The sequence below is a fragment of the Rhamphochromis sp. 'chilingali' genome, assembly GCF_963969265.1.
Source record: "Rhamphochromis sp. 'chilingali' genome assembly, chromosome: 2".
NCBI lineage: Eukaryota > Metazoa > Chordata > Actinopteri > Cichliformes > Cichlidae > Rhamphochromis > Rhamphochromis sp. 'chilingali'.
Genome location: NC_137930.1, coordinates 16615503 through 16759681, shown reverse-complemented (window position 1 = coordinate 16759681; position 144179 = coordinate 16615503). Strand labels below are relative to the sequence as shown.

Sequence of the window (144179 nt, the reverse complement as noted above, 5' to 3'; positions counted from 1 at the left end):
CTCTCCCTCCACGCATCTGTCACTTGCGTCTCGTCTCCCTCGCTGCTACGCTGGTTCCCTAGCTTAACAAGCTGCTGGGGGACTTACATGAGAGTGCACCCAGAAATTTGTTGAAGGGATCCAAACAAGTGATGATTCATCCCCAGATGGCTCTATTTCCATCTCTCCTTTTCTTTAATACCTTAATGCCCATCTCCACCTGTTTCTGCAGCTCTACAGAGTACCTGATCGATTTGAATTGAAAGGGCTTTTTCTTTTAGATTGATTAAAAAAAAGAGCATCCGTCCATATATTGCATCCATCAATCCTTAAATGAAGAAGAAAAGCTTCTTTTAAAAAAAAAGTTGATGTGATGCTTTAAAGTCACAGCTTCTGTTGACAACTAGTCAAGCCATGTTTTGTTTTTGCTGCTCTTCCTTTTGCATGAATGCGAGGTGCAGAGATCACTCTGTGCATATGAATGAAAGTAAAGGAAACGCCTCCCCTTATTAGAGCTGTGGAAAATATTTTTTTGCACATACACAGTTGCATTCCAAGTACGTGTCGATACAAGAAATTATTTTGATTGCCTTCATTTTAGTACGACAACATTCGTGTTCTCGTTTCTCGTTTCACACTGAGAAAAAGGTGAAATGGTAAATTACTTATCACGGCGACGTCTTTCATATGATTTCTTGAATGTACTTGTATACGTGTGAGGTTATGAGCCAACTATTAGTCATTAAAGCTGGGTCAACAGTGTTTTTGTAAACAGTTAATCACACCAGCTTCACTTAAAAGAAGTCACTGTCCTGACTAGCTGGTAAACAGGATGTAGCATCTTCCCTCAGTGTGTTAGAGCACAAAAGATCTGTCTGTTATGAAGTTTGCTAGTATAACTTAAAAGGCGTTGCTATGGCTCACCTGTTTGAGCTTGTGACCCGGATGCTGAAAGCCACAGCAGGGGCCTCGGTTTGAGTCCATTGTGTGTGTGTCGTTCCCCCTCTGCTGCTTTCCCGTCCATTTCTGTCTCTGAAATGTCACAAATCAATCTTTTTGGGACTGTTTTTTTTCCCATTTCTTGAGAGGGCATTTACACACCCATAGTTAGTTTTACAATGGCGTTTGGTTTCATTTCACACAGAGTGAAGTCCGATAGCTTCAGTACAGAAAACTCAAGAGCGTCAAATGCAATGCAAAATGTTGTTCGCTGGATTCACATCCGCAAAGAAGACTATTACAAAGCAATGGTTCTGTCCTGACATTTGTATGGAATCATTCTGGAGACGATGTCTTATCCGTGTTATTGGTTTTGAACATACTACAGCAAAATTAAATGAAGCTCGACCCACGACTGTTGACGCTTGGAAAATCTTCTCATCCTGTATATGTCTGTACCCCCCCCCCCCCCCCCCCCCCGCCCCCCCAACCCCGTTTTAAATCAATAAAATGTTGATCACAAAAAAAACCTCAAGAGCGTTTGGTCCGCTTATCGGCCAGATACGTCTGAGGCAGGAGTAACAAAAGGAAATACAGGAAGAAGCTGCCGTGTTCTGGACTAGTCTGGACACAGAGAATTTACTTCAAGCATTTGGAATAAATCTGTGCAATTTTAATTCATTGTAGAAGCTAGTTGTGACATTTTGTCCACAGTGCATATCTGTGGTACTCTGCCACATCCTGGAATGCAAAGCACACTTGGTAATTGAGTTGGATTGAGGTAGGATCACATTTTCACCTTAAGCAAACAACTCTGGGGTTTGTTAGGACCTGGAACGATCTAATCTCCTTGGTTGGCTGTGGCTCAGGTGGTAAAGCAGGTCGTCTACCAATCAGGAGGTCGATGGATCCACGGCTCCTCCTGTCCAGTGTGTGTCTGTGAATGTTAGACGTACAAGTTAAGCACTGTGTGAATGAGACTTATAGCAGAAAACATTTAAAAACAGAATGTAACCATGTAAGCACCAATCATTTTAATTTGAATTAGTTTTTTTTCAACAGATCCTAATTCTAACAGTGAGTTGGAGCATCTCAAAAGCTGTGATGGCATTTAGTGCTCTGCCCAAAGAACAAATATAACTTTAAGGCTGGACTTGGTGGAGGGAGAGAGGAACTCAATATCCTGTTTTGCTTTGTTTTGCAGCTTCTTTAGGAAGTGGGTGAAAATGAATCAGATGAAACTGTATTCAAGTCCAGGCCTTCTTATTTTTCTCGCCACCACCAACTCTCCCCTGAGGACACATTTTGTTTTCATGGCCATTACACTGAATTTCCATTATGCACTGTCATTCGTTTTTCCTGTTTAGCTTTTTTACTTCCAAGCTCTCACCTTCTTGCACGATTCAGCTCTTTGTATAATTGGACAGACATCTTCATCAACTCATTCATTATGTGCATGCGTTTTGAGAATAACAGTTATTAACCTTGTGCTCGTCCTGTTTTGTTTTTTTTCTGTAGGACTTCCTCACAGATTTAATGATGTCAGAGGTGGACCGCTGCGGGGAGAACGAGCACCTCATCTTCAGAGAAAACACACTGGCTACAAAGGCCATAGAGGAATACCTCAAACTGGTGGGACAGAAGTACCTGCACGATGCCCTCGGTTAGTGATTGGAAAGGGAGCTTTCTTCTCCTGCACGTAGACACTTCCTCTGATGTCTGTTTATCCCCCGACCTTTTTTCTAACGTCAAAGCGGAGCGTACACGACACAGGTTGGGAAGGATTAAGAGCAGTGTTATAGTAAATATTAGTAAAGGGCGAATATCACCAGGTGAGCTTGTAAGCTGCCCTGCAGTGGCCTGATGGCTGTTTGTGTGGCTTTATAAAAGTGGCACGTGGAGAACAGAGCCTCAGGTGGGAAGAGGGGAGGGAGCAGAGGTGGCCAGGCAGGTGATAAGGTACGGGAAAATAGAGTTGGTATAAGGAAAAGACAAGTAAGAGACAAGCAACAGGCTGAGGACATAACATAATTAGCACAGTATCAAGCAGGTGGACCAGTGAGAGGGGCGATGATGCACTACAGGTGTGTTTTCCTCCTCTATCTAACATTTAAGTATACGTCCGCCAAACCACGCTTTCTAATATCCTTATTGGGAATCATGCCTTTCAGTTTCTCTGCCATAACAGTGAAACTCATGCTGACTGTAAGTCTCTTTTTTTCCCTCAGAGTGGACGATAAGAGAGAAAGACGGTGTTTTTCTGTTAAAGGGTGAAATTGCAATACAGGCTCTATCGATTACTGGGTCATTCCATCCCAACATGGGCCGTCTCCAATTTTCGTTAATATTTTATGGTCCAAAGTTTGGACTTATGTAATGATTGCTGTGAAATCTTAGCTTTTTGCCCCTCGAGACACTTGCAGTATTTTTTTTCCACACATTGAAATCAGAGGCAACGTTTCAAGATGAATAGCTCAAACATTTTAAAGAAATATGACAAGTTGTACCAGGAAAAAAATAGAATGTCCAAATAGAACTAAATAGAACTAAATGTAATTATCAGATAATAATTTAGTTAAATATGTGCATATTTTGAAATCAAAATAAATCATAATTAATTTTTTCTTGGTCAGATTTTACCATCAAAGATGAATGAAAATTGCATTTTTTTTAATTTATTGACTGAATATTTCAAGAGAGTCCAGTGAAAATGTCAGGGTTTCATCTTTAATTGTTTTTGAGATGTTAATGTTTAAACTTTGCCTTTGATGAATGTCACTGTGCAAAAATATGGCTTGAATGGGCTCAATGGACCGTTTTTCAAAAAAGAAATGGCTTTGAAAGATATTTTTCACAGCGGTCATTATATAAATTCAAGCTTTGGACATTAAAATTTGTATTCAAATCAGAGACGGTCGAGGAGAAAATATTCTAAAAATGTTCTTCTGAGAAGAGACAAAGCAGCAGAAGCTAATCTGTAAATGGCTCCCAGCCTTCCTGGCACCTATTTTTAAAACTTTAGATTTTAATTAATTTATTTATTTATGGTATTCTGCTAGTGTTTGTGTTCTTCTTTTCCACATGAGTGTCTCTTTCTGGCTGTCTTCAAATTGCTGCTTGTTTCCTTGCGTGCCTTTCACTTGGCTGACTTCAGACAGAATTTGAGGTCTGGAAAATGATGCATCACTGCGTTGCTTTTATTGTTTGACGTCTGGCTAACCGTTTGATGTCACTGGACCCAGGGTAGCACAAGGACGGCCAAGCTTTCCTTTTTAGACCACCAGAGACTCAAGACGCTGCTGTTCCATTTTCAGTCACACTGATTAGAGAGGAATAAAAATCTCAGACCACGGCCAAACTTCAAATTCGCTACTTTTATGTGTTGTTGCCTTTTTTTTTTTCCTTTACGCAATTCTTCTGCACGACCTTGTTTGGGTTGTGCGAGTCTGACGGCTCTTGTTGTCTTTGAGAGCTCAACTGATTATATGACATATCAACAAGGAAACATATAAGTAAATATATTCCTTAACTCTTTTTGTTTTTTAATTTGTAGGCGAGTTCATCAAAGCTCTGTACGAGTCGGATGAGAACTGTGAGGTCGATCCATCCAAGTGTTCGTCAGGTGACCTGCCAGAACACCAGAGCAACCTGAGGATGTGCTGTGAGCTAGCCTTCTGCAAAATCATCAACTCATACTGGTGAATGCTGGAGCTTTTCTTGTTTAAAAGTGTGTTTAAGTGTCTCCAGTGTGCACGCATTGTAACTTTTATCCAGGCTTCATCGTTTTGTATTATAAACACTGCTACTGAGGGGCCTTTTAATTAAGTTTCATACAATGTAGCAGCAGCTGCCAGATATGTAAATACAAACAACTGTTGTTCTAAGTGTGATTATAGCAACAGCTCAACAATGATTTAAAGAACCTGCTGAGAGGAGGAGACGCATCACATGATGAAGGAACCTCATGATTAATGTTCACTCAGCCTACAACCTTGCTACATCCAGCAGCATAGACAGTAATATGAGAGACTAATACCATACAAAAATATGCATTATTATATCAAGTACACAAGTGCCGGGAATGAAGTCTTCTTTATATAACACCAGTTTAAAGTAAAGACCCTACAGTGTCAGAGTAAAAAACCCCGACAATCAGACGATTAGCTTTGAGCAGCACTTGGTGACAGCAGGAAGGAAGAACTCTCCTTTAACAGGAAGAAACCTCCAGGAGGACCAGGCTCAGGGAGAGGCAGCCATCTACCTTGTCTGAAAGTCTACATTTGGATCTCAGAGAGTAACTTCTCTCCTCTCTCTAATCGCCAACAGTGTCTTTCCACGAGAACTCAAAGAGGTTTTTGCATCGTGGCGGCAGGAATGCAGCAACCGAGGTCGACCGGACATCAGCGAGCGTTTGATCAGCGCTTCCTTGTTCCTGCGGTTTCTCTGTCCGGCCATTATGTCCCCCTCGCTTTTCAATTTGATGCAAGAGTATCCCGACGATCGCACGGCACGCACGCTCACGCTCATTGCTAAAGTCACGCAAAACCTGGCAAACTTCACCAAGTAAGTTTCTGCTTTTGTTGTGTGTTTTGAAAACACCTTCTATTGTTAGAGTAGAATTGTGGACTTAAAACTCTGCTACGTTGTTTTTCCCCCGTTTCTCTTTCCTGCCCCTGTTCCTAACAGATTTGGTAACAAGGAAGAATACATGTCCTTCATGAACCAGTTCCTGGAGCACGAGTGGACCAACATGCAGCGCTTTCTGCTAGAAATCTCAAACCCAGAGACAATCTCCAACACAGCGGGCTTTGAGGGCTACATTGACCTCGGCAGGGAGCTCTCTACATTGCACTCCCTTCTTTCAGAGGTGGTCTCCCAGATGGACCAGGTACTTAAAAATATGTTGGTCATTAGCTGTCCATCAAGATCTGTGTGTGGTCAGCCGTCTGCGCAAGAGAGACAAAGAAGAGAGTGCAGGCAGGGTGGCGTGAGCAAAGATGGGTGTCAGGGGTGATTTGTGACAGAAGCATAGCCGTGAAAGGGAAGGTTTTCAAGACAGTTGTGAGACCTGCTGTGATTTACGGTTTGGAGGCAATGGCGTTGACAAAAACACAGGCGGTGGAGCTGGAGGTGTTAAGACTTTCATTAGTAGTGGCCAGGATGGACATGATTAGAAACTGGACAAAGGACGTTGAACATGGAGCTGCCAGGGAGGAGGAAAACGGGAAGGACACAGACGGAAGAAGTGAAGGAGGACATGCAGATGGTCGGTGTAACAGAAGAGGATAGGGTGAGGTGATCTGCCTAAAGGGGAGCAAACGCAGCTGATGTGCCGCTGCCCCTTTCAGGAAGAGATCCGTGAGTGACAGGGAGAAGCGCTAATGGGAGCAGCGCAGCATATTGAGTTGAGTTGGGGATGGCAGCTGATCAGACATGAATGAAACATTCTGTCACTTTGAAATTTCTTCCTGAGTGATGACTCTCCGATGTAAACATAAATCACAGCACGGCCATTGATTTAAACTTAAAATCAGGACTTTACCACAGCTGAGCAGGCGGCCTGAAAAATGGCTCGTGACGACAGGTTAACGCGCAGTTAATGGGCCACATTAGAGTCAATATTTCATAGTCCTTCTGTTGACTGACATGGAAAAATGTGTACATAAAAGCAGATTTATTGGAAATTTGGCTGTATTGAAAGACCAGCATATGTGAGCACAGAGAGAGGGAAGCAGATATAAAGCAGACGAGTTTAGCTTGCGCTAAAACACAAGGGTGGAAGTAAAAACCCACAACAAAGCCGTATTTATTGGTTTATTGATTTTTTTTTTAATTTTTTTTTTTATTGATTGATTAAAGGTGAGATCCTGCTGCTCAGGATTTCATCTCTCTAGTGTAGATCAGTATGTTTATCCTACATCATCAGTAATTTATGATGGCATTACATAAACAGTGCGCCGGGGGAGAACACACTGAGGCCGGGGCGAGGCATGTTCTGGGCTTATAAGGACATTTCCATTAGCCGTGGTAGCAGATGGGAAGCTGGTGGTAGCAGATGTTTTTTTTCTTACTGTAGATCATTCTACCTAACCCTTTCAATAATTCAGAAATCAAAGTCTGGTTGAACCCCACCCCCTGTCCATCAGACTGCAGTTTAATTATTCGATGTGGCGTGGGGGAAATAATGTCTCAGAAATATGCAAATTACAAACTCAAACAAACTGCACTTTAAATAAAATTGAATTAACGCTGCCACTGAAGTGGTCCGGAGCAATATTTAACATGGATTACATTTAATTCTGACTTCTTATTATCATTTGCAGAGTGCAGCCTCTAAGCTGGGTCCTCTGCCCAGGATCCTGCGAGAGGTGAACACAGCTCTGTCTAACCCGTCCAGTGTCCAGATGACACCCGGCCAGTCCTCCGAGCAAATGGGCTCGCCTCCTGCTGAGGCAGTCTGCAGCATTTCCACCGGCCTGCAGAAGATGGTCATAGACAATGACCTTTCCGGGTAAGACATTTTAAAATATAAATACACTCAAATTTCTAAAAAGAGAAATGCGAAAAAAGTGCTGAAAAAATACCATGTTTGTGCAGCTGAGGTATATTTCACCACACCGTTGTGGTATCCAAAGAGTCAGCTAGTACATGTTTAAATTGCTATAAATAGAAAAATCACTCAACATCTATGCCGCAGAAAAAAACGAAGTGGTCCTGAAAGAGTCCTTTCATCACTGAACAATTAAAAATAAATAAATAAAAGGGATCTGCCAGTGACTCAGCCTTCTCCTAATGATATAGACTTGAAGCGTTTTGGAACATTTGTTCAATTTTTAGAGAGCTGAATACCCTTAAGTGTAACATATAGCGCAGACATGTCTGAGTTTGTTTACAGTTTTTAATAATGTACATCTTCTCCAGCTCCAACACTAGCAGCCAGCTCTGGGCATATTTGATTACAGGTCGGGTCTGGAATTGATTTGAGAGATGGGCTACTTGCAGGTAGTAGATGTGCTGGAAGGAAACTAATCTCTGTCACTTGCAGACTGATATCAGTCTGATATCAGTCTGCAATTTCTCGTAATGCAACAATTAACTGTAAAACATTTTTGTAAATCTTATATCTGTTGCCTTCTACAGAGGCAAGTTGCATTTAATAGAAATTCACATTTGCACTCAGTAACCTTTCTGTTCCACAGGAATATAACCACAATACAAGCAGCTAGCAGCCACTTGAGTCGAGTCCCCTCATGTTGTGCTTATTGACAAAGACTCATTCAGACTGATGGCAACATGTTGGCGATCTGCGTGCATTTATAAATGAAACAGCAGTTATTTGCAGTCGGTTCACGTCAGAGTGGGACTGTCTGCAGAAAGCCTCGTACCAGGTGACCTGTGCAACTGTCATGTGGTCACAGAATATAACAATGAAATATATTCACCAGCCAGAAGGTTGACATGTGTGTTTTTACTTGTGTGAGTAAGATATTAGCTTGCTCTGAATCAGGATGTAGTTTTATCAATGTGAGTGTGTGCACTAGTTTTACTTTGAGCCGATTTATTGCAAGTTTGCTTGGCTAATGTTATCACAGGACCCTGGTACATGAGATGAGCCATCTTTTTCATAGTATTTGAAGAGTATTTTCATTTATTTAATAAAATATCGATATTTGTGAGCCTTTCTCGATACAATATTGCAGAGAGGCTCTCTGTTGAATTGAAGTTGTCAAACCTACAAAAAACTAGTTGTTTTTTGGGCCATAACTCTCTAAGTGTTGGCCAGTTGTGACAAAATCGTACACAAATGTCTATGGATAGGACACAATTCCAAACTTCACTGATTTCCGGAGCCACGTAATCTTGAGGTGGTGATGAGAGTTGAGTGTCAGTGTCTTCTCGCGCTTGGCAGTTTTGCCGAGTGCTAATGTTTGCCAGGTGAGGCAGCGACACAGTGAAAAGTGTCACCTCTGCTTGTTTACATCAGCCCGATGAAATCCTGTTTACTTTCCAGTGGATGAATACTCACTCAGACGGCACCTTGTCTCGCTTATCCCCTTGTCCTCTCACCCGCTGCCAGAACAATGGCAAGGTGACACTTGAAAAGATTAACATAAAAGCAGAGGGACCATCACCAGAAAATGGCTCAGACAAATGAAAAAAATAAAAAATCCAGCGTCTCAGGCGAAGATGAGGAGCATGAAGTGTCAGAGAGACGGTATCATTACGCTTATCAGGCATCTGGATCAATAGAACTAATTAAGCGATGTCCCTGTATGACCTGATGTTAGAGCCCTGCTCTTGTTACTTTATCACAATAACTATTTGCTCGTGTGTGTGTGTGTGTGGTGTAACCTCACGAGCGAACTGTGAGACTGAAATTCAAACGAGCTCGCTGCCATTCTGTCTTAATTGCTTCTCATCCACCAAAAAATAGGATGAATGTGTCAAGGTTTAGAAAAGGAGAGCGAATGAGCAGAATGAAGAGGAGAAAGGAGTTAAGGGAGGGAAAGATAATGGAACGCTGGGAGAAGGACACCGAGAGCAGGAGAGGAGCGTGATGTGAATGATAGAGATTATTGGAAGATAAGTCACATCTGTCAAGGTAATGGTCTTCTGGCAGTGAAGCCTCCATCTGCTATCAGAAGAAATGTGAGGGGACGGCTGAAACAAATCGTGTTTTCCTAAAAGATTGATTTATTGGATTCTCTTTGATTAGATTACATTACATTTGTCTGTTGTGATTAGGTGGTTTTAGCCCATTTTAACACTTGGATCCACTTTTGTGGATACTTTAAGACACATTTTATTTTTGCTCTTTTTGACCTCATGTTGACGTAGATGGATGGTTATCGTTATGGCTTCTGATGTGCCTCTGTTTCAGATTGGTCGACTTCACTAGATTACCATCACCCACACCAGAAAATAAGGATCTGTTCTTCGTGACAAGGAACTCAGCTATCCAGCCTTCCCCTGCACGCAGTTCAAGCTACTCTGAGACGAATGAGCCAGACCTGGGCATGGCCAATGGCAGCAAGAGCTTGTCCATGGTAGACCTCCAGGACCCCCGCATTCTGGATGGTGGCACAGTTCCCGGCTCCTCAGATGCTCTGGGTGAAGGCCCAGCTTCCGGGGCAGGCTGGTCAGCCATAACCTCACAAGGCAACATCCCCGGAGGTCCCACCATAAGGCGGCCAGGCCAGACCCCCACCACCCCAGGCACGGAAAGCACTCCTGGCCGACCCGCCCAGCTGCTAGCCCCGCTGTCCTTCCAGAACCCTGTCTACCAGATGGCGGCCTGCTTGCCCGTGTCCCCGAGGGGACTGAACGACTCGGGTTCAGAGTGCCACAGCTCGGTGAGTTCCCATAGCAACAATGAGGACGGGCCAGCAGGAGGCAAGCACTCCTTCTTGAACCACGGCGGAGGGGGCGGGGGGAGCAGCGGGGACGAGTACACCAGGCGCTCTGGGGAGTTCAACCGCCGGCAGCTGTCCCTCACGGAAACACCGCACCAGCCCGGCGTCCCCAGGCAGAACAGCGCCGGCCCACAGAGGCGAATAGACCAACCGCCACCTCAGAACATTACTCGTGGCCGCACCCCACCGAATCCGCTCAACAGCGGACCCTACCCCCGGCCCTCCTCCGGCAGCATGATGACGTCATCGCCCGACTGGCCCGGCAGCGGGGCTCGATTACGGCAGCAGTCCTCCTCCTCCAAAGGCGACAGTCCTGAGACCAAGCAGAGGGCTCAGCACAAACAGGTACCGCTGCATGCAGCGCGAGCTGCAAACGTAAAATGCACAACTACTCGGTCATGTGAGCAATCTTCAGCACAGCCAGCTATAGCTGCCTCACTGTATTTAATCACTTTAAATTACAGTAATATACAAATTTGCTGTTACAGAACACCCATTTATGTCATGCACGTCAAAACGGGCTGCGTGGGTGCTCGCAGACGCTGCACACTGTGCCCTAATGAACTATAGTCACTGTGCATGTAATAATAGTAATTTGCATACAGGCAGCTCATCACCTCACCACTGTTTTACTGGTTACGTTTAATGGGTTGAGAACGAGGGTGGCGGAGGCACAATTAGTATCTTATTAACGAGCAGTATGTGCTCAAACGTGCTCTCTCCAGACAACGGGAAACAGAGCTCGTGGATACAAACAGTTACAGTAAATTGCAAAGTCATTATTGGAAAGTCAGGACTTTGGGGTGTAATCAGAAACACTAATCAATTTTTGCCCCAGGCAAACTGGCTGAAGGGGAGAACATCTGCATAATAGCTGTAATGCTTTGCTCTCCCCAGTGTGCTAAAAGTCTACAGTATCGCCCCAAGACTGACTGAATTAATGAGAGCAGCAAAACAAAAACTAACAAATTGAATTTGTAGAGGGCTCACTCACAGCTATCATTAAGCAAGACGACTTTAATACCAGTGTGTGTAGATTGATGGATTGATGCATTAAGTTCCAGGCTGGGAGTGTAGCTCTAGGAATGCTAATATTTATCAGTCACTTTGCGACTGTGGTCCAGCTATAAATACACCGATCAGGCATAACATTATGACCATCTGCATTATGTCCACTTTTTGCTCCCAAAACAGCCCTGACCCTTCAAAGCTTGCACCCCTCTAGACTCCTGAAGGTGTGCTGTGGGATCTGGCACCAAGATGTTAGCAACAGATCTTTTGAGTCCCGTACACTGTGAGGTGGGACCTCTGTGGATACTTCTTTGTCCAGTTCTGGGGCGAGGTTTTGGAGGCCAAGACAACGCCTCAAAGTTGTTCCTGAACTATTTTTGCTTTGTAGAGGGCGCATTATTCATCTGAAAGAGTGCACATGGTCTGCAACAGTGCTTAGGTAGGTGGTAACATCCACATGGATGGCAGGACCCAAGGTGTCCCACACTGCCTCTTCCAGCTAGCCTTCTTCCCATAGTGCATCCTGGTGCCAGGTGTCTCCCCAGGTAAGCGATGCACACTCACCTGGGGATGTAAAAGAAAATGTTGACTCATCAGACCAGGCCATGTTCTTTTATTGCTCCGTGGTCCAGTTCTGATGCTCGCATCAGTGAGCCTTGGTCGCCCATGACCGTGTCACTGGATCACCACTGTTCCTTCACTGGAGCTCTTTTGATAGATACTGACCACCGCACACTGGGAACACCCAGTCCCCATGCTTGCCCATTTTTTTCTGCTGCTAACACATCAACAAAATGATGAAGACATAATCAGTGTTATTCACGTCACCCGTCAGTGGTCACAACGTTATGCCTGATCTGTGTTCCTCAATTATCTGACTTTTACACACATGGCACCAAAAGATGAATCCTTATGTTTTTCTTTCCTTAGCCATGCTAAATATCTGAAAATGGACTGCACAGTTTATAATAACATTACCGTATTTCCCGGACTACAAAGCGCACCTGAATATTAGCCGCACAAGCTAAAATCAGGGGAAAATCCTGTTTTGTACATACATTAGCCGCACCTGACTAAAAGCCGCAGGTGTTTCAATGTTGACTTATCATATGTAAGAGAATATGCACAAAGGGAATTGTCAGGAAAGAGATGGCTGTTTGGAGACACACCCCTTTTATTAATATTTTTGAAAAACAAGTTATGGGTACATATTTGCACATGTAGTACATAACAGTAACCTATAGCACACCAGGAAAATAGATTCGGCCTACCTTTTAGGCTCAGGTGCAGTGACACGGCTTTAACAAGAAGAAAAGTCAGTCATTCACCACCATCTTTCTCTTCTTCCTACGCACTAAAACCACCAAAGTCCTCTCCTCCAGTGTCGGATACGAACAGGCTCAGGATGGCTTCGTCATCCACTCTCCGCTTCTCTCCTTCGTTGTCACTTTCAAAACCAAAGAAATCCTCGTTGTCAGTGTCAGAGTCGAACACCCTCAGAAGGGCCGTGGCGGTGTCCTCCTCTCCATCATGCAGCAGTCCAGCCCTTCAAAATCCGTTGGTGATCGTGGATGTTTTCACACTTTTCCACGCTGTCAGAATCCACCGGTGGAGTTGGGCATAACTTGCTTTTTGCAAGTTTATCGCCGCTCATCATCCACGACTCCCGCTGAACGCGTAGCGCTACTTTGAAGTTTGTTTTTCGCGCTACTTCGTACGGCACTACGTTGCCTGGCGGACGGACATGTGACTAACATACCACTCTTGAACCCCGATCCTTCCGCCAGGCAACGTAGTGCCGTACAACAGCGGAACAAACAAAACAAATCGTCTTACGATATGACAAAAATCATGGACAATCCATAGAAAAGCCGCACCTGACTAAAAGCCGCAGGGTTCAAAGCTTGTGCAAAAAGTAGCGGCTTATAGCCCGACAATTACGGTAGATGTTTTGTTGCTACTGCTACTGTGGGACAGTATAGTGAAGAATCATTAATGAGAACACGAAAGCCAACAGCTTAGTAAAGTTTCACTCACATCACATGTATAAATATGTGCAGTTTGACGTGTTTAATTCAGATACGTTTTCTCTCAAACTGCTTAAATGCAAATGAGTGTCTGACTAAAATTATTATTATTTTTTTTTTTAAAAAGCAACAACAAACAAAAAACCTCAGCAGATAGTAATGTTACATGACTGCTAGCCTTTGCCTCAAGGTAGATTTCGGCGCAGGTATTGAATCTTACAGTGTTTACTTTCCCTTGCTGCCAGTGTGACACTATAGCTGCTCTCACTCCCACGTGTTTAAAAACCTACTTCAGAGAGCGTGTGCTACAGGTTTGCGTGAGCCTGTATCCATTCCACCTGCTGCTTTCAGTCCAGATGAGTCGATGCATTTCAAGCTTCTTTTGTTTTTTTGTTTTGTTTTTTTTCTGTTGTTTCTGTGGTGATATTGCAAACTCCCTCCTCCCCCTCTCCCCTCCTGCTCGTCACTTGCTCTCATGTATGTGTGTGTATGTGTGTGTGTGTGTGTGTGTTTTGTGTTGGTTTTACTAGGCCCCCTCCCCAGTGAACCCCAGTGCGTTGGACCGCACAGCAGCCTGGCTATTGAATATGAATGTGCAGTTTTTAGACCATGAGGGGATGGAGCCCGAGTCACTGAGAAACAGAGAGGATCTAACTCAGGTGGAGAAGGTAACCTGCCATCCGACCCCCTACCCCCAGCACCCCCCCTCCCCTCTCCTTTTTCACAAACCACCACAACCTCCAGCCCTGACAACCCCCACTGAACTGTCCTTTCTTTTCTTTATCACTCACACACACTTCCCTTCCTGAAAAGCCCCCCTTCTACACTCAATTACCTCACGATTTTTTTTCTTTCTTTTGGGGGTTTTATTTTCTTATTTAAACTTTGCCCTTGTCTCTGAGCCAAATTGTCACAGCAAAAAGCCACAGTGTGCATATTTCCAACATAAAAGTAAGGGAAATGGCTTCATTTTGTGCAAAATAATACAATTGAAAAAAACTGACTTTTTGGTGATAGTCCAGCTGTTTATCTGCGATGTTTTTGGACATTTATGCAGCTGCGGGAAAATCATAGCTACAGCAGGAGGTAGTTATCATGAGCAAATAATTGTGAAGCTAAATATAGCAGGCAAGAATATCAACAAGCTCCAGTGCTGACAGCAGCGGCTTCATTAATCTCATTTTCTTGATGAATGCATTAGGCTTTTTAGTAAAATCCGAAAAGCTGTGAATATTAGAGTTAGAGATGGACCGATCCGATATTACGTATCGGTATCGGTCCGATACTGACCTAAATTACTGGATCGGATATCGGAGAAAAATAAAAAAATGTAATCCGATCCATTAAATATCACGAAAGCACCTCACAAAACTTGCAACACGCCGTAACTCACCTCAGAACGTTAGCACGTCGGAGCAGTATGCATCACGTGATAGAGCGGCTGTGGCGTGCGGGACCTGTCAGTGCTCTGGATAGCATTTGGAGCTTCGCTAGCAACCTGGCATTTCATCTCCGACAAAGTTTTCCCGAGAGAAGTAAAGCAAGTGTGTAAGTCCATCTCTGAATGTAAAGCATTCCTGCGTTAAGCTTAACGAGCGACTGCCTCTCGCTCTCCGGCTGCTACTTCAATCATGAAACTGCTTAACGATCAGCTGATCGGCTTTTCTGTCGCGAGTCCGTGTCTCTAGTTTGCTTTTGGCCCACTTTGCACCAGAAAGAGGAAACCAGCGGCTGAACAACAGCAGCACGTTTAAGCTTGATCAGCTGTTGTTAGAATTTATTTATTATTACTTTCTACTCAAGGATCTTTTTCTACGTAGCTGACGCTGGTAACTGTGCAGGGGCGGATCTAGCAAAGTTTAGCCAGGGGGGCCGATAGGGCATTAACAGGGAAAAGGGGGCACAAAGACATACTTTTCTTTCTTATTCTCATTTAAAATGTCTAGCTTTTAATAAATAATTATCTGACACCCAAAGTTTTAATTTGATGTAAAATGAATAGAAGTCAATTACTGTATATAGTAACTATTAAGTCTAATATATATACCCTAGTAAGCTATAGTACTTTTTCCTTTGGGAAGGTACCATCTGTGCAGTCTGCAATTCTGTTGAAGAAAGATGTTGAATCTATTTAATATTTCTTGAAAAATAATTGATTTCTGTGCATTTTTTTCCACACTGCATCAAATTAAGGTTGATTACATCGATTAAGCATCATGAGGTGGAGCGTGAGGGGTGGTTCCCTATTTTTTATTTATTTATTTTTGTTGTTGCTGGGAGTTGGAACCCTATTAGTTAGGTTGCTTAATATTTATGCTAAGTACTCTTTAAAATACCAGAATAGGGAGGATGGTGTAGGTTTGAGTTTATTAGATTGATCAGTATTGCTGAACTATGAAATATTTTTTTTTGCATACAGGTATAACAGAATAGCTTTAGTGTAGTTGTTGTTTTAAACTTGAGTATGAACTTATACAAAATGCAACAAGATATTTTAAAAAAAAACAGTTTTGTTGATTAAAAAACACTATATCGGATTCATATCGGTATCGGCAGATATCCAAATTTATGATATCGGTATCGGTATCGGACATAAAAAAGTGGTATCGTGCCATCTCTAATTAGAGTATATATTATTATGCAGTTCTGTCACATTTAAAAAGCTAAACTTTAAAAATAACTAGAAATGAAGTGTGTGTGAGAGTTAAAATCTCCCTTCACCTCCAGAAAAAACCAAAAAAATGTCCCCTTAATCCTTTGGACAATCCCCTTATTGTCCAAACCAGGTGTGTCCGTGTGCATGTGTGTGTATCCACATGCAGCATCCACACAGACGTCTTGCAGCTTGTGTGTGCTTGCATCGGTGTGAGAGACGGGGACATAAAGAGGCTTTTTGCTGCTTCCTCTGCCTACGTTCGCTGCTTCTCTGCTGAGCTACCTTTACAGCCGTTCACTCTCAGCTTCCATTCTTTGGTTGGCTTGTCGCATGTCCCACCCACCCTTCTTCTTTTTTCTTTTTCTTTATGTATTTTTTTGTAAATCCATGATGAATACAAACCTGTCATTCCGGCGTAGCTCGTGCGTTATGGAAGCCAGCAGCCCCGGCAGGGAGAGCGACCAAAGAAGGCAATAACTTCAGTGTTAACAAAGAAAGCCACAGCCACCTTAAAATAGCAGAGCCGCTAACAAGACAGGAATCGTTCGAGAGTGGCTTAGACGCTCCTGCAGTTAATGGTCTATACAGTCTTCACTATACGGACATAATAGACCCATGTAAAAAATAAATGCTACGTGTATTTTTACTTAAATAGAGCGTTTGCTGACTACCTGCACAGTGTGTGTTTCAATATAACAGATACGTTTACATTTTGTGCTCATTTTGTTCTCGATGGTTAATTTAATTTGTGTCAACGGTATCCTGGCAATCTAGTTAGTAGTGTGAGTATCTAATCAATTTGATTAATGAATCTCTCCTGTTAGGATCACTCAATGCTCACTCCCCCCAGCACCTGAAAATGATTTTGACACAGAAGGAAAAGTAGGTTAGAACATCAGCTTGGTCGAAAAATGTAGATTTAAAGTTTCACATGCTATAAGAATAAGAATAACTTTATTTATCCCGAGGGAAATTCTTTTGTCATGTACATGCTCAAAGCAGCAGGAGAGACAGAGGAACAGATGAATAAGATATACAATATATACAGTAAGAATAGTAGTATACAGTAATATACAGTAGGATAGTGCAAGACATAGTATCAAATAACTCTAACGAAGTAATATATATAACTATATCCTGGTGAATAAATAACTTAACTGTCAGTGCAGGCGATTCTACAAAGTGACAAAGTATTGTGCAATAGAATAAAGGGAGTAGCAGCATATGATGGGGGATGAAACAAATATTCAATAAGGTACTTGTTATGGTTCAAAAATATTGGAGATGGACACCAGAGGAAAAACCCACAATAACAACACTGGTCCGGTCGGGTTGAGTCAAACGATGATTTAATGATCACACACGTGGGAGATGGACACTGTATGCAGACAGTCTCAGATCTCATCTCATCTCAAAAAACACATCTCCATAGTTTTATGAAATCAGGGTATTAGAACGCCCCCTCATGCGTAGTGACAGGTGTAATACAATCAATGTTGACAATTTTATTTAACACAAAGAATAACATTGTCTCCTTCCCGAGGGCAGACGCTAACTGCCCCCCTTCTCCTGGAACCGTCTGTACCCTGCTGAGACACAACATGGCAACTACAAGGACTCTTTCATTTATTAAGACCATCAGTGTGTATTGCTCTAAATCAAGTATATAATATTAAATGAATATTGCTGGATCAGCTACTTCTACTTAAAACATATTAAAACATGACTAAGCACAAAATCACCAAGAATGACATCTTATAAGTGCTGTGTAAGCGCGTGCGGCCTTCCAAGCTCAAAGCCTTTGCCCTCCATAGATCAGCCAGACTCGCGCTGGCTGTAGCTTTTAACCTTTAATTACCTTGAGCACAACTCTAGAATGAGCAACAAACTGCAATGTGTATGGAATGATCATGGTTACATCTGCAATGGAAAATCATGTTATTATTCTGGTACCTGTAAAAAGATCAAACTAAAGTTATCACCATCACTGTAATGCAAAGAATAATGTAAGATCAAAAACTTCAATGCTTTATGCTTAATGCAAAGCTGGTTATATACTTCTAATGAACTAATAATGGCATATTAAAATATTAAATGATAATGAGAAAAACATCCCCTCCTTATTCTACATACTGTTGGGTAATATTGAATTAGAATTAGAATTAGAATTCAACTTTATTGTCATTGCACATGCACAGGTACAGGGCAACGAAATGCAGTTTGCATCCATCCAGAAGTGCTTTAGTGATATAGATATATTACAATATATATTAGCAATAATATAGATATGTGAGTATATTACAGAAATGGGTCTATTATGGTATGTTATAATGTACACGGTATGAAGTATGTTGTGAATATTCTATAACTATAAGTATGTACAGGCTGTAGTGAGTACAAGCTATGTACAGGCTATGAACAGGATATAAATATGAAAAACTATACAGAATATGAAATAAATAACTTTACAGAAATCTGAGATATACAGCTATACAGAAATGGGAACTGTGCAAGTTGTAAACAGTTGTAGGGTTAAAAATTATCGTATGTACAGAATGATTATTTACACAGAGCTATACAGTAGTGCAGTTAAGATAAGTGAGATATAATTCCTACAGAGGCTATATAAAGTGCTAGTGGTGCACAGTCTGAAAGGGAACAGAATAACATTGGTAATAGTCTCAGGAAAATCACCTACAGAGTGAGGAAGAGTTATACAGTCTTATTGCCACTGGTACAAAGGATTTACTGTGGCGGTCAGTTCTGCATTTCGGGGCAATGAGGCTTTGGCTGCGTTTGCTCCGATGGTCCACCATGGGGGCATGCATGGGGTGGGAGGGGTTGTCCATGATAGAAAGAAGCTTTTTTAGCATTCTCCTTTCAGACACCACCTCCAGGTTCTCAAGTCTGACACCCAGGACAGAACCAGCCTTTTTAATCAGTTTGTTCAGCCTGTTGGCATCAGCTGTCTTCACCCCACTTCCCCAGCACACAGCTGCAAAGAACACGACGCTCTCCAACACCGAGTGATAGTTTACAGTCCAAGCGTACCCCCAGGTACCGGTAGTCCTCAACGATCTCCACATCAGCCCCTCTTATGGTGACAGGGTTAGGAGGAGGAGCCTGCTTCCTAAAGTCCATAATCAGTTATTTTGTCTTTGTGATGTTAAGTTGTAGGTGATTTAGCTCATACCACTCGACAAAGCTGTCCACCACACTCCTGTACTCCTCCTGTCCATCCCTGATACAGCCCACAATGGCAGAGTCATCCGAGAATCTCTATACAGTCGCGTGCAGAAATCTTGAGGCATCCGTCACTTGTTTATATTTTGCTTCCAAACTGACCTATGACTCATTCAAGCATAAATACGCAGCCTGTTGCAAAAACACATCATTTTGTTCCAATTTCTTCAGTTTAATCTACATGAAATGCCAAAGACGATACAAATGGAATTTTTTTGCACCAACACAGTGATTCCCACTAGCCCAAACCTGATCATATAACGACACGGTGTGCAATATGTTCCTAAAAAAATGAGCTAACTGGATGTGGAGGACAAGGCCTAAAAACTATCTACTAGCAGATATACAGTATCTGAAACTCCTTAAGAAATAGGGTGAAAAAACCCAGCAAAGACCTGACACAGGACCTGAGACCTTTACACAGTACTGTAAAACTGGTCTTGCCTAAGAAAGTACGGGGGCTCAAAGTTGCTGGAAGAAATGATGCAACGTTTTGACTCAGGGACTGAAAATATTTATAGTATGTATTTTTTTTCAGGGCTGCATTAATTATACTAAATTCAGTTCAATTCAGATTTATTTATATAGCTCCAAATTACAACAACAGTCACCTCATGCCACTTTATATTGCAAGATAAAGATACAGAGAGGACCCCAACAATCAGATGACCCTCTATGAGCAAGCACTTGGCGACAGTGGGAAGGAAAAACTCCCTTTTAACAGGAAGAAACCTCCTACAAAAACAGACTCTTGGTTTTTAACTATGCTGGTTAGTCTAAAAACCACAAAATTGAACAAACCTCCTTCCAGTGTTTTCCGTTGGGCTTCTATTTTGACTTAACTGTCCTGTGAGAGCTACACGGATGTCAGCAATAATAGAAATATAACCCAGGAAAGCCATCAGGCGTAACATCAGGACAACACTTGCACAGATGCATCTGTCCAGATCGCCTTTGTTTCCCGAGCTCTCTCTTCTTCTGGTCTGTGTTATCAATATTCATATGTGTTAATTTTTTTTAGCCTGCTTGAATATCAGATGCACATCTGCAAAGGGAGACAGTATGACTGAAATAAGTCAGATCTTCTTTGTGTCTTTGGCTGAAATACATCAATATTTAGCGGCGCTTTGCGTTGCAAAGGCACAGGGTTATATTTTAGTAAAATCTTCATGGCGATAAATATTCAAAAACAAAACATTACGTGTCAAAATAGCTGCTTGAACAAATGTTCTAACCCTTTCGACACATACAGAGAGAGAAGAGGATGATGAAAGGAGGTGATTTTTTTCTTTTTTTTCTGTGGATAGCAGAAAAGGTTTGACAGCTGCTACAGCTGCTTGATTTTCTTTGGGTTCGATGGAAAGCGAGAACGCCGGTAAGAAGACAGCATAAGGAAAACATTGGGTCGATGTTTGCTGCATTTGAAGCAGACCAGTGCAGGGACCGAGGACAGAACAAAGGAACTTCAGATACAGCAGATGTCATTTGTTCTCAGGGGATCTAGTGACAAGAACATCTGGGATATCAGAGATGGAGAGAGAAGTGGAAAAAGGGTAGAGCAGCCGATGAATCTATGGAGGTCACTCGTACTGCTGGGAACAAGAGGGCTGATGGGGAAAATATCCCCATGGAAAGCAGTAGTGTGACATGGGTAAATAAGAGTGAACGGGTACAGAGTGAGCGAAGTCCTCGCTTTGTAATTGGATCTGATTGTGCTTGCACATAGGGGTTCATCTGATTGAGGGGTTTCTCTTTATTATTGTAGGGCCTTTCCTTATAATATGAACAAGGCGACTATTGTTGTGATACGGCATAATATAAATAAAATTATATTATTATAAATTAGCAGTGAGGCTTGAGGAATGGCAATGTCGGAGGTTCTGTCCACAGGTTTAGGTCGTGTTTGTAGTTGGTTTCTCAATGTGTGATCTTTGATGTTTTAAGCGCACAGGCTTAAAGACTGGTTGGTGACTGCCTTGGCAACCGGCAATCATTAGGCAAAAACGACTGGATGCAAGTCCAAGAATTAGTCACTAGCAGGTTGCCAAAAATGTTGCCCACCCCAGCTTTAGACTGTTTAGACATCAAAAAATGTTTGATTCCTCTACTTGTTTCCTTTTCTCTGACGCATAGGCTGTGTATTAAAGATGGCCATAGCTGCTGAGTCTTAAAGCCAATATAAGCCTTAAAACTGCAATCTTTCTAATCGCCAGCAGGGGGCGAATCCCACTTTGAGCATGTCTGATTTTAAAAATAAGTGTATGGGAAAACGGGCTTACAGCCCACTGTTAATTTTATGAAAAAGTTTCAGAGCTATATGATGTCATGGTGGCTACATCTGTCTTTTATATGCAGTCTACTTGCTGAAGAGAAGTCTCTGCTTCACTGGTTGCATCCTTTTCTTATCACCTCCTCTTTATTCAAAATTCCCTTTTTCCTCCCTTCTCTCTTGCTTTGATTTTTCTTTCTTTTTGCCAGTTACATGTCTCAGTAGGTCACTGGTTTCAGATCCAGAACAGAGGCTGCCTTTGGAAACCTTCTAACACCACTTAGTATTTTGGGGGGCAATAAAAGCTTAACTGGGCTCCTCAAATGCACCGTGATGTCAGTCAGTGTTTTTCAATGTGCTATCATGACATTCCATATAAAATGTCCCACAGTAATTCCCTCTAGACCAAAATTATACTCCATCTCAAACACAAAGCAGCACAGTCCCAGGTCTGATTGAGAGATTGCCGTTTTTTGTTCTCGTCTTGTGGTAATGAAGAAGGGGGACCCCGCTGCTAGGGCTGATGATAACGTTGATAACAAAACGCGATGATGAGAGTGTCCTCAACGCTCCGCTTCTCTGTTCAGTACCAGCAGGAGATCGCGGTGCTGCAGGAGAAACTGCGGGCGTCGGTGCAGAAGCTGGAGGAGTACGAGGCCCGTCTGAAGGGTCAGGACGAGCAGGCCCAGAAGGTGCTGATGGAGTACCAGGCCCGGCTGGAGGAGTCAGAGGAGCGCTTGCGCAGACAGCAGGACGACAAAGACCTCCAGATGAAGAGCATCATCAGCAGGCAGGGGAAAAGAGGAAGAAGAGGCAGATTTGCTGAGATGTATTTTGGGATGCAGCGTTTCACAGCCCCTCTAACTCTGCCCTGTCTTTGTTTATCTTCCCAGGTTAATGTCGGTGGAGGAGGAGCTGAAGAAGGATCATTCTGACATGCAGGCGGTGGTAGACTCTAAACAGAAGATCATCGACGCACAGGTCAGTCCACCGTAGCGACCCCACCACGGGCTGCGTATGGCTTTGTGGATACTTTTCATCTGCGCGTTTTAAATTTGTATGTGCTGTCACTTGCTTCTCCTACATGAGGAAACAAAGGGTCACTGAAATACAAAGAGATGTTTAATTCATAGCTGTCTAGCTGTGGCATTGACAAGCTTGGATGGCTGAGCAGAATTTCTCAGCTCCCTCCCACTCCTCCTTATAAAACAAAAGTGTCTTATCTGGTTGTCTGTCAGCATGTAGCACCTCTATAATCCACAGTGGTTCATATTTGTGTAAAATTGCATGAAAATCTAACTTAAAAGAAAAACTGTTCTTTTTGAGCATTTTTAAGGAATTTTGAATGTTTGTCGTTGGGTTTGTAACTGTCACCAGAGAATGATTGTGCAGGTATGAATTTTACCGGCTGTATAAAAGGATTAAACCGTCCTGCTTGTGTGTGTGTTAGAGCTGTAAGTGCAAACACCAGCACACAATTAAGAGCAAATCTGCATCTTTGTAGCTTAGGTGTTTCACAGCGTCTTTGACAAAGAAATGCAACTGATGTTTACACAGACGCAAACATGCATTGGCAAATAATCTCTGTCACACACACAGTAATGAGAGTTTGCATCTACAAACACGTGCGCTGCAGTAAGGCAATGAATTGTCAGCCTCGGTACACAAGCGCAGATAGAAGGCAAATAAAAAAGGTCATTGCAAAGACGGGGAGTGAAGACTGCTTTAGTGGACCGGGACAGGAAGTTGATGTATTTTTTAAAATGCAGTTTTTATCTGCGTTAAACTACACAGAGTACACTTAAAACTTCACCACAGGAGATCAGTCAGGCCTCGTGAACGGGGCGTGTTTGTAATTAGCCATTTACAACAAACGACTGTATGTAAAAGATGGACATAATCACAGTGATTCTACCCACTGGTTTGTGGATTTGTGTTTTAAAGCCTCTAGCAGCATTAGCGTATTTGGCTGCTGGCAGGTTGGTCTTTTGGAGCCAAAGACCACCATATTTATAGACGAGGGTGTTAGTCAATGCTAGTTTAGTTAGCAAGCTGCATCCATAGTCTTCAGCTTCACAACACAAACACATGCTAATAAATGCTTAATAGCATACAAAAAACCAAACTAAAAAATTTCTACTAAAACTGAATGGCAGTCTTGGTCTTTATAGCCAGTCTTCCTCCCCTCAGCCCCAACTGGTCGCCACAGACGGCTGCCCCTCCCCAAGCCTGGGTCTGTCAGAGGTTTCTTCCTGTTAAAAGGGAGTTTTTCCTTCCAACTGTTGCCAAATGCATTCTCACAGGGTGTAACCTGATTGTTGGGATTTTCTGTTATTTTGGAGTCTTTACCTTAAAATATAAAGCGCCTCGATCCAGATGGGAAGCCTACGCAGACAGTTAGCAGCCTAGTTAGCACGTAGCTGTCACTCAAAGCAGCCACACCCATGTCAATCTAACCCTAAACCTTAATAAAATATAAACATGACAGTTAGTTTGCAGTTTGTTTGCACATCAGTGTCAGCTTCACTTTACCGCTCATTTAAAACAAGCTCATGACATTAACAAAGCTTGGTTGTAGAGCAGATATCAGCAGGTTAGGATGGGGACGAATAAGAACGTCACGTTTCTCCTCCAACTGATGAGGAAGCTGTAATATTGGAATTTTTTCCCGGGTCTTACTGTGTTCATGTGCATTCACAGGAGAAGCGCATAGCATCACTGGATGCTGCCAACGCCCGTCTGATGAGCGCTCTCAGCCAGCTGAAGGAGCGCTACAACATGCAGACGCGCAACGGCATCTCCCCCACCAACCCCACCAAACTGCAGATCACGGAAAACGGAGAATTTAGGAACAGCAGCAACTGCTAAGAAAGACCCGGCGTCTGCCCCGAGCGAGAGTTGACCGCCCGAGCGTGTACAGCTGTTCAGCGCGTGGATGTCTACGTGCATACGTGGATGCATGTCTGTTTGAAAGACTGCGAGACTGCAGGCGTGTGCGTGCGTGAGTCTGTTTTATAAGCCAGACGTTTCCTTTTTTTCTTTTGTTTTGTTTTGTTGGAGACAGTGTAGGAGTGAGGGCGCCACTCTTTTGAGGGGCCAGCCAGAAAAGGCAGAACTTCAACGCTGACGGACAGATCACCAGACGGCCTTCATTTATGAGGGTGATGGCCAGAGGAGGTGGGGCGGAGCTTGTGTGTATATATAGAACTCGAAGCTGTTTGCCAATGGACGCACGTAGTTTGCTGGGACAATTCACGCCGCTGTCAAAGCCTGGGACGAACCACTATATACCCAAACACAGTGACGACCGCCAGACACGGTCACCCTCGCAACCCTCCTCTCTCGTTCTTCTTCTCGTCCTTCTTGATGACCAGGTGGATCCACTTCAAAACCAACAGCACGTACTGAGGATTATCACTTTAGTTTCTCGAGAGGATTACTAGTGCTTTATTTTAAAGAACCAAATAAGAGCTTATTAAAAGAAAATTGATATTTTTAATCCAAAACAATCTACGTTTCCCTTTCCGCTGCCGAGTGTGTGTTCCTGAGCATCCCCTGACCAACCCCCTCCCCACCCCCCTCCTTTCCCTACGTAGTGCACTTTGCGAACAGCTATTGGTACATGAAAGGCCTTAAGTAAGGAACACACCTCGACTTTCTCCCACATCTCCCCAGCAGCTTTTTTTCTGCAAAAAAACAAACAAAAAAAAAAAAGTTATACTGGCACAACTCATACTGTGGATTTGTAAAGAAACAAACGTGTTACAGATGTATTATAAACACTTAACTAAATGAATTCTATGTGATACTATATTCATGAAATTTTAAATAGATGTATGCAGTTTTTTTTCCTTCTATAGATTATACACACATATACCTATATTTGATAATCTCAAATATAAAAGCAGCCCTTTATTTCCGAGTTTTATTTTTCTTCTCTTCCGATGGAAAGACTGTCGCGTGTAGCTTGCTTTGGAGCCCTGGAGAGAGGGAGGCCACGCTGCCGAGCAGTCGCGAGCACCTCGGTCGTCCTTCAGAGTAATCCCACGACGCGTAACCCTTTACATACGGCGCGAGAGACGGGAGCGATCTGGTCTCACCCGGTGCTCATCGCTGCTCTTGAAGGCAAAGATTATCAATCACGAGTTCTGTGCGTGGTCTTTTTCTGATTTTCTCTAGTTGCACAAGAGCTATTGAGAGATGCGCTTAAACGCGCTCGCTCATACTATACACTGGACTGATGAGCCGTTACAAGGCGCGCCCCCTACACCCCCAGTCCTGACATTTTTTGCGCTCTCGATGCTTTATTTGTCCGTGGTTATGAAGTATGCTGCATCCAAACTGTGATCCCAGTGACATCATCGTTGTCTCGCTTTTTTTTTTTTTTTCCTTCTCCCCCCTCTTACTCCCACCTTTCTTTATCTTGTTCTTCTGAATGTGAAGATGCTAACTCACAGTTGGTCTTAACACAGGGTTTGGTCCTTTTAATCCCTCCATCCATCCCAACCATCTCTGTATTTTGGATATTTTTGTAGCTGTTTTTCTCACTCTGTAACAAACTATACATCAAGCGTGAGGCCGCGCATGCTTCATCCTTGCTCTATAGCCAATAGTAGCGTCACCATTTGTTTTCTCTGATTGCTAGCTGAACGATGATGATGGTGATGATGATGATGACGAGAGGCTTTTTTCAGACATGACGTGAATATATGATGTGTAACTGAGTGTATTAAAAGGCTGGGCAGCCTGGGATAGTGTAAATAAAATGCTCACACTATTTTTACCTAATGTTAACAGAGCTTTTTGTAAATGTATCTTGTGCTCAGACTCTGCTGTACCATTATGGATACTGTAAATATGAAACAGCTCAGTCAAGTCATCTGTCCTCATTGGGTAGAACTATACAATCAAATTTAACCTTTCAGTGTTCTCTGTTTAAAGTTGTTGGTTTCTTTTGTATTTAGAGTGTGTTATTGCTAGCCAAAAAAAAAAAAAATAAGTAGGAGTTTGACTCTTGGGATGTACTTCTTCATTGGTTACAGGCCAAGTCGAGTCCAGTCTCGAGATTCAAAAGCACAATCCTGTATTTCTCATCAGTCTAGCTCTATGCACTTTTACGTTCAGTGGTTGATGTTTGTAATTAGCTTTTTTTTTTTTGGTTGTTGTTTTTTCAGGTGATTAAAAATGTGGCAAAGTTTAAAATTGAAGTAAGGGATTTTTATGATATGGCGAATTCACAACATTTTGTATGAGATTCTCAACGATGTGACCCCTCCTTCTCTGAACCAGAACAAATTGCCTCAGACTGATGAGTTCACACGACTTTTCACATCTCACCCGACGTCTAACCGCCTGTAGAAATATCTGCATAGGTGAAAGTCAGACTGTGTCACTTTGACAAGTAGAAACAGCTCTTCAATTTAGATAGCAATAAATACGCTGCGTACTGTTTTCATTGGTAGCATTTGCTGACTGTTTGGTACCATTAGCAAATTTTTTGGCACATTTTACGGTTAAAGGCACATTAGTGAGTCTGTTTTCAGACTGTGGTGCACTGGTGTTACTGTTAGTACAGAGGTCAACAGTGGGGTTCTGGAAGTAAGAATCTCATTCATATTCTCCTCAGAGATTTTGATTATGAGATATATCATAACCCAATAAGTATTATCCATCAAGGAAGGAAGAAGGATCAAATTGTTTTTTAGTTGTTTTGTTTTAGTTTTGTTTTTGTTTTTTTGTTTTTTTAAAGCTCTTTGATGGGGAAGCTGAGATTTGGGAGTTCTTTCACTCTTAAAAGTAACTATGTACAGTCAGTCTTTTACAGTGTTTTTTGAGCCACATCATCTTTTTACAGTTATATGGCTTGGTTCAAGGCTTAAAACTCTTCATATAAGGATTTCCTGAAACATCACTGGAGAAAATGAATGGGAATTCACTTCTGGAACCAGAGCCATTAAAATCATGGGCGACACTGTTGCGCTCGATAGCTTAGCATTTCTGCTAAATGCTCGACTGTTTAAAACTCTACTATTTGGCTAATTACTTTACATGGAGCCCATTAAAGGGAAAAAAATAAATTTGATAATATGTCATTAAGGCAGATTTTATAGAGTAACTAAGAATAACTTTGATACAGTTTTTCTTTCATAGGTTTGGGCATTAGCATATATAAAAGATATAACACACAAGATTACAATTAGCTAATGTTTGCAGGTCAGTTTTACAAAAAAGGTACCGTACTGATCAGTAGCTTTGCACTGGCACTAAATCACCATGAAGTTGAGGGATATTTGTTATTTGACCAAATTATTTGGAATTTTGGTGTTAAAAAAATATAGTATGTAGCTTAGCATTTTAGCAACTAGTAAGATATGTACCAGTAACTAGCTTAATAGCATTAGCTATTCTGAATTAAGAAATAGCTCATGCTTTTTAGCAAAAAAACAAACAAACGTATTTTAGCAGTTTACCTGTAGCTGTTAAACTATGAAAGTCACATAGTCTCACTTTGAAGTTTACAATAGTTACACTGATACAACCTTGCCACATTTATCCCACCAGTACTTCTTAAACAGATACAAGTAGAAGAGGCATTGCAGTTTTTGGTTTATAATTCGACTCCTCATGTTTCAGTTTTGTTTTGTGTTGGTTTTTTGTTGTTGTTGTTGTTTTGTTTTTTTATGGTCTACTTTTATAAATCAGGAAACCATGAGGTCTCTCTTCACACACAGTTCAGCCAATCCGACTAAAGATGAATTGAAATATAAAGCTATAATTAAAGTAAGAGATGTTGTATGTTTTCTATTATCTTGTAGAAAATACTTTTGTAAGTATGTTGAAAGTATAAAGTATTTGCTGGATTCTGCTTCCTTTGACGACAGTGACAAAACAATAATGTACAGAGGAGTTTGTGTTGACAAAATGTGGCTGTGCAATTTATGTACATTTGCAACTAGACCTATTAAAGTTTTATTTAGCTATTTTAAAATCGTGTGCCTTTCTGTCTTTTGTCTCATCACCTCACACGTGCTGGTATCCATCACACTTATTCTGCTTCTCTGATAGAATAAATGGAGCTTAGTTTGACAGTGTAACAGATGAATCACGTGTTCATTAAATACTCAGGCAGGCTGTGATAGATGACAAACAGCTAGAGAGAACATATGCTCAGTAGCAGGGTCCAAAGGCAAAGGCAGCTTTTTTTTGTGGAAGTACAGTTTAAGTAGTGTCTGTTTCACTCAGCAAGTCTGACCTACATACTGCCTGATTGTCATTCCCCACATCGGGTAAAAAATTAAAACAGGCCTGAAGCTTGTAGCAATTTTGTTGAAATTCCTGTAAAGTGAGCTGAAAATTATATTTTTTTTTAAAAAACATCATAACTGTTCTAAGTGCAACAGAAAGAAAATAGAAATGTACTTTGAAAATATTCAAATTGTATTAGGTTTATTTGTAACAGCCAACCACACGAACTGGTGTGTTTTACAGGAAAGGCCTTCTTGTTCTCTGTGAAGCTCACTTATTTCTTTGCCCAAGTGGAACAAGTGTCTCCCTGCAGCAAAGGCACATGTTTAGCATGTCAGGCTTCTAAAAACTCTAAACTACAAAAAAAAAGCATTATTACTACTAATAACTAGAGATGGCACGATACCACTTTTTTTTATGTCCGATACCGATATGAATCCGATAGTGTTTTTTTTAATCAAAACTTTTTTTAATATCTTGCTGCATTTTGTATAAGTTTATACCCAAGTTTAAATAAATAACAACACTAAAGCTATTCTGTTATACCTGTATGTAAAAAATACACTGTGTCCAAAATATGTCATAGTTCAGCAACACTGATCAATCTAATAAACTTAAACCTGCACCATCCTCCCTATTCTGGTATTTTAAAGAGTACTTAGCGGAAATATTAAGCAACCTAACTAATAGGGTTGCAAACTCCCAGCAAAAAAAAAATAGGGAACCACCCCCCACCCTCCACCTCATGATGCTTAATCGATCTAATCAAATTTAATTTGATGCAGGGGGGGAAATGCACAGAAATAACTTATTTTTCAAGAATAATTAAATAGATTCAACATCTTTCTTCAACAGAATTGCAGAATTCACAGATGGTACTTTCACAAAGGAAAAAGTACTATAGCTTACTAGGGTATATTAGACTTAACAGTTACTATATACAGTAATGGACTTCTATACATCAGATTAAAACTTTGGGTGTAAGATTCAGATAATTATTTATTAAAAGCTAGACATTTTAAATGAGAATAAGAAAGAAAAGTATGTCTTTGTGTCCCCTTTTCCCTGTTCATGCCCCATCGGCCCCCCTGGCTAAACTTTGCTAGATCCGCCCCTGCACAGTTACCAGCCGTCAGCTACGCAGAAAATGATCCTGGTGTAGAAAGTAATGTTAAATAAATTCTAACAACAGCTTATCAAGGTTAAATGTGCTGCTGTTGTTCAGCCGCTGGTTTCCTCTTTCTGGTGCAAAATGGGCCAAAAACAAAGAAGAGAGACGGACTCCGACAGAAAAGCCGATCAGTTGATCATTAAGCAGTTTCAGGATTGAAGTAGCAGCAGGAGAGAGAGAGAGAGAGAAGAGGCAGTCGCTCCACATGTCTGTTGTTAAGCTTAACATGGGAATGCTTTACAGACATTCAGAGATAATGTTATACACTTACTTTACTTCTCTCTGGGATCACTTTCTCTGAGATGAAATGCTGGTTTGGTAGCAAGGCTACAAATACACACAGCTGCTCTATCACGTGCTACAGTTATGAGCCGAGTTACGCTGTGTAGCAAGTTTTGTGAGGTCCTTTATTGATATTTAATGGATCGGATTACATTTTTTATTTCTCGCCGATATCCGATCCAGTAATTTGGGTCAGTATCGGACCGATACCGATAGGTAATATCGGATCGGTCCATCTACTAATGACTAGCCTTACCGGTGCCCAGTGGTCAGATTCAGGATTCAAAGATACCAAAAGTTGAAAAAACACAGTCACCTGCTTCAGATGAGATGGTTTCCCGTCCAATGCGGAGTGCATACATCATTTCCCCTTCAATCCAGTTTTGATCTAACTAAAATGCTTCATCAAAAAAAAAAAAAACAGACACTTCCTGGATATTGCACAGTGGATCAAAATCTGCCCAGATTTTTCTGTATTCATAATAACTTTGAAAATCACAGCTAGGAGCTCGTGGAAGATCCTGAATCCAGCAACCAGCTGGGGCTTTTCTGTGTGGAGTTCTCCCTGCGTCTGTGGGGTTCTCTCCAGTACCTGGCTCTTTGCCACAGTCCAAAGACATGCACATTGAGCTAAACTGGTGTCTTTCTGTGTTCCTCACAATCATCTGGCAACCTAACCATACCCTATGCTAATGGTTGGGATTTCCTAGCTAATTAGCGCAACATACTGAAAATTGCCAAAGATAATACAGTTTGACAGACTTAAAATAGTACTGTTTCACCAACAAAGTGATTCCCAAAGAGCTATTAGCTGAAAATGTGGCATTTTCCAGCATGGTGTGCACTGTGTCATTAAAAACTTGAGGAAGTACAAGACAAAAAGAAGTAAAAGAAGTAGCTAACCTTAAAAAAACAACAAACAAACAAAGCTCCAATTGATGCATCTGGTGTTAAGGAAAGGAAATGGAGAAAAGGCTGAAGTTGTGTGATTATTTGTGTTTCATATACCATTACTTCCATTTATATTTGAACATTTGAATAATACCCTGCATCGATTCTCAATTTGTCTAGCAAAATATAAAAAAAAATGAGGGGTGCCACAAGATTTTTGCACAGTACTGTATGTGACGAGCCTTTTCATTTTATAAACGAGAAACCCACAGGCTGGTCTTAACACAGAACAACAACTAACAAAGCAAGCACAGAGTGATGAACTTGAATTTAAAGATATAATTGTAGTGACACTCTTCCAATCTGTGCTTTTACACACACCAACTGGGGTCATGAGCAAGCGCTTCGGAGCACCGCTGGTTATTAGCAGCAGCGACAAAAGAACCGTGATGACTAAAGATGGCGGAGCTGCAGCATCAGCTGGCACTGGCAGCCTCTGCAACAGAAGGTCGGGGAAACATTGGCAGATGGCTGTGCTGCGAAACAGATCTGCCGTCTTAAGGCGAGTAAAAAGCGAGCCGTTTTTAAATTCATCCATCAGCCTCGTTGAAGACGGCGGCGTAAACAACTCAGAGTGCCAACCCCGGTGCCATTATGTGCGACAAATGGTGCCCTTTAATGAGCTCACAGGTGAATTCGCTCATAGGTGCTATAACAATAGCGCACACACGAGTCGTACATTAATATCAGGTCGTTATCACGGCCGCACGAACCCACACATCTCCAGTTCAAAGAGCAAAATGTGTTTATTTCGTTTGATAGTGTTATCAATACATGTCATTCATGTTATGTGCCAGTGTTTAATAACTCATACATCTACTTCACATCATGAATACAGTAAATAAGTTAGCCCTACAGTATGTGTAGCAGAAATCTCTTAAATATTTAGTTCAGTCTGTTTTCCACAAGCTGCCACACTGCACTTCTTTCATTGGTTTAGTAATTTTAGCATAAAAGAAAAAGACAAGCGACCTTCCAGCAGCAGCTGCCATGTTACTCTGGAATTATGAGGCATTCGGTTTTCTAACCAAATCTCATTTAAGAATCTGTGAAACATTTTCGCCATGCAATTATTTCTAGACATCTACGTCCAATGGCAGTTGTGTGGCTACATTCTAAAGAACATAATGGCTGGAGGTCTTGCGGCTGCCTGACTGGAATAGCTGCTTGAACTGAAAGAGGATAAGTGGCCGCGCGGCCCTTTTTCCCTTTGAATACTTATTCACTTAACTCGTCGCTAATGGGCTCGTGGAAGGCGCACAGCTGAGCCGCTCACTGTCAACAGGCTTTCGCCGCTAAGCTAAATGCAAATAAATACAGCGGTGACCACACACGCGCACACACACAAGTTCAAACAGTGAGCGCACAAATGCCCAGTCACGTCCATTTCTGTGCAAAAGTAATATAGCTGAAATATTTGCTGTGCAAATTCAAGAACATAATACACTGAGGATTCTCCCTTTTCCTTATTTTATGTGTGATGTGTGGAGCGTCTAATGTTATCCCTGAAAAGAAAGTTTGTTTTACCATAAGGGTTACCAGACAAATGTGAAAGGGAGGCATATAGCTGCCTTCTAGAATCAGTAAGTCAATTAAAAGCAGCCATTTCCTCCTCCTGACCGGATCGTGTTCTTCATATATGATCCTACCGGGAGGATGGGAGGAAATGCACCGACCTCCTTATATCTTCTTCCATTTCCATTCCAACAACCCCCTGCGGGCATCTTCCTCCTCTGAAGAAAAAGCAATCAGTAAGAGAACAGTGCTCCTGCGAGTCAGCCAGCAGGGCATCGGCTCGTCCTTCTCTGGGGCTGCAGAGGAGGGGTGGACACCTAACTCCTCTGCTCCTGTGGAGAATGCTAAAGGCAGTGTTTTGGGGGGGGGGGTGTTGGATGACTAGTTCCCTCTCATCAGTTCTCCACATTTGCTCTGAGCGAGCGTGGCTTGAATCTTTGATGCCGGTAGTCCTGGCTGGCCGCCCTTCGGAGGGGAGCCGGAGAGCTGAGCTGAGGGTTGGCGAGGCACGGCGCCTGAGTTTTGACGGTTCGCGGCAGCGCCCTGCTGCAGCTCAGAGAGCGCCTCTCCTCGACGCCCGACTGAGGCCCGAGCTGAGACTCGCACAGCTCCAGCAGTGACACTACCTGCTCCCTCAGTGCCAGGGATTTGAACCTGCGAGCTGCCAAGTAGAAAAAGGCTTCGACGAACGCCTGCAAGCCCATCCCTGTGAAGCAGAAGGCCAGGTTCATTAAGTCAGTAATTTCATACTGCTACTAGGTGATAAACTAGCAATTCTAACACAAAGAAGAGCTTGACATTTCCCTAAAGAACCTTAGCAGCTTTATGAAGATCAAAGCATTTTTTTGTTCAGCAACTATGAAACCGCTGTGAGTTAGATTAGCTTAGCAAAAAGATGGGAAAGAACTGAGGAAAGCTAGTCTGGATTTGTCCAAAGGTAACAAAATCTACCTGTCACCACCTCTAAAGGGCCCTAATTACCTTGGCTGTTATGTAAAGACCTGCCAGCGAAGTGGAACACATGGGCAGATGAAGAAGCTTCTAATGATCCAAACTGTTCTGACAAAAAATATCAAGCTGGGTTGTTAACAAGGCGTTTGATTGCACATTAGAACAGAGAGCGGGGCTTTGACCGAGGTCTGTGCTTCTGTTTAAGCCAGATAGAATTATAATTTTACACAACTTTCACTTTTCACTTTTTCAGTCGAGACCTTCGGCCCACAGTTAATGAATGTTGAAATGTTTGCTGTCACAGTCACAGTTCTTTAAAAAAAATGGTTGACTCATTGTGTAATGTAACAGTCCTACAATGGTCTTATCGTTATGAAGGTTAGAGTATTCAGCGTTTGCTCCAATGACATTTTATAGTCTTACAGGCCTGGAGACTGGTTGCCGACCCCCTAGCAACCACCAATCTCTAGGTAAAAGTGTATTCCCTGACCTGGTGAGTGTTTGCTGGAAGGTTGCTGGGAGGTGTTAGTGTGAGGCTGGTTGAAAAGGCATAAAGGCTTGTAGTTGCTTTGCTCGCTGGCAGGTTGCCATGGTCGCCCTGGGTTTGTGTTAAAGACCCCAATGTGGTCTGCAAAGACTACTACTACTTGCCAAGCGGTAGCAAAGCTATGAAAAGTGGGAAATAAACTTGAAACAGAGATTGTTCGCCTTAAAAGTGAAACCTGCACCTTTTGAAAAGTGTTGACGCAACAAAGGGACAACTTTTACTTTGAAGGCACAGATTCTTCATTTCCAGTTTCTGCTGCACTTCTTTCAAGTTTCACTGCAGCTCAGAGAGAAAATGCTGAGGTTCTGCAGGCAAGTCAGCATCTTCCATGCAAACTATGGGCAACAGAGGCAATCTGCTAGCTACTATAGCACTCCCTTAGAGACCAATTTAACCTGGTGTAAACCCCTAGCAACCACCTGCTAACCAATCATGTAATACACATTTTAGCAACTGGAGGCTGCCAGGGGTCACCAGCCAGTGAGGCCTCACGCCTGAATTACGTTTCTACGGTGAATCTATGGCATAGCCTATGCAAGAGGATGACACCATTGCCACATTTATACTTCCACAGTTTTGTACTTGTAAGGATTTACAGTAAGTGTTGGGACATCTCTACGATCATTAACATTAACAGGGTGAACAAAGTGTATTAACAGTAATGCAATACAACGTCTGAATATCATTCTCTTAGATTTGAACGATATCATCTAAACCTTGAAAGTGGATATTTTACAGTAGTTTGTAGGTTGAGTAGAACAACTTATATATGTAATCATAACACATAAGAAATGTTTCTTGTACCCTTGAAGAGGCTGGCATCATTTTCTAAAGCATAACTCAGTTAAATGATTTAATGAGACGAGAGGAAAGTCCAACCTCCATCTCTGAAGACTCTCACTTGAATTTTAGGTTTTACAGATTTTTCTACTTTCTCTGTTCTCCACCTAGAAATCGAAGAGATCCATAGTGCAAGAAAACATTTAGATGTAATTTTTTTAATTTGTCGCATATCCCAAGTCTAACTGGAATAGATATATTTGTGAATTCTAAGTTTTATCCCAGTTCTTGGTCCCTTACAAGTCCTCCAGTGCACCCACACACACACAATAACAGACGCTGACTCCAGCCTTCCTGAATACGTATGAGCTTATTCTAAATTCAGTCCACAATCTCCTCCGTACAGGCCCCTCCATGCTCGTCCATGTGATCTCCATCCATCCGCTCCGCCTCGCAAACATTCCTCGGAAGGTGCAACGTCTGAATAATTCATGTCGGGTAGTCTTCTCCATTGTCACAGTGTGATCTTTGCTCATTTCAATTACAGTGTCAGAGGAAATCTGACAAAGAATGACAAGCAATTATCTCCAAGCACAGTATTTGCGCCGAGTCTCGAGGACACCCGTGCTCTCTGTCCTCCACATATTTTTTCCCTTTGTGATAATTTATTGTGCGTTTGTGAGTATGGCGTTACCTGCTTCTCTGGAGTCGGGCGTCGCGCCTGACCAGCGGCGTGTGATGTCTATGTAGAGGATGTCCACTGAAGCCATTGTGAAGTTGCTGCCACTTAGTTTACAAGTCCTGAAAAACATTACAGGAAATCTAAAATAAGCTCCATAATGCAATTCTTAGCTTACAAACACATCGTGTGGTTGCTCTGAAACCTGTAGAAAGCATTCAACATTCATGCTTCCTTTAAATAAATGAAGGGAGATTCAAAGACCACAACCACTGAATGTTAGATTCCAGCCTTGCTCCTTAGATATGGAAAAATATTGATCTCAAATTTATTTATATATATATATTTATATTATGTAAAGCATATCATCGAAATTCCAGATTTGCAGTTTTATGTTGAGAAGCATGAATTGTGCAAGATTTACCCTAAAGCAGTTTTCCACAGCACGGTGAACCCCCTTTGGCATCTTTCCTCCTGCATGACTCGCCTCTCTGGGATTCTCTCTTCATGTCACTTATTAACCTCTTTAGTTGGGAGATGTTCCACCAGGTTCTTTTGTTAGCACCACACAACTCTTCAGTCATTTGTTGCCCACGTTCCAACACTGCTGAATCACTGTATGTGACTTTATTTACATACAGCTTACATGGGCAGTTATGTATAAAGAAACACATGTACTTTTATAACAATAAGCACTGAGTGTGTTAACCTTCAGCAGCTCATTCTCTAGACAATCCTTTCTTTAAAGACAGAACAAATTTTGGGGTCAACTTAACCACAAGGCAGATATGTAATGTAAAAGCGAGGTCAGAGGTCAAATGTAAAAAGGTATTTAGATTGTGATATCAGAATCCCCATATACCCGTATCACTTCCTGTGTATTACCAATGCAAACAGAGGCAGCAGGACTGTAAGCATAGTTTTAAAGATGAAAGAGATTTTTGAAACTTTGCCTTATTTGACCTTAAAGAGGTCAGAAGTCCAAAGAAACATGATATTTAGATTCAACCATCCATCATTCCCTACATGCCTATATGCTGTCAATGCAAACAATGGCAGTGAGAAACAGTTTTAAATAGCTCTATATAGCATTATTATCACTCTGACCTTCAGATCGATCACTCTATTGATTTTGAAGGAGAGGTCAGAGGTTAAATGTCACATATTAATTTAAATCTTTATTCTGTACTTTATATAGCTTGACAATACACACCACGCTTGTAAGAATCATAAGTTATAAGGCCTTGTGTCAATTTTCTACCAATAAATCATTAAGTTGACTTTGAAGACGTTGGTGGATTTAAGACACATTTTAATGGATTGTAAGAGGTGCCCGCTGTACACCCCTACAAAGCTTCATGAGGATCAGAAAGAATGGCACACAATCAAACACCGCCAAAAACATAACCTCCTTGGTGGTAGTAATAAATAATAGTACCTACCTGATGAAGGTCCGAAAGGCAGTGGGGCCAAGGCGCATGTTGCCCTTCACACCAAGGAAGCGTATGAAGAGAGCTGCGATTCGCTCCACTAGCCGCAGGTAGTTGAACTGCTTGGAGTACTTTGGGTAGACCTGCTTCAGACACAGCGAAGGCAAAGTTCCCGTTTCATCTTGGCTCTTCTCTTGTGTTTCTTCTTCCATGGGAATCTCTTCTCCTTGTTCAAACCCACCGGCCCTCTGTTGGGGACTGTTGGTGTAGAGTAACAGGAAAAAAACAAAGAAAAGCAAAACAGCTTTAATTTAAATTAATGAACGGATTCATTTTCAAGCTTGGTGAACATTAAACCAACAAGGTGCAGATACAAGAAAGAGATTCAAAACGAAAAGGTTGATTTCATATTGACGAAAAAGTTGATACTTGTCACTAAATTTGGAAAAGCAAATAAGTTAAATGGTCCAGACAGGATTGGTCGTTTGATAGAAGCAACATGAGACTCATCCTCCACCGGGCTATACACTGTTCTCTATTACTCAGTAAAAACATCAACTCAATTTCAACCTTAGGTGATGGACGAGCTGTGCTTTTAGAAGTTCATTTATGATGCTTTGAATTAAGCAGACCAACATAAAAGCACTCATACCAGTTTACTTAAAGTGACCAAAAGAAGTCTGTGAACCTTTGATTCAGTCCATCGACCTCCTGTTACACAAAAGCTGGATCAGAAAACAGTGTACTGAAGTGCTTCCATGCAAGCAATGCAGTACCACCTTGTTATCAACATACAGACTAAAAACAGCCTGAATAGCCTGCATGTTGCTTTATAACACCGGTAATTAAGCTGCAATTCAATTTTATTTATACAGCGCCAAACCACAACAACAGTCCCCTCGAAGGTCTGTATATTGGAAGGTAAAGACTCTACAGAGAAAACACCAGCAATCAAAACACCCACTATGAACAAGCAGTTGGTGACAGTGGGAAGGAAAAACTTAACAGGAAGAAACCTCTGGCAGAAGCAGGCTCAGGGAGGAGCTGCCATCTGCCACGTCCGGTTAGGGGTGAGGCGGGGAGACAGGAAAAAGACACGCTGTGGAAAAATGGTCCATTAATGGTCAAAACTTTAAAAGAGCAGAATCCTGAACATGAGTTTTTTCCACTGCTAATGCACGTTCAAGGTGCCCAATATTTTATCAGATGAAAACAAAGCTGCCTTTTTTCAGAAAACAAGTGACACCAAGACTAATCCGTCTACTTTAAAATCTCACATCCTTCTGCTTGTCAGACGAAACAATGAATATATGAATATTAGATAAATGGAAAACTGTGATGGATAATAGTACTATTTTTTTAATTCTCTGTTATAAAGATAATCCTTAGGGAGAGAAAAAAGTCAGCTATGCTTAGTTACCATGCTGCAAATTCAAAATCCGTCATGTCATGTTTTCTCCATTTTACTGTCACTCTGTCCCTTCTACCAGCTATCCCACTGTAATATTCCTGAGGGACAGGATGCCTTTTACAGGGAATTAACGTAAACTGCAAGGATTGTGCGTTTCTGTCCTTGGGAGCTTTTTTGGGTGTGTACACACTGTGCTTGATTGACAACTTCCCTCCTCTCACCTGGCAGGTCAGAACAAATTATACCTTCATCATTCTTTTTTGGAACATGAAGTGCTGCGACCTTAAAACACCCCTATAAAAGAAACTTAACTAAAAGCCAGAATAAGTAAAGAACACCTGTGCGAGTTTGCAGCAGGGGCTAAAAGCACAACTGCAATCGTGCACATGTGCATCAAGAAACGCATACAACAAAAGGCAACACTCAAGGGGATAAGAACACCGCCGACTTTTTATGAGGCCGCTTCATTCTCCATGAATTAGTAAGCAGTGTGAATGGCACTGAGCGAGCGCTGCTGAATGTTTAATAGAATCAATCATCCCTCGAAGCCAGGACGCCACCCACATCTATTTAGACAGGACAGGCTCTGCTAAAAACGGACACGTCTTCAACAGAAGCTGACAAGCAGACAGACAGTGAGGCGAATGTCTACAAACATTCCTGCAGAGGGAGAGAAAAGCTGATGGGTGGTGAAGGAGAAAAGGTGAAGAATGGGAGGTTTTTAAAAAAAGACACACAGAAGGCAAAGCGTATGTACCCAATTTGTTGTCATTAACTGACAATGGGAACCTTTTTTATCTTGATGTGTGTGTGTGTGTGTGTGTGTGTGTGTGTGTGTGTGTGTGTGTGTGTGTGTGTGTGTGTGTGTGTGTGTGTGTGTGTCCGAGGTGTTCCCAGTAGGAAAACTGGAGAAAAAGCCTCAACTTTAAACACAATTAACTTCCCTCAATCTTTCTTTCCTTTTATGCAGATGATGCTTTTCTAATAATGTGCCTCGCCCGCTATTTTAGGTATGGCCACAGATCTCACTTTTTTTTTTTTTTTTGTTCTCGCTGCACTCACCTTTCATAATGGCTCATAAATCACTCTCAGAGACATCATACATAGGATTAATGAGCTGGGGGAGAGAAGTGCATGTCTGAGAGTCACTGATAGCATCACCCAGTTCTTCTTAGAATTCCTCATTTATCTCCTCGCCCTTCTCTCCAAAATGCCATTTACCCCCCCTCCTCCCTCCACCGCCAACTATTCTGCCATTTCATATTTGCTTTATCTCTCTTCTATAAGCCTGCCTCGATCATTTAAACAGCAACACAGCTTTTGGGGTATTTTTTTAACTCAGCTGCTGCTCTTTAGCGCGTGTGCCTGGTCAGCTCCCCCCGTCATTTCACTTCATTTTAAACCAGTAAAATTCATACTTGGCTGAATTCAGTCTGAACTCTGTGTTCTGACTGACTGGATCTCATCCATCCCACTGCAGACCAGCTGTCAGCAAACACAATGCACGTATTTTCTTATTGGCAGACCATCTGTGCAGTAAACAGATTACTTAACCTGCCATAACAATGTTTGTGCTCCAGAAAGACTGCTTGTTAATAAATCTCAAATTCTGCAGAATTTTAGAAAAAGAGAAAGAGAGCGAGTTCCCTCTGCTAAAACACCAAATCTGTATGAAGCAGAAAGGATTTCTCTAACAAACCTATAATCCACTAGATCCCTGAGATTTTTAATTTTGAGTAACTGTGACTTCAAAAACTACAAAATACCAGCCAAACCATGATTAATTCCTAGTTCTTAATGTCCATAAGTATATTACTCCTAATGCCGCTTTAGACTTTTTATCCAGCATCATAAATAACAGTTTAACTGGGTTCTGGCAAAAGCACTGGAATAAGTATTATCGGATACTGGAGCACCTGCATAGTCAGTGTACAGTCATAGATCAGATTTGACCCGTTCAATGCATTTTACTTTAGCAGGACTTTCTCCTGTTACACTGACTAACTGTTTAGTTCCACATCTGTCCACTCGAGTAGCTCGAGACACCAACCGTCTGCCACCTACAATCCACATCTTGCGTCAGTTGATCTCAATAGGTCACATGATAGGGTGAGACAAGGTCACAGCAGTTTCAACCGAAACCTCTGCAGATAATGACCCACACCCTTTGTCACAGCTTGGTTCATGATCAATAGTGAGTCAACGTCTGCCTTAAGGGACAACTTCCACTAGGGTTTAAATACGTGGGACTTTCCACCATTTGGTCTTAGAAGCGTCTCGGATGAGAGCTGAAACATCTTCAAGAAATGTAAAGAAGTTCAGTCGCTTTTCTTTCCAAGCTTCTTAGACTACCATGACCTGGATGACTGAGAACCTACACAGACATACTGCCATTTAATGTGTTTGTTTAGTTTGTTTAAATCACAGCAATCGCACTGTGTGGAGCTGAATGATTAAAGAGTTCCGTTTTTGATTACATTTTTCGGCGCTGAGCCAATCTAACGGCTAATTTAATAAACATTAGCAATGGCTAGTTGGGACATGCTTACCATTACTCTCTTCAACCACAAGACTTTGTCACCATTTGCACAGCTGACAGAACAATTCCCTGTAATCACAACGTAACTTAAAGATACTCTGAATCTTCTTGCTTCCTTTTAATTATGCACCATGGTTGGATAACTGCTGTTAAAATAATCACGTGCTTAAATAAAATATCAGGATCATTTTATTACGTTTTCTTTGGTGCTGATTTGAGATATCTTTTCTGAGATGTACTTAATAATTTACTTACAACTTTGTTACTGGTACCCAGCTGCATGCACATACTATTATGTGAAGTTCTAAGGGTTCTGAGCCAATATAAAACAAGCAATAATGTGCAAAAGTCTTGACCCACCCCTCTCTTTTCTTTGCTAGGAAAATGGGAAGTATGTGCAGCACTTTACTGAAGTGGAAATACAGCATATAAGGCAAAAACAGCACAATTCTAACAATATTAATCAATATTTGGTATGACCACCTTTACTCTTGAGCACAGGCACATACGCGTCTCTTAGGCAAATTTTCTTCTCTTTTCTTTTAGTCTTCAGGAATATCCCACACTGCTACAATAGTGCTCCATTTCATTATTTTTGTATCCAGGTATGCTTTTACTGCACTCACAGTATATTTGGGATCATTGCTGCACTAAGGGATGAAGTGGATTCATAACTCCATTAGATCTGTTGCCACTGATTTTCAGTCCAGTTCTCATCTAATTTGGCGTAACCTCAGCCAAGGACATGACTTTCAGATACTGCTCATCTTCTGCAGATAGTCTTTTATTCCCCCAACTTCTTTTGTCCTTCACTTTTCCAGTTTCCTCAAATTCTTTAAGGACACACTGAACACCATGCTGAGATATGCCACATTATTAGCTGATAGCTCTTTGGAAATCACCTTGTTGGTGCTTTTTATACTTAAATGTTTCATAAATTAGTGTTCAGTGACCTAACAAAAAAAAAGAGAGTAAAAAAAGCATTCCTTCGGAGCTGGTCAGGTACAAAGACTCGACTGAAAATGAGTGATGAAGCAGCCAAAGTCCAAAGAAAAACTTTGCAAGATCTTCAAAAAGCCTGGAGAACTATTGCTCAAGAGTACTCTAAAAATAACATAGTCTGGATCCTTGGAAGCACAATTTAAAATAGGCAAATCACATTAACATGTTAGTGGTCATGACTTTAGTAGTTATGTGGGCAATGTGCCTAACCAGATCTTTTTAACGTGCACAACAAAGCAGAATTTCCGATAAAGAAAATAATCTGAGGAGGAGAGTAAAGAAAAAAAAGGTGATGGAAGGATGGGCAAAGTGAGAAAAAACGGAAGAAATTGAGATGGTGGCCGAACAGAAGCTGTAAATCCTATTGTCATAAAAGAAAAACAGACTGAGGGTGAGAAAACAAAAAAAAAATAAAAACCTAATGTAGGAGGAGATTTATTGTCAGGCACCACACAGGGCCAGTCAGCCAGAGAGAGATTGAGCCACCAGACTCGTACAGTAATGTGTGAATTTCCACCACGGCTCAGCTGAATTTAATTTTTCCATTTAACAAGCTTAGGGAGAGCTGTTGAGCAGTGCAGAGCAGGACTCCGAGGAGGGATGGGAAGAGTGAGATATCATGTCCTTAAAAAGTGAACATGCAGACAAGAATGCAAGGACTTCAGGCTTTGCATGCGTCTGTATGTGTGTGTGTGTGTGTGTGTGTGTGTGTGTGTGTGTGTGTGTGTGTGTGTGTGTGTGTGTGTGTGTGTGTGTGTGTGTCCGAGGTGTTCCCAGTAGGAAAGCTGGAGAAAAAGCCTCAACTTTAAACACAATTAACTTCAGGCAAGTCTATATATTTACACTGTGGGTTTCTTGTGGCCTGGATCCATTAGACGCAGAGTGTCCCTGATCACGCCCACTTTGACCTCTTCATCCACCGGACTGGGAACATATTCAAAAACTCCGGGTGCCACCTAAAAAATGCAAGTACTGCTTACAGCAAAAAGAAATAAGAGGCTTTAAAATATGATGATGTTGCTGCTGACATTTCACTCTTACCTCCTGCTCATGCTCGATTCTCATACTAGGGTTGGAGTTGACTTCTAACAGTACGGGCTTTAGGTTCTTCATGAGCAAGATGTCAAAGCCTAATATCTGAAACACACCCACAGAATGTCAGCAACATACTTTCTATACCGTATATATTTAAAATTCTCAAATATATACAAATAATGAGGATTGATGAAAAGGTCATTAAGGCTTAAGAAAATATCTACGTGTGATCAATATAAAGTGGATCTTATCTGATTATTTTATTTATTGTATAATTACTTGGAAGCACGTGGGTCCTGGTTTGCCGGGTGGTATGTCAGCCTGGTAGTAGACTCTAAGTTCAGGCACCACGGCGATGACAGTCTTGATGACAAGGGCGATGATGTCCGACCACACCCTCTTGATGTCGACACCTTTAGCTGCTAATCTGTACAGCACGCTGGAGAGAGTGCGCTTGCTGCCGGTGCTCTGGCTGTCTGAGTGCACGAAGTTGCCGCTGTGGACGTTGAGCGAGTAGTTTGTCAGGTGCATGAAGACGTGGCTAAGATTCTTCTGACTTGGCTCCTTCACAGAAACACACAAAAAGACGAAACGAAGAAAAACAAAAAGAAAAGAACAAAATTTGTTACCTTTAAGGTCACGGCTTCACAGCACAGTTTGCTGACACCATCGTGGCTACCTGATACAGCTCGGTGCAAAAACGTGTCAGTCCCTCTTTGGCAATGTAGATCTCCAACGGCTCCAAGGACTTTATAAGAACGTAGAGCCGGATATCGAACTTAAGTTTGTCAATAAGTAACGGCTTTTGGATGTACTCCTGGACTACGCCCTGTTTGGCCTGCGAACCCGTCATGAGCTTGAGGTCACTAGGGTCACGGATGAGGTAGATACCGTCCCCCTGAGAGCCCCCATCTGGTTTGACAATGAAAGTGGGATTCACTGTAGCATCCTTCTCTTTCACCATGTGAATCTGCAGCAGAGGGAAAAGGTACACCAGTGAGTGTGAGTCAAGGAAGTTTAAACACGTTTCTATTGTTGATGCTGTATCAAAACAGCCTGTTGAAAGACCACACGAACTGGGAACGTAACAACTTGTTATGAAACACATAGAACCTGTAGAAAACGGTTATTGTTCACCGTCTCAGCAGCAGTAGCAACAGATAGGTGGAGAAAAGTTGTAAATTATTCAGGCGTTTCTTTTTGTGAAATATACACTGCTCACAAATTTTAGAAAAAATATTTGTCTTTTCTATACTGATATGGACTGGTTAATGAGTCGGGAATGAAAGGATTGCACATTGTTTCTTCATCCTCTAAGAACTGCCTACATAATCTCACCACACTGCCGTGCACCAGCAGGAACCCGGGATCCAGTGCACCAACCTTACAATGGGCCAAAAGATTTCATTCCTGTCCCTGGTAGAGGTCTGTGAGTTCCACCATGGATATGCCTCCCCAGACCATCACTGTCCCACCACCAAACATGCTGTTACAGGCAGCATCACGTTCTCTATCGCTTCAACAGACCCTTTCGCGTCTGTCAGATGGGCTCAGGGGGAACCTACACTCATCTGTGAAAAGTACAGGGCACCAGTGTTGGACCTGCCAATTCTGGTACTCTATGCAAATACCAATCGGGCTCCATGATGTTGGGCTATGGCACTATAGGACATCGGGCCCTCAGGCCACCTTCATGAAGTCTGTTTCTGATTGACTGTTCTGGAGGTCATTTGTTCTTCCTGGCATAAAGGAGCAGATACCCGTCCTGCTCATGGGTTAAGGACCTTCTACGACCATGTCCAGCTTCCTGGAAACCCTTGAGGCAATGGTACGTATTGCTAGGATGTGCCATCCTCTGTGGGGTTCATGTTACCAGTAGTGATACTGGCCCTGGCCAAATGCAAAATTCATGGAAAAAACATAAAACACAGTCAGAAAAGATGAAGAGGGGGAAAATATCAGTGGCCTCCACTGTCTCATTGTTGCCCCTCTAGTGCATCTGTTGTTAATTTCATTAGCACCAAAGCAGCTCAAACTGATTAATAACCCCCCTCTGCTACTTAAATGACCAGATCAATACTCCACAAGTTTAACTGACCTGATGCTATACTCTGATTAAACAGTGTTCCCTTAATTTTCTATAAGCAGTGCAGTTAAATAAATTCATTATCTTAACTTGCAGCTGCACAGGAAGTAGCAATCAAAGATTTGGTTAATCTGAGGTTTACAAACAACTCACATTTCACTCGCTGGGCCCACGTCCTCATTTTAGGTTTGACACCATTTTAGTAGATAAAGGTGGATGGCTTAAACATGAATTGAGCTGTGGTTTGGGGAAGGCCTCGAAGGGGACTGGCGGCGGCTCCCGGGCCTGGCAGATCCCCGTGTACCAAATAGAAGTGAAGAAGTGGAAGAAGTGAAAAGGGGAGGGAAGGTGGGGCATGTAAACAAGAACGAACACCTTGTAGAACTGGGGGATCATATATAGATAAAAACCGGAAGGAACGTGTTTGGAGGCGTGGTCCCACTCGTGAAATTCAGATACTTTATCTCCATTTACCTGCATTACCGATCCTTTCACCTCTACCTAAAAGATGAATATTCAGTCTTTCAGTGAATTATTATTTGTCTTCACTATACATTTGTCTTCAGCCTGATTTGTTTTATAATACTGAGTCATGGCCTAAAGGTTTTACAATAAGATAAAAAGCAATATTCTGGTGCCCTCTGCTGGACATAACATACAGTTGCAATCAAATCTCAATTAGAAGAACTGACCACGTATTCATCTGAATACATCATCAATCTATTTTAATATTTTGGAAGAAAATACAACTTTTTTGTAATTAGATATTCCTGTAAATCTTAATATTGCATAAACAGTACATGCAGATAATAAAACACACATTTTTATTTACAAAACCAATAAAAATATGAGTAGACTACATAAGATCAGCATCTGTGTTCATCATTTGGACTAACTTGGAGAACTTGAAAGAAACACTGAGTCATCCATGAGTGAACCAATCATCTATATTTGTATTTTAAAGCCATTCCCAAAAGGTAAATAAGACTCATTTCAATAAATTTATTGAGGTCATTGCTGCTGTGTTTGGACTCACTTTGTAGGACACCTGGTGCACTAAAATTAATACAGCTACTGCTACACTTATCACTGGTATGCTTCTACAAGGCCTGCTGTGGTCTGCCTTTGCAGCTGACTCAACCTACCCATTTAACAATTTGACTTGCTCTCATTTTGACCAACATCTAGTTTTGGTTTATGGTAATAACAGCTCATCTGTCTCTTTTAGCTTTATTATTAACACAAGCAAACTAAATTGCCCCCTTGCTTCTTATTTCAAACAAGACACTATTATTGCTGCTTCCCCACATGAGAAGAGGTTTCTGGACTCAATTTACCAGATTAAAGTATAAACATTATATCTTGGAAGAACTCCAATTTCCATTTCTCACCTTTTGTCATCATATTCACATGACTTTAGCTCACTGAAATAAGCTAGCCACACATAGCTTCCATGTTTCCCCATCAATAGTTACACAGAAAAACAGTTAAAGACGCTTAACAAGGGTTTTCATATCCAGTGTCATCATTTTTATTTGTGTCAATTTTCTTTAATTTATTTTGAACGTACCTGTGTGGTAAACTGTTGGTACTCCTCAGGCAGGATCCAGGAACGGGGATAGAAGTCGTATTCTTCTGGGAACAACTCCTGCATAGTCCGAACTGCTCTGCTGAGGTTGATCTTTCGCAGCATTTCGATCATTCCTGCATGGACAGTTTTACATAAGAAACTGAATACACGATTGGCACGATTTACACTCACTGGTCACTTTGTTAGGTGCACCTCCTCAACTGCTCATTAACACCAATATCTAACTAGCCAATCGCATGGGAGCAAATCAGTGCATTCAGTCATATAGACAGCCAGGTAAAGAAAGGTGATTTTAATCATTTTCCAACACAGTTTTGAGCTGATCGGAAGGCAATGAACTCAAATCACTAGTTACAACCAAGGTATGCAGAAGAACATCCCTGTACGCACTAAATGCAGCAGAAGACCACAACATGTGGCATTTGTGTAAGCTAAGAACACGAAACTGAAGCTAAAATTGCGTTCAACAAAATTGGACAACAGTAGGTTGAAAAAACGTCGCCTGGTCTGATGAGTCAAAGACATCCACCCCAGTGACCTGCTGGAGGTCAGAATTTGGTGTAAACACCATGAAAACACGTATCAATCCTGGTTCATATCAAGTTCAAGCTGTTGCTGGTGGTGTAATGGTGTGGGGAATATTTTCTTAGCACTCTTTGGGCACCACAGCCTACCTGAGTATTCTCGCTGACCATGTCCAGCCTGTTATTACCACCATTTACCCACCTTCTGGTGCCTGCTTCCAGCAGGATAAAGCTTCATGTCATAAACCTCAAATATCCTCAAACTGGTTTCTTGAACGAGAAAATGAGTTCAGTGTACTCAAACAGCAATGTGGACCAATCTCTCTGAGGAGTATTTCCAGCACGTTGTTGACAGTGAGTGTAAACTGTTCAGTAAATGTAGCCAGTTTCACAATAAGCAGAATGATTGCAGAGAAGGACTATTAACCATTTTAACAACCCTTGTTGGCTCAGAATAAAGTGCCTGGGGTAATGTAGGACAACACTATAACCTGGTTATGATAACAGAATCCTGAATCCATACTGCAATAAATAATATGCGATTTGCTGCAGGTGGTAGCAAGATAAGAAGAGGTGAGAGGAAGAATCTGTGAAATACCTGGGAACTTGTTGACCTGCCCTGAGACGATATTTTCATTGTCATGAAAGGAAACGCCGTGCCAGTAGATATCACAGGCTGTTCGCCTTCCTAAAGGAAACTGAGGGGGGGAAAAGCAAGAAAGAACAGTGAAAGGGAGACATAGCAGAGGGCTGAAAACATACAGAATGATGAGAACAGTTCATTAAGGAACTCGTGTTTGCAAACAAGAACAAAGGCTAATCTACTCAGGACATTAGGAAGGTGTTTTGTCCTCGCAGTGAACCGAGAAAACGGGGCTAATCTTGCCCAAAGATGGCAGGTAAGTGCGTGTTATGTTGTGAAGAGCTGGGAAAGAGGAGGAGAAGTGATACTATAAAGAGGATTTACACAGCGAGGAAATCCTGCTGGCACAGGGTAAAGGACAGTTTAGTCCTTTACACCTCATCTGCTCACTCTCATGCACTCTCACTCCAAACCACACAGAAGCCACCCAGCAGAGGTGTGGGGAATCCATCCAGATATTAATAATAGTAGATAGTAGCAGTATTAGTACACACCAGTGCTGGTATTGGTATTGGATTGACGCTAACATGATAGATTGATACTTTGTTTGTATCCTCAGTATGTAGCCCACTGAATTGTGTTACATAAATAGTTTTTTTGGAAATGAAAAAATACACCTCAAACATGCACTATGAAAAATGTCTAAAACCTAGAGCTGGGCGATAGAACGATAACGATATGTATCGCGATATAACTTTTACTCGATAGAGAAATTAAGCTATCGCGATAGACCTCGCCGCTCTTGTCCTCTTAAAAAAAAAAAAAAAAAAGTCAGCCAATCCAAATTAAGTAGCGCAGAGCCGAACCAATCACAGCCGCAGCGTCACGTCGCGTGACTTGTTACGTACAGCACAAGTGCCAAGCCGCACGTGTGTTTGTTTGGGAAGCAGCCAGCGGGTAATGGAGCCAGCGCGTAATGGAGGAAATGAGTGTGCCGACTAGAAAAATCAACCGAGCGTGACCGAAGAGAAAACAGATGATGGTTCCAACGCCGGAGAGATTGTCGAACGGAAGAGCCATAGAAGTTCCGTAGTGTGAAGGTATTTCGGCTATTTCAAGTCTGACAAAAAACAGAGTAGCGTGCACTGTAAATTGTGCCGAAAGCAAGTCTGGAAATACAATAAACTGGTGCATGCGTCACACTGTGCGCCACGTTATTGTTTCGGTGAAATGAATTTCTACAATACTGTTACTGTTAATTCTACTCTCTGCAGTGTTTAAATGCTTACATATACACACAGTTACTGTCCCTCCACACACACGACTCTGTTCTGCTTCTATGCCCCAGCTTTGTTTACTTTTTCAGACCGAGGCTTCTAGACTTCTGATTGGCCAACATTTCTGCACGGTTAGGAATCTAGCGCCACCTGCTGCTTTGGCATGTTCATAGCAGCGTTTTCTTTCATTTCTCCCTTTATGTGTGGACGGGATTATTTTTTAAAACGAAAACGGAAAATCTCCGTTTTCAAAAATACCCGTGTACGTGTGGACGTAGCCTCAGTCTCTGACTGGAAGCGCTAATTCGTCATTCGGCTTTTGTCAGACTAAAGTAACTGTTACAACTGTTTGAAAAGCTCAGCTATACAACAAGGAGAGATTGAGAATTTCCTTTTAGTTCTCAGTTTATTGGATATTGACAAAAATTAGTCAGTTTTGTCTGTTCTTCTGTAAAACAAACTAAGATTTATTTTTAGAATTAATATTTTGTTTCTAAGTGGAATTGACAATTTAGTCTGTTTCGTTTGTTCTATTTTGAAACTTAGACGCTTTAGCGGCTGCCTTTTGTGTAGTTTGCAATATTTGCCTTTATCTATCTGAAAAAGTCTCATGTTCCTTAAGTACATCTACCCTGTTGAACTTATTATGGGAAATAAATATTTAAATAAAAACAAGCTGCTGATTATTTCACATTTTACTTGTGAGCAACGGCACATTTAAATCTTACAAATATAGTTATTTGGCTTATATCGTGATAGATATCGTTATCGCCTGAAATGAAAAAAACATATCGTGATATGAAAAAATCTCATATCGCCCAGCTCTACTAAAACCTTTTGTATTGACTTGACAAAAGCCAACTTTATAAGTTAAAAGTATCGGTATTGACAGTGGTATCAGCAATACTGGCCATGTATTTATTTTTATATAAAATCTGCAGTATCGCACAGCACTACCTAAAAAAGCTACATAAAAGCAATATAAACAAACAATCAGTCTGAGAATGAATTATGTGCACAATCTTTAGTTTTTCAGCCCTTAAACTCTCAGCTTTTTATACTTGTGATACAACTTTAGTTAATAGGAGAGTTATTCTCTCACCACTATTAAATGTGAATTAAAAAAATAAAGCTGTACAAAAACTGTAGATAAACTTAAAATCTTAGAATTATCCAAAAGTCATCTGCCATATTATCCATGTAGACAACAGCACGACTCAACACTGAATTTGCTCTCCACTGTCTGCGTCCTACATTCAGGAACGCTCAAATAAATAGTTTATTGTAAAGATTCCTCACAGCTGTTAAATCAAACACCCATTTTAGAGCTGGCAAGTTCAAAGTATCAACATGGAGCTGGGAAGAACTCAGTCACAGAGGCTGTGACTTTATTACATCATATGGGCTTTAACAGATTACACTGGTAAGTAGCAGCACACCATCGCGAGCCTAAATTCAACTTTGACTCGACCCACTCTGCTGCCTCGCTGCAAGATAAACATCTAATTAATGACTTAGTGAGAAACAGAGTGACCGGTTCTAAACCCTGCCACACAGATGCCAGGGGAGTGAGGTCAAATTATTTAGAGCAGGGATCACACCATAAAAATAGCCCTGTTGTGTTTGCATGGACTGGTTAGCATGTGACGTATGGGAAAAGTTAGCTTTCAGAGCCACTTTTTAATGGGGGAAAAATAAACTTGGCTTATAGGTTGCTGCAACATAGATATTTCAAGTTGCACCCAATCTGTTATGCCTCGAGTAAACAGCATTTATAGTTTCAAACAGAAGCTCCAAGGAAGCCTTTAGGTGTGAAGTATTTTGAAATCCATACGCATCGATTCAGAACGTCAGCTTAGTCTGCGGCATCCTCATGAAAATCCCACGCATATGTTGACATACACTGTCATTAGTCTAATATTCCAAGCTGACCCTCACGCTGCCATCCTCTCTCCCACAAAGAGGACTAAAAGTTGATTGGATTAGAGGAGCTTTAAGGCTAATGATTTCCCACTGTTTAAGAGAATGCCATATGCTGAAAATCAGCTGACAGTGATGTAGAGACGTGGCAATCTGGATGCACCTTAAAAGCCTCATCAGTCTCTAAAATGTTGACAAACTTCATGAAATTTATTTCAACGTGTTGCTGAAACAAATTTCATAAAGTTACGTGTCTTACAACTCACTGAAAGGGTGTTTATTCAATAATGGCAAAACCAGCCTGCCTGCTTCAGTTTCAGCCCCTTCAGAGTGGTTGACAGCTACTTTCAAAATGACACAAGATCTAAAGCACCACCGGCTTACGGGCTATGGTGCGGACCAGGTGTGGTAATGTATAGGCCTTCTGTCTGTCATTTTCTGCAGGAGCTGTAAGCGTCGCCGCTCGGTTGCGTGGCTAAGGGGAGCGTTTATTTCGCCTGTCTCATCAAATTGTCTTTTTTCACCTCTCATGCATAATGAAAGATGGGTATTAATGCCTGATAGCAGGTATTAATTGCATCACATTCAAAATTAACAGATGGTGTTTACAGCTCAGATTAAGAAGAATGGGATCAAGTAGGCTGCGCATAAATGTTTGAAAGCTGTCGATTAGAACACATCAACAGCCACCCGCTGTAATTTCATACATCGGACCCATGTGGACTGAAATTCTCAGGCTCCTGGCAAAATTGATGGCAATCCTGTCTTGTAGCATCTTGATTAGGGATGGGTACCGGTGTCCGGTGCCATGATGGCACCGGTTCTGACATAAACGGTAGTAACCAGACCGAAAAGCAGCGCACATTTCGGTGCTTTATTTCGGTGCTTTTTTTCCCCTGAGCTGTGATACACTTCTAGCCAATCGTTTTACGTTTCCGAGAATAGTAGGCGGGGCCAGGTACGTACGTTCTGTTAGCGCAGAGCTACAGATTAAAAATGCCCAAGGCGAAGCGGTTAAAAGTCTGGCTGTACTTCACAGCAAAATATGCAAACTCAGCAGCCTGCAACAAGTGCTTTAAGCTGATACTGTGATACTGTCAAAGGAGGTAACACCAAGAATCCGATGAAACACCTGGCGACGCATAGCGTTTTTTTAAAAGCCGAGAAATGCGCCGTATTTGATGGCAGCAGCAGCCGTTCTTCTCTGCGTGAGTAGCTTAATGTTGTTCTTGTGTGATTTACGTTGAGTAGGCTAACCACGTTATTACATTAATGCATGTAAGGTGAACTAGGAAACATCATCATAGCTACATGCGGCTGTCTTCTTGTTTGATGGCAGATACTCCCTTCACCCTGGCCAAAAAGGCTAAAATGACCAAAGAAAAAGTGGAAAACAGTTAAACATGAGAGGTTTTTGGACAAAGTTTGTGTTTTTTCCATTGTTTAAGCACTGCTTCCAGCCAAGAGTGATACCATATATGCCCCATAGCTGCAGAAAAGGCTAACATTGTTATCTTTTTACAGAAAAACAGCTGAACATGAGAGGTTTTTGGACCAATTTTGTGTTCTTCATTCTTTAAGCACCGGTTCGAGCACCGTTTAAGCACCGGCACCGTTTCAAAAGTACCGATTTGGCACCGGTATCGGATAAAACCTAAACGATACCCATCCCTAATCTTGATAGTTAAAGGATAAAAAGTGATTATACTTTGCAGCTACCAGTTAGCCAATTTACTGATTTTGGTCCACGAAACAACTGAAAAAAGTGGCTGTCAGGCAACAAGCTGTGATAAAAGCATTAAACCTTTCATTCAAGTTAGGCTCTTCGGGCAGAACTGCACCACTTGATGCTCAAGTTTTTTCACTTTCCAAGATCTCTACAGTGGCAAAATGAGGACCAGTCAACTTGAATTTCTTTTTGGTGAATTGGACAAAGTCACAGGGAACCAGATGTAACAACAGGGTGGGTGGAGTTGGTAAACGCCTGCTCTATTAAATGTGGTGCATCTGTCTGCCTCTGAATTTTATCACAGTATAGAAAGTAAGTAGAAAACCGCCAATAATGTTTATAGAGATATAAGAAGGAAAAAAATAAGAAGTATATTCTTCCTCCCCTCTAGCCACTCACAGATGGCTGCCCCTCCCTGATCCTAGTCCAGAGATTTCTTCCTGTAAAAAGGGAGGAGACTGAATCAGATTCTGATACATTTTGGCAGTTTAAAACTGGTTCTTAATTCACTTCAGTTTTATTTCTGTAGTGCTAAATCACAAAAACAGTCACTTTAAGGTGCTTTTTCATTGGAAGGTGAGGACCCTATGATAATAAAGAGAAAATCCCAACAAACAAACCCCCTATCAGCAAGCACTTGGAAGAAAAACTCCCTTTTAACAGGAAGAAATCTCTGACAGAACCAAGCTCAGGGAGGGACAGCCATCTTCCGCAACCAGTTGGGTTGAGGTGAGGGAGGCAGGACAAAAGAAATCCACTGAAAGACAGCATTATATTAATAATAACTAATGATTAAATGCAGACTGGTGTGTAAGCACAGCATTGAAAAGGTGAGTGAACAAGAAACACTCAGTGCATCATGGGAAACCCCCAGCAGCCTAGCATAACTAAGGAAAGGTTCAGGGTCACCTGATCCAGCACCAACTACAAGCTTTTTCAAAAAGGAAAGTTTCAAGCCTAATTTTAAAAGAAGAGAGGGTGTCTCTCTCCCAAATCCAAACTGGGAGCTGGTTCCAGTGAAGAGGGGCCTGAAAGCTGAAGGCTCTGCCTCCCCTTCTACTTTTAAATACTCTACAATGACAAGTAAGCCTGCAGTCTTAGAGCAAAGAACTCTATAGGGATGATGCATTGCAATAAGGTCCTTAAGGTCCCTGGATTTAACAGGGAGCCAACGAAGGGAAGCCAATAGGGGAGAAATATGCTCTCTGTTTCTAGTCCCTGTCAGCACTCTTGCTGCAGCATTTTGGATCAACTGAAGGCTTTTCAGTAAGTTTTTAGGGGAGTCTGATAATAATGTGGTTAGCACCGTTGCCTCACAGCAAGACGCTCCTGAGTTCAACTCCACCACCTGGCTGGGGCCTTTTTGTGTGGAGTCTGCATGTTCTCCCCGTATTTGCATGGGTTCTCTCCGGGTACTCCTGCTTCCTCCCACAATCCAAAGTCATGCAGTTATTGGGGTTGGGTTAACTGATGATTGTAAATTGCTCATAGGTGTGAATATGAGACTGAATGGTTGTCTGTCTCTTTGTGTTAGCCCTGCAACAGACTGGTGACCTGCCCAGGGTGTACCCTGCCTCTCCCATTATGACAGCTGGGATAAGCTCCACCCCCCCCACGACCCTGAATTAAATTACAGTAGTCCAGCCTAGAAGTAAAAAAAAAAATAAAAAATGCATGAACTAGTTTTTCAGCATCACTCTAGGCAGGATGTTTCTAATTTTAGAGATATTGCGCAAATATCTCCCCTCCTCCCAAACATCTCCCAGTGTCACAGTGGATCAGGTCAGGAGGCAACTGAGGAAGCTTCGCCCCAGAAAGGCAGCAGGCCCAGACAAGGTGTGTCCTAGGATGCTAAAGGCGTGTGCTGCTGAACTTGGGGAGCCGCTACAACGAGTCTTCAACCTCAGTCTGCGACTGGGGAGAGTGCCCGCCCTATGGAAGACATCCTGCATCGTCCCGGTCCCCAAAAAGAACCGGCCCAATGAGCTGAATGACTTCCGACCGGTAGCACTGACGTCACATCTTATGAAGACTCTAGAGCGGCTCTTCCTCAACCTCCTCCGACCACAGGTACAACATGCCCAGGACCCACTACAGTTTGCATACAAGGTGGGTGTCGGAGTGGAGGATGCCATCCTGTACCTCCTACACAGAGCCCACTCACACCTGGATGGGGGAAAAGGCACGGTCAGGATCCTGTTTCTTGACTTTTCCAGTGCCTTTAATACCATCCGGCCCTGTATGCTTCAGGAAAAACTGAACAGGATGGAGGTGGACCCCTGCCTGGTGGCTTGGATCTCCGACTACCTCACCGACAGACCACAGTACGTCAGGCTGAAGGACATCACGTCTGACACAGTGGTCAGCAGCACAGGAACACCACAGGGAACTGTGCTGTCCCCTCTTCTCTTCACCCTGTACACCTCTGACTTCTGCTACAACTCTGAATTATGCCATATTCAGAAGTTTGCAGATGACACGGCCATCATGGGGTGTATCTGGGATGATCAGGAAGAGGAGTACAGAAGTCTGGTGAGGAACTTTGTCGCATGGAGTCACACAAACCACCTGCAACTCAACACCTCAAAGACTAAGGAACTGGTTGTGGACTTCGGGAGGTCCAGAGAAGGTCCACTGCCAGTTCAGATAGAGGGGGAGGAGGTGGAGGTGGTCAACAAGTACAAGTACCTCGGGCTGTGGGTGGACAATAAACTGGACTGGTCATGCAACACAGAGCACCTGTATAAAAAAGCCCAAAGCCGACTGTACTTCCTCAGGAGGCTGAGGTCTTTTAACATCTGCAGGAAGCTCCTGAGGATGTTTTACCAGTCAGTGGTTGCTGGAGTACTTTTCTATGCTGTGGTGTGCTGGGGGAGCAGCACAGCAAAGAGGGACTCATCCAGGCTGGAGAAACTGATCAGGAGGGCTAGCTCTGTGGTCGGCATGAAGCTGGACACTCTGGTGACAGTGGCAGAGAAAAGGACATTAAAGAAACTGATGGACATTATGGACAATGCTGGGCATCCTCTGCACACGGCCATAAACAACCAGAAGAGTCTGTTCAGTGACAGGTTGCTTCTCCCCAAGACAAGAACTAACAGACTTAAAAACTCCTTTGTCCCACACGCCATCAAACTGTTTAACTCCTCTCTGGAGGGGAGAGGGAGGGGAAACAGGAGGACAAAGGAGGGGGGAACAACTAAGCTGTAGTGCCTCTGCACCTCACTGTACAATACCTTGTGCAATACTTTTTGTAAATAGTCAACAGTGCAATAGACTCAATACTTGAAATGTGCAATTCACTTGTATTTTTATTTTTTATTCCTATTTATTCTATTTATCCCCTTTGTATATTTTATTTATATTTGTCTCTGTATTTATATGTGTGTGTGTGTGTGTGTGTGTGTGTGTGTGTGTGTATATATATATATATATATATATATATATATATATATATATATATATATATATATATATATATATATATATATATATATATATATATATATATATATATATATATATATATATATATATATATATAACAGTTCTGTAACTGTAACTTTGGTCGTTGCTGTGCTTTTTTTGGAAGTCGAATTTCCCAGAGGAACCCACCCGAGGGATTAATAAAGTTCTATCTTATCTTAAATACAAGAAAGCATTCCTACATATTTGTCTAATATGCACACTGAACTACATATCCTGGTCTAAAGCAACTCTCCGCTACCCACCTCATCAGATCTCTGAGTTTATCTTGTGCTTTTGTAACATGTTTATGTTACCGATTATAACCATAAATAGAAGTATAAATACAAGCCAAATTACTGAATACCATCTTCGTAGTTCCTGGTACAGTAAGTGCCTCCAGGAGTACATTTTGCCATGATGACACACGCACACAGGCAGGGAGACATGACTCAGAAAAGGAAAAACAACACAAGCCTTGTTGTCGCCGTTGGTAAAAAATCCACATGACATTTCTTTTTTTAAAAAGTGCATTTAGCAGTGAAAAACATACAGCAGCACCAGCACTGACAACAGTCGCCTGTCTTTAGGAATCCACTCATTCCTGCATCAGTTCTGCTGTTGTCATGTGTTTCCTCAGTTTTTTTACAACCTCAAACACTCCTACACAGATTCAGTCCATCATCTGAATATATATAAGTTTTGTGACTTATATTTATTCATAGAGGTACGCCCTGTAATAAAATGGCAGAGGTGGAAAAGTGAAGAGAAGACTGTCCACTGCGGTAATGGTTATAAGCAGCAGTAGTTACAATTATAGGATTCTTTTGGGACAGCTATTAAACAGAGAGTAAAATAAAGTATTCTAACTTGTAGTGGTTCAGCACAAAGTGAAACCCAGAAGCCTCAGTTAAAGGATCCACCAGTCACACCAGTTCTGACACAACTAAGAAGTGACTAGAGATGCCAGGCGGTGGATTAAGGTAGAACTAAATACTTCAGACATGGTTCTTGTTGGCTCGTGCTTACACAACAGTAAGAAACCAGTTGTTACACATGGGCAGCCACCTAAATGAAGCTGATGTTTGGGCTTCCCTCTGGATGTTTCCATTAACTGGTGCTTGGCTACACCAGCTGTCCTGTTACCACAAGAGTAAAACTTACACAGCACATAGGTACAGAAGCCATAAGAAGACAGTCCATTTGTAACACACCTCTTTCCACTTTAGCTGCTTGATGCTTATCTTCAGTGCCTCCAGAGAGGTTTTGGCTTTTGAAGTGTCTACCGTCACAGGTCTCCTCTTCTTTGCAAGCTTGAATCCCTCCTCTCTGCGCATCTCTTCGATGTTTTTGGATGTGTGGATGGTGACATAGTTGCCATTGGGCTCTGACTTCCGCTGCAGTATCTTTCCAGTTCCCTTGACTTGAAGTGTCCGCTCATACCCCAGTCTGTTTAAGTTTTTCTCAGAGGAAACTACAGAGCCTTGCGATGCCACATCAGAAGTGTGTCTCTTGTCCTCTCTGCCGGGCTTACTGCGACTTTTACCTGTTTGTTTGCAGGGAAGAGAGGTGCTGGATGCATCTGTGCCGGTGGGATGATCTGGTGAGACAGAGGCAGAAGGAGAGGAGCCCGGCACCTGCTCTTCTGTATCCACTCCCTCCTTCTCTGCATCTTCGCCAAATGATTTCATTTGCTCGACTTGAACCTTGACATACTGATCACTCATTATGCGAAACGCGATGTGTGACGCCTCTGGCCAGGGCACCGCTGTGCCACAGGGTGCAGTAATCCGACGCCGGCGAGCTAACGGTGTTCAGATACAATGAAGTACGCATTGCTGGCTTAAACGGCCAATTAACAAATGAAAGCCATTTCTCTGCGGTCAGCTCGCTTACCAAATAGAGCAAAGGGATGCCCTCAGACGTACACGTTACTGAGCAAGATAACGCTTGACCATCCCAGGCTTGACAGCTAGCGTGTTAACCGGCTGGTCACAATATTTAACTATCAGCTTCGAGAAGCTAGCGGTTCTCTCGAGCTGGCAGCTAGAGGCAGGCGGCACTTGTAGCCAACACTGCTAGCTCCTTAAAGGGAGCTAAACCCGATGTTAGCCTGTCAAACTTCATTCGGCTAACGCATGGCTCGGAGCCCGGTTAGAGACACTAAGCCTCAACTCATGATAGACTTTATCTTACCAGCAACGATATCTACTTAGCATAGCAGCGCCCAGCGTTACGACGGAGCCCACAGTCCACTGCTCTACGGTATGTGTGTGTGTTGTCCTCCCTGTGTTGTTAAGCAGCAGAAGCCAGTGTACAGCGCGTCGCCCAGCCTCCATCTGGTTTGGAACCCAGCTGATGCTGCCTTTGGGGTTCCTCGTAATTCCCTGTATTCCCATACGGCTCATCACCGTATTATTTGATCAAATGAGAAACGGTCGCTTTTCCCACACCAAGTGGTTTACAATCTGTAGCTTTAATTACGGTGAGTATGTGTGTTTAATAATCTATTAATTCAATTTGGTGATATTGCAAAGCCAGGGGAAAATGCTCTGACATAGAAAGTCTAAATTCCATTCATAGCGAGGATAATCTGTGCACCTTGAAGCAGGTGCCTTTCCCATGTATTTATCTAGTCTATAAACCATGTATAGTTGTAAAGCTATGCAGTGACTGTGTGCACTGTGAATAACCTCTTCTTCGATATCAGCACACTTATACACTGACAAATGCTCTGGTTATTCTAGAGCTCGGTCATCTCTCTCCATGACAACAGCAAAAACTCTGCTCCTAACACAAGCGCAACACATTTCCGGAGCACTAGTTTTCCCCAAACTGTTTTCGGAAAAGATACCACTATCTATCAAGGATGGACGCAAGTAATTCCACACCTCATGGATTAAAAAGTTTGCTGGAGAGTTTATCCAGAGCAGCTCTCCTGGCGCAGCCAGATGACATCCCACGGTTCCTGTGTGCACATGTGGAGAACATGATCAAATTCAGCGACGATCAACAGTTAAAAGACATCATCAAGGTCATCTTCCGGTATCAGTGCCAGTGGGGTAAATGCGATGTTTTTAATGTTAAGAAGGAGTGCCCTAATGGAAGTCCTTCTTGTAGAGACAAACTTGGAAGCTTTCTTTCATCGGCTCAGGGCACCTATGTTAAGTTAACTGTATTTCAGTTTATTACCGGGACATAAACACTACAGAATTGTCAGTCAAATTTACTATGACTGAGAGTGTAATTCCTCTGTAATTAAATGGAATTTCAATGCATTTCATTTGAAATTACAACGTAATTATATTTAACCACACATATCTAAAAGGGCTACACTAGAATAAGAGGGTGACAGTTTTTATTTTTATTTATTTATTTTTCTTACAAAAAACAAAGAATACTACTGTAAGTACATGTAAGTACTTTTAAAAACTGCATAAACGGAATTGTAAACACTGCATAACTTTACATATTTTATAGGAAACAAGAAGTACTTACATTGTAGGTAAATAGTGGATAAATTATTTTAAATAGTGCCTAAACTGTGGGTGTTTTACAGGAAAAGGACGCACAAAGTATTCTGTAGGTATTTTTAAGTAGTAAATTTATAAATTTATGTGGTTTATGGGAAAGAAGAAATAATGCACAGTAAGTCTCTCCCTCTACATACATATATATATATATATATATATATATATAATTTTAAGTACTGCAAGATTTCTTTGCAAAAAAAAAAAAAATTTCCCCTAGCTTACATTATAAGTTTGTTGCAGAGCTGTATTGTGGAATGGTTTAATATTTCCTAACTTCCAGGTATTTTATAGAAAAGGAGACACTCCTTTCCCGTGCACCCCTTTTAAAAGTTACATTTGAACAGGGATTGTGAGAGAAAAATAATAATTAGACTTGGCTCAATTATTATAAAGTAACATGGGCCTGCAAATTCTGGCGATATTTATTTATTTTTTTTGCAAGTTGATAAGGGAGAACAGTCTTCATCACAATTTTATAGGTAAATCAAAGGACAGTTGAATAACAGAAAATGTACCGGCATAATGAATGTTAAATAAAGATGTAAAAGGGCAAGTGTTATCCATTCCATAATATTGCTCACACTCCAAAAAGTTTACGCCCCAACATTCCCAGATTTACGGTTTAAATTGTTAGTTTTTCTGCAAAATTACCATGAAATTACTTACACAGTTCTTACATTTACATGCAGTTTAATTAGTTCTTTGTATCTAAAAGCCTGACTTGTTACACCCTTATTCTAGTATGTATTTGTAGGTAAATATAATTACATTATAATTTCAAATAATTATACATTGAAATTCCATTTATTTACAGGAGAATTACATCTTTGGGCCCCTTGGTGGTAGTATTATAACGTGTTACCAAACTTCTATTAAAGTTTTAAGTCTTTATACAAAAAACACTTTTTTCCTCAGGATTCTTTAAGTGCCATGTCCCTGCCTAAACATACACTAGTGTAATATAATGCTTTCAAAAGCTCTCACTCATGTTTTAGGATATATGGGTTACTTTCTTTGCTTTAATTAATCTTTCCTGACCTTTGCAGAGCAAACCTTCTTCAAAGATAAAAGGAACTGGACAGAAACCCCAAGACCATGTTCAGAGAAGTTTCCTATATCCACATCCAGTGCATTCTCTGTGTTCCCCGTGTCATCACCCCCCAGGAAGAATAGCAAGTCTTTAGTTGATGCTCCAAGCCATCATGAGAGTGTGTGTCCAAGTACTAAAGAAGATCAGCTCCACTCCAGAAAGCAGATTCAAAGACCATCTGTTCTGCCAGTACTCCCCACTCAGAAGCCTTCAAAAGGGTCAGGGACAGAAATCAACCAAAGAGTATATCTGCTCTCTGGCTGATTTTCATTACCATAATAAAGACACACATAGCTCACCAGCTGACCAGAGCTTGGGGTCAGTTAGCACCGACAAAGGGCCAACACCACAAAAGGATCTGGGCCTACAAAATTTAAAAGCAAAGCCCGGACCATCTGTGATACAAGTTCCTTACAGACCTAAAGGAGGGTATATAGTAGATCCAGAACTAGAGCCAAAGAGAGGCAGGGCAGGGCCTTTTACAAATAGGGGGGCCTTGCTTTTTGGCAGAAAGAGCAATGTGCTGGACGGCCTAAATGTCCGGAACAATCCTGAGTTGTTATTCGTCAGTCAGTCAGTCAGTCAGTCAGTCAGTCAGTCAGTCAGTCAGTCCTCTGAGGAGCATCGATTCTCCCCTGGTTGAGGTGTCTTTACCAAGAGGGATTGACGTGACTTCAGTGTAGCAACTTACATGGCCTTACCTTGTGTATTAAATATGATGCATTCAGTGATGCAGGTGTTTACATCCTTTTTCTTCAACTATATTTCTTTGTCATATCATATTATTTTTTCCTCCCAGATTACAACCTCTGAGTTTTTATGCAAGTCATCCTTCAGCTTTTTCTGAATTATTTCCCTGTGTGTAAAAATGTTTATATTTCGACTTCACCTGCAAAAAATGCCTTTATTTTAAACTCAAACTTAAACTCAAAGAACTTTATTGTCATTGTAGTTATACAACGAAATTTGTTTGGTAGCTCACAGAGGCCAGCAGCAATAAAACAAGAAGCAGCATTGTAACATAATAACCAAGTAAATGTAGTAAAAGTATAAAATATAAAGTAAAAAGAAGGCACTTAGCACAGTAAATAAAAAAAAATAAATAATAAAAAAAATACTAGTATTTACAATATGATTTGATATGATATTTGAGTGCAAACAGTATAATATAATATAACAGTATTTACAATGTGGTAGTTGAGTGCAACGTGAATGTCCCATAAAGTGTCTAAGATAATAAGTATAACAGTATTTACAGTGTGGTAATTTAGTGCAAACATTAATGCCCAGTAAATGACTTTGTACATTAGCAGCAGACATGACATGGGGTAAAGGAGAGAGAGGGAGAGTTACAGTAGCTATTGTGTGTTGGGGGAGGGGTGACACAGGCTACAGCTCTGGGGAAAAAGCTGTTCTTTAGTCTGTTTGTACGGGTTCTGATTGCCCTATATCTCTTCCCTGATGGGAGGGGTACAAAAAGTCTGTGACCTGGATGGGTTGGGTCCTTGATGATGCAGCTAGCTCGCTTCTGTAAACGGCTAGCATAGGCCGTGTCGAGATTCGGGAGTTTGGTTCCAATGATCCCCTGGGCAGTTTGGATGGTCCAGGTCAGAGCTCGACGATTTTCTGCAGTGCAGCTGAAGTACCACACTGTGATGCAGTAACAGAGGATGCTCTCTATTGTGCTCCTGTAAAAGTTTACTAAGCGCCGGATTGGCACATTTGCTTTTTTAAGTTTTCTTAGGAATAAAAGTCTCTGCTGTGCTTTCTTCACTAAGTGGGATGTGTTAATAGTCCATGTGAGATCTTTTGTTATGTGTAGGCCCAGGAATTTAATGTCATTCACCCTCTCAACTTCCTCACCATTTATGTGGAGGGGTGGTAGTGTTGTTTTCTTGGCTCTTCTGTAGTCTACAATGACCTCCTTTGTTTTGACAGTGTTCAGAATCAGGTTGTTGTTTCTGCACCATTTGATTAGATGTTGGACATCCTCTCTGACTGAGACTTGTTGTTGTCTGATATCCTTCCACTATTGTGGGAATAACTCTCTTAAAAAATGGTTTGGGAGTTTTAAATTGAAATGTAGCATCTGTCTCGTTTGATCACTGAACCTCCTTAACCAGTGCAGTAACTGTGCAAAATAATCTGTGACACTTTGATCTTCTAGAAAGCTGCAGATCATTTGGTGTGTAACGCATCATCAAAAATATTCAGTAGCTTCGCTCATCTGTCTGTGATGTTGAAGCGGTCACACCTCACTTTCATCTTTGCTGTGAATACCATTAACATTTCACATGCAGGGAAAGCCACAGCACTGAGCCAGGGGCAAGTGCTACTCTTTATCATACACTGCTCAAAAAAAAAAAAAAAAAAAAAATCAAAGGAACATTTTTTAAATCAGCTTGTAGCATCAAGTCAATTAAACTTGTGCTAGTACCTTTGCTTTGTGTCCCAGCACAGTCCCAAAAACATAGAGGAGACTCCAGGAGACAGGCAGTTACTCTAGGAGAGCTGGTTGCTGATTGGCATTTGCCATAGAATACCAGAATTATCATGTCCACCACTAGTGTCCTGTGTTTTTTACAGATGACTCCAGGTTTACCCTGAGCACATGTGAAAGGGTCTGGAGAAGCCATGGAGGGCGTTACACTACCTGTAACAACAGCAACACCAGTTTGGTGGTCATTCAGTGATGGTTCAGGAAGGCATATCCAAGGAGGGATGCCCAGACAAAGGCAGCCTTACAATAGAATAGAATAGAATACTTTTTATTTGTCAATTTCTTCAAATGTACTTGCCATACAAAGGAATTGAAATTACGTTTCACACTGTCCCATGCGTAGACATTGACAACAATAAGGTGCAGATGCACAACAAAAACAGCCCTAACAATAAGGTAATAAATAGTAATATAATAATATAAATAGTGCTAAAAGAAATACTAAAATATATATATATAGCAGCAGGTGTGTGCAATTGCAATGCAAGTCAGGAATGTTTTCAGTTCTTGGTTCAGAGAGTGTTTCCTTGTTGGAGAGTGTGCGTGGGGGGGGGTAGAGTCCAATCTGTCTTCCTATACTTCTGCCAATCTGGTGATTCTGCTGGCTGGGAGCCGGGAGGGAAGAGAGTTCAGCAGTCTCACAGCCTGGTGGATGAAGCTGTTGGTGAGCCTGGTAGTGCGGGAGCGGAGACTTCTGTATCTCTTTCCAGAGGGCAGGAGGCTGAACAGACAGTGCGCGGGGTGGGTTGCATCGTTGACAATTGTGATGGCTTTGCGGGTGAGGCGAGTGGTGTAAATGTCTTGCAGGGAGGGGAGTGGTGCACCAACTATCCTCTCAGCTGTTCTCACAATGCGTTGTAGGGCTTTTCTGTTATAGTCAGTGCAGCTACCGCCCCACACAGTGATGCAGCTGGAGAGGATACTTTCAATAGTGCCTCTGTAGAATGTAGTCAGGATGGGTGGTGGAGCACTTGCCCGCTTGAGTTTGCGCAGGAAGTAGAGGCGCTGTTGTGCTTTCTTGGCCAGTGATGCTGTGTTGGTGGTCCAAGAGAGGTCCTCACTGATGTGCACCCCCAGGAACTTGGTGCTGCTCACCCTCTCCACCGCAGCGCCGTCGATGGTCAATGGGGGGTGACAGGTGTGGCCTCTCTGGAAGTTGACAATAATCTCCTTGGTCTTACTGACATTTAGCAGGAGGTTGTTGTCTCTGCACCACGTGGTCAGGAGCTCAACCTCTTTCCTGTAGTGGGTCTCATCGCCCTTGGTGATGAGCCCCACCAGCGTTGTGTCGTCTGCAAACTTCACAAGGTGGTTGGAGCTGTAGGTTGGTGTGCAGTCATGTGTCAACAGGGTGAAGAGCAGAGGACTGAGCACACAGCCTTGTGGAGCCCCCGTGCTCAGGGTGATGCTGTTTGAGACCTTGTTGCCCACACGCACCGCTTGAGGCCTCTGGCTGAGGAAATCCAGCAGCCAGTTGCAGAGGGAGGTGCTGAGGCCCAGTCTGTCCAGTTTACAGATGAGTTGTTGTGGTATTATGGTGTTGAATGCTGAGCTAAAGTCTATGAACAGCATTCTCACATATGAGTCTTTCTTGTCCAGATGAGTTAGGGCTGGGTGGAGGGCAGAGCAGATTGCATCTGGGACCAAAATGAACATTTTGAACCCATTATCAGACTCTATGCTTGTGCCATGGGTTCTGGGTGTCATGGGTCCCATTCACTGGCTCCCACACCCACCTAACCTAAATCCAATAGAACATCTCTAGGGCGTTATGTAGTGGTCCATCCCATGCTGCCAGGATGCACTCAGGCTGTTCAGAGGCTCAGTGATGTCCTGGTGTAAACCCTCAGGACACTATCTACCATCTTATTAGGAGCATGCTCTGATGTTGTCAGACATTCACACATGCACGTGCGGGTCATACAAACTACCGAACATTTAGAGCTGCTGCAATTACATTTTTGTCAAATGCACTAGCCTGCCACATATTTTTTTCACTTTTACTTTGAATTCAGCCCTCAGTGGGTTAATCATTTTCATTTCCATAAAATGATCCAGCATCCTTTCATTCCTAACATGTTACCCTGTCCATATCAGTATAGATATCCAACATAATTGTTTTTCCCATGGAGATCTGATGTGTTTTCAAAGCGTTCCTTTCATTTTTTGAGCAGTATATATATATATATTCTGCAACCTTTTAAGAAACCAAGTCTAGGCACAAGTCCTGAGATCATAGACTTGGTACTCAGAAGACCAATGAACAAGTCACTTGAAATTGATGTTATTACATCTGCAAACATTTATGTGAACAACAATTTTGTGGCATGATCAGGGACACCTAATGTCAACGATGTCTGCAGTTCAAGTGTCATCCTTTCAGAAAGATTCTACACGTGGTAACTCTCTGATTGAGATGCAAACTGATTTATACAAAAGAAGCTGCGATATTCTTCTGATATTTCTAGCTGTACCACTCCCAATTGCACGTTACCAAGGACAGAAAAAAGCAATTCTATGAAACCACAAATAATCCAACATGTTGCTTCATTTATTTTAAAAATGGATTATTTACATCCAGAATCTTAGAAACAACGTTACAGGCAGTGTCCTGAGAATATTATGTGCAAACAGACCCATTGGAACACAAAAGCATGATAGGGATTATAGTGGGAATAAAGCCTGCTTCACATTGTATATTCAGTAGTTCACAGTTTCCTGTTATTCACAGTCAGTGTAGAGTGAAAATACATGATTAAACACGACCCTCTAAAACATTTACTGCAAGCGTCATAACCAAAAACCACCTGTCTTCATGTAACAATTCATTTATAGTAGAGCATCCGTTTTTCAGGAGTACTGAGTGTTTGAAATCTTCTTCCACAGTAACGTCTTCAGGTTGTTGAGCACTAGTGAGTGGTGAACCTCCATTTGGCTTGCCAACCCGCTGAGTGTCACACAGGTGCGCAGCTGTTTTTCCAGATCCCCACGAAGGTCTGAAGGCGCTCCGAAAAGCAGATAGTCCTGCAGCAGCACGCACACTTTAGCGAGATTAGGCTGCACAACCTCTGTGTTACACTGCTTCACCAGCCGATCGCAGGTGGCCGTGCAGTCCCGCCCATACGTGCAGTCTGCATTCGTCTCACATCGCCGTCCCTTCAAAAATCCCCGCACAACAGCTTCTGATGCCACGCTGCGAAGGTTGGCCATCTTGCAGTCGTACTTTGAATTGTAGCCAACGTGGTAAGGATTGGCGTCACATATTAGGAAGCTCCCGTAGGAGCCGTGGAAGACCTCTTCCACAAATTCCAGCAGGCCAATGGTGATGCGAGCTCGGCGGGGCCAAGCTGGCGCGAGCCAGTGGTTCAGGCTGGAGCTCAAGGCCTCTGGGACGATAGACTGCAGGGAATTTGGCACCTCGAGCCTGTAGAGTGAGTTGTGGCTTACACGCTCCGTCACATACAAATCTCCACAGAAGCCCAACAGTTTCGGGGTGTGCTCCTTCTCCTGCAGCGCCACCATCAGGAGGAACTCGTTGATCTGGAGGAGAGCCCAGATAGACTTGGCCTCTGCTAGTGACACTTTGCCATCTTGGTTGACATCAGCAAGCGTGATGACTCTGTCCACCAAGGTGCTCAAAGATGACTGTTCACCGAGGTTAACCTGCAGGAAGGAGGTGAATGCATGTTATAAATGTGTTGTAGATACAAATATAAAAAAAACCTTGACAATAAGATCTTGGCCTGTATAAACACGTAACATAAAAAAGATCTCTAGATCTGAGCTCATTTGGATGCACTAATGCATAACCAATGTTTCCTAATAGGCATGTGTAGTTTTCTATTAGCATGTGACTTCTGTGGTGACAGTTGTTCACTGTTATTATAAAATAGTCTATCGGCCTGGAAACCTTAAGGAAACTGTGCAGCATCTCTTTAAATTCATCCATCGAGGTTCCACGTGTGGGTTTGTCAAACAGGCTCATCTCCTGTCGCAGCATGGCGTCGGGCGCTCCGTCAGTTTTCACCGGATCTTCAACGCCACATTTAATTACCACAGGCTTCTCCTTCCACAGTCCATTGTATACCTGCAAATATGAAAATATGACTTTAGTTAGATGAGGAAGAATATGTCCAAAATAGGTCCAGAAGGAATTTTTAAATTTTGTTATGTTTTTTGTTTGAGTGTGTGCCATTCTGTCTGTGAACACAATAGCTGGGAGGGTTATTGGTATTATACAGTTCATGTACTGCTAATACTACAATTCCCAGAATGCTCTGTTGGTGTTTTGGCACGTCAGTCACGACAGGACCCATTAGCACCCTCTCCTCTGTTGACCATAGTCATAGCAACCATGCAAATACTGCCATGCTAACTATCCCAAAATGGCAAAAAGAAAGGCAGAAAACAGGAGCTTTCTGGACAGGTGGGAGAATATGATGAAAATCTGATAAATGATAAAATGATAAAATTTAATTCAGAAGGCTGCAAATACAATTTTTATTTAAGAAATGAATTCCACTGATGTGTTATCTAATTGGAATTTCGATTTTGCATGTGTGCAATATTAAGTTATATATACATTTATATAAGTTATATATATTGTTTAGTATTAAGCTTTGCTTGTTCCAGACTCAGTTTTTCAGCAAAACTTGTTTGAGTCCATAAGAAAAGATTCCTTGTTATATTTGGATTATATATTATATTTATCCTGGACCAACACTATTATGATGACACAGGAACAACACCAATATGGTATATCAGATACACCCACTACCCATACAGTCACTGGATGTACCTTGCTAACCAAGATTGCCACTGTTAGCTGGTGACTCAGCTTTAGAGCCAAATATGGAATGGCCCTGAAAAACCCCCAACTGTGTGTGACAATCTAGTGGCTGCAGTATGTTTTTTATAGACATCCTTTAACACTGACAGTCATATCGATACTATAATTAGTATCAAATATGTCAAATCATTTACTTTTTATTTGTTACTACAATTGCTGTTATGTTTTTTTCATGTTCCAGTAAAAATTATGAGGCAATCTATAATAAAATTATTGATTAAATTTAAAAAAACAGATGTGCACTAACATGAATTTGGAAATATATTGTTCTCTCAAAGGCTATTCTTCACGCATGTGTAAGTTGTGAGTGTTTGTTTTACCTGATGTGTGGAGGAGGTGGACATGCAGCGCTGCAGAGTTAGCGTTCTCTGGTCACATAGTGCCTTGCAGGATGAACCTGATATTATGCCTCTTCTATAATGATCACACTGCAGAAACCAAAACAGAAATTGCAGGAAACAGAAATAAGCCTCTATTTATGCATCCAGTACTTGAGCTCTCTATATTTAGCCCTCCAATGTCTGTTTACTTAAAGGGAAAATATCTTTGCTAGAGGTCAGGTGAATCTAACCAGATTTGCCTAACCTGACACACTGTTCTCCATGCTCCTTCTTGCCTTTACGTACCCTTTTGACTTTGAGAGACGTGCATTTCTAACACGTCATTGCAGAGCTTCTACTTTGTGCGTGTCCAGTAGCATTTTAGTGTGGTTGTACTGCTCAGACTGACATAGATCAGGGGCTTCAAACTCACTTTACATTGTGGGCCAGATGCATCCCACTTTGATCTTAAGTGGTCTGGACCAGTGAAATGCTTGAAGTCTGTGTGACTGTGTCTTAAACGTTAAAGTTCAATGTTTCTGTTATGGATTAATGAATCAGAGAGAATGCACGATTTCAACAGGTATGTTTACAGAAAAAAAAGAAAGGCTCATCGAGAAATATGAAGCTTCTTTCAGTTACACTGGATGGTTTCGCTTACCCTTCCTGATGCAAACCGCCCATTTATCCAAGCTTGGGACCGACGCTGGGAATACAATAACTTGTGACCTCCTGAGGCTGGGTCTGTGTCTCTAAATATGGACCTGACACCAGGAAAAACACTAGGACATGTGACTTGGGTTCAGGTGGTTAGTTAGCAATCTCAGTGGAATTCCTGGCTTTTCCCATCCACATACCAGAGGTGTATTGGACTAAAGAAACATTGATCTTGACGACCAGTAAATGAGTCTTAAGTTTATCTTAAACTGCTACATTAGTTTAAAAATTGCATGCTGACTATGAAGTTTTGTACCTTTTATAATTAGCAGACAAGAAAGAAAAAAATCCCATTTCCAGCTATGTCCTTTGAGATTTTTCATGGATATGGAATCAGAGAGTGCCAGTTTTACTTCTTTCCTAGAAGGATGCTATACTTACTCATGTAAAGTGGTGTGCATGAAATTCATCAGAATGGAGTAACCCACTGAGTTATATTCAGTATGTTGTCACAAAGCAGCAAAGAGCCCAGCACCATGTGCAGTTTACCTGACATCACCTGACCGAGGAGACACATTTCTCCCAAGTCCCCAACACAGAACGCAACAGAGGGGAACTAGACATCTGTGGGTCTCACCTCAGCAGCACAAAACTAGTATGGTATGAAATCATTTTCTTCATTTATGTAAATACAAACAGTCACATTTTGTCTGTTATGTGGTTAGTGAAACTGTAGTCAAATGAGCTAAGACCAAACAGCTAAACTGATGTTACAATCCTACAGGTGGGTAGTGGGGTTGTGTCCTGTAAGAGCACCCTGGTACCACAAGTTTAAGACACTGGCCATGCACTCTTCCTCAAAACACAGACCTCGTGTCCCTCTGTTCCACTGTCTTGCCATGTACTTTTTAAAACCTATGAAATTATTATTTATACTGTTGTTTTTATTCTGAATTCTTTAGTTTTTGTCTTGGGAAAAGCAAAAGATCTGCTCTTTCCAGTGATTGTGTTATGATTTGAATTAATGTGATTGTAGTTTTTGTCTTGGTTACCCTGAAAGCTACCTTTATTGTCGTGCAGTAGTTTGGAAAGCCTGTAATCTGTGGTTAGGACTTTACTCACTGCCACAGTCAGTATTTTTATGCCACATTCACAGATATCCCACACTATCAAATTTATCTTGATTTATAGGCTTGAATTCGATTAAACCATGTAACTGAGTTTTATTTAACTCAAAGATAATACTTACGATGACCATGTGGCAAACATGCCCACGGCACAGCTCAGAGTAGGAGGCATACTGCATGTAGACGATCCAGCTGATGACGAGGATGCCCAGCCATGCCAGCAGAAGGTACTTCACTTTAATAGCTGGAAGGCGACTCTGTGGAGGTTGGTAGAAAAAGGGCGCATGGCAGGAAGAAAAGAAGTCTAATTAAACCCAGGCTGTGAATGAATGAATGAACAGCTGGTCACCCAACCTTAAGGTGGAATTGAGACACTCAACTACATGAAACTAAGGACTTCCTGATTTTTTGTATTTTGCACATTTATATTTGCAGATTTGTCACACTTGCATGTTTCAGATCATTAAACAATTTCTAATATTAGACAAAGACAAACCGAGGAAATACAAAATGCAGTTTTTAAATGTGGATTTCAATTGTTAAGAGAAAAATACTGTCCAAGCCTCCCTGGATCTGTGCGAGAAAGCAATTACCCCTTAAAACTAATAACTGGCTGTTTCACCCTTGGCAGAAAGAACTGCAATCAGGCGTTTGCCATAACTGGCAATGATTATTTCACAGCACGTCACTGTGGAGAAAACTGAAGAATTGTTTTAATTCAGCCACATTTGAGAGTCTTTGAACATGAATAGCTTGTTGAAGGTCAAAGTTTCTCAATTTTGACTTTAACAAGGCAACTCCAAAGCTACATTTTTTTCTTTTTTCTTTTTGAGCCTTTCACAGGTGCTCTTAAGCTTCAAGGCACGAACCAATGGCTGGAAATTCTCCTTCAGGATTTTCTGGCCGAGAGTAGAATTTATGGTTCCATCACTTATAGAAAGTCGTCCAAGTCCTGGAGCAGCCCCAGACCATCACACTACCACCACCATGTTTGAATATTTATCTCCTTGGAACTCACCAACGGACGCCATTTTTCCTCAATCTCTGATTGTCGAATCAAGAACTTTGACCTTAACTGAGTTAAGTGAGGCCTGCAGTTCTGTTTTTGCTGGTCTGTATTCTTTTGTGACCTCCTGGATGAGTCGCTGATGTGTTCTTGGAGTAATTTTGGTAGGCTGGACACAAGTCCCAAAGCCTTAGAAATAGCTTTACAATGCTTTCCTCAAAGCTTTGACTTTGTTCCTCACCTGTTGTTGTTTCTTTAGATTGTAGCATCTAAATATAGTTGTTTTTTACCTTAATGAATAAAATCATCATTTAAAAAACTGCATTTTGTATTTACTTGGGTTATCTTTGCCTAAAATTAAAAACTGTTGATGGATCTAAAACACTTAAGTCTGAGAAATATGCAAAAAACAAAACAAAAAAAAAACAAGAACCAAGGGCAAATACTTCTTCATAGCACCGGCATAGGAAATAGTTTAGTAATTGATACTTCTCTCTTTGATTTTCTGTAAATACTGAATAGTTTCCACTCCTAAAAGAAACAAGTAAATTAGAATAGAAGAGACTTCCTATTGTAGATCTAGAGATGTACTAGTATACAGCCAATCACTGGTATTTTTTAGACTGATAAATAAGATGACATTTAGACTGATGTTTGTGTGTTTGTTGTCACATCTCTGTCTAATGTCCAAAATAGAAGATGGAAATGTCTGGGAGAAAAGGGAGGATAAATAAGAAAATAAACAGCAATAAACTGTATCAGAACAATGAGTTAAATTCGTCTTTTAAATATCAACATCAGCCTAGACTTATCACTATTTGTGCATCTCTATTTACTGATTTTTGTATAATGGGCTACAAACAGCAGCTGGGAACCACTGATTTGAATGCTCTGCAATAGGATAGCTGCGGGAAGAGCGGGCATCACATGCATTAACACAAAATGTAATGCTACACAAAAGTGTAGTACTAAGCAGAATTAGCATAAGCAGAATGTTTATGATCCAACTTGTACTGTTATTAAATCATGCTTTTACAGTCGTGTATGCACTGCAAACCTGTGAACCCGTGGCTGCAAAATTCTGGGGTATCTAGGTAAACAATGAATGAACCAGCAGCCTGTCACCTGACTATAGGATAACGCAGAGATAACTACCATACATTGCGCTGCACTTGTATTCGTTACGGGGGGTTTCATGCATGCATGTGAAGTGAACTGACGGTTTGGTCAGTGGTCGTGCATGCTGCTGGTGGATAGTTAGTGACAAAAAGACTGACATTGTGCAGTCCCATAGCCTACCTGCAGGCCTTTGGATAAAGGGCAGAACAGCATCAAATGGACCAGTCTCCGCAAAGCCCTGGGCATCATGAGCGACTCTTTTTCGGAGGCAGCAGAGCGAGAAACCAGAGTCCCGTCTGATCACATTCTCGCAGCAAACCACGACACGCGTCGCATATTTACTGGTTATTACAACGAGCTGCTTTTCGAGCTGTTTTCTTCTCTTTGCTTGCCTTGATCACAGCGTGTGTTTTCAATAGAAATCATTCAGCCGCTCAAAAAATATGATGAAGAGTGTGTCCTTGAAGCTGAGCGATATTTCAGCTCCATCGGGGCCACAGAACGACCGACGCGGCCCAGAATCAGAGAGATCCTCAGCTATGATCCCCGATATTTTCCGAATATTAGACCAGCAGCACCTTCACCGTCCAATCAGATCAAAGAAGGCATCAGTGTGACAAAGAAATAAGCGCTGCTTGGACCCGACGAGCGCACAGCCTCAGTTTCCCAGAGACTCGCTGCTGCGCATCTTAAAGGGAGAGGCGTCAGAGCTGACGGGATTTTATCTGCCGACGGGAAATCTTACCGCGCCTCCTTCCTTGCAACCTGCGGCTGACAAATTGAAGGAAAGCCCCGAGAAGGGATAGTGCTGTCCATACTGCATTTTGCATTTTTGGAGGTGCGTGTCAGGTTACCTCGTAGGGTTAAAATGAGTTTATGCGTACATCACAAGTCATGGCATAGATTTCCTGCCGAAGGGATAAGATGATAGAAACAAAGATTCGATCCATTCATGCTAGGCTTGATCCAAAACCAATAACGGTGTTGGTATCGGCACTATCGTTATTTGGATTGCTTGGCTCACCTCTACTGAGGGGATTCAATGACTCTTTCATATTGTGGAGGGCATGGCATGGATCCACTTGTCGCTTTTTGTGCTGCATGAGTCCAGAACTTGTAGTGAAACCTCCTCAAAGAAAACCAAAGTCAAAAGAATTGATTTCTTTGCAGTGGGTAGAGCTAAAGTGCTAAAATCACTACCTGCCGGAAGAACAGGTGGATCATCTAAGTGTGGTCTGGGTGAAAAAACAGTGGAAGCAACTCTCAGAGGTGGGGAAATGACATTTGCTGCCGAACCATAACATAACTGAACAAAGAGTGACGCAGGCAATCTTTCCTACATAACGCAAAACCTTTCTGATCTTGCCTCAAGTTCAGCACTGATCCCACATTAGTCTGTGTGCAGTCATTTTTGCCCCGTGTGCTACACTTCACACTGAGCCACTTCAATGCATGATGACATTTGCTTTCCTTGTTTTTTACTACAATGAATTCTATTTAATTTTGCAGTCTTTTGCTAGTGCTCCTAATTTTTACATACCTCTGTAATTAAGTCTTTTCATCAGTAATTCTTTGAACTTTGTTTGTTTTGCTCTTCCCTATTAAGCTATATTGTTTTTAAAACAGACATTTTACAACTTTCAGGAAAATAATTTTATTTCATGTCAATTTATTTTATTACATTTTCTGTTTCATGCATGTCAAATTCTACACCAGCTAAGTAGTCAAGTAAAAGCTCCCATTACATATTTTCCGTTTGTAAATTTGAGCAAACAGGAAAGGAAATCATCATTTCCTAGGGAATGGATCAACACACACAAACACTTGCCTTTATCATATGATCATCAGAGTGATTTGATTGTGGGAAAAGCTGATATAGCACTCACCACAAATGCAATTGCCAAAGTAATCTTTCATATGTGATTATGCGCAACGAGGACATTACGCTTCATATGCACGTAATCAAAATGAAAAATACAACTGAAAAAACAATGTCTTCAACAGTTAAGCAAAAGAAAAACAAACTAATGGAAGTAAGGCGGATGAAATGCTCGAACAGGAAATCAAGAAATGAAGAGAGAGCAAGCTGAATGGAGGAGTCAGGTGGTGAGGAATCGTTAGAGCTCCTGGAAATAACATCGTCTGAGGCACACTGGGTAGTCACCTGCGAAGACAAATCATGTAGGAGTTTGTTTATGTCCATTTCAAGTTTCAACAAGCATTTCATCACTTCTCAGGTTGCAAAAAACCTGTATGTTGTACTTCACAAAGGGAAAATGTTTGTCTCTTTGGTGGTTGGTGGCTGGAGGTTATTGGTTGCTGTTAAGTGAAATTGGCTGCAAAGAGGGTTGTGCAAAAAACCCCTCCTTGCGACTGTTTTGGCTAATTACCAAAGCAATAGGCTACCCGTAGTTTTTGTGAAAGACACAAAGAGCAGTAAGGAAACTGTGACAAGTGAAACACAAACTAGAAACAGAAAGTATTCCCCTTCAAAGTAAAAGCTGTGCCTTACTGCAGCAACTGACACATTTCACTAACACACTTTTACTTTGAAGGTGAGTGTTTTCTGTTTCTAGTTTGTTTCACTTTTCACAGTTCACTGCTGCTTAGTGAGTACTAGGTGTTTGCAAACAAGTTGGCATCTTGCACGCAAACAAACTACTGGCAACTGACATAACCTGCTAGCAACTGAAGCAAATTTCACCCAGCAACTATTCACAGAATAGAGACATTTCCCTCACTAGTGCTGGTTGGATGATCTGATATCCTCGTGTTGGTGTTGTTCCCACATCATCATAATAAATGTTGTTCCAGGTTCAACATTGCAAGTGACCAATCACATTGTTGTGACATCATACTTTTGCAAGCCAAGCGATTCATTCATTTATGAAATTCCAGTGTTGCAAGCACAATATCTATAATTCTTATCGTTTATTAACCCTCTGGGGTCGCCAGCGCATCCGGCGACCCCAGAGGGTTAAAGAACAGTATCCTGAAATGTAAAGAATTCAAATTGCTGGATCGGCTTCGTGTTGGTTACCCAGGGGGTTTATCAGTGTGACTGAAGCCTAAGATGATGCAGACATTTGGACTCCTAGTCCCACTATGTCACAGGGTCAAGAAATGTTGGACAGCAATGCCTCAATGGGCAGACTGAATGAGAGCAAAAGTATTAATTCGTACCTTCCTGAAGCCAAGCCGCTGCTGCTCCACAAGCGTGTCTGAACCATTAAAGTGCAAACCTTGACATCTATATAATGGAAACATTCACATTGACATTTGAATCCAATTAACTGTAAAGGCAATTCAAAATTGTATGCCAAAAACTGTCATGTAGTCCTCTTTGTCATTTATGGACAATGAGGACTACATACATACATTTGTTACATTCAAAATATATTCATTATATACTAAGTAGCCACTTTGTTAGATACACAGCTATAAATCTGACTGAATGTATCCATAATGAGACCATGTATACAAAAAATAAGCTTTAGAAAGGTAGAGTTGTTAAATTGATTTAAATAGCACACAACTACTGACTGGCAGGAACACAACACCTTCATGGTAGATTGAGAGTAAGTATCTGGCCCGGTTCCATACCCAAAGCCCACGAAAGAGTGGATTTGAGCTATCGAGAGCCCGTTACTTTCTGCCGACTTACTGCGCAACAGAGGCACTGGAGCCAGGGTTGCGTCTCAAGGGGCAATAAAGAGTCAAAAGCTTTTTAACAAAACCTGTTACCATCCTGTGAACGGCCTTCACTTCAGCTCAACCGCCTTCATCTGCATGAAGGTAAAGCAATGGCACCTCTTCTCTCCTCATATTTATCTATATAAACAAAAAAAATAAAAAAAATAAAATAAGATATGCTTCATTTATCCCAGATCTGCAAAATTCTTGTATCACAGCAGTTAAAAAATTAAGTTGGACACAACATACATAAAACAAATATGAAACAACACACGAAACTATTCCATTTAAAATCACAGCGATGCAAATATTTTTACATACCAATGGAAGTTTTTCGTTGGTTCATTAAAATCTGTTTTCCAAGAGCTGGACGGTACATCTGCAAATAAGAAATAAGTCATTCGTTCAAATGACAATTAGCTGAAACATTTTTGGTGAGTATTTATTTATTAATTTTTTAGTTCATTTCATAACTTCCTTGACTAACAAATGTTAGTCACTTACCGTTAATGTACAGGAAGATTACAAGCCTGGGCTAGTGTTAAAATCCCTATCTCCTACCACTCTTCTCCATCATACTAACCTGATAAAAAAAAAAACCACTTACCCTGACCAGCCCCCTCTGTCTGTGGCCTTAACGTTTTCGTTCCTCTTAGTAAGACTCATGTGAACATTTGCCTCGCCTTCAAAAAGTTGACTGGAAGAACTTACACACAAAAAAGCGGAACTTATTTAAATTATTTATTTAAACAGTAACTTATTTAATATGTTACTGTTACCCATACATCTAGTTACAGTTTCACAAGAATTGTGAGACCGACAAGCCCGCCATCAGCTGCAAAAGGACGAGCCCTACATATCGTATGAGTTCGAATCTCAGACACTCATTTTATTTTACCCCGATTAGCTTAAAAATCTTACTTCAGCAAACAAAATAATGCTTACTTAGCAGAATCAAACGATGGCAATTAAGCTTTATAGTAATAATGTGGAATGCATTTGGGATAAAGGCTGCAAGTTGTATTAGAGTGTAGGATTTGTGTTTCACAGCGTGCGAGAAAAATAACCGACTTTAAACAGCAGTAATGATATAAGTAATAAGGCTTTGAAAGGAAATAAGCTTTGCTATTGTGATTGCTCTTGACGTCTCCAACAGTCAGTCTGCAGGTTTGTTAAACATGTCGGCGCTCGCGAGCGTCAGCCTGAAACCTTGAAACTGCTTGTTGCGGACCGCGGTTACAAACAACCGAACAACTGAAATATGACTGTATATGCAGGAACACGTCGACCGTTGTGGTAGTACATCATAAAATGCAAGCTAATAAACTTCTTCCTACTCACATACACCCACTCACCGTTTTGACGTGACAGCTACTTATCCACCTCGTGGCCATAGAAGGTCGCTACAGGATACAACTACGGAAGCTGGGAGAAACTAAACTTAACCAACTGCCGCAAACGTCACATGAAATAGGATACACTATACAGCTGATGAGCTACACATTAAAGACTCAAGGCTTCAGATTAGTTCATTCAATATCCATGTATACTCTTCTTTAAATGATGCTGCATCCCTCCAGTGTATGTATATATGTATTAATCCTGCTTGTTTCATTCCTAACTAGATGAACAGGCATTACTTCAGTGTACACTTTCAGAAACTGCTTTTAATTAATGTTCATGTGTAGTTCATAGGTTGCTTATGTTCTGCATCACTTGGCTGACTTTCTGCAGAGGTATTTTTGTTTACAGAAACACATTTCATGGCCTAAACACTTACATAGACCGCAAGAGAGCAAATACAGTTGTGAAAATGACTCAGATACTTTTCTTTCAGTCTGCAACTGCAAATGATCATCACTCTCCCACGCCAGGATTTCAACAATGGATCACCACTTTGTTATTTCAGCGATTTACAGCTGTGATATTCACATAAATTTGCACCAATGTTAACTTTGAGCCATATTTTACTGACTGTTAAACCAGATGTTTTCCAAGTGCAGATGTGTAATGGAAGGAGGAAGCCAAAATTTATTTCAAATTTGTAGTGTATCAACATAAAACAGGATACACTACACAGTTGATGAGCTTCAGATTAAAGAATGTAGGCTTTTCAACGTCTCTTGTTTTTTTGTTTAAATTTAAGTATTAATATCATGAGATCTGCGAGGTGGGCGCTGACAGACCATGAATGAGCTCCATCTGTTTCCTTCTGTCTTTGGCACGGTTGATGGTCATCTTAAACAAACGACAATAGAGCTCGACGGCAGCTGGAGTGTCGTCGTTCCCGGGCACGGGGTACGTCACCAGGCTGGGGTTGCAGTTTGAGTCCACCACACCCACTGTGGGAATGTTCATCTTGGCTGCGTCTCGGATGCCCACGTGCTGCTGAAAGACGTTGTTGAGAGTTGAAAGGAATATGATGAGATCCGGTAGGCGGACTCCTGGGCCGTACTGGATGTTGGCGTTGGTGAGGAGGCCGCCCTGCCAGTACCGCGTGTGCGCATACTCTCCACAATCTTTGGCCGTGGTCTCTACCAGATGGCCAAACTGACGCCGCCTGCTGACAAACAGGATGATGCCACCGCGATACGCTATGTGGGCGGTGAAGTTGAGGGCTAGCTGAAGGTGCTCCATAGTCTGGTCCAGATTGATAATGTCATGATCCAAACGACAGCCGTAGAGATACGGCTCCATGAGCCTAGAAACACGGAATTATAATTCAGAAAAATGTCACTTGAATCACTACTGCTGAATAAAATAACATAGCTCTAATAGCTACATTCCTGATGAAATGATTGACCAAGTAACCAAAACATTTCCTGCTGCTGGAGCTTTCTGTTAGAAGCATTTAATGACAATAGGTTAGTTATGGAATAGTTAAAAGAAATGCCATCTGTATTAAAACAACAAGTTTGTATCTCTTCCTTCAAGGTTCTAGGACCTGTGGTATTTATGCTTGCTGTTACCATTAATAACCAGAAGTGTTACCAAACAGAAACTTCCAATTTAATAAAGAGGGGTTTAAAGCATGAAGATTTATGGCATTTTTTATTATTATTAATAACTCCCCACTTTTTATCCACAGGAGACTACCACTAGGAGTTCTGGGCAAATGACACTGTTCAAGATAAAAAAGTTATACTTTATTCAGCCATTGCATAATATGCAGACAGACTAAGCAATAGACAGAAGGTCTAAAATCTAACATGTGCCAAGTAGTGACCTAACACGCCTCTATCATGTGAGATTAGTTTCACATGTTGGGAATACCTAAACCCCACAGGACCCCGACCCCCCCCCCAAACACTAAGGTAGAAGTTATAAAGCCTTGACCCACAAAGAAAGACAAGTGTCTCCAGCTTATTTAATTACAGACTACAAACAATTTGTAAATATACGGGGGTGCAGCGCACTAAAACGCTGAGATAAATATCACACCAACCTGTGCCTGCAACCTTTTTTGTGACCAAGATGCACTCTGGCGTCGAATAAGTCTTTCAAGGAGAAAAGCTCAGCCACACGAAAAAAGTCTGCTTTCTCGAGGGGCTGGTTTAATATTTTTTCTGTTAATAAGGAAAAATAACAACAACAACAAATGACAAGTAGTAACATAAATAAAATTCTTGAAAAAAACAAAAACCAAGTGTTGACGCCCTTGCGTTATTTAGCTCACCTGTAACATCGCCAGCCTGGGGTTGAGGTGGCTTCGCAGACGGTGCTGTCACATAGTGATGTCCACCACAGGGGGATGCTACGGTGGCAGCCCGTGAGTATCGGAACCCTAAAAGGCCTAAATATGGAAAAAAAAAAGTTAAAACATCGGTAGTTAACTATCATGAAGCGAATATTGTAATACAGCATTTAGCTGTGGGCTAACATGCTAAACTGTAGCGTAGCGTACACGAAACTCAAAACTAAACGCAGAAATAAACACAAGGTAAAATGTTGGATTGGCTCTAAATCTTCTGAATATTTTCCTTGAACTATTTTCTAAATAAAAAACTGTAAACGGTTTTCAGTTACCTCTCGTAAGTGCCCGGACAGCCATGCTTGCAGAACCATGGAAGGTCAGCAAACTGCGACTGCGCAACTGTAGTTCACAGAATGCCGCAAAGTAGAAGCTTGTCGTGATGTGCTTGTGTAAAAACTACAATACCCATTAACCCACCTTTTCTCGGCTCAACTTTATTGAAAGAGTTGGAGCGTCACAGGCAGTACCGTTCTTGTGTCATTTAGCTATGAAACGTATTCAAGAACATAAGCCAATGCTTGTTGTAAGAAGAAAAACTGTTAATATAAAACAAATGTTTGTAAATATAGACGCCACTTCTAACAAAAAACAACAGTGGCATCATGAGGATAAGAACAAATATATGGTACCTCAAACAATATAACCCCAAATCAAATTTACTGTGCATTCGAGAAAAAATAGAAGAATTCAGCTAAGATAAATGCTGAAATACTCAAGGTATCCCTGAGTTCAGGATCCATATTTAATCCAAAATTAAAATTTAATGCCCTTAGTACTGTTATAGAACTTACCAAAACTTTACATACTTACTAAATACTTTAAAAAACAACAACAACTGTAATACATAAACACTTGGGTCCATAATAGTTTTTCAACAATCCATACACGCGCTAACAGCAGGCAACATCTTCCAGGTGCATCTTTAAAAGCCAGCTTTTATCTCACTGTGTATGCTGAGCTTGCTGAGCGCGTCCAGTTTCCTGCAAAAAACCAAACAAACAAGGAAACTCAAGTTGCAGATGAGTTTTCTTTGCGTTTGATCGTTCACTGTTGAGACAAAACCATTTGGGTGCGATCACATACCCGCTTACTGGAACAAACTGAAGTTTCCTTTTGACATGCTGCACAGCCTTGCCGTGCACAGAAGAGTTAATGAGGGAAGTTTTCTCCTGCAAGCATTGCATAATACACACTTCACACTGTGGATTTGAACTGTTTTTTATAAAGAACTGAAATCATGATGTTTGTAACTGACAAACAAACGCTGTCGTGTTTCCACATAATTGTACCTTCTTGCACTTTTCAGCCAAGTATCTCCTGTTGAACATGCTGCCTCTCTCCTCTGAGGTAAGAGCTATGCAAGGCCTGAAGGTAATGCCGGGATCAATGGCACTGGATAAAGACCTGGTAAAGGCAGAGTAGGATATGCATCAGACTACTCCTGCAGTAATCTTTAATAATTCTGTAAATTATAAAATTTAAGTCAAGAGGCCCACTGTTGCTCAGATTCCAATCTTTATTACACAGATGCACTTAAAAGACATGGCAAACATTTCTGTCATCAGAAAGAGTAAAAGAAAGAAGAAGAAGAAAAAAAACACTTCTTACAAAATATTTACAGAAAAACTGGATATGCACAGCATGTTCAGTAATGCCTTTTTTATTTCATAAAGAAAAATAAATAGCCTTTTTCAAACAGGAAATCCAGGAAAACTTTAACATGACAAAAAAAACCCAAAAACAAGCCACACAAAATATCAACTTTAGCAAGACAGCGAGGGGGAAATGTGGTACTTATGGAATCTGGAGCAAGACTTTATCCGAGACTACTAGAAGATCTATCACCAGCAACTCGGCTTTAAATTTTCTTTCATGAAAATCAATTATAGAACAGACAAAGACAAGAAGAGCGCTGTGTGTGAAAAGCAAAAGGTTGGTGGTAACTTGGTTCCTGTACCCATGATATTTATCTTAAAAATAAAACAACCCCCTACCCAAAAAAAGTGGCTCACAAGAGTCAAAGTAATAATTGAAACATAGTGGCTGTTTCTGCTTTATACTTAAAAAGTAGAAACTGACTGAAATGATCATCATTCAGAGTGCACAGAATTAGTCTGAGGTAAGGGATTAAAAGAATAAGACAAATGTGAGAAGGAAAAAAGAAAGGAAGGAGACTTTTCAAGATGGTGCTGACAGTATAAAAACACTTGCTGCACTTGAGTGAAAAGGTTGTGAAAGTGTCAAAAGATCTAATGATATACACTGTGCAGAGTGCAGCACATGCTGGACAAAGTAAATTGTGTCATTGCAGACACAGATGAGAAAATTCAGAGGAATAATAAACCAATAAACCAAAAAGTTCACTTACTTTGTATTTTAGTCTAAATATATTTTAAGGTTTGTTTAAACAGTATTGAAATCTGATTGGTCTTTTTTTTTTTTTTTTTTTTTACATTAGATATACAATTATGCCCTTAATTTCATGTTAAAAATATTGTTTGGGGCTACAACTAAAACTTATTTTCAGTACTGACTGCTCAGCTCAGGTAAAGTGATTCTATTTGACATTGAAGAGGAAAAAACCCCACTTACCTAACACACAAAGAAATGAAATGCAGCAAATAACCCTATTTTAGGAAGTTTTGGCATTTTTGCTCGAAAAAATGATTGTTTTGGGGTTTTCTCTCACTTATGTTTTCACCCTAACCACTGCAGCTTTAGCACCCAGACGTTTAACTTTGTGCCATTTTGATTTCCTGCACATGTAAAATAAATGAAAACCATAATCTAGGCAGTGATGGAAACCTACTACAATAAATAAGAATGCACAGTGAGATTTCAAACCAATACCAGGACCACTGTTTAAAAAAAATCTAGCCAATGTCCAGGATATATATATATTTTTTTTAAACAGTTTATACAAACCTGATGAGACACAAACAATAACCACTGACCAATGCCATCTGTGTCATTTGATTTGTACTGGCTTATTCAATGGTCCATCCCTAAATTTGATGTTGGAAATTACTTTTAAAGTCTTAATAAGGTAACTAATGTAACTATTCAGGGCTCTGGGTTTCCTACTGGAAGATGGGAAAAGATGCAACCTAAATTTAAACATTTTGGACTCAAACCTAAATCGTTATTCTGCCAAACTGAGACTTCTTTTCCTTGTCACGTCTTCTTTTTTGTTTTTTAGCAAAAATATTTAGGAACATGTAATTTTCTACCGCTCATTCGTTTCTGCACGAAAGTGTCACTGTATTGCTTTTCAAACGATCAACAACAGATAACTTATGAGCACATATAAAGTTTTCATTGTGGTTCCACAACTGTGAAATTGTAAAAATACATAAAAAAAAGTCAGTTTTATGATAAAAAAAAAAAATCAATAAACATTCCCTTATAAATCAATGAGCTCGATCAGAATCTATAATATTTGACAGGACACCATTAGAGAAATCAGAAAATGATGACACTATGGTTTATAGTGGTCAAAGAAAAATACTTACAATGTGGAAAAGCCCTGCTTCTTTTCTGGATTTCTCTTCTGGCCTGATTCACAATCTGTCTCATCTATAAACTCTTCCTCTTTTCTTCCTAGATGCACTTCTTTATTATCTATCTTCATACCCTCGCCTTCGCTCTTCTTCTCCCTTAGTAAGTTTGCTCTCTCCTTAACCTCGCTTCTTTCCCTGCATTGAACCTGGACGTGATTTGTCCTATTAGCTTCCAGTTCCACAAACACACTCTTGTCCTTGGGCATATGCACCGTACTCTCCTTCTCCCCTTCGATGGAGCACTGGGACCTCTGGCCGGCAGGTAGATCCCGTGTAAAGGACATCCTCGGATGCTGTCTGGCAGCAGAAAAAAAATTCAAAACAGGAGATGTGAATGTAGTATTTCCAGCAGTGTCTTTAGAACAGGGGAATGGTGATTTACTGGTCCTTGCAGAGGACCAAACAGTAACAGGGGTCTGTAATTTGTGGGCCATTCCTCCACTCTGATGTGTTACCGAGCCACCCTCGCTGATTTCAGATGAGGTGATGTGGAACGGAGTCCGACTGAGAGTCCTCGCGTCGTGAGTAGGTAGTCCGAGGCTCTGGCGCCATTTGATTGCCTCTGAGCGAGAATGAGCGACGCTAGGACTCAAAATTGGTCGAGCCCTCTTCGTCTGTGAGGTGGCGTTGTGGACATCACCTTTATCAATATACGGTCTCCTTTCCTCAGTTCTAGCTGCCCCTGCCCCATCTGCTGGTTCCAAAAGACTGGGACTGCAGGATCCGGCTGAGGGATGTGATTGTGCACCGACCGCAGAGATGTCTGGAAAAACAGTCTGTGGTGTCTGAAGTCTATTATGAGCTGGACTACTAATATGAGACTTTTCAGAGAGAGGACTGATACTTTTCGTTGGAATCTCAGCCAGCTGATTTTCCTGTTTAATGTCTTTATCTTGAAATGAGCTACAAATAGTGACAGTACCATTCCTGGCTATATTTCCATCTTTAATTTTGTCTGCGGTAGAAACCTTGGCCTTTTCAGCCAGAAATCTTCGGATCTCTTGCTCAATACTGTCATCGCTGTCTACTGAGCTGCTGTCTTCCTTAATCTGAGGTGCGGCTTCCGCAGTGTGCACAAACTGGATGCCTGGACGCTCAGCTCCCTTCAGGATCTCCGTTTCACCTTCATGCAGCTCGTGATTCTTACCTTTATAAACTTGCTTATGTTGTGAAACGCTCTTTTTCCCCAGCCCAGGCTTGTCTTTCTTGTCATTCTTACTTTTCTGCACCTTTTTCAAATCACTACACTTGGAAAGAAAGTCAATGTGTAACTTTTTGGTCTGAAATGCATTTCCTAACAGCGGGTCTTCGTCTTTGAGGCACTTCCTTGATTTCCGCTTTAAGTCTCTCATCTTTTTCTTTGATTTCTTTTTCGTTTTCAGAAGGTCTTTTATCGCCGTGTCTAGGTCCTCATCGCTGTCAAGAGAGCTGCTTTTGTCTCCACTTTGGTCTGACTTGTGTAATCCAGTGGCAGGGTGTGTTTGACTTCTCTGGGGCAATGCCAAGAGCTTTGATTCTTTTGTATGGTCAGGTAAAGGCTTAGAGGCGGTTTCTTTAACGCTGTCCTCTGCCCCTGCCATGGTGGAAACACAAATGTTTTTCTCTTTGTGTTTTCTTCGTTGCTTTAAAGACAGTTTCGATGGTTTCTTTTCGATCTGTGGTTCATTTGCTTTTACCTTCTCCATTTCATTTGTACCCTGAGCATCTTGAGTCACAGCAGAGCTGGGTGCCTGTTTGTGCACTTGGGCCTTCTGCTCGAGAAATTTCCTGATTTCTTGCTCAATCCCATCTTCACTATCAATGGAGCTGTCATTGCTTTCTTCACAGGGGCAGTTTTCAGGAAGAGAAGACTGGAAGGAAGATTCAGTGGTGACACAACCACTAAGGCCAACGCTATGATGGAAGGGCCCAGGCATGACAGTCTTTGAAATGTCCAGTATTGCCTCAGCACACATGAGCTCTGCAGTTGTATTGGCCTTTGGAGGGGCAGGGGTTGCCTGCTCCTTCAAACTCTCTACTTTATATGACAAAAATACATTTTCTTTACATTTCAAGCTGTCTGAAAGTGTAGGTTTGGGTATAGAAACAGATGGAGTAGGCTGGAAAGATTTCACTTCTTTTTCTGTCGTGCTCATCTTTTTCCTCAGCTTCTGTCTTTTGATATTCTCTGCGCTTGTACTTGCAACATTGTGTATTATCGACTTACTGAAAGGTTTCTGCTTGTGCAGCGATGGCGTCAGGACGCTCTTCTCCTTGAGTTGTTCAAGCTGGTAGCAGCGAATCGCTTCTTCAATCCCGTCATCGCTACTCGAGTCAGACTCCTCTTTGAATGCACGTGGATCGAAAGCTTCTGCTGTGTTCTGCTGCTCCTTTTTCTCCAGCTGATATCTCTGAATGGCCTCCTCGATGCCGTCGTCGCTACTGGAATCATTCGAGTCTTCCACCTTAGCCGTGACGGGGTAACTGACAGTTTTGTTGATGAGACTCACTGGTTTAGAGGGATTTCTTGCTTGCTCTTTTGAACACTCCAAACTTTTGTTTGTGCTTTTATTCAAATCGAAGTTCTTAACTATATTTTCATTTAGAGATGCCTTGTTTTTAATACACTTTTTTATAGGTATGACAGTGGGTACTGCTGGGGTCTCGACTTTGAGGCTTTTTGAAAAATTGCTACCCGCAATCAAGAATGCATCGCTGTTGCTGTGCTGTTTGGACACCTCGGGAATGGATGGGTTTCTTCTCTGAATTTTAGATGATGGGAGAAAAGTCGAGCACGGTTCTGCTTTGCGTTTGTGATCATCCTTTTCTTTCAGGTATTCCAGTATTGCCTCCTCGATTCCTCTGTCCACAGAATCGTCGCTATCCGAGTCACTGCTTTCACGGATGTTTGGCGAGGAAATGTCAACATGTGGGTTTTCACTGGGGCTTTTAGTTTTGGACTTGACTCCCACATAAGAACCTGCTGCAACCTTGCAGACTTGGGGATGACCCTCCTGTCCTGATAGCACATTACCCTCGATCTCGTCGCCCATCTCGAGTGAGGACTGGGTGCTTCTAAGACTCTCTATGATCATCTGGACCTTGTCTGAGATAGGTGTGCCTCTTGTGGACAACTCTGTGTCAGAGTCATTGAAGCAAACTGGAGGGCTATAGCCTCCAGGCGGGCCACATGTTCTCCATTCTGTTTGCGTCACTGCGACAGGAGGTACATTCATCAAGTACATTCTAGTGAAGTAGGGTGAGGTCCTCGACCACTGGAGCGCAGCTGACTCCGTTCAGTTACATTTTTCACTCTGTAATGAATAAAAGAAAAAAAAAAAAAACACAGAAAGAAAAAATGTCACTAAAGTGATGATTATTAAAACTACAATTAGACTTCATCCAACCAAACTGCTGTTACTCAAATTTTACAGTCTGTAAGAGCTGAAAATCAGGTCCTTCATGCCCAATATTGCTGTCATGATTTATTGTAGCTTTAATACATACACACAGATAGCCTCAGATTACTTAAGCGTGGCTGAACCATGAGAGCATGCCAAGAAAAATGCCAAACTGCTCATGATGGGATTAATCCGATAGTAGGCCAGATCATCTGAAGGGTCTTCTGTGATTGGTTGTTGTTTTATGGCCCACTCTGCTGTTGGTATTACACTTTAACTGGGTCCAAATGAACACTTAGAACAACCAGTGGCCAGTTGAGTCAAGTCCACTCGAATTGTTATCATTTAAGACTCATGTAGGCTGATGGCAACATGATGACAATCTGCCTGCATTCATTATTTGGAAAGCAATTATTTGCAACAATTTTGACAATTTATCTGAGAGTGATTAGACTGGAACTTTTTGTAGAACGGTTGCCTACTATCAGGCAATCTGTGCAATGGTCTTGCAATCAAAAGTGGTCATGAGTGTGCAACACCCTCAATCTCTGGCAAACCATTTAGAAACCCCATGTTGAAATCGGTTGCACTATATGAAAAATTCATTTAAAATTTCTTTTCTTTTTTTGTTTATGGAAGGAGGTTGCTGTCCTGTTTTCACTGTGTCACTGAGCTATCAGCCTGCTCTGAATAGGAGGCAACTTTGTCAAATAAGTGTGTTGGAAGGTTTTTCAGGTGAGCCTGTAAAAATACATCACAGCCACACGAAACAAGCAATATCATGCCATACTGATTTCTTTCCCCTTACCCCGAGTAGTAGTAATCAGCTAATAGACATTGAGCTGAAAAACCGTTTGATCTGTTTTAAATGTGCATTTTTTCTGCTTTTTGTTATTTTTTTGATAATTCAGGCATTAAAGCTGTTTGGTGGACAAAGCAAAAATTACTATTCCGTCACTTTAAGCACAGAGATTTTACAGACCACTTTTCCTCCTTCAAGTCTGGTACCACACATCATAGCTCGAAGGTTTCTGAAAATAATTAAGTCTACCCATCAACGGCAAAGCACTTTAAAAGCAAACAAAAAGACCCCAACAAAACTGAGTCTACAGCTGACACATTAAGCCACTGCGCAGCCTTCTAAAATGCCTAGAGCATCATCAGTTGCCGGACAGAAAAACAACCAATTGCAATCGATCCAATCTTACACCAACCCGAGTGGCATGCTCATCTATTTTAACAATTAACACCCCCGCCGCCCCCCCACAAACCAGAATATTAAAAAAAAAAGTTCAATATAAAACAGGCTGCAAAGATTTGATAACAATCCAGAGGCCACCATTTAATCAAGGCACATCCAGAGTGTAAGTGAAATGTTGGCAGCTGTGTTTTAATACTTCTGTGGCTCCCAATTACTGAATTCATTTCCTCAAATTAACAGCATGAAAAATACTTTCTAATTTATTTTCCATTCAATAATGGACGCGGTATATTTTTTTCCCTACTCGTGTCATTTTTTGTACATTTGCAATGTAAAGAATACTTGTCAAGACCAGTGTGTTGGATGGTTGTTTGGTTGATCCAATTTAATACAAGTTTGCTAGGCTAACGTTGTCTCAGGATGGTGGTGCATGAGACGAGTCATCTTGTCATCATTGTATTTTAATTTATTTAATAAACCCCCCAACTAGAGCTGGGCGATATGAGATTTTTTCATATCACGATATGTTTTTTCATTTCAGGCGATAACGATATCTATCACGATATAAGCCAAATAACTATATTTGTAAGATTTAAATGTGCCGTTGCTCACAAGTAAAATGTGAAATAATCAGCAGCTTGTTTTGATTTAAATATTTATTTCCCATAATAAGTTCAACAGGGTAGATGTACTTAAGGAACATGAGACTTTTTCAGATAAATAAAGGCAAATATTGCAAACTACACAAAAGGCAGCCGCTAAAGCGTTTAAGTTTCAAAATAGAACAAACAAAACAGACTACTAAATTGTCGATTCCACTTAGAAACAAAATATTAATTCTAAAAATAAATCTTAGTTTGTTTTACAGAAGAACAGACAAAACTGACTAACTTTTGTCAATATCAAATAAACTGAGAACTAAAAGGAAATTCTCAATCTCTCCTTGTTGTATAGCTGAGCTTTTCAAACAGTTTTAACAGTTACTTTAGTCTGACAAAAGCCGAATGACGAATTAGCGCTTCCAGTCAGAGACTGAGGCTACGTCCACACGTACACGGGTATTTTTGAAAACGGAGATTTTCCGTTTTAAAAAATAATCCCGTCCACACATAAAGGCAGAAATGAAGGAAAACGCTGCTATGAACATGCCAAAGCAGCAGGTGGAGCTAGATTCCTAACCGTGCAGAAATGTTGGCCAATCAGAAGTCTAGAAGCCTCGGTGGGAAAAAGTAAACAAAGCTGGGGCATAGAAGCAGAACCGAGTCGTATGTGTGGACGGACAGTAACTGTGTGTATATGTAAGCATTTAAACACTGCAGAGAGTAGAATTAACAGTATTGTAGAAATTCATTTCACCGAAACAATAACGTGGCGCACAGTGTGACGCATGCACCAGTTTATTGTATTTCCAGACTTGTTTTCGGCACAATTTACAGTGCACGCTACTCTGTTTTTTGTCAGACTTGAAATAGCCGAAATACCTTCACACTACGGAACTTCTATGGCTCTTCCGTTTGACAATCTCTCCGGCATTGGAACCATCATCTGTTTTCTCTTCGGTCACGCTCGGTTGATTTTTCTAGTCGGCACACTCATTTCCTCCATTACGCGCTGGCTCCATTACCCGCTGGCTGCTTCCCAAACAAACACACGTGCGGCTTGGCACTTGTGCTGTACGTAACAAGTCACGCGACGTGACGCTGCGGCTGTGATTGGTTCGGCTCTGCGCTACTTAATTTGGATTGGCTGACCTTTTTTTTTTTTTTTTTTTTAAGAGGACAAGAGCGGCGAGGTCTATCGCGATAGCTTAATTTCTCTATCGAGTAAAAGTTATATCGCGATACATATCGTTATCGTTCTATCGCCCAGCTCTACCCCCAACACCCAGGATAAGCTGAAGAGAATGCATAGATAGATATTTGGTGTCCCTGTATCAATACATTGCAAAAATACTGCAACACTATGCTACTAGTTACTTTACAGAAATATTTCCATTAGATCAAAGACCCTATGTGCTTATTAAAGTAGGAGTTCTCACCACTTTTGATGTGGGATCCTTTTTCCCTTTTCTTGTTTTACCAGGAATTACCTAGATGCTGGTTCTTGTCACATCAAAGATATCTCAGTTGTTAGCGATAAAATTGCCTTTCTAAAATTTTTCCATTTTAGAAAAAATGTGTCCTAAAAACAGGAAACAGGCCGGTGTAGCTGACTTTTGTTCTCAAATGGCTATGGAAGTGCACTAAACTGCAGTTTCTGGAATGGCCACTTGAGGCTCGCTCCAAAAGGGAGTCAATTTTTGTAGAATGCACAGCTTTACAGCAGAAATAAACATCTTTATGACTTTGATCAGTATAGCAGTCTTTCACCACTCTTCATGCCGCATCTCTGGCATGCACATTTTTAGAAACACTCATTGATATTAAGGCTTAAAGTTAGGGTTGTGCCTGTTTCGAGTGACAGGTGAGTGTTATTTTATCTGGTTTAGGCTGGAGTGCACTAAAGGTCACTCCAAGAAGTCAGCTGTTGAGTTTTTCTGGTGTGTACTTAGTGCATTAGAAATGCACCTTTCTAATTAAACAAGGTATCTTAGGAAACTCCTTTGCTCTGATAGGGCGGTATCTGATCTGGACCTATCATAAGTGTAGTACAGGTGTAGTTACAATAAAGTTATGACGTTTTTGATATGTTACTTAAAGACATTACAGGTTGTTTGCATTCTGTTAAAAATGCAAACACATTTGAGAGGACAGAATATTAAAACTGACACACTAATAAACAGTGGCTGTCCGGACAAGTGTCAGGTTCCACAGTTATAGGATGGGACCTTGGCCCTTCTATATATGGAGGGATAAACTAGGCTAAAACTAGAGATAAACGTTGCAGGGTCCCGTCACCATCAAGTAGCCTTCGGGCATCAACCTGCTGGATGAGTCGCGGAGCCCGAGCCTAGCCTGCTTGCACAAATTGGAAATCCGCCCTTCCAGCTCAGTCTGCAGCCTACAGGGGTGCACAGCCAGCCCCCCTATAGCCCAGCTACGAGGCTAAACTCTTAACCATCCCGATTACTGCGTTTAACTCGCTGAACCCGGTAGAAAGTACAAGTAACACTACGTAAGCAGAATGGGTCAATAAAGACGCGGCACTGAAAAAAAAAGCCTATAAACCGAGCCAAATACGCCTCATACCGGAGTCTTACGCCAACTTTGTTTCATGTATTATGTATACAAAGAAACTTTCGCCAGACATACCTACAATTCACGAACAACATTTTCCGTGTTTCATAAGTAAACGTGCCGTTGTCAGTATTTTCGCTACGGGACGGTTTCCTGGTTTCAGCAGACCAACCCCGGCTGTCCCCGTAACCCTATAGCGGCGCGGAGTGCACAGCTGCCCGGCTTGCATCGTTAGGAGACTCCGCAGAGCAACCATGTTTCTTCGCACCGGCCACGGTTGTCAAAACCCACAGCACTCGGTCCACAACCCGCTAGAACGTAAGTAATGCCACTAAATGCGTTTAGACTGAGCAGAAACGCGACGTTTGGGCGAGAAATGGAGGAAGCGATGTGAAACATTGGGAGAGTTAAGCAGGGCTAGTCGGTGACTTGAAAGACACAAGCGGGCCTCCCGGCTGCTGCAGCCCCGGCATTTTCTCCGGCAAAGAAAGCCTTTGTACTGAGCCACAGCGTACACTCCTAGCCTGGGCTATCTTCACACAAATTGAGCCACAAAGAAGGCAATTTTCAAGTTTTACTCACCTGAATATGACACAGAACGAGAGTTACGGCGACAATATGCACATTGCTGCGCTGGTTTAAGATGCTCGGAAAGCCGTCGCGAAGCTATTTCGGTGTCCGTCAGCAGCTAACACCGCGCCTGAAGCTTCTCGCCGTCGAGTGCCCCTCCGCTCCGACTGCCGGGCGGACAAGCTTCCTTAAACCGGAGTCCAACCAAGCATGGATCCATTCAAATAGGGTATCGGCTTTTCTCCCGGAAAATGTTTGCGCTTACATTTTATGTATATTACACTGCAAAAACAATCGGTACGTCTAATATAACGATGGCGCATTTATAAAGTTAAACACTTTGCCGCCAGGAACCCTAAAGAAAATCTAGAGCATGACAGAGGATTAATACGCCTCCAAAGTTTTATCTCCTCAAACAACTCCCAGTCTATGCTCCACACTGATATCGACTCTAGTTCTCAGGGTGGTATAATGCAGTTTTTAGTGGCATGTGTTTGTTTTACTTGACACGTAATTCATATTTTACACTTAAAAAAACTGTAATATTTGTATTACACTATATTTACTTTTTACATGAAAATTACATATAATGGTGGAAATGCATACGTCTTTTATTAGTATTATTATTATTTCTTGATCTTTTGAAGAGTCAAGTGAACATAAACTAGCATGCATAGCTGTGGGACTAACTCAGTGGAGCTCTGATCTTGAATTTACCAGGGGAGATTTAAAATTACTTTAAAAGGCACGTTTATACAGGGATCCCTATACAAACAAGCAAAATAGGAATGGATACCTCTCTAAACACCGATCAAAAGGTTTTCTGTCAAAAAGTCACGTTGTGATTTAGACTTTTTTTTTTTTTTTTACAGCTCACAAAGCCCCCTTTCCTCTTTCAGAAGGAACACCGAAGGAAGAATGGGAGGAAAGCACAACTACTGGTGCTCAGCTTCTGCCAAGCTGACTCTACAACACTTAAACCTCCTTTAGAGTGCTTAGATTTCCAGAAAGGTTGCACAATTACAAAATCCTAATCATCACTTCCTTAGGGGCCCACATAGTAGAAAGTTTACACCATGTCATTACAGGCGTGCTAATGTTCTTTAATTTTAGATTGTTATAGCTTAGATTTAATTCCAGTTCTCATTCAAGGGTGGAAAAAAACAAACAAACAAACAAACAAAAACCCTTCGCTTTTAAAGTTAATCAATCAAGCACAGCTTCTGGGCATTTGCCCTCTGCAAGTAAGCGCAATGTATTTTGTTTGCCAAGACCATTTCAAGCCCAAAACCTAAAGATAATAAGACTACAATAAATGTTAACAATAGTGCTATAACTCTTCTCACTTTAGATGCAGATCCCTTTACAGTTTTTACATTGTATTTACTAATGTTTTCTCCAAGCTGTTGGTTACGTCATGCCTTTCATTCATATTATTAATGATCCTGTAATTCTATACCACTTTTTAGGTATACACACTGGTGAAAATTTCCAGGTATCTGTCTTTTAGGAGTTCATTTGGTTAGCATTCTTCAGGTTTGCTTGCCATGACACTGTAATATATATATATATATATATATATATATATATATATATATATATATATATATATATATATATATATATATAAACAGTGTAATGTAATGCATATCCCTTCCTGCAACACGTAATGTTGAAAATACACTTTCCTATGTATTAATATTCCACAGAGTAAGAAATTATTTCAAAATATTTCCCCTTTGGCATTTTACTAGACTCTTCCAAGAAAGAATTGAGCTTTTTACCATCTATCATTGTTTGCTTTCTCTGAACTTTCCACCCGATCCTCATCTTGTGTCTTGGCTTTTGGCTGGGACCAAGTTTTTATTACTCTCTGCCACTCACTTTTTAAAACTTTAAAATCAGTTTTCCTGAAGATATGGAAAAATATGTCTAAATAGGTCAAAATGACAGAGGTGCTGTTACACCAAAAGTCTTAAAAGTGGATGTTTTAATTAACATAAACACTGGTAGTTGAGTTTTATGATGAATACAGAATTCATTCTGTTTTGCACTGAAAGCTACACACAAAACATAGTGTATTTAATGTGTTTTACATTTTAAATGTATCTGTATTCAATTTATTTTAATAATAGATCGCAAACCCAACTAAAATACCAAATAAAAGAGGGTGGTACAGTGGTGGTACAAGAAATAAAAGCAGTGGGATAAAATCAGTAGGGGTTCTCAAAAAAAAAAAAATCTTAAAAAGAGATGTAAAAGATGTCACTGGCCCCATTTCCTGAGGCAGTTTATTCCATAGCTCCAGGGCTCTGGCAGGAAATTCTCTGTTACTTTTAGGTTTTAGGCTCTAGCCTCAGGACTCAGCCTTTGTATAGGCTCAGGTACTGTATATAGCAGAAGAGAGGCCATGAAAAGCCTTTAAGGTCAACTCTAATCTGTGGTCACTTAATGGATTTTTCATCAAGGCAGGTGAAGCTGGATGTATCAACAATCTAACCTCAGGTAGAGGGAGACATGGAAAATGCTGCCACCATCTTTTAGAGATCTTATTAGGTGATCAGAACAAACTGAGGCTACAACTGAGTGAGTACAGATAGTCAGGATAAGCTTTACTATTGTTCCCATAATACTAATGGAAAATTGGTTGAGTTCTTTTCTTACTCTTCTTCTCTCCCCATTCAGCTAAACTCCTCAATATAAATGAGCACTGATGAAAAAAAGGCCTTTGAAAGGTGCAGGTACTGCACTTGAACATTTGCTGCCATTAGATAGGAGTCAGTACATCTCACCGGAAGACGCATTTTCATGTTAATTCAGTCAGGTTTGAAAATGTAAAATCTCTGACTGTGACTGCTCTATTGCCCTTTAAGAGTTGGAAATGTCTATGTAAAAAGAAGCACATTTGAGAAGTATTTTCTCTTTATTAGAGAGGCAAAGTCTTGTGGGACAATGAGAAAGTATTAGTGCTAGAAGATGTCATACTGTAACTACACAGCTCTGAGTAAGGCGTGCATATTAAAACACTCACTTTGCATAATTTTCCTGCAGAAAAAGAATAAAATAAGAAGCCATTTGAGTTGTTCCAGCAGTAATTGGGTCTATTGTCATGTAGGCACCTAGATTGGCACAAGCAGCAGCAGCATGTTGGTGTACAGCGCTGACCTTGAAATGCAGTTTGCCCGGCCGTGTGGTGGTTTCATCTGCATGCAAATGAGGAAGTGGGAAGCCAGTTCTCGATGTTAGTTGATAACTGAGACTGAGACAACGGCTCACCGAGAAAAGACGTCAGAGGGCCGTGCAAATAGTTCAGACTCATTCATCTGATAACAAAACAAAAAGCCATGATGGAAAGACAAAAAAAAACCCCAAAACTGCCTCTTTGACTTTGCTTCTTGTTCTCTGTCTCTGCTCATTTTCCAAATTGCGTTTTTAATGTGGATGCGTTGGCACGCAGGAAGTAAAAAAAGATCTTCAGCACCATGGACAGCAACTTGCTCACTCCTTAAACCCAGCCATGCCATTTCACCAAACTTGTAAAATGAAAATAAATAACAAAAAAGAAAGGATTAATATGAGCAACAATCCGGGGGATTTTCATTGTGATACCTGTTAGTTAAAGGTTTTCCCTGCTCACCTGTAGTGGGCTGCCCTGAAGACTACGAAGACTAGAGCATTTACTTATTTGAAAAAAAGATTGTGAACTGAGGCAGGCGAACAGAAACCAACATTTAAATTCTTTATGCTCATTTGTATTTCTCTTTGTTGGCAGCTAGCCTGCTCTTTTTGCGCGCTTTGCAATGCTTCATGTCTTGTTAAAGACCAAAGGATGATCCGATGTGTCCACTGACCAAATGAACTGAGCGACCGTGCGGTTTATTTAATCTGGACTGCAAATCCATCACGTTCTCAAGGTGCACTATAAAAATAAAATGAGCAGTCATCCGTTTATGCAAATGATTAAGTGCAGATGATGTTTGAACTAAGTCTTTTTGGTCTTCTGTCTCTATCTGGGCTTCTTATTAAATTGAACCAGTGCTCACATATCCAGCAACTGTGATATTCTATTTGAATTAACTAGTGTGGCATCTCACAAATGTGAACCCGCATGCATTTGTTCAAACTTTCTCTGTGCTCATTAGTGAGTAAGCCTGCGGGTGCTTATAAAAGTTGGAATGGATAACTTGAAGCCCACAGCTTGGCTGGATTATAGGGGTGAAAACAGGCAAGCAGAATATATAGGATGTGTTTTCTAAAATGGAACAATTGGTGCAGTTTATATTGCACTGGTATCTCCTGTGGGTCAATATGCCGATCTCCTTTGAAAAGGCAAATGCTGCTGTCCAGAGGTCACATTTTAAATGAGTGAATGCTGTGAAAGTCATGACAGTCTGCTTAAATATTTGGTTGTTTAAACATTCTGTGGACCTACTGTATACAAAGAATAAGAAGCCCTCTTGAGGAGAGCTCATAGCTAGCAGAAATAATTGTTTCAGGTATGCCCTGCTTGCAAGACACTGATTGTAACCACAGTACATTGCAAAAGTCTTGAGCCATGCCTCATTCCTTTATATTTTGCCAGGAAAATAGGAAATCGGTGCAGTGACTTGTTGAAGCATGCAAACATCAATGGAAATACAGTACATGTATAATTCTAATGAGCCTGAGAGTTAATATTTGGTATGAGAACCTTTATTCTTAGGTAGGCAGCACGGTGGCACGGTGGTTAGCACTGTTGCCGCACAGCAAGAAGGTCCTGAGTTCAATTCCACCATCAGGCCGGGGTCTTTCTGTGTGGAGTTTGCATGTTCTCCCCGTGTTTGCGTGGGTTCTCTCCGGGTACTCCGGCTTCCTCCCACCGTCCAAAGACATGCAGCTTGTGGGGATAGGTTAATTGATTAATCCAAATTGTCACTAGGTGTGCGAGTGAGTGTGAATGGTTGTCTGTCCCTATGTGTTAGCCCTGCGACAGACTGGCGACCTGTCCAGGGTGTACCCCGCCTTTCGCCCTATGACAGCTGGAATAGGCTCCAGCACCCCCCGCGACCCTGAAAAGGATAAGCGGAAGCGAATGGATGGATGGATGAACCTTTATTCTTCTTCACAGGCTGAACTCTCTCAGGCAAGTTTTCTTGTAAATTTGTTAAGTAGTACTCAGGAATAGTTTTCCAGGTTTCTTGAAGGACATTTCAAACCCGTCTTTGGATGGTGGCCACCTTTTGTTCTGTTCTCTATCAAGATCATCCAACACTGCTTGAATAATGTTGGGATCTAGGGTGGGCAGTCCATGACTGATAGCGTTCCACTGGCTGTTTTTTAATCCAGGTAAGATTTTTCTGCGTTGGCAGTGCGTTTTGGGTCATTGTCATGCTGAATAACTAAGCTGTTGCCAATCAGAAAGTTTCCAGATGGTATTACATTGTGGATCAAAATCTCACCGTACTTTTGTCTATTTATAATTCCATCAATTTTGACAATATCTCCAACAGCACTGGCTGAAAAACAGCCCCGAACCTTGACAGAGCCTCTATCGTGATTTACAGATGGCTGTAGACATTCATCGTTTCACCAAAAATCACTCCAAAAGACTTGTTTCCAATGATTAACAGTTATGCAATAACTCCAAAGGCAATCTAAATCTGACAGTATTTTTGTCTCCAGCTACTTGCAAGTCACACATCATACACAAATTTTGCTCATCCTTTACTGTTACAACTTTATGTTAAAGCGAGTTTTATCTAATCTACCACCAGATGGCAGTGTGGACCTGTGTAAAAGTTCCACTAGCCTCTGTGGTTTGTGCTTATTTACAGAGAGTAATTACTGTTTTATAGATGCATGACCTAAGGATAGATAAGATAAAACCGGCAAAAAAAGACAAATAAATAAATCAATCTAGACTACAATATGTTTAACCTAATGTTTCTTGCAGTATATGAGACACTATCTATCATTAGGACTGATGGTGCACTTTTCTCCCATTTCTTACACACAAACACACACAGAAAAGAAAAAAAAAACTTGTTTTTCATATATTAGTAATGACATCTGATTGACCTAATGCTTTCCTTAGCCGCTTACTCTAACTATCAACCATCAAAAGATTCAATTTATATAAAAGATCCACGAGCAAAAAACACAATATCCCAAATTAAATGATAAAAAAGCAGCATATTCTTTATGTTACACAAAGCGGATTTTGGAATTGAAATGTGTTCATATAACTCATAATCATTCAGAAACATTCCGATTTTTTTTAGAATTTGACTTGGAACCCTCAATGGAAATGTTTAGCTTTTAATAGCTCTCAAAATCCATGCTACAGGTGGCAGCAGAGAGCCACTGTGGGCACTTCTATTTGTATTATTGGAATGAGCAAAAAGGTAGTACTGTAATAGGATTAATTATAATTCAAAGTTCATTTTAATTTGTCTCTTCTTATTCTGAATCATCCCCTTAGAGGAGCTTGACAGCCTGAATGGATGGTTGATGTTTAACAGGCTAGAATTAAACTGATCTAGAGCTTGAAATGCCACTTGGCAGGGCCATTATTTTTTTTCCTAATGTAGCTGTCAAGTAGCAGAAGTGCACATGTCTTGCTGACATGCGAATTCAGAGTCTGACAAATGGAGAGTGTGCAAGTTCAAAACATTTTCGCTAGCTTACATAGGTAAGGCTAAGAAATACAAGTCATGATATTAGGAAAATGGACTAAGCAGTATCAATCAAATTCTTTTTTTAATCACTGTGCAGGTCATTGCAAGCAAGACCAACAATGGTACTATTATCAATAGAAAGAATTGGTGAATATAAATACATTTATAGTACATATGTGTATAAATATTTGCTCATATTGAGAGATAATTGTGTTTTCTACTCATCTTATTTAGTAATCGAATTGCCTGTGGAATAAAGCCAAGAATTCTGTTTGTTTTGCAAGCTGGAGATTTCCTCCTCCTGCAGGAGTCATCACAAACTCGTTATGGGTAATCAGTGAGGGCACACAATTGACTAAGAACTGTTCTCAGAATCTTTAATCTTCCCTCATAAATTTTGAATCCATGCAAAAATTCTTTGTGGCCTGTTTTTATAAAATGTTAAAGGTATTCTTTGTTTAATCTCATAGGTGCAGAAACACAAGATGTAATGCACCTTTGTACCATCAGTAACATCTCAGCGAACCCCCAAATACGCTTCAGACAGTTTCAAAATATTCATACGTTTTCCCACCCTCAACAGTACGAGGAGACACTGGAAAAGAAAAAAGAGAGCGCTTGAGCCCGACACAGAGGTACTTTACAGAGATGAGAAGCTTAGGAGTTTGGTAAGGAGAGGTTTTACAATGAGACGTAAAAAAGGATGAAGACGGTGTTCAGAGAGAAAGCCAAGACCCCAGCTGTGCCCCTGCTCCCACTCAGCACACATGTATGCACATATGCAACTCCGCCCACACACAAAGAGAGTGGGCCAGTGCTGCGTTTGTGTTTAAAGTGGCAGATTTTTGCCAACCAGATCCACCCGCAATGGTTCTTACAAGCAAAGATGTGAAATTCAATCTAAGTGGAAAAAACACCCAAACAATTTTCACAAATTTGTAATGGCGACGATATAAACTGGAAAACACTGTGACTGTCAAATAAACCAGGTCAAACTAAATAATTCAATTTATATTCTTCCAGTCGAGATGAGGCACCTCATTGGTGCTTTTCAACACACAGCAAATTACATATTCAAGCAAAAAAAACCATTTATAAATATATTTTTTGGCTGAACATGGAATTTATGCAGTTTCCAAAGACTTTAATAATAATGTTTCCATGCAGCTTACTTTCTCCTGGATGTATCTGTCACCACGGTGAATGTAAAGCCTCTCAGGAACAAAACAATGCATTAGCAACTCAGGTTTTGACGTACGATGATTCACTGGTTCTTTGATCTCTGACATCCTATTCATGTGAATGCTTCCAAACACTCACAGCAGGTGTGAAGCATGATGGCAAAGGGGATGTATCATGTTTTGGATAAAAAGGCAAACTGTCTCTTAAATAATTTAGAAGGCTTTTTTCCTTTAACCATTTGCAGCTAGTATTTTGAGTTATTTTCTGTGGCAGCAGCAGATGCGTTAGTACAAAAAATCCCAACATAATCAAGGAGCTAAATCTGATTAATTCAGCTCTGGGTTTGTGCCATGTTTAATTTGTTCTTGTATCCCACTCAGGGGAGAGTAGTGTTTGTCAGCATGTTTGCTATTGACCAACAAATGAACATGAGCAGTTATCCCATTGCGTTAGGCTCTTCTGTTGTTGCAGCCTTTTCAGGTATTCAGTGCAGTACCCCTGTTTGATGTCACAAGTTTATGTCCTTGTTTTTTTTGCCCACAGTCATTGGATAGTGATGATCTACAATGTCATTCAGAGACCATGCTGCATAACCACTTTGATGATCCAGTAAAATAGTGAGTTTTCTGGCAGATTCTGTAGATTTTTTTCAATTTAATTTATATATTTTAATATTTGTTCATTCATTTTACGTTATTTACATCATACAATATGAGGCACTCTTTCAGGTTTAGTTAGTTTTGAGTTACATATACTTATCATGTGCACCAGTTTCACTGAGAGGAGGCCGACCAAGGAAGAAGTCCAAGCTACAAAACCCACACCATCAAGCCTAACTGAAATTTTAAGATGCCTACACGGAAAAGCCAAATGTGTTTTGGAGAAAAGTTTTATTTTCAGATAAGACAAAGATTTAACTATTTTGTTACAAGAGGTTTTGTTAAGGACAGTTTAACAAGCATGGTGGTAGCAGCATCATACTCTTCGGGTGTTCTTCTGGCAGTGGTACTGGTACACTGCACAAAGTGGATAGAATGATAAAGAAAGACTCCCTCCAAATTCTTCAACTTCACCTCAAATCAACAGCTAGATGGTTGAAACCTGACTGCGAATTGTGTTCCAATGACAATGGTCCCAAACCCATATCAGAGCTGATTTTATAACAAGCTAACAGCTTTTGAAATAGACTTCTAATATCTTGATCTCAACCCTACTGAAAATATGTGGACTATCCTTAGAAGCAGGTTTTTCGCCAGAACACCGACAAATCATATATCTGGCTATGTTTATATAGCCTGGCTATATTTATACTAGAAGCTTGTTGATGGCTACCAAAAGTGATGCAATTTGCTAAAGAACATTTAACCAAATATTACTAGGAGTGTATGTAGATATTTGAGCCTTTATATGTACCAGTGGTTGCTGGCAGTTTCTGTGAAATCATCTGCTTTTTTCATGCTGGCAGTCGCTACCATGAAGTTGCAAGGAGTTGAAGTGACACCTTGCTATTGCTTTGATTGCTAGCTGGTTGTCACAGTTTCCAGCAATACTGACTTTTCTGTGAAATGTGTGATGCAAACCAGAGACGGAAACTGTTTGCCTTTAAAGCAAAGGTTGTCCCTTTTGAAATGTGTTAGAGGCAGCAGTATGGCACAAATTTGACTTTGAGAGTGAATAGTCTCCATTTCTAGTTTGCATTGCTACAGCTTAGCGTAATTTACCTGGTTGGCACGGAGTCACCACCTGGTCAGGGGGACTCGGGCCTATATTTACCCCTGTTTGTAGGTTTGTTTCTTAGTCCGCAAACTCCTTGTAGACCATTATCTGTTTAAGATAATGGTCTATTGTGTCATTGTGTAGCAACCACCTAGCATCAAGCTAAATTAACCCAATAATCTACCAATAACACTTGATTAAAACATTATATTGTTTTAATTTTCAACATTAACATCTTATTGTTATCCACAAAAGTTGAATTATGCATGATATATTATGATGACACATTGCGTAGGAAATGACTAGCAATGGGCTAAAATGCTAGTCATTTTAGCCCTTTTTTTTTTTTTTTTTTTTTTTTTTACAGTGCAAGTAAGAATGTCAATTTGCCAAAAGCAAGAATAGTCCAAAGAATATTGTAGCATGGGCATGTTCTAGTATGTCAAATTTGTCCAACCAGCCATTGTCACTCTGACAACTAACAGTTGCTGACATTATAACATTCCTTCATGGGCCTTTGTTGGTCACATGAGTACCTTTTTTTTAAGGACTTAATAAAAATTTTCACCTACGGGTAAAAGTTAGTCATAACACATGACTTTAAGGGGATTTTTCATTGCAGTTATGCCCATACTGCAGATTTATAAAGAGAACATTTGGAATATCAACAGGAATTCTCTTATGGTTCCCTGATAGTGACATGTGTATGTTTTATTTGGGACTGTTGGGGAAACCACACAGAACGCTTTTTGGAAAAATGTTCTCATATGGTCCTCTTGACGACATAAACATCAAAAAATGTCTGCAAACAGAACCAGATGACTGAAATTGGCAAACAACAAAAGACATCCGATTCTCGGTTGGTCCCATTACAGCATTATACCAGAATACACAATATGATATGACTATTTTTTATTTCTTTACATTACATAACACTCCAGCTTAAAGAAGAAATATGATTTCAGAATGTTCTGAGTTTGGAGTTAAGGATGTCACTCTTTGTAAGATTAATACAACATTTGTGGACGGTCAAGACATGGTGTTCTTTAAAGGGCAAGGGGATGTTATATGGCAGACATCCATAAATGCTCTGGGAAACTTTAGGCCATCATTATTGGCCTCTATAGTACATTCTCACTATGTGTATGTCAGAATATTCTGAGACCATAAACCTGTAGCTTGGTGATGTACGGGAATGTGATAGTTAGTAGGCATGCATAGTTGAAAATGTGCGGAGGGGGATGAAGGCTGTAACTATTTTAGTATACTGTTTCTGCTGCAAAGGCAGCTAAGCACTCCAGAATACTTTGACATTTCAAATTAATTTTCAGAATGGATGAAAATGAGTTGCATGAAAAGATAAATGATGGTGTGAGCACCACGGGCTGTATAAGAACAACTTTTGTTTCATTATTATACACTTAAAATTCCTTCCTTCCGGGGAAAATCAATACATTTATCAGTTTATGAAAAAAATTGAATGAATTTATTATAGATCACTCAGGGGCAGATGAGATAAAGGCTGATTTAATGAGATATCTAATGGTTTTAGCTAATGTTTGCACATGCAGTGTGTGTGATGACCCTGGCAGCTCTAAGGACAATGTCATGTCAGATAAACACACTATTTCTTACCCCAACAACCTTCTATTATCGCCACACAGTGGGGTATTGATTGCTGAAGAAAGTACATTTAATTTCTCTCTCAGCAGGTTGGCCATGCCCAGCTGTCCTTCAGACCCCCTTTTTTCTGCTTCATGGAATATTCTAGAGAACGATAGGGACTTACACGCAGACACAAAGATAGAACGTGTGAGTGGATGTGCCTTCAACACCTCCACTCCACGGGGAATATGATTTGATGAGTTCCTGTCGTGAAAATTGCAGGGCAGTTACGCATTTGGGACTTTTTCCAACAATCATTCATTTTGCCATTTGAATTTGATTAATCTTCTGTGTAGGATGAGATTCGTAGTAGATCATCTCAATCGTTGCACCAAAAAAGGCATTTTCTCTCACCGCACGGAGGAGGGGCATTTCACAAGCTCAGATATCAGCACTACAGGCAGCAATGTGTTCCTTTCTTTCAGTAGCACCTTTTCATTACTAGACAAAAGCTGGTCTTTTTTTTGAATATTTAGCAGAAAAAAACCCCTGAAATGCACAATCATTGGTATGAGGAATTTTGTCTAGAAAACACACCGTCTGTTTTTAATATGATTTATAATATGAACTGCTGGACACAATGCCGTGTTTTGTGACTAATTGTAAATAATATGCAGAAATAGATGTAAAATTCAAGGAGAAATCTGAATAAATCAGTCTTCATACACTAACAAATGCAAATTCTTCCATGCAGGGCACAAGAGGTCAAATGAATTGTTTGATGAGTATGAAAATAATGCAAATCATATGCTATGGCCTTCACAGAGCCAAGGCCCGATGCGTAAAACTCAGCACAACAAAAACTGAGTATATGGAGAAATGTGAACAGGCATTCCTTTTAGTCAGAAATGTAATGCCTTGTGTACATTTGAAGTAGTTCACAATCACGACCTGCTCGTCTTCTTTTACAAAGGCCAGTTTATGTGAGAGGGAAAGGCTTCAAAAATCTCTCATGTGCAGTTTTGGTCCTAGGTTTACATACACTCATCATGGGAATGAATTGCTATGGTATTTTGTTCTTTTTATGTTTTCCTTGAACTCTTCTTTTTCCAGAATGTAATACTTGTACAGCTTAAATTGGGTGCACAAGTTTGAATTTATTGTCGACATCAACTGGGTCCCTGCAGGAGCTCCAGTATCAATGTCTACAAGTGATGCAAGTTTTACATCACCATGGACTGAGAGGCTGCTAACTAAGAAGTCGCTGGCCCAAAAGTGACACCTTCAAGCTTGAGTAAAAATTACAGCTGCCCCAATGGACAAGCCAAATGTGTTTTGGATAAAAGTTTTTTATCTTCAGACGAGATAAAGATTAAGTTATTTGGCCACAATGACAAGAAGTATGTTTGGAAGTATGTAACTGTAAGGCTTTCAAACCTAAGAAAACTGTAACAGCTGTCAGGCATGGTGGTGGTAGTATCATGCTCAGGGGCTGTTTTGCTGCCAGTGGTACTGGTACACTCCACCAAGTGTACTGAATAATGAAATAGGGGAACCACGTCCAAATTCTTTAACATTGCCTGAAATCAACAGCTAGATTATTTAAACTTGAACACAACTCCAATGAGATCAGTGATCCCAGACAGGCATCAATTTTCAGAACTGAAGAAACCTCTTTGATGAGAGGTGAAATGTCTTCTTGAAACTTATCAGAAGGCCAAGCTTTCCAAGCTTCTCAGGCTACCATGACTAGGCTAAAATTAACTTTCTGGGATTACTTCCAAAAGTTCTGACCTCAACCTTATTGAAAATTTGTGCATTATGCTTTGAAGCTTAGTCTGTGCCAGGAAAACAACCAATTTAAATGAACTGTACCAATACTGCCACATATCCTGCCAGAATTATGCCAGAAGACCGTTGTTGGGTACCAAGAGCATCTGGTTCGAGGTGCATCTTGTTAAGGTACATTTAACCAATCACAAGTGGGGGTGTATGTATGCTTTTGAGCCAGTAATATTTTCTGAAATGATGCAGTTTCCTCAAGCACAGGATGCAAAATTTTCTCTGCATTTAAGGATGTTCTCAAAGGTCTATGTGCTCAACAGGATCAGGATATCTGATTATAGTGATCTAGAGTGTCTGAGCTAGCCTGTGTTTTACTAGCTTCACGAACCCAACGTAATCCATAGCATTTCTTTCATCCTCTCCCTTAGTATGCACGTAATAGAAAAATATATTTTATAAAATTAGTTTTTTTTTAAAGAGGTCACTAAGGTATCTCATCTGTTTCTCTGAGGCGTGTTATTCCACAGTTTTGAAGTCCTCAAGGCAAATGCTTTACCACCCTATGTCTCAAGTTTTGCCCTGGGGCCCGACATCAAGAGCTCATCTGGAGATCTGAGCGTAACAGCAGGGTGTGAGAGGTGAGAAGGTTGAAGATGTAAGAAAACAAGCAATAAAATTTTAAAAGTTTTGAACACCACTGGTAACCAATCCAAGGAGGCAAGAATCTTGGAAATGCGCTCACAATTTTCTAGTTTTCCTTGAGGTTTTTCATGGTGGATGACTCTGGGATAGACTGGCAACTCAGACACAATAATGAGGATGTCTGCAGACTAGCATAAAAGACTTTTCACTTCAGTTTTTTTTAGAGATTGTCAGACACCCAGGATTAGTGGGTTTAGTGTTTTTTTTTCCTGTTTGCGTTTCATGGTCTCTCTATATCTATTCACACTTCTCTTTCCCCTCACGTCTAACTGGTTGCACCAGGTGGTTGCATCTCCCTGAGTCAGGAAGCTTCTCCCAGTACTTGCTCATTGGGGATAATTTGATTGGGCTCTTCTTTCTAACATTGTAGAGCCTAGAGCTGTACAGTCCCATGTCAAGCGCCTTGAGGTAACCGTGAATCGGTCATAGTCAATGGACTGTTAAATAAGTGCCCAAGATTTTAAAAAAAGGAGCTAGAAATGAGCACAATAGATCCTCTTTACATTTTCTAAGCTTTAAGAAGTCTTGTTAATTTGGTAGTGTTTGTGAATTTCAAGGTTTAATCACATGTCTCCTAAGGGGATGGTATTCCCATGTATGCTTTTTTTTTTCTCCATTCACTTCTACCTCTGGGGCTTTTACAATAACATCCAACCTAATTATAAGCATGGCAGACATCATGTGCGCTCTCTGTCCTTTCTCCCTAAAGACCCAGTGTGGAACAGCATTGGACCAAGTTTAACGCCAGGAACACTAATAAACACGGATACGTTGGCTGTGTTGGATGGCCCATCCTCATTTGTTTTGATGGAAATAATCTATTATGTAACAAAATTACTCAACACTGACCTAAAAATCACAGGCTGCTGTCATTCAGTAACATTTACATCGTCTAAAGCAATATAGAATATAGCATTGTTAAATATTTAGAAACTATATAGACCTTATTTATCAAGGATTTAGTTTTAAGACTGCATGTTGTCAACAGCAAATTGTATCCAAAAATACCAGTACTGCTATTTGAGCAGCACTGCATGCACATTTACACAAATGATCCAACCAGTTATCACACATCCTGTTTAGTTCTTGGCAGCCAGGAGGAAAATGTTTGCCTAGTCGATGTGACTTTTAACCAGAATGCCCCCTCGGGTTCAGGAATAGGATTGGAGTGAAAGGTTGTCTATAAAATATGCATGTCACGTTAGAGACTAGTGGTGATCTAAGTGTGGGTGTGTGTGTTTTCTCCCTCTGTGTATCCTTGTGATGGCTTTGGCACTGGGGATTACTTGAAAAGGAGGAGAGACATGGAGGTGTAATGTAAAATAAAGTCACACTGTGAGTAGATTTATTCCTTGCCTGTGTGGAAATGGCAAATTCAAATGAAAATGCAAACTTGAAAGCATTTTGTTTTCATTTGGTGGGCACAAAACCCCAAATGCCTTTCAACGCCTTGCTTTGTATTTTCATGATCAAATGCATATTAATGCCTTTATAGATATAAGACAAGGGACACTTCAAACACAATCACACCCTTTGTCTTCTGCCATTTCTATGTCTCTCTCTCTCTCTCTCACACACACACACACACACACACACACACACACACACACACACACACACACACACACACACACACACACACACGCAGCATGCCGATGTACTTATGGTCTATTCAATGATGAAAACTATAATTTAATTTATGAAGTCATGGTAAAAATAAACACACATTTTTACACGTATTATATGTCAGGATGTAATAAAATAATCTACCAAAATGTGCTTAATTGTGTAAGATTAGGTAAATAAAACCTTCTACAAATCATGACACATTACACCATGTCGTGATTTCTTTTACAAAAAATACGCCAAACTGCAGAAGCTGTGGGTGAAAGACTAAGTACACCCTCACTGCTTCAATAGGAATAACTCCCACTTGAATAACTGATCATCAGCAAGTGTGAGCACCTCTATAGAAGCTGGGGCTTTAACAGTTTTATGGGGTTGTCCCAGGAGTAGACAACCCATCATATTCACCTCAAGATCAGATGATGCAGTTCTCAGAGAACATGCAGAAAAAAACCTCAACAGCTACATCTCTGACTCAACACCACTCTGCATTGAATCATTAGTTATTATTAATCTCTGGCTCTCTTCCACAGTGGGTCTTTGTCCTGTCTTCCTCCCCTAACCCCCAGCCGGTCACAGCAGATGGTTGCCTCTCCCTGAGCCTGGTTCTGCTGGAGGTTTCTTCCTGTTGAAAGGGTTTTTTTTTACTTCCCACTGTCGCCAAAGCACTTGCTCATAGGGGGTAACATAATGGTTGGAGTTTTCCCTGTTTTCTCTGTATTACTGTAGGATCTTTACCTCACAATTAAAAGTGCCCTGAGGGAACTACATAAATAAAATTGAATTGAAGAGTTTCCAGGATAAAGCCTCTTCTCTCTCAAGTGAACATGGCAACTTGTTGAATCTAAATAAACCACAAAACATCTGGAACAATGTCCTTTGAATAGCTAAGACCAAGCAGAAGAGATGTTTGGCTACAGCACACAGCGCCACATTTGGTGACAACCCAACACAGCACATTAGCACCAACATTTTATACCAACTGATACCAACCGTCCGGCACGGTGGTGGAAGGGATGATGATTTGGGCTTGTTTTGTAGACACAGCACGTTAGCTCCTTGCAGTCATTGAGTTGACCATGAACTTCTTTGTATAACAAGTATTTTAGAGTCAGATAGGAGGCCATGTGTCCAATAGCTAAAGTTCAGCCAAAATGTCATAAAACAGCAAGATGTTCTCAAACAGAGTAACAAATCTACAACAGAGTGGCTGAAAAACAAGCATTAAGAAATCCACATCTCAAGCTGATTGAAATGGTGTGGTGGGAGAGCTGTGCATAAACTAATGCTCAAACTTCGACGAACGGAAACAACATTGCAAAATCTCTCACAAAGGGGGAGACAAAAATCCCCCTCTGTGAGAGACTGATAAAGACATACAGTAAATTATTACATCAGGTTTTTGCTGCTAAAAATGATTCTACAAGCTATTCAGTCATGGCATGTACTTAGTTTTCCACACACTGCTTCTGCATTTTGGCTTAGCTTTTGTATAACAAATCAATCCCAGGGTAGTATCTGAAGTGTTGCTGATCATCTGAGGTTGTATTTACATAGTTTTAAGACCTGGTAAAGATTTGATTTTTTTATGTTGTCCTGAAATGAAAAACCTTAGAAATCACAGAGCATGTACTTTCTTTTTACCATGACTGTAGTCAGTAAACCTAATGTAAACATTTCTATAGTTAGCAGTGTGTGTATAAGATGAAATCGTCTAGGAATTGAACTTATTTTTTCAGGATTTCCGGTGCAGTGTGCATGAAGTCAGCCTCTATTTGCCACACAGCAGATCAATTTCATACATCACATCATATCATAATCACTTTGGAGAGTTGAATGTCAGCTTGCTGTAAGGTTGTTACTTGGACTAGAATTTTATTTGCCCCAGTGACCCTGAGAATTGCTAGATATCACAGGCTCTTGGGAGGGTTTGTCCAAAAGCTAACTGAGTTACTACGGCCCCTATAATTATAACATAGTTCATGGGGCCAATTAAGGCTCACAAACAGTGTTGGTCAAGTTACTTGAAAAAAGTAATCAGTAACTAGTCTTTTATATTTGCAAGTTATAAGCCCGTAAGACCATAAAATATAGCCTGTAGTGAACTGTGAAATATTACAGTTGTGTCAAATCTCATATTTAACTGACATCATTTTAAAAGGGGGTGCCAGGGTGAGAATGTTTCCTACCTCAGCTCCTCTGTCCTTGTGTTTGTTCCTTGCCTCTTTGCCTTTTATTGTTGGTAGGAGGGGCTAAGACACAAGGAGAAAAGTTGAGGAGAGGTACTGATTATGTGCATTTGTGGAAATGAGAAAAGGGAGAGATTACTGCTAAATAGACCAAGAATGTCACTCGCCAAACAGAGCAGACAGTTCTAAACATGACCGTGAGGTCCAGCTCAAACACTCAAATCAAACTGAGGTGATGCCTTTCAGGCAGTTTACTGCTTACCTCTTACTTGAAGCAGCCATGCTAACGGCACATACCTGTGGCCTGCGATAGAATGAAGGCGTGACGTGAGGGGGCAAATTAGCCAAAAGTTAAATCAAAATATTCTTTTATGTGGGTTTTCACTCACTTTTGTAGCAAGCCTCATGTGGTTATTCAAGGAACTGCAGTTTTTTGGCTCCTCTGCATCGGCTTCATTTTTCAGCCCCAGAGACTGCCGGTAAAAATAGCATGTGGCTATTTGACTTCCAAGAATTCCCTTTAGTCCACTGTACCACAGGGGAATGAGGGGGCTTTAGTGGACTGATCTGGATTAGAAACTGACTGATAGGTAGATGCTCTGGGAACCTATTAAGCTTGCCTCCTGGAACCAAACTCCCAGATAAAGGTGAACTCTCACCCCCCCCGCTGAGCTGAACTGCTCTGCACTGTTTCCACATTTATCCTACTGCGTTACAACACCAAGCCAACTCATCCTTTCTTCAAGGCACAAAAGAAATGTAAGGATATTACAGTGCCAGAGCAGTGCAAATCTGACATGACTAAGATTCAGTGCATCTCTCCAGGACTGCAGCAGGCATAAAATACAGCTTAAGCTGCTTTACCGGTTCAAAATACTTATTCCTTGTATCCCATCCCTCTTCTAAGTGAGAGTATAATACATCCATGTGGACTCCAAGGTAAGCTGCTAAAGGTTCATCTGCTTCTGTAGATACTGAAGGGAAAAAAATACAGTCATCAGCATCAGAGGACACCAGGATAAAGTTTTTGTTTCATTGCATTTTCTTAATCTTGTTATTTGGCAACTTTTTATGATCTCCTTGCCCAGCTTGGTAAAATAGTCCATCTCTCAACCATTTTGTGTCATTTAAGGACCACTTATGTGGCAGGTCTAAGCAAATTTAACCGCTCCTCTGTGGCCTTCAGCCACATATTCCTTGCAGTAAAGAGACATGCAAATACTTCACTATACAGATGGAATCGCTGGATGGTGGTTTGGGATAATGTCACCTCACTCTGCACTGCCAACCCTTTTTGTTGGTTGCTAGGAGACAACACTGTAGTGCCTGAAGGTTTCAGACATAGTGTAATGTACGAGAGCCCCACTTTTTCAGCTAAAAGTGTGAGCAGCGTGTTAGCAAAGATGGAGGACCGTTGGATTTATCAGCCAAAGTTAGCTTGGCAACAAATGAAAATGTTATGAGCAGGAACCATTCAGTCAACGTGGCACAAATAGTGTTCAGCTAAAAGATTCAACAGCAGTGAAAACAGCAGTTTTCAGTGGATATTGCATCGTCAAAAGATTAGAAAGGACTCTAGCAAAAATAATGATTATATAAACTATATGAAAAAAGAGGTGTGCATGTTCCTGTCGGATGAAGCGGATGAAGATGGTTGGATGGATGGATGGATGTTCCTGTCTTCCTGGCAGCATTTCATTGTAAAAGAAGTCCACCAATGGGGGGCAGTAAAGGTCTTTATCAGGCTGATATTCACTGGCAGCTTGTTCTCTCTCTTTTTTTCTATCTTGCTTTTCTCCTCATTATGTTTCAATTTTCTGTCTGTCCACTCAAACTGAGTTCCCACAGCAGTAACATGGAAGCGGACTAACCAGTCTCTTGAAGAACACCAATTTGGAGTAAAAGGTATTTCCCAGGAGGCCTTTTGGGCTTCATGAAATCCCAGACCGCTTCCATTCACCTCCTAAAGATCATATGTGCATAATAAACTGTCGATTCAATCAGCTCATATATTGGGATTGTTTGTCCACAGGGAAAATCTCACTGCAATGCAGGCTTCGTTTCCTTGTTTTTCAAAGAAAATAGCACACTAATCTGAAGGCATTTAAAGCCTTTTTGGGAGCTAGACTACAGAGGATATTAAGTCTCTGAGCATGTGATCAGTGATAATTCAAGTGTAAGCAAGAAAAAGGTGCTTTTTTGACAAACTGACAGGAGTTTTGGCCATTAGTGTGAGTGTTTTTGTATTCTCATATTAAACATTGCCAGGGTTTTAAATAATGAGGTCAGTACATGTGAAAGCAATCCCTACAAGCAAAAAAGATCAACATTGGTACTGCTTTAAGGGTTCAGTTTTAGACACAGTTTTAACAGGGCCATCTTAGGCTCTGTGAGGGGCAGCCAGTCACAAGAAATTTCAATCCACTTTCGAGATCCTCCATAAATTGCACTTATGAAATGTTTTTGTCCTTTTAAGCTTCTCTTGTGTTAAATAAGATAAAAATAATTAAACCAACAATAAAATGGAAATTGCAAGCTGCAACTTCAGTAATTTGGAATTTAAATGACTGAACTCATATTCACATGCAACACTTTTGTGTGTAGGCTACAAAGAAATCTCAGTGTGATTCACAATGTTGCCCACCACTGTTGTTTCTTTAAGCTTGGCATACAGATGCTTTGCTTCTGCTATGAAATATTCTTTGAAGTCGGACTATGCCAGCACTCGTAGTTGCATAGTAATGAGAATTATTTACCTTGTGCGGGAAAATACATATGCATATGTTTTCTCCCACAACACAGATATTCCCATGCTGCTCTCGTTCATTGTATCCGCTTTTTTTTTATTTTTTCCAGGGTATGTACTGGCTCAGAATTTAAAGCCTGGGAGAGAGAGAGAGAGATGCAGTGTGAACCACCAGAAGTACAATTTAATATCAGCTTTGTAAACTGACAAACCTGCCTGGAAGGAGTACACAGCATGAACCAGCACTGTAAGCAGTTACCATACGGTCACATATCTGCTTCTGAGCCTGTCTGACAAGCCAGAATAAAAGGAACAGAGTGTGCATACAAGCTTTACATGGTCAAAAAAAGTCCAGAATCTGGATATATTCTCAGACTTGATATAAGAATTACAGATATGAAGATGTTTCTTTATTATTTGTGAAAACCCTTTACAATTATTTATTGTATCAGTATCTTTTCTAGGAAAACAAAGACTATAACAGGCTTTTGGACAAACAACTAATTCATTTTTACAAGTCTTTTAACCCGTTAGCGTTCTGCTCAACCAATTGGTAGAGCACATTTTCAGGCCCTATATCTAACTGAGGCTTTCACTGAAATTAACCTACCTTATTGAGCATTTTCTACCAATTGGTTTACATCTGTAATGCCAAAAAAATCCACCAGAAGACACTGTGAAGGTAAACGGTTGGCTCTTCTTATCCCTCTCCCAACCAGGAAGTCAGAAATAAAAAACCATCCAACATATTTTGAGTGTTTTTGATGAAACTAAGGTAGGAAGATATAATTTTTTGATATATGATAGTGTTAGAGGACTTACTAAACAGATGTATGTCACTTGACAGCATTAAAAAAAGTGAAATTAAATGTTTAATAATTTTTTTTAAAAAGTGGTCAACCAAACAGTTGATTTGTCACTTTATGATGCTACTGCTAACATAACCTAAATGTTATTAAAATTGATTATTTGCCATAAAATCAGACCACTAGACCCATTTTGTTTATCCATTGCTGTTGATAAATCACATTAAGTGTTAGCACAGCAAGAATATGCTGAAATAATTTCCTCAGTAAATCATTTTTGTAACTTTCTGAGTTGTCTAAGGAGCTTGGAAAGAAAAGCGTCTGGACTTCTTTGAGTTGTTTGAAAACATTTCACCTCTCATCCGAGAAGCTTTTTCAGTTCTAAGGGTCAAATGGTGGAGAGTCCCAGATTTAAACCCAGTGGGAGTATCCCCTCAAAGAGGGACAAAGGACCCCCTGATGATCCTCTACCCAATCACATGAGCCAAGGTGTGAAAGCGGGTGTGGGTCACAATCAGCCAGGGTTTCGGGTGTGTTCATTGTGAAACCTAGCCCCACTCTATCATGTGATTTCCTGAGGTCACTACTCTACACAGGATGGCCCAGGATGTGAGTGGGCGTTAAGGCGTCTGGGAACGGATCTCAAAACTGGATTATAGATGGCAGACAGTTGGAGTCGTAAACCCCCGCCTCTGTTCAAAGATGGTCGCTCACAGTGGACGTAAATGGCTTCTTTCACTCCTCTTTCAAACCATCTGTCCTCTCTGTCCAAAATGTGAACATTGGCATCCTCAAAAGAGTGTCCTTTATCCTTTAGATGCAGATGGACTGCTGAGTCTTGTCCTGTGGAGGTGGCTCTTCTGTGTTGTGCCATGCGCTTGTGAAGTGGCTGTTTGGTCTCTCCAATGTAGAGGTCTGAGCATTCCTCGCTGCACTGTACAGCATCACCACATTGTTAAGTCTGTGTTTAGGAGTTTTGTCTTTCGGGTGAACCAGTTTCTGTCTGAGCGTGTTGCTGGGTCTGAAATACTGAAGAACTTTCTGAGTTAATATTAGTAATATTAATAATAATATTATTATTATTAGTAATATTCAGCTATATTACTAATTAGTAATATAATTCAATAATTAGTAATATTAATAATATTAGAGTTAATATTAGTAAATATTGTAAAATCAAGAATAACGTGGAAATCACAAATATCACAACTGATTAGCTTTTAATCAAATTACAGTAACTGGTAAATTAATAATACTAAGTTGTCAAAATTATAATTTCATGTTTAACAAGTACTATATTGGTGCAAAGCAATTATATGGCCAAAAATCACATGGTCATGTGGCATGATACTCATGATACCATCCATCTTCAACCACAGGGTGTTTGAGGTCATGGTGGTTTCATATGAAGCCACTAGGGCTGGCACTCTCCACCAGTATATTGCCAACAAACCAGATGAGTGGGGCTTTAAATTGTTCTGCCAAGCAAGTTCATCTGGCATCATCCATGACTTGCTGCTGTATCAAGGGGGATCTACATTCTTCAATGCTCCCCTCAGTGAAAAGGAACAGAAGCTACCGCTAAGGGGCCAAAGTTGTAAAAAACACTATGCAACCCCATGAAAGAACCTCAGCTCTTCACAAGTTTCAGCTTGGTCCAGAACTTGCACACCTCCTTGGGTGTCCGGTGCATTGGTACTGTATGACCAAACTGCACCGGTGGAGCTCCCCTGATGGCAGACAAAGACCTGATGAAGAAGGGCCATGGAGCCTGTTATTACAGGTCTGATGAAGGTCTGATTGCAATAAAATGGTGTGACACCAAATATGTCAACCTTCTAAACCAGGGGTGGGCAACTCCAGGCCTCGAGTGCCGGTGTCCTGCAGGTTTTAGATGTGTCCTTGATCAAACACAGCTGATTCAAATGGCTAAATTACCTCCTCAACATGTCTTGAAGTTTTCCAGGGGGCTGGTAATGAACTAATCATTTGATTCAGGTGTGTTGACACAGGGTGAGATCTAAAACCTGCAGGACACCGGCACTCAAGGCCTGGCGTTGCCTACCCCTGTTCTAAACAATGCCTGTGGGTTCATGCCTCTTTCATCGGTCAAACGGTGGAGCAAAGAGTCCAATGCAAAGATCACCATTCCATGCCCATCACTCATCATTGTATATAATTAGCATATGGGAGGAATTAAGCTTTCTGATATGATATTACACCTGTATAAGGGATTTTCCATGATGGATAACAGTTTGCTCAATGACCAGTCACCAGGTCTGATGCTGCTCCCGATGCTTGGATCATCAAGTTACAGACCCCTAGACACCAATGTAAATGTTTGGTGGTTCCCAGTGTTGAGTGTTCTTGGTCTTCCAAGCAGGGAATGTTGTTGATGTGGTTTCCTCAAATACAAATTGCTCCTTCACATTAAGATAATGATACAGGTTATGTAGCCATCCTCTTCTTTCTGAAGCCAATCAGCATCTCTTTGGCCTTACTCACATTACACATCAACACCAGCTGGGTTTTGGGGTTAAAAAAAGTACTGTTGCTATTTACAAAGAGCGCAGTGACATGATGTAAGAGGTGGGAAATAGATTTTTGTGTCTGAACCTGTTGCTTATGTATTTCTCAGTTCCTTTCTTAAGGCGCAAAATTTAGGGAAGAATATTTAAATCAAAACTGTTTTATTAACATTAGCAACATGCAATTTACTGCTAATTGTGAGAATATTTAATGCAGAAAATAAGCACTTCTCATTCTTTTGCACACATTTAGAAAACAGCACAACTTAAAAAAAATCAAATCCTCTCTGAAACTAATCACACCTATGAGCGCTATCTGAGGATTTTTCTCACACACTATTTCGCTCTGTTTACTAAATCTGGACCTAAAAAGCAGATCATTCTTCCATGTCTCTCCACAAAATCATCCACTGGTGCTCTGCACTCCTCCTCCTTACCTCACTTCCACACCTCCAACTGCTGCAGAATGTTCAGAGTATTTCAGTAAGTGGCATGACCTTGCAGTGAAAGTTTGAGGTGTATAAGGTGAACAGGAATGGAGACAACACAGAGCCCTGCAAAACCCATGGCAAACCTTGGTAGAACATGATTGCTTATACAGCAGACGCTGCTAAGAAGGAACACATTTGTGCGTAGCTCTATGCAACCATCAGCAATGTTCACTTCATTGTTTTGGATGGTATTGTTCAGTTTTCACAGATCCCACACGTAGCCCCTACCAGCTAACAAGCCCACACAATCTGACAGTACACTGCCTGCCTAGAGCAAGTGAGGAGAAGTAGTGCACACAGTTGAGCTATAATTACAAAGTAAGCAAGGATATCAAAAAAGTGATTTCAATTAGAAAGGTGTTCCATGGGGCTTGCAGGACATTAGGATTGTGTTAGTTTATGTGGCAGCCATAAATATTTGGTGCTTGGCATATTTTTCTGGAGATAGTCACCAAAGTTACTAAAGGAAAAAAAGGGAGGATTTCACTTCTTTTCTGCCCAAGCTTGGTTTCGTAAACCACGCAGTAAATGACAAAGTACCAGCTCCCACAAACAAAACAAATTCTTAATAGGACTTATGAATAAATCAAACAATTGCATAACCCATTCCCCTGCTTGGTGCAAAATTATGGCTCTGTTTGTTGGTATGTGATTTGTGTCTCGACATCTGCCGCGATTTTTTATTAGAGGAGTTTACAGATACTGAATATAAATGGCAATTTAAAAAAAAAAACATTTCCAAGTCTTTTGAGCTGGCATCATGTAACTGAAATGAGAATCCTGTCAGCATATTTCGAGATTAAACATAATAACTTCCTGCGTGATATGTGAGGGCAAATCAACAATCAGAAAAAAGAAAACATGTTTTTCCTCACTGGCATTTCCTCTGTGTTCTACGTATATGGTGTGGTTTTCTCCCAGTTGTGCGACACACAGTGCTCCTTCTGATGTGATCCTCGTCTTTAGGGACTCCGTGTAGAGCACTACCTTCAGCTGAGAAAGGCTTCGAGTTTCTTGGCATGCCTGGAGGCCCAAGTACCTTTGGTGATTTGGGATTTGGTGCAAGAGACTTTTTCCTGTCGTGGCAGCATATGGGAGGTGAAGAAGCTGCACTGAGCAAATGACCCATTCATTTCTGTTGATAGGATGCTGCTGAATCTGGACTTAGGCCATATGCTCGGGTTTTGTGTGGTCTTTTGCAGCCACGCTCTTAGCAAGGGTAGTTTCATCCTCAGTGGATCAAACTGATTTGTTGAAGAAGGGCAATTTGTTTAGCAGTCCGCTCAGTCTCCCGAGAAAGCTCAACAATTGAAAAAACACGAGGTGGAAGTCTGCACTCTGAATAAAATTGGAAAATTATCTGTCAGATACAATATAAGGCGCCAGGATTCAAAAAGGAAATATAAATAAATAAAAGAAACAGTCTCGTAAAAACACTCATCTGAAAGAAAAGAAAAAGTCTGAAAGACAAAACCCACACATATCCTGTGGGAATGGAATATATTCATTGTAGATGGATGGATGGAATAAGTGGACATTTGGCATGTGGATATATCACACCTTTGGGCGAGCTGGTAATAAAACTAATGCTCTTTAATTCACCTTGGACTGTCACCTTGCTGCTTCCCAGTTTTCAAGTTAGAAAATCTTGAAATATTAAAAAAGGAAACACTGAAACATTGCAAATGGGTTTAATACTTGAATAATAATGAAGTTGGTATAGCAGTAAAAATGAAACCATTGAACCACAACTCCATCTGGAGTATGCAACTTAATCAGGTGTTGTTCCTTACTCTATATATTAAAGTTACAGAGTGTACAATTTTCACCGCTGGATCTCAGTAGATTGCAGATTGCAGTCAGCCAATCTCTGTTTTCCTACCCCTCCCAATTCAAGTGCATAATTCTTGCAAAAAATTATTGATATTGCATGCTCAATCATCCAGGTAAGTAAATCCCAAAAAGTTGATTCTGGTCATCTGGAGGTAAGTAATATCAGTACTTAAATAAATAAATTGGGAAATAAAAAATGGACATTTGTGTGCAAATATTTTGTGGTATTCTTTGGTATTCTTTAACCCTAAGTCACATCAAAAATCCTGGCGACCGTTCATCAGTGGTGAGTGTACCCAGACAGCAAAGTAACTCTACATTGGCTGGAGTTGTTTAGCTGTCCTTATAGACTCTCAGTCTGCTGTTTACCTCAGCGGGCAGGAAACATCCGCGTCTATATACTCAGTGAAGCTCACTTCTGTTCGCTAACAGCGATACTGAGGTACGTTGCTAAGGATATGAGCTGCTGTTAGCCGGAATTATGAAACTTTCTTTGAAATGGATCTAAGTTGTTGAACTTGGATCATAAGATGTGAGACTGTAATCAAACCATTTATAAGAGGAAAAGCCTGATTTTGAGGATTGATTTTGTGTAGTGTTAGCTGGCATAACGTTAGCTTATAACCATCTGTTGTTTAGCTGGCTCATTGTCAGCTCTCTAGAGTCAGGAGGGTCGCATGTCTAATCGGCTTACAACAAGTTGTCGCTTGACTTCATGTTTTCATTGCTATGAACCTTCATATCTTGAGTCTGAAGGTGCAGGCATGAATTAAAAATTGCCCTCAATGCATGCATACAAATGCTTACGAGTTCTCTTTTCTCCTCCACCTTTGGCATATTACGTATTTGGCCCATCTCTAGCCACATATGTAAGACGAGATAAGGCAGAACTGTCTCAAAGGTGGCAGGGCAACATGGTGGTTTCCAAAAAATGACGCCTGCTCCTATGTATTTTTAATGGATTAATTCTAAATTTAAAAGAATGCATCAATTTGTTGTATGACTTAATATACATTTTTTTAGTGTGCAATTATAAGTTATTTTTTTTCGGTTAAATAAATGATTTAATGTACCTTAAACACAAGCAATTATTTTGATCATGTTTTCCATTACTTTTTCCCCATTATTTTAGGTTTTAGTGGTGCTTTTTAAAATTTGTCATGTCTAATTGGTTTCCTTCTTTTGGCTGCTCCCTTTAGGGGGTAGCCACGACAGGCCATCTCAGCCTATCCCTTGCATTCTGTTTCTTCAGATAAACCTTGTGATTAATCTTTGGTCTTCCTCTTTTCCTTCATATTCAACATCCTTTGTCCAGTACATCGTATTATCACTACTCTACACAAGTCCACCTTACCTCTCTGACACTGTCTCCAAACAGCTCAAACTGAGGTGTCATGCTGATTTCTAATCCTAAAGTTCATACTGCTAACAATGTAGTAGTATGTAGTAATGTAGTAGCCTGCATTTGACATCAAAATGAAGGTCATGTTTGACTATGGCTACCGTCTGAGCCTAATTATCCAAATCCTGTCCAACTCTACAAAGCGCTACAGAGCACTACATACACTACAAAGTAGTGTATTTTTATCTAATATTTAAATATATATATATTTTTAAAGTATTGTTTGAGAACTCACTGGTGTCCTCACTCGCTTCTAGTTATTCTAACTTTCTGATGGTATATTACCAAAACCAGGTGTTTTTTTGTTTTATGCGAAATGCCCAGTGAGACAGACAGCCTCCCATCCTGAGTCTACTTTAGTTTGAAGTTTCTTCTTGCTGAGAGCGAGTTTTTCCTTCCCGTTCTTGCCAAGCGCTTGTTTGCACAAGGAGACATTGTTGGGTTTCTCCAAATAATTCTGTAAGGTCTTGACCTTACTATGCATGCATCATACGCTGAGATGACTTATGGTTTAGCGCTACATAAATAAAGCAGAATTGAATTATTTATAGCAGCCGAGGGAATTTGAAGCAAGAAAAATGGTCGAAAATAAATACTGAAATAAAATGTAGCCGGCATGGTACTTTTGCTGTGTAAACGTTAATGCTGCGGTGCTCCACATGACTATCAATTTCACTCTTACATTGGAACTAGATGCCTTAGCGATTTGTGTGCAGGAGACGAGGAATCTGTCCACTGGCAAGAGACAGATGTAGAATACGTGGCTGTAACAACTGAACAAAACTGCAGATGAATTATTAATGCACATTTGTAAGCTTGGATAGGCAATGTTTATGTGGTCACATCAAATGCACGTCACCTCTGATGCCTTTCGAACATGGTGTCAGTTCATAGGTTGTGTTTTTGTGAACTGTGTGACCTTTTGTGTATGTTACCCATGGTATAGTTTACACTCTCGTTTTACACGGCAGATGCGTGCACTGATGTGGGTTCAATGTCCACACAGGTTGTGGCCCGTCCTCACGGCAGAGCACTGATGAAGGTGGTCAGGTGGAGGCTGAGCTGTCAAACACAGAAACAGTTTAGAGGCTACATCTGTCACACTTGTGTCAGAGCACTCAATGCGCAGCGGGCGAGAGGGAAATAAGGGCGAGAAGCCATTTTACAGCACAATGCCCCGCTGTTTATACACCACCCAGAAGCCGTTCAGCTGGATTGTGACTGGATTTTGACAAAATTATCAAGGACCAATGACTACAGCTCTGAACATTTATTTTAACCCCACATGCTTTGTTCAGTGCCAGAAGCCACTGAGTTGAAAAGGAGAACCATAAATCAGAGGCTACTGAGGTGAGATGTTAGCTAAGAAAACCCAAGAGTAACAAATGGGGAAGATATTAAATGTCAGCTGGTGTCTCTTGAAAAAACACGAATGCTGGAAAATTCCCTCAGTTTACACATCTGTCTGTATAATAGCTTTTGATGACACTACTGTATATCTGATAGTAAACACTCTAGTGCAGTTGACAATATATATATATATATATATATATATATATATATATATATATATATATATATATATATATATATATATATATATATATATATACACTCGTACACATGAGCACATGAATTTCCCAATGCACCTCTTACACTTGTTGCAATGTTTTTTCCCCAAAACTGAACTGATAAAAAAAAAAAAAGAAACTGAATTGAAACAATTATAATTAATTAATTAATTATATAATAAATTTTTTAAACGCACACACACAGTCTTCTGTACCTGAAATTTCCTAAGATACAAGAAAGACATCCCCCTGTCTTACTAGTTGGGAGTTAGTTACTAGCACTTTTAATAATGGTTAGGGTTAGGAAACTGTTTCCAAAACTCCAGCAGATTTAGGAGGTGTGTGAATTTATTTATTTTTGTTATATATTTGAAGTTCTATGTCCAGGAAACAGGAGCTGTGAGAGTTACAAGCTAATAGACTGTCCTGAGATCTTGCAAAATACTTTGAAATGCAAAGTTTATTATTGTTTTCAAATATCACGAGAATCATCAACTTATAATAAAAATATGCAATATGAATTTTCATTTAAATCTTTACATGTTTATAAACACTTTGTATAAACTAATCTCTCGGAGTGCGTTCTAACACCCCGTGTGTCAAATAGAGTTCATACCGACTGCACAATGACTGCATTCTCTGTGATTCAGTGTTTTTGTCTGTGTTTTAATAAAACTCATCTTGTGATGTTTTATTCTAAGAACACTGATGTGCTGTTAAAATCTAAAGGCTTGTTATGTTTTTTTCCCCCTACACTGGATTGATATGAAACTTTAATGATCTCTGTGTCGGAAACTGGGTCATTGCAGCAACTGTGACTACACTATAGAAACCGGCAATCAGAGTACTGTGAAGAGTAAAACCTGAACATATAGCATATAATGCACATTATAAGCAAGATACGCATTAATTAACATAGACTGTGCAGTATGTGCAAATCATGTGTTAATACCCATTTAGCCTGTTACAGATTGTACAATTAGTAAGTAGAATTTTTGTTCTTGTTCATTGTTTGTATTTATTTATATTTTCTTTCGCTTCTCTGTTCAGACTTTTGCCGTCTCAAACATTCACATCTTTTCCACCTCTGCCTCTCTCAGATCTGCATGAGATGTCAACCCTCCCACAAGCTGTGAGGTGCTCTCTATCTGTCTTTCTTTTTTGGCTTGTTACTTCTTTTGATTTGGCTAATCTCTTTCATATGGCTTAATGGATTCATTGCTGCTGAATATGGATCCAGGACCTTCCCGACATGTGCTGTCAAACTTGTATACCTTTACATGCATATGAACTTGAATGACATCCCATTCTTAATCCGTAGGGTTTAATCTCATGCTGACCTACTCTTCTGCAGCTATAACAGCTTCAACTCTTTAGTGAAGGCTTTCCACAAGGTTTAGGAGTGTTTATGACATTCTTATTATTTTGACCATTCCTCCAGAGGTGCATTCCTGAGGTCAGACACTCAGTCTCTGTTCCAATTCATCCCAGAGGTGTTATGCTGGATTTAGGTCGGAACTTTGTGCAGGCCAGTCAAGTTCTTCTATACCAAACTTGATTATGCATGTCTTGTCTGTCCATGACATGTGTGTCTGGGACACGCTCATGTTGGAACAGGAAGGGGCCATGCCCAAACCTGTTCCCACGAAGTTGGAAGCATGAAATGTTCAAAATGTCTTGGTATTCTGAAGAATTAAGAGTTTATTTCTCTGGAACTAAGAAGCCAAACCCAGCTCTTGAAAAACACCCCCACTCCACCAAACTTTACACTTGGCACAATGCAGTCAAATAAGTGCTGTTCTCCTGGCAACCACCAAATCCAGACTCATCTATCAGATTGCCAGATGGAGCAGTGTGATTCATCACTCCAGAGAGCACATTTCCACTGCTCTGCTCTAGAGGCCAGTGGCAGTGTACTTTACACCACTGCACCCAAAACTTTGCATTGCACTTGATGATGTAATTCTTGGATGCAGCTGCTTGGACATAGAAACCCATTCCATGAAGCCCTCTACGCTTGGAGGTCTTCAGAGATTGACTGCAGAAAGCTGGCAACCTCTGGGGCACTATATGCATCAGCATCTGCTGAAGCCACTCTATGATTCTATGTGGTGGAGTTTCTGTCATTCCCAATTGCTTCCACTTTCTTATAATACCACTAACAATTGAGTGTAGAATACCTGGAAGGAAATGCCACAATTGAACTTGTTGCACAAGTGGTATCCTACCACACTGGAGCTCCTGAGAGCAACACAGAGGAGTCTGCATGCCTAAATGCTTGATTTTATACACCTTTGGTCATGAAAGTGATTAGATTAGTGAATATTTATGTGATGAGTGAATATTTCTGTCAGTATAGTTTATATAAAATCAGGGCTTGACCATCTTGCTAGATGCTTAGAGATGTGTAACTATATTTTAGGTCTTATATCAGAATCATGAAGAGCCTGTGGACAGGTGCTGTGTGTCAGGAGATAGACTGGATCATCTGTGAGTGTATGAAAAGCATGATGAATGATGCATGCAGTGATAAAGCACTTTAGAACTCAAACTGAATAGAACAGCACTGTATAAGTAACAGTTCATTCACCATCTTGTGGACGTATATGAAAGCACGCCTGACTGTGAATTACCCACTATTTTGTGGACCACCGTTATGAAGCTTCAATATTTTTGACCGTAGCATCATGTTTTTCTTTTAAAGACAGGTCACAAGCAAACAGAGAGAACACTCCACTTCATTTCATTCACTCTGGGCCTCAGTCACAGAGGCCTAAACCAATTCAATTCAGTCACAACAACAGTCACCTCAAGGCACTTTATATTGTAAGTTAGACTCTACAATAATACACGGAGAGAAAAATCCAACAATCATATGATCCATTATGAGCAAGCACTTTGGTGACAGGGGGAAGGAAAAACTCCAGCAGAACCAGGCTCAGGGAGAGGCAGCCATCTGCCATGACTGGTTGGGGTGAGGACAAAAGACAAGACATGCTGTGGAAGAGAGCCAGTGATTAATAACAAGTAATGATTCAATGCAGAGAGGTCTATTAACACATAGTGAGTGAGAAAAGTGACTGAGGAAGAAATACTCATGGGAATTCCCCAGCAGCCTAGACCTATTGCAGCATTACTCCTGGAGAATTCAGGGTCACCTGATTCAGCCCTAACTATATGTTTAGCAAAAGGAAAGTTTTAAGCCTAATCTTAAAAGTAGAGAGGCTGTCTGTCTCCTGAATCCAAACTGGAAGCTGGTTCCACAGAAGAGGGGCCTGAAAACTGAAGGCTCTGCCTCCCATTCTACTTTTAAAAACTCCAGGCATAGCCAGTGATCTTCTGGCAAACATCGATCGCTAAGAAAAAATGTATATTCCTAAAAAGTTTGGCGACCGGTTGCTGGAGGCTGTTGTCAGTTGCTTGGTGAAACTGGTCACAAAGAGCTATACATACAAAAGACATCTTTGAGACTGCTTTGACGACCAGTAGATTGCCATAGTCGCCCACAGTTTGCATGGAAGACACCAACTTATCTGAAAACACTTGCCAACTGAATGGTAGTGAAACTCTGAAGAGTACTATGTAAACCGGGAACAGAGAATGTTCACCTTCATTGTAAAAGCTGCACTTTTTGAAACAAGTAAGATGCAGCAGTATGGCTCAGCCTTTACTTTTTCAAGTTTCTGTACTGCTCTTCACACCGTACACATTTTTCCCTGGCAACCAGAGGTTGCTATTGTGGCTCCAAAGAAAAAATTAAAATTTGTCTGACTGAGGCCTTAATCCAAATTAGTCAGATTAAATTAATCATGCTGTATTTATTAAAACTACAGACTAATAGATTAGATCATCGACTCTTTAGGAGTGTTTGCTAAGCTATTAAATCAATTGAGAAATCTTTTGGCCACCAGAAGATTCGTCCCTTGCTGTCCATTAGAAAAACGCTGGTTTAAGGGAATTCTTGATTGGCTACTTCCATCTTTTATGCACAGTCTTCAGTGGCAAAACTGAAATGGAGCAACAAAACCCAGTAGACAGAGACAGTAGTTAGGTTAAATGCTCAGTTTTCTTTAAATAGAACTTTGAATGATCTCTCCATTGTTACAAACCAGACAGAATGGAAATCACAAAGAGGTAAGAGACAGAATATGGCAAGCTGTAAAGAGTTGTTTCTACATGCCTTCCCCTGCTGATTTTTGAATGATTATTGTGGATTCTGTTTTATTTCTTTTTTTGTGAATAAAAAATATAAGCACAGGCAGTTGCAGGTAAGCACAGTGTGTTCCAGTAACCATGTTTTTTTAATGTATTCCATGGCCTTTTCTCACATGCCAGAGCTGCATCCCATTTGTGCTCCGGGACTTCCCTATTGACAAAATAAACATTAGGTACTGATTTCAGGCTTGGATTCCATTCAGACCCCAGTCGACTGGTTCAAGATCCAACCGGTATAAGGAAAAACAAAAACAGAAAAACACTCGATAGCCTTCCAGGACAAATGGATTATTTTTGCCAAAAGGAGGAGCAAACTACCAGTTAGGATTTGAAACGTTTTTTTGTTTTTTCTTACTTATCCTTTTCTCGTTATCTAAACTTATTTAAGGGTTACAAGCCCAACAGGAGAAATATGCTGTGATCAGCTGAACTCAGGGTAAAAGAAGTGAAGGGTCTGACCTTCTGTGGGAAAAAGAACATGGAATGATAGACAGGTTTTTTTCCCCTCCTGTACGCTGATTGTAATGACTGCAGAGTTTTCTCAGAATATTAACACAGTCAACAAAGATATGACCTTTTGCAAAACTTCAACAGCAACTGGATTTCCTGTTGGCAGTTCAAAGCAAAGGTATAGCTGCTGATGTTTCCTAGCAACCATTTTTTCAAAGTCTCAACTAACTAAGACATTTCAGGTTATAACGCTGCAACCCAATTAAGCTGATTGGAAATAGCCATCGCTTAAAACTTAAAAGGACCTAGAAGTTCAAAGTTAGCAATGGATTTGTCAGAGGCTGGAACAACTGTTTGGAGAGTTTCTGTCATTAGTGTCAGGCAGCAGCTTAACCGGAAAGGATTTGAAAGTTTGAGGCAGGATTTTTAAACGCTCCGGAACTGGGTGAGGAGGGGAAAAAGTTATTTGATTGAACTTGAGAAAAGAGAGAATTGCACTGCCTGCTAGATATAAATAATTAAAATGGTCTTTGCAGCAGATATAATATCATAGCACTCTATTATACACACACAGGCTGCTGCTGGCGCTTTGGCACAAGCACCTCAGACATGGTAAATAGTCTGAACTTACACTACACTTCTTATTAGCTTCTAGAAAACTCTTTACATTGTGCGTCTCAGTCACCCAGGGACAGTTCAGCATGTGGAGGAGATCAAAGGGCTAACAATCCAACCCAACACTGAAGCCATAGTTTCTCCATGTTGGGTTGCTGTATCACTCTCTCACACACCTTTGCTTTTCCCTGCATCATCTCCTCCTTTTATTGTTTTCTGTTCAGTTGTATTTGTATGTAGAGTCCTAAGCAAAAGTCTTGACTCACCCTTCTTTTCTTTATGCTGGGAAATAGCTGCTGCGATTTATTGAAACATATGAAAACATGAAAGCAAAAATGATTTTTGGATCATTATAATGAGTTTTTGACTTTCCTTTCTTAGCAAAAGTTTTCTAACAGCCAGCCAGCAAACAACAGATGGATCAACTGAAGGGCCAGATGCATCTCTCAGGCCTTTTTTGATCTATTTTTTCTTAAGGTCATGACTTTTGGATATACTGTTTATGTGCGGTAAACAGTTTTTAAGCTTTCCACGTCATATTTGTCCGGCACTTACCCAGTTTCCTCAGTTTTTTTAATTTCACGCTGCACACCATGCTGAGATAAGGCAACCTTTCAGCTAATAGTTGTTTGGGAATTACCTCGTTGGTATAAAAATGCTACGTAACTAGTGATTTAATTAAAGAAATGGGAACAAAAGATTTGCAGTTTCTTTTAACTTGATGAAGCCAAGGCCTATTGACTTCTTGTTAGTTATTATGGTAAACATCAGTTGGGTGTTTCTGTTTGCCATCATAAAAATAAATTGTTTGACAACACTCAGACCTAAACATTCAGATGGGATCTCAGTTGGTAGGATGCTCACTAAGGCTACCAACCACTGAGGCTCAAACCTGCACTGGAGGAGTAAAGGTAAGGCTTTAGATCCTAAGAACGCTGTGCTACTTGCTAAGCATGGCGGTGGTAGCATCATGCTCTGGGGATGTTTTGCTGCCAATGGTACTCGTGTGTTACACAAAGCGGATGGAATAATAAGCAGGACTACCTCCACATTCTTTAACTTCACCTCAAATCAGCAGATGACTTAATTGGGTGCTCTGACAGCACAATATTCCAAAAAAACACCAAAACGTGTTTTGGAGTGGACAAAGCAACTAACATTACGAAAAACCCCCGACCTAAAGCCTATCTAAAATTTGTGGGCTATGCTAAAAGCTGCGTCCTTACCAGGAAACAAGCCAATTTAAATGAAGCCAACCAATTCTGCCAAGATGAGTAGTCACATATCACATATCCAGCCAGAATGATGCCAGAAGCTCGTTGTGTCAGGGTTCTGGGTTTTCTCTTTGTTAGTCTATAGTTTATTTCTACAGGGTCTAGTTTCTTGTGGTCCTGGTTTAATTTCCCTCTCCCCTGTGTCTTCCTCTGTGTGTTTAAGTTTATGATGTGAGTTCTTGTGCCTTGTGTCCACTCCTTACGTTCCGTGTTTCCCTCATCCCGTCATGTCTGTGCTTCCTCTCGTGCCCCTCTGTGCTCTCTCACTCACCCTCTCTCTGTCTCACCCTCCAGTCTGTCTCTCTGTCCTCCCCGTTTTGTCACGTGTGTAATTGCCCTCAGCTGTGTCTCCCAGCTGTTCCCTGTTCTCCTTGTGTATTTATTGTCTGTGCTCACCTCCGTTCGTTGTCGCGTCGTCTCCTCACACTGTGTGTTTCCTCCGCGCTCCTAGTTCCCTGTGTTCCCAGCGTAGCGCCCTCGTGTCTCTGGTTTTTGATTCGAGTTTCTTGTTTATGGCTCCTTGTGTTTAGTGTGTTTTTCCAGCAATAAAGCTGCCGTTTTGAGTTCATCCCTCCCCACGTATGAGTCCTGCGTTTGGGTTCTCTTTCCTGCCAGCCACACAGTGAAACATAACATGCTGATGGTTACCAGAAGTGTCCAGTCAAGGTGCAACTTGTTAAGGGACTTTTAACCAAATATTAGTGGGAGTGTGTGTATATATTTGAGCCTCTATGTATACTTTGGACCCTGTGTGGTTTAGAAAAAAAAGAGAGCCAACTCAAAAGTGCTAAAGTTACTTTACTCACTATTTGAGGCTAGGTGTAAAATAATCCAGTCTCTATAGACTCTAATGTTAAAATTTCATACCTCAGCCATGAAAGGAATGTTTACAGGGTGTTTTGGGTCACTGAAGCTAATTTCCTCCTTTGTAACAACCCAACTGATCTAGACATAAATATTAAGACTTCAAATTGAGTTCTTGAACCAATGAGTGATGTTGCACTGGCCGTCTCCATCTTTTACAAGAAGTTTATGATGATTACATTAAACACAGTTCACATATAACAGCCAATTGAATCCCAAATTTTCTGTGCCCATGGTATATTTTCCTTAGCCTGGCACTGCAAGACAAAACAACAAATACAGATTCATCTGCAGATTTGTCTATAACCTCTGAGTTACGTTTCAATATTCAACGGGCGTTATCAATAGGTGCAGCTGCTCCGGATGCAATAAGAAAAACCTTCAGTCATGACATATGACGTAGTAAGACTGCTGTCAGATTTGTTTGGTTATCAGGCTGCCTGTTCCTTTGAGATTGAGTAAAATATTGCCTTTTTTTGTATGTGTTTAAGCTCTATTGTTAAGCTGTAAATCTGAACACAAACACACACACAAAAAACAATCTAAATTGCTCATCTTTAAAATGTTACTACAGTCACTTAAAGCGGCTCCAGGACAGCAGTAGGACTTTTTTCCAGTTAAATTTAGCTCTAATACAACTTGTAATTTAATTTTCTAGGGAAGCATTATGTGTTGTCGGCTCCTCGCAGAAAGTGAGCTGATAACAACTTCTCATCAGCCTTTCTTTCTTTCTTGCAAGCTTTATTTGGTTTCTACATCCCACAGCTAAGTGCTTCTGCTGTTAAGATCTCAGACTTGGCCTCGTGTTTCCTGCCATTTCTATAGGATCTCCACTTGCAGCTGTTGCACTGTAGTAATGGAAACGTACTAGTATAGCTGCTCCACTCAGTCCCTGCTGGCTGCAGGCCTCATTAGAGCTACGGAAGGCTCAATGGTCTGTCACACCACATCTCTCTGCCAATTTATCGAGGAGGGGTGGCCTTTGCTGCATTGTTGTGGGTGAGAGAATGTGTGCTAGGGTATCAGTGGGTCACTGTGTTAGAGATGTTCATTGTCTGTCTCTCTTTACTGTCTTCATTTCATCTTGTATCAGATCCTTTGGCCTTCATTCACACACAGAAGCTCAACAGCATCATCACACTAAATATTTCTGCGTGTTCACCAATGTTATGTGAAAGCTTTAATGGGGAAAAAATGGGCTGAAATTGCCAGTGAAGTTTTACTTATGGCGAGCATAGTTTATTCAGTCTCCCCATCCATGATCACAATAGATGGTAATTTATGCTGTGGGTAAATAAACTGTTGACTTTTTACTTTCGTCTCTTTTGCAGCCTGTCAGAAAGTCCTTGCATTTTTTGGGGGGCATTTTTTATCTTATTAGAATTCCCTGCAGGCATTATCCAAGGACGCTCTTGTTCTCCAGGTGGATCATTTCAGGTGTCAGACCACATTCCTGCAGGAAACATTGTAAACAACACGTGAGTGGAGTGACAGAGAGAACTGCTTCCGTGACAGTCAGGAAAAGAAGGAAGTGTTTGTTGTTTAAAATTAGAAAAGCCCAGAATGCATAAAGGACAATGCAGCATGCATGCACTGGTATACATATACTATGCTTAGAATTCATATCATCCTACTAACTAAACAAATCTCTGAAACTTGTGAAATTTTAAGACTACAATGATTGAGATGGCTCCTGGCTTCTAGCAAGAGCGTAGATATTTTTAAAGACACAAATGCAAGATGGTGACGCTTGAAACACAACGCATTATTGCACGTTATTAGGGCTCATTTTCACTCGATGACTGCTTTTATATGTCTAGACTACCTTGTTTTGATTACCAAGGATAAAACAGGTCATTATCATCAGCCAGCATGCATTATCTTGCCAACCTATTTAGATCTTACCTTACAAAAAAGAGAGAGACCGGGCTAAGGCATTATAATGACAGTCATCACAGCCTATGGAACAGGTATCTAACGTGAGAAATCCTTTCATCCTTTGCCTGAGTGTATAACCTCCGAAGAAAGCTGGGGCACTAACATATAAAAAAACAACAGCAAAAAAAAAAAAAAACTGTAAACAAAGGACCCGATACTTTACAAATATTAAAACAGAGAGCTCAACTAGTTTAAGCTCTTCGCAAGTGTTAAAATGAGGTAAATATAACCTCAGATGAACTACAAAACATGACGTTTTTACACAGTCTCATTATTTATTTGACTAAAACTAAGCCTAAATAGAGAAGCAGTGTGTAAAATCTGTCCAGCAAAGCTTGGCCCAAATTGGATCATAAAACAGGACAATGAGGAAACGTACAACATGATGGCTTATGAAAAAAAAGAACCAAAGTGACCTATTTTGTAGGGGTGCAACGATACTCGTATCGATGTTGAACCGTTCGATACGGTTCGGTACGCATATGTATCGAACAATACAAAATTTTTTATTTATTTTATCAACTTTCCTTCTGACGATGCTGTCTGTGTTGAGCACTCAGTGGATCTGCGCTCGACAGTGCAGCCTAGGCGGAGTAGTCGAACGCAGATTCATTGAGCGCAGGGCAAGCTAGCGAGACAGAAGTTAAGCTCTCCTTGCAACATGGCAAATTGAACCTCCCCCACCTTCATTCAGATCTGGCGTTTGGAACTATTTTGGTTTTCATGTGACATACGACCCTGAAGGTAAGCGCATCATGGACAAAAATAAAACAGTATGCCGGATGTGTCACATAATGCTCAATTACATTGGTGGGAACTAGTGTGTTAGTTTGCTCGTTAACGTGTTGACACCGTCCAGCCGCACGCATGAGGCGATCCGTGGTAGCTCGTTAACGGAGATTTGCCGTGTTGTGGCGTTAACGTCATTTCAACGAGATTAACGCTGACAGCACTAGTGGGAACACAACGAATATGACTGCACATTTACGCCGACTTCATCGTGCAAAGACAAGTGGAAGCTGACAAAAACAACAAGCCTGCATGCTACAAACTTTACCCGAGTCATTTAGACAGCCGTTAGCACATGATTCTCCTTATGGGGACCTGATATGTTTAATATGCTGCTGAGAATATAGCCCAGAAGAAGCGTATAGTATAGCTTTTATTTTGGAAAGAGCCATTTCTCTGTAATAAAATCTCTTTTCCAAAGATGAGTGATTTCTCGATCAGATAGATTTTTTTTTATTACTTTGTTGTTTCAGCAACGTTAAATTTAAAAACTGTACTTTTGAGTTAAAATATATATTTAGAATTTTAATAAATGACAAATTAAAAAGGCATGAACATTTTTTTGTATCGAAAAAATATCGAACCGTGACACCAAAGTATCGAACCGAACCGTGAATTTTGTGTATCATTGCACCCCTACTGTTTTGAGATGTGGCTGCTTTCTTTTTCTTTTTTTTCTTTTTTTCTTTTTTTTTTTTTTTTAAATGACATCAGAAACAGCAGTATGCGACATTACGTGATGGCAGAGCTTCAGTTCATCCTTTGTCATTTTTTTTTTTTTTTTTTTTTTAATAAATAGGACAGGGGGAATGAATGAGAGAAAGAGGGGGAGAGAAAGAAAGAAAACCAAAGGGGAGAAGAGACGGTGAGAAGGGGGGGGAAGAGAGAGAAAAAAAAAAAGAACTCCTGGGTCACCTGTATGGAGAAAAAAAAAAACAAACAAACAAAAAAAACAAACAGAGGAGACAGCAAACAACAAAGAGTAACATAATAATAGAGAAAACAAAGCACCATCACAATAAACTAGCTAGTCATAGATATCAATATTTACTAAATAATAAACGATATTGTGCAGCACGCAAGATAGACAGCGCACAGTGTGCTTTGAGGCAGCAGCCAAGAAAGCTTTAGTCCGCGTCTGTGAATACCCATGTGTGCATACCTGTGTGGATCAGCATGCTTGCATTCCAAAGGTTTCTCCATGTAATGATCTGCTAGGGAGTGTTTCTTTTTCTTGATAAAATGTATAAGTTTGGCCATTATCAGCAAAGTTCTGTAGAATACTGTTGAATACTATACAAATGGCCAGTGTTTCTCACTTTTCATAGAATGTATTAAGATACAACAAAACAAAAAACAAAAAAAACCCAGCCAGGTACAACAAATAGTTTATAGTAGGCCTATTCTACAGCTAAGTCTTTGCTGTATTATTCAGCACAACTAATACATTGTCAGCCATGTGTAATGTAGTTAGATTCACCCTTTAATCATTGCATTTTTCTTTTGGAACACTATTCTGTGAACATATTTCTACTTTAGCTAAAGAGATTTGATGACCCGACAAGCAGTCACGAGATTATAGTGTCATGGTGGTAATGATTTACTTTAATGTGGGGAGAGACAAATCAGAAAAAGCATATTTAAATATTTTTTTCTCCCCTTCTCCCGGGTTATTCCTGTAACACAGCAAAACACCCACAGCTGCCTTATAATATCATTTGAAGTGTTCCGTTTATTTCTGAGGAGGAAATTTGTTTTCGTTTTTCATGGTGTTGCCCCTGGTTAAATGTGAAGGAAATGACTGTCACATCCAGCGTTTTTTGATCTTACGGGAATATTTTTATGTTGGTATCCCGTGTTTCAAGTGCAGAAAGCAGAAAATAAATAGAGTGACTCTGGGTAGGAAGTTGTGCATACACTGATGGAGAAAAAAAGGTCAAATACAACCAGGAAATCAGGATTTAATAAAGTGTGTTTAATTGTTTACGGCTATCGGTGAGTTTGCTGGGCGGTAAAAAATTACGTCACTTATATATATATATATATATATATATATATATATATATATATATATATATATATATAAATATATATATATATATGTGTATTAGTGACGTAATAATACATATAACGTAATAATGCGTTGTGTTTCAAGCGTCACCATCTTGCATTTGTGTCTTTAAAAATATCTACGCTCTTGCTAGAAGCCAGGAGCCATCTCAGTCATTGTAGTCTTAAAATTGCAAACTAAACTACATAATAATTCACAATCTTTAATTAGGGATATAACATGGCATAAAATAACACTACAATCCAACAATTCCCCCTGATGAGGTCATTAAAATAATGACCTCACAAACACCCTTCAATGCAGTGTGGCCGGGTTCATCTCTTCTCACTCCTGAGGTCCTTTTGTCCCCCTGAGGGGCGAACCATATGTGGGATGACCTCTGTGTTTGCGCAATTCAGATGCAAGAAAAACTATGATTCCAACAGTAGCAGGTCCAGATGACACTCCCCAGGTCTCCCACAGCTTTATTTGGTGCTACCTTATACCCTTCAGACGTACTCAGACTAGAACCTCTGTCCAAAGAGCTTTTAGCCTTTATTTCATTGCTGCAGCTACCAGTGTCGTCCAGTTGGGTGATCCTCTGCTCTTCATTCTTCAACCTTAGGGGTTAGACAACCCTTCAGTCGTGGCACAGATCAGGGGATTATTCTGCCCCGATTTCAAACAATGATCTGTGTATCCTCCAGAAAAGGAACAGGAAGGTGTCCCCCTTTTTTGCCCAAGAGCCTCTCGAACTTCGTTGGTCTGGTGTTCCCGGATTTCCGCCAACCCCTTCATGGTTATTGCTGTGTTTATGGGATCCATCCTTTCGTGGTGACTAGCTGGAGCCCAAACGCCATGACCCTTGGACCCAGTTGATGTCTCGGCAGTCACTGTGTCTGTCTCTGCTACGGAGGATCCTCGCATCTCTGTGACCTCGTCTGGTGTCTGTTCCTTTCTCTGTAAGAGACAGAAAACCAAAACACCTCTCTCCCTACCCCTAATAATCTAATGTTGTTATCTATTGACCTTCTAGTGATTCAGAATTGGTCTAAAACATTCAGAATGTCCCAGGGACTTATTCTAATCATATCTTATGTGTGTGTAAGCGTGTTTGCATTTAGCCCTCAGCACTCAAAGTCAATACCTACAATATATCAGTCCGGACAGTCACGCCGAACGAAGCTTATGACCTTCAAAAGACCGAGTGCCAACTCGTTATAAGCACATTTGCAAGGTGTGTCTGAAAATTATTGAAACCCCTCTTTTTAACAAAAGACAAAGAAATTAACAAATCTTCTAAACGCTATTCAGTTCATTTCAATGAGTAATGATTAAACATGAAAGTGATAGTTTATGCTTTTTCACTGATTCTCTAAAAGGTCCGTCTTCTCGGACCGCTATTAGCTTAAGCTTTACCATTCCTAGGGTATTAAAGACACAAATGAAGTTATAAAATGTTCAAATAATCCTTGTTTGATGCCAAAGCTCAACTTTTCCCCCCTTTTTCTCCCCTTTTTGACCACAGCAGGGGGATCTTAGTTTTGAATCAGCCATGAATCCAGCTCACCTGATTCATCAGTGAGCTCCACCGTCACTGGCGTCTGACAGGGTGGCGCTGCATACTCTTCCTTTAATGTCACTATTTTCAACCTGTTAATTAGAGTGTTTAAACCTGAAGTCGACTACGTCCACAACAAGTCAATACAGCTGTAAATGTGGCCAATTATCAATCTATTACCAATCAATAACAACAGATAACTTCTATTTTATGCATGCTTTTAATCAACCACTCACCCAGAGGATCTCCAATCCCAGGAAGTTCCTTCTCCTCCTTTAATGAGTCTGTCCTCCTTCCATGCCCTGGTAACTGGTCCATCCAGAGCCATATGATCTCAAATATACATACAACAAGCCAAACCACACCCTGGTCACACCAACCCTCTCCCACCCCGAAGATGTCCAATGCCACCCTAGTATGGACTGTCAAAAGTGGCTTTAACGCTGACTATCCTGACAATCCATTTTATAACGTTTCCTGGTCAGATTTGCCAATCTCTGCACCAGGGTTTTAAACTTTTCGCCATTTCCATTAGTTGTTATTTTTATTTAGTTTCGACTCCAGATTTTCAATTTTTTGCCAGTTGTAATTAGTTTTTACCAATTCTTTGATAGTTTAGTCTAGTTTTTATTTTCTGAAAATCCTTAGTTTCAATTTAGTTTTATTTGTGTTTTGCAAAAATTAAGTGTATCAAAATCCCAGTTCCATCATATCAGTCATGCTCTTCTGGTTATCCTTGGGTGTTGAGACTAATAACTATTTACTCTTGCCGCACCGAGTGGTCCTAATTTTGGTTGAAGTGAATTGATAACCTTTTGAAGGCGATTGTTTCACACCTTTATTTAGATGTCCCAGTCCTGTTGTCTCGGGATACATCACGCTGCCTTATCTGGGGTTAACTGTTTTCTGGGGATGCGGGTTGAGTGGGTGAGCTCTTCAAGGAGGGGGAGTGTGCTCCCCCTGATGAGGTCTTCTAGGTAAGCTAGGTTAACCTTCTTGTGTGAGCTTTTCAAGTGCACTTTAAGGAGCATGAAAATTGATTTACTTATATACAGACTGTTAATATATTGGGTACTCTATTATTGTCTATAAATGTCAACTGTACTTTATTGTTTTAAATGTTTGAAATAGAAAGATGCCTATCCATCTATGTAACTGCAACTATGTATCACACTTGAATCTCCAGCTGAATGTCTGTGGACGAGCTGATTGTGGGAAATGTAGGTATCACATTTTGACACGAAGGAAGAATGTGGAGTTGAAAAAACAAAGAAATACAAAAAAATCAATATTTCTGGTTCTGCTGCATTTATTATTTTTTTTTCTTTTTTCCACCTGTCGGCTACGAGTCCACTAAGCGCAATGCTAAATTGGTCGAGTGCACCCACACTCACAACAACACCCACAGTTTACAGTACGATACTACCTTGTCTCATTAAAAAAATATATCTTTGCAATAAAGCTGTTAGTGGTCGTTCTTTACATAGTGATGAAAATCAGTGGCTTGAGAATATGCGCAAACAAATCACAAAAATAAATGAGAGTATTTTCAAAGACATTCTGTTTACATCAGGCAGGATATCAGAATCACGCGGGTGCCACTGAGAGCACAAACAGTGTTGTAGCTGAGGTGCAAGTCTCTCTGTATGTAGGTCAGAAGGAGAGCACAGTCTGGAGAACAACTACAGCGCAGACTTTTTCTCACCTGTAGGGAGTTCCTTCTTTCCAAGATAAATAGGAAAGTGGAGGACAGAAGAGATGCCATGATCAATTATATATTAAATGCTGATTTACAAGGCTGGCTTCAGCAAAAATCTTATTTGAAAACATGCTTTTGTGTTGCTGCAAGGTAAGTTCAATAAGGAAGGTCTGTAATCAGTCATCTGCTTGCTTTCCTGGATGTTTGGCTGATTTTCTGTTCTGTACATCACTGCTGCTTTCCCACACTGTCAATCTCATTACTGACATCATTATTTTAGTCCAGTCATCTTTCTGCACGCCTTCTTTGGGCCAATCAGCCATCACTTTGCATGATTTACATCTGTGCCATCTGTCATGCAACCCACCTCCTCCCCATCTCCACCTCACAGACACCTTAGTCAGTGCTCCATCCAAGCCTTGGTCTTCATCTTCACCACCACTAGCCTCTAGACTCTGCGGCGTCCTATCCTAAAATCCTATTACCGCTGGGATTCCATTCTGCCACCCTGGGTCATTGCAGTCTAATCGCCAGACATTAATTTCTCTTTCTAAATAAATCATGTTCAGTTCTTCCAAGTGATCTCTCCTTACTGAAATGCCTGGATCATTGTTAGTGTTCAGGGTAGTACAAAAGGCTTCAACAGAAGTTTTCTGCTGTCTGAAACAGACATCATGATATATAGGACAATAGGATTGTAGACGTGTCTCTTGAAAAGAAAGGAAAAGCTTGTTTTATATGTTCTAACATGTGGTTAATATACTTAAGGGGTTAACTTAAACAAAGGCATTTTTTCCTTAACCTAACCTGCTAAAATCAAAATGTCTGAAATTAAAGTGTAATAGCTGTTTTACGCAGGACACGAGTGCCTGGTCCTCGTGAGAAAGCTGTAATTTCAAAGTTGAGCCATTGTTGGTAGATAAAGAATGGCTCTGGGTATTGGTTAGATCTCACCCATTTCACAAAAGGTGACTATTTTTGCTCACTCTTTGTCTTTCTTGCTTATCAGCATCCCCTACGAGGCCATAAATTGGTAATAGCAGCAGGTAACCAAGTTGCAGAGAGAAAATTGCTAGCTAAAAAGGAGACATGCTAGTTTCCTTTTAGTCACTGTAATTTATTTTTAAAAGCAGACACAACAGCACGTAAACTATGTTTTTTGTGTGTTTTTTTTAGCAAAGAAAAAATGATAAAGTCCACTTGACTATACAGGTAGTCAGGAAAACACTGGCAACTTTTCCCCTCACTTCAGGTCAAGAGTCTGGTTTCATCTCCAAAAGTTGATTCTGTTCATCTGGACATAGCGTTTTGTGGGAGAAATGTTTCGTCAGTCATCAGGTTTCCCCAAATCTTATAAACAATAAATTTGCATAATGACTGAATGACTGAATGACTAAAAAGAAGTCACTTGGATGAGTGACGAAACGTTTCTCCCACAAAACTCTACGTCCAGATGAACAGAATCAACTTTTGGAGATTTACTTTCCTGGATGATTGAGAATGCATCAAGAAGTCTGGTTTCTTTTTTGAAAGTATGCTTTCTTTTCAAGCTCACATCAGTAACATCACTAAGTCCTCATACTTCAATCTTTGTAACAATGATTGCCTCAGTCCATCTCTCTCACAGTACTGACATCCTTATTCACACCTTGTTTATGTCCTGCATTCCTCTCAAGTCCATACATAAACTTCAGCTGGACCAGAACTCTGCTGCTGGCATCATCACCAAATGATCAAACCTGTCCTTCAGATGCTTCAGAAATATTGTACTCATTTAAAGATTCTGTTTATCACCTTTAAGGCAATCCATAACTTTGCAGTGCATTAAATCTCTGATATGCTGCATGTCAGCGCACTCGCTCGTACTCTCAAGTCTATCCCTTCCCCCTGTTTGGCTACCATGGACCATACACCCTCTCAGCTGCCCTCCCACCAGATACTGGCAGCAATCACTCTCTCCATTTTCAAATCCCGTCTCAAAATGTCCCTCTTTAAATTTATTGTTATAATTATTGTTAATAGTAAAGGACAATGCATTATAATCAGTGTTGGGACTAACGCGTTATTAAGTATCGCGTTACAGTAACTACGTTATTATTGTGGTAACGAGCACGGTAACTAGTTATTATGCCAAAATCAGGAACGCGTTAGTCGTTACTGGGATTTAGATAGGCTCGTTACTCGTTACTTCGTGTGGTGGCTATCGCGGAGCTTCCACAGATTCAGTAACATTAGCAAGTGGTGGAGGCCAGCAGGTGGATGAAGGAAAAGGGACGCAGAAGGAAAAGAGACCCGAGGCGGCCGCCGGTCCAAGTGTGAACTGAACTTCAGGTAAGAAGTTCTGACCTGCAGTCTCTCTGGGTCAGATATGAACCAAGTTTAGGTGGAGTTTATTTTCGTTATTCTGACTTTTTCCGTACTGCGTGCTAGCTAGCATGACGGAGTTTCTATACAGCTGGGTGGGTGCTATGAAGTTAATGATGTTGAACTTTATTTTGTTCATAAGTTATTAGAGTTGCCAACCATCCCGTCTGGTATTCAGAGAAAATATTACGCGTTTCTTATTGAGGTGAAAAGGAACAGTTTGTCCCGTAATTCAGCTACAATGAAAAAGGCACAAAGCTGGAGTTATTCTGTGTCTTTGCTGCACAGCTGCCTCTTCTTCTCTCATTCTCCCCCCTCCCTCTCCCGTTTCTACTTCAATCATGAAAACTGATCAGTGATCAGCTGATCGGCTCTCTTGTTTGTTTATCGCTCACTTTGCGTCGAAAGAGGAAACCAGCGGATGTCGCGCTAAACAACAGCAGCACGTTTAAGCTTGATCAGCTGTTGTTAGAATTTATTTAATATTACTCTCTAGTATCAGCTGATGTTTGCTGGAGCCACAGCTGCAAACCTGCTGGTCATGATATGGTTTGGTTATCTGGTGAGAGGGAAACATGAAGATGAAACCAGGAGATGTCCTTACTGGATCATCAGAGCTGTGATGGAGAAACAGGTTTACCTTTTAGGTGACATGAATGAGTTGAAGGGAAGTTATGAACTGTTTCTGAGAGACAAATAACCCCAGGATCCTTTTTTAGGTAGCTGACAGCTGGTAACTGTGCAGGTGCGGATCTAGCAAAGTGTGGCCAGGGGGGCATGTAGGGCATTAACAGGGAAAGGGGGGCACAAAGAAATACTTTTCTTTCTTATTCCCATTTAAAATGTCTCGCTTTTAAAAAATAATTATCTGAATCTTACAACAAACGATTGATAGATTGATGCATATATACCATCAAAACAGTGAACATCACTGTCACAACAGTGTTTGTTTTCATTCAAAGGCTTTATGATTTTTCCTATAATGGTGGGCCAGTCTCTAGTCAAAATGCCCGGGACGATTTTCTGTCCCAGTCCAGCCCTGTATGCAGCTCATCTGCAGTCTGGTGTTGCCTACATCTTCCTATTCAGAAGGCAGAATTTCTGAGTTCTGAGTACAATCGAAAGCACCACGACTGCAGTTTTTGTGTTGGATGTAAAAGGCGCACATGACGCTGTGACGTAGGCTAGAATCATGGCAGCAGTCAATGACGGTCCAGGCGTGGGATTTCTCTCGTGGAAATATGCACATTATCTTTTCCTTTCTATTGGTAGGTGGCACAGTGCACTTGTGGCAAGTAAGCAAGCTAGAAGACTGGCAAAGTTATGGAAGAAACACATTAACAAGAGAATTCTGAGTAAAACCAAAGTTACTTTCCCTAGTAACTAGTTACTTTGAAAGTAACGAGTAACTTGAAGTAACTGAGTTACTTTTGAGAGAAGTAACTAGTAATCTAACTAAGTTACTATTTTAAAGTAACTTACCCAACACTGATTATAATATTAATATTGTTAATATTATAAGTATTATTATTGCTATTATTGGTACATTTATAAGTATAATCTTTTAAGAATGGCAAAACCACCATGATATTGCCCATTCCCATATGGAAAAGATATATACAAATCTTATAAAGTTTGTATCTGTCTTGTGTGGAACTTGTATGAAAAGCATACAAGAGTGAAAACAGATGTAAGATCCCTTGAAAAATTATATAAATGAAACTTGTATGTTTTGGATACTTACTAAAACAATGTATGAAAGTAATGAGAAAGTGGCCACTTTCACGAGTAAATCATATAAGCCTTATATGATTCACTATATGAAGTAGGCCACACCTTATGCAAGTCTTTACTGTTTCTTTTCCATATGGGTTAGCTTGTGTACTACCATTCTGAGACCCTGAATTTTTGCATTTTGATAGTCGCCTATGTTTACAGCACGATCACAATATTGTGTGCTGTCATCAAACCTTGAACTATATCAAAGCTATATGGGAATGTGTTTTGCATGCATGGACACATTATAAGTATTGGTACGTACGCTGATGGTATTATTAAAGTCTGGCTCTCTTCCACAGTGTGTCTTTTGTCCCGTTTACCTCCCTTCTTTTCCCCTCCCTCCAACCCGTAGTGGCAGTTGGCTGCCCATCCCTGAGTGTGGTTATGCTGGGGATTTCTTCCTGTTAAAAGGGAGTTTTTCTTCCCCACTGTCACTGAGTGCAACATGACACCCCTGAACAAACACAAGGGTTCATCTGATTGTTGGAGTTTTCCCTCACAGGATCTTTACTTAACCATGTAAAGTGTCTTGACGTGACCACTGCTGTGATTTATAAATTGAACTGAACTGAAGTAGAATGTGTGCAGTTACTTCCAGTTACCTCATGCGTTATATAGTCACCATTTGAACCAGTTTAAAAGACACAGATAGATTGCTTTTGTGAAATTTATAACCGGCATGTTTCAGTGAAAGCAGGACATTCTATTTATTTAGCAATAATTCAGCATACGACTGCCGATCCTAACAATTGCCTGCACTGAGGAATGGTAGCCAAGTCAGATCACATGCTGGCATAAAAACAGTTTGCCTTTTTGCTAGCTGACATCACCTGAAGGAGTCTTCTTCAGTTCAGATGAATGTTTTCCTGCTGTGAATAGAGTTTGCTGTGCCCAGTCTGGATTCTGCTCATTATGCCTTTGTCTCTTCTAATAATCCCCATGTTTCTTGATTTTAAGCCAGTTTTATTTTGTACTCAGTATAAAGGCCTTCATGTTGTACTTTTGTCCAAGTTAAGTTGCCACTGTTTGTTTATCTGTTTCCATTTAATACTTTTTCCGATACCGATTTTTCTGATACCTGAAGGTGTTCTGCATTTCCCACCTTAAAGCCAAGGCTCAGTAAAAAAAGGAGCGCCACCTGAGGAATATACTAGGAAGAAAATTCAATATAGCATTGCTTTCAAAGACAATGGCTATCAAGGCAATGGTCAGCTTTCTCTGTCGATGTCCTCGCAATGTTCAACCAGGCTCTCTGCTTCAGACTCTGGTTGCACTCACACAAAAAGGTGTTTGACGCATCATTTCACTCTTCTTTCAGACAAAATGGACAAAATGAATGCCGCCTACTCCAATCAGCGACATTGTCAGATGAACAGGTCATAAAGATATATAACAAAAAAAAAAAAAAATTACATCAATATGAAAGGCTGCTGCTGCAAATAGGACAAGTTAATATATTTATTTCACCAGTCAATACGCTCTCAGCACTGCAGTTTATTTCTGATGTGAGAGCTGCACTTGCGAGCTCTGAAGACATTAAAGGATACTGAATGTGTTCAGGTCTGACGCTCTCCCATAGTTTCATGAAGATGTGGAAATCACATGTTTGTTGGAGAGATCAAAGTGAAAATAAACTATAAAATATTGTGAGCAGAGTTGAATATCTTTGGTGACAAACAGTGTTGGGAAGGTTACTTTTAAAAAGTATTCCACTACAGATTACAGAATGCCCCAAAATGTATTTTGTAACGTATTCCGTTACGTTACTCCAGGGGTCGGCAACCCTGGGCACACGTGCCACAGCTGGCATGCGTGCCGAGTGACAGGTGAACTGAGCTTCAGGTAAGAAATTATGACCTGCAGTCTATCTGGGTCAGATATAAACCAAGTTTAGGTGGAGTTTATTTTTGTTGTGCTGACTTTTTACAGTCAGTTACAATAACTCGTACTGCATACTAGCTAGCATGACGGAGTTTCTATATGATGTTACTGATACTGAACTTTATTTTATTCACAAGGTTAAATATTAGAGTTTCCAACCGTCCCGTAAAAAACAGAATCATCCTGCATTCAGAGGGGGTCGCGAGATTGACACACAGGCATTAAAGCCTCTTAATGCAAATTTTGTTTAGGTTTCCTCCGGAGTGGAATTACCAAAAATAGAGAGGGCATAGCCTAATACATGAAACAGGAAAAAACAGCTGTGTAATCCCTTTATTTCAACAAAGTAACTGTATTCTGAATACCACCCTTTTAAACGGTAACTGTAACAGAATACAGTTACTCATATTTTGTATTTTAAATACGTAACGGCGGCACATGTATTCTGTTACTCCCCAACACTGGTGATAAATAGTCTACAAATGTAAATGATCAATTTGCTAATCTTGTGTTCCAGCAGCTGCAATTCCCCGAGTGTAAGAAAGACTTAGAAGCAGATTAGGACCAAGCAGAAAAATATTTATGCATTTTCTACATCACCGATTATGGAAATCCTTGTGACAAACTATTTACAGCAGGGAGTCATTCAGTGCTTTTCGTAAGATGCAGCTCAACAGGTTGCATATATAAAACATATTCCTTTTGCAGAGAATCTATACAGCAGTTAGAGCAGGCTGTAAATAAAGGAGTCAGTAAAAATGTGCCGTTTCCAGTCGGTTTTGAGTCTGAACCTGCTACAAACCAGGTGAACCAGGTCAACATATGTTAAAACTCTGACATTAAACTCCACAAACCTCGGTAACCCATCATTCTCACTTTGTAGCACACCCCGGGTCCAGAAAGGAGGTTAAAAAAACAAAAACTCCTCTGAGACTAACTATAAGGCTTAGATGGAAAACTGTGTGCTTAGTTTCACAATAACTGATCAGAGTTAATTCAATCAACTCTGTGTATTTTTACTGTGAGGAAAACAAAGAGACTTTATTTCAATCCAGTGGGCAGAAGAACCCGAATGCCAGAAGAACAGATTACCAATATCAGCATCTGGAATCCTGCTAAATATACTTTAGATTTTTAAATCTAATTATTCAGCTCTAATCTGACAGGGACGAAATGTTGGCGAAGACAGTTTGCTTCTGATCTGCGATATTAATCAGATGCGGTAAGACTGATTTTGGTCATTTGCATTGCCAGAGATGGTGAGGTTTAACTTTAAACTTTATGTTTCAACATGTGAACAGACATAAGAAAAAAAAAGCTCCTTCCAAAAGAGGTTCAGACTCTCTGCAGCTTGGATTCAAAAACTCCCTTTAGTCTATAGTGCTCTTTTAAAGCCATAAAAACGTTTTTTGGAGATGATGTGAAATATCCACATCATCTCCAACAAGAGGCATTTATCCGATTCCTATGAACTGATCACTGATCAGTGTGTTACGTATGTATATAAGCTTCACACAGATGCGTTTTATTTCAACAGTGATTGATGCAGTAACATACAGTAAGTGTTTCAGAGGATGGCCGCTGTAGATCTCATCCTGAGCTCATTATATATCCACAATGATCACTGTTGGCCTCATACTGATGACTGCAGAGAGTCCTGTGTAAAATCAAGTCCACCTCATGATCGAGTAGCCAGTAAAACCACCTTTAGCAGCAAAATCTTGGAGGAATCAGTAGTTACTGTTTTCTTACCTTATTGTGGAGGAATTTTGGCCTGCTCTTTTTCCTGTTTCAGGTCACTGAGGTTTGCAGGCATTCATTATGCCTATAAGATCGTGGATATGCATTATCCACAGCTCTCTTAAGTGTGGATTTCGTCTGAGCCATTACAATACGTTGATTCTTTTCTTTTTCAGCAAATGTGTTGTAGATGTGATGCTGTGCTAAGGATCAATATCGTGTTGTATGATACAATTTGACCCAACGGTGACCAACAGATGGCCTAACATTTGAGTTTAGAATACTTTGGCTTACAGAAGAGTTTATGATAGACTCAATGACTTTAATGTGCCCAGGT

At 40.7% G+C, this 144179-nt stretch overlaps 5 protein-coding genes across 20 annotated transcripts in view; 1 reads left to right on the top strand and 4 right to left on the bottom strand.

Annotated features, from left to right (window-relative positions):
* The window catches only part of dab2ipb (DAB2 interacting protein b), a 177726-nt gene extending 152381 nt beyond the window's left edge, over window positions 1-25345 (top strand). For 8 of the 9 annotated variants that reach the window (XM_080874667.1, XM_080874666.1, XM_080874670.1 and 5 more), the window contains 10 exons: window positions 2437-2581; window positions 4472-4616; window positions 5245-5481; window positions 5605-5806; window positions 7242-7429; window positions 9800-10676; window positions 13900-14037; window positions 22125-22327; window positions 22431-22518; window positions 24238-25345. In XM_080874667.1, coding sequence (XP_080730793.1) covers window positions 2437-2581; window positions 4472-4616; window positions 5245-5481; window positions 5605-5806; window positions 7242-7429; window positions 9800-10676; window positions 13900-14037; window positions 22125-22327; window positions 22431-22518; window positions 24238-24405 — 2391 coding nt within the window. In that variant the 3' untranslated portion in view covers window positions 24406-25345. The remainder of the gene's footprint in view (window positions 1-2436; window positions 2582-4471; window positions 4617-5244; window positions 5482-5604; window positions 5807-7241; window positions 7430-9799; window positions 10677-13899; window positions 14038-22124; window positions 22328-22430; window positions 22519-24237) is intronic. The other variant, XM_080874668.1, reaches the window with a different exon arrangement.
* A 3833-nt stretch (window positions 25346-29178) lies between these two features.
* ttll11 (tubulin tyrosine ligase-like family, member 11) lies at window positions 29179-59086 on the bottom strand. Of its 6 annotated transcripts, XR_013970853.1 has the most exons (11): window positions 57465-59086; window positions 47875-47974; window positions 46732-46865; window positions 43755-44045; window positions 43355-43639; window positions 43082-43177; window positions 42884-42996; window positions 37101-37346; window positions 36083-36210; window positions 35674-35780; window positions 33378-33407 (listed from the first exon to the last, which is right to left on the bottom strand). XR_013970853.1 is itself a non-coding variant. In XM_080875796.1 (10 exons), exons 3-10 carry the CDS (start codon window positions 46861-46863, stop codon window positions 33097-33099), a joined length of 1581 nt encoding a protein of 526 aa, XP_080731922.1. In that variant the 5' UTR covers window positions 46864-46865; window positions 47875-47974; window positions 58447-59068; the 3' UTR covers window positions 29179-33096. The 6 variants fall into 6 exon arrangements, 5 of the variants coding, with proteins under 5 accessions (XP_080731922.1, XP_080731923.1, XP_080731919.1 ...); XM_080875796.1 differs by lacking the exon at window positions 36083-36210 and having other exon boundaries at window positions 29179-33407; window positions 58447-59068; XM_080875797.1 differs by lacking the exons at window positions 36083-36210; window positions 57465-59086 and adding an exon at window positions 49149-49184 and having other exon boundaries at window positions 29179-33407.
* A 5588-nt stretch (window positions 59087-64674) lies between these two features.
* Window positions 64675-73128, bottom strand: dipk1b (divergent protein kinase domain 1B). The gene is made up of 5 exons (XM_080873973.1): window positions 72632-73128; window positions 70449-70583; window positions 68543-68650; window positions 67284-67460; window positions 64675-67036 (listed from the first exon to the last, which is right to left on the bottom strand). The coding sequence occupies exons 1-5, from the start codon at window positions 72698-72700 to the stop codon at window positions 66224-66226; spliced, it is 1302 nt and encodes a 433-aa protein (XP_080730099.1). The 5' UTR covers window positions 72701-73128; the 3' UTR covers window positions 64675-66223.
* Window positions 73129-74089: 961 nt separating this feature from the next.
* Window positions 74090-80294, bottom strand: mrps2 (mitochondrial ribosomal protein S2). 3 transcript variants are annotated; one of them, XM_080866183.1, is made up of 9 exons: window positions 80171-80294; window positions 79821-79937; window positions 79590-79710; window positions 77500-78845; window positions 76752-76850; window positions 76466-76523; window positions 76189-76282; window positions 75635-75701; window positions 74090-74615 (listed from the first exon to the last, which is right to left on the bottom strand). In XM_080866183.1, exons 1-4 carry the CDS (start codon window positions 80193-80195, stop codon window positions 78299-78301), a joined length of 810 nt encoding a protein of 269 aa, XP_080722309.1. In that variant the 5' UTR covers window positions 80196-80294; the 3' UTR covers window positions 74090-74615; window positions 75635-75701; window positions 76189-76282; window positions 76466-76523; window positions 76752-76850; window positions 77500-78298. The 3 variants fall into 3 exon arrangements, with proteins under 3 accessions (XP_080722309.1, XP_080722308.1, XP_080722310.1); XM_080866182.1 differs by having other exon boundaries at window positions 76196-76282; XM_080866184.1 differs by lacking the exon at window positions 76752-76850 and having other exon boundaries at window positions 76196-76282.
* Window positions 80295-80432: 138 nt separating this feature from the next.
* ppp1r26 (protein phosphatase 1, regulatory subunit 26) lies at window positions 80433-92164 on the bottom strand. The gene is made up of 5 exons (XM_080866169.1): window positions 91798-92164; window positions 83411-86751; window positions 81188-81302; window positions 80982-81067; window positions 80433-80878 (listed from the first exon to the last, which is right to left on the bottom strand). Exons 2-5 carry the CDS (start codon window positions 86680-86682, stop codon window positions 80821-80823), a joined length of 3531 nt encoding a protein of 1176 aa, XP_080722295.1. The 5' UTR covers window positions 86683-86751; window positions 91798-92164; the 3' UTR covers window positions 80433-80820.
* Between the last annotated feature and the right edge of the window lie 52015 nt (window positions 92165-144179).

Coding starts and splice junctions, on each gene's coding strand:
- ttll11 (XM_080875793.1), bottom strand. CDS start 57,977: ATGAGTGATCAGTATGTCAAGGTTCAAGTCGAGCAAATGAAATCATTT. Junction 47,975..57,464: donor AGCAGCTAAAGTGGAAAGAG/GTGTGTTACAAA, acceptor TCCCCCCCTCAG/TTTCCTTTAGGAAGGCGAAC. Junction 37,347..42,883: donor GGCCACAAGAAACCCACAGT/GTAAATATATAG, acceptor CTACACCAACAG/TCCCCAACAGAGGGCCGGTG.
- dipk1b (XM_080873973.1), bottom strand. CDS start 72,700: ATGATGCCCAGGGCTTTGCGGAGACTGGTCCATTTGATGCTGTTCTGC. Junction 68,651..70,448: donor ATGTTTGCCACATGGTCATC/GTAAGTATTATC, acceptor TGGTTTCTGCAG/TGTGATCATTATAGAAGAGG. Junction 67,461..68,542: donor CCACCTCCTCCACACATCAG/GTAAAACAAACA, acceptor TCATATTTGCAG/GTATACAATGGACTGTGGAA.
- mrps2 (XM_080866183.1), bottom strand. CDS start 80,195: ATGGCTGTCCGGGCACTTACGAGAG. Junction 79,938..80,170: donor TGTCCGGGCACTTACGAGAG/GTAACTGAAAAC, acceptor TTCCATATTTAG/GCCTTTTAGGGTTCCGATAC. Junction 78,846..79,589: donor AAAAAAGGTTGCAGGCACAG/GTTGGTGTGATA, acceptor CCGTGTTTCTAG/GCTCATGGAGCCGTATCTCT.
- ppp1r26 (XM_080866169.1), bottom strand. CDS start 86,682: ATGTACTTGATGAATGTACCTCCTGTCGCAGTGACGCAAACAGAATGG. Junction 81,303..83,410: donor AAGCAGGGCTTTTCCACATT/GTAAGTATTTTT, acceptor TGCCTTTACCAG/GTCTTTATCCAGTGCCATTG. Junction 80,879..80,981: donor CAGTTTGTTCCAGTAAGCGG/GTATGTGATCGC, acceptor GGTTTTTTGCAG/GAAACTGGACGCGCTCAGCA.